This window comes from Haliotis asinina, chromosome 1 (assembly GCF_037392515.1).
Source record: "Haliotis asinina isolate JCU_RB_2024 chromosome 1, JCU_Hal_asi_v2, whole genome shotgun sequence".
Classification (NCBI taxonomy): Eukaryota; Metazoa; Mollusca; class Gastropoda; order Lepetellida; family Haliotidae; genus Haliotis; species Haliotis asinina.
In genome coordinates, this window is record NC_090280.1 from 93743326 (window position 1) to 93887504 (window position 144179).

The window sequence follows — 144179 nt, forward strand, 5'->3', positions numbered from 1 at the left end:
GGTTTGTGGTCGTCAAATGTTCTTGAAAACCTGATACATTACCACTGATAATACGACTTACGTCCAGGACAGGCAAGCCTAATTCTTAGCAGATCACTCATGCCCAGAAGATGTGGTGACAGTTGGCCTTGACCTCGGACAGGTCACGTGCAGCAACTCTCGTAGGTCCCATGGGTTGAGTTACAATACAGTCCCGAATGTATTGGAAATTTATCATGATCAGCAAGATCACACAACATGGGAAAAGAATGCGTCCAGTCTAAGTGATAAGTCTAAGTTTCCTCAGCTCCAGAAATTAAATAATGTACGGGTCTCCAGTTGGATTTGTTTTGTAGATACATATAACTATGCATCATTTTCGGATAGATATATTTTCTGGGACTAAATGTCTCCTTGAAAACTGGTCCGAAGAAGTGGCTCTGACCATTCTCCTCATACGTGTGAAGATCCATGTTAGAACTGATCTTCAGCAACCCATGCTTCTAACAGGCGATTAACGGGATCGGGTGGACACACTCGCGAACTATACCCATTGCGTAGATCGATGCTTATCATATTGATCACTGGAATGTATGGTTCAGACGTATATACAGACCTGTGTCCTTTGTAAGGAATATTGCCGTGTTAAACAACAAACAATCATTCTCTTTAACTTGGAACCTCTGAACTCAAAAGTACACCTATTTCCTTTCGAGGCGTTTCATGATCTTGCAAGACAGATCACTTTTGGGGAATAACAATTTCGCCTGTTCAGGCCCATTTCCTGAACATTTTGTGTGGGTGTTACAACCTCATTGCCTTTATTTCACCATGTTTGTTAACACGGGCCTTTGACCTGTGTCGTCCCTATCGTCACGTGACTGACACCGATATGGTTGAAGCTGGATACCCACACGCGTGATGTCGGCAAGTAAGTGTGTTGGTGACGTGATAGCAGCAATACACACCACCTTGTTTCAGTGTACCCTGAAGCCTGTCTGAGATCCATAAAGCACTTCATAAGGTTGTGCTAACGAGTTAATCTCGGTAAAGTGAGATATAGGGCTCTGATTTAAAGCCCAGACATTCTTAGAAATCACTCAGTAATCCAAGTGCACCTTACGAAGCGTATCGTTTGCATTATGTATAATTATATATTTCTAAAACTCTGAAATCTGAGAATGTTATATCTCTCACTTAACTCTCTATGATTCTTATGTTTTGTTTTATATTTCTATAACTGAGAATTTTGGATTTATACATGCGACTGATATTTCTCAGCACTCTCTCTCAATCACACACGAACACACGCACGCGCACACACATCGTTGGTGCACGATAGTGATATCCTCCATCGTAGGGACAGGAGCGAGGCACGATATCCTCCTTCGTTGGGGAACCATGGCAGGACATCCTCCATCGTTGGGACATAAGGACAAGATATCCTCCATCCTTGGGGTACAGGGGCATGATTTCCTCCATGGTTGGGACAGGAGCGAGGCAAGATATCCTCCATCGTTGGGACACAAGGGCAAGATATCCTCCATCACTGGGACAGGAGCGAGGCATGATATAGCGAGCGGTATAGAGAGTGCGTTGACATCACATGGCCGTAACCTGGCCGATTTTCATGGAAAGCCCGTACAAACCACGTATTGCACGTGCGCTGACACCAGGACACGTCCTGTGAGGAACAACTGGTTCCTGCTGACAAACGATCTCACTCTTCACAGCGATCCTTCGTAACCTAGTAGAAAAAAACGCCAAGCTAGAGAACAAAGGGTTGCAGGTTCGAAACCAGGTGTCGCCACAATATATTTAAAGTTTCCATTAATGTGATATCTTAGACTGTTCATTGAAATAACCTTTAGCCATCTATACAGTCGTTATTGCGCACTGCGATGTCTGAAGGTTATAACTATAATGTCATGATTGGTCCTGCCAGTGGCGTCGCTCTCACTGATTAGCTGGTGGCTGCACGAGGGAAATCAAGTGTGGTACTATGTGATACATATAGGAGAAAGCATGATCCGCAGGCATTACGAAAAGGTCGGTATGTTTTCCCAAGGGCATTTCTCGAGGGATAACATCCTTACGTTTTCGTAATGCCCAAGGGTTATGCTTTATCGTACTTATACATCGACCGAAGATATGATTTAGATATAATTTCAATATTTGGTATTTCGAAACCGGATATCGACACTACATGTGGTAAATTATCAATAACGTCATGTTTGACGACCCCATTCAGGGATGGCAAGACAAATTTGTATCAGTCATTAAAACAAGTAATGATTTAGTCAAGGGCTATTCCTCGGAAAATCCACGGTGCAGAGGGACGATATCAAAGTAATTCCCCCAATCGGATGGGCGTCGGGGAATGACAAGAAATATAGTGCCTCGCTAGAACGATAGAGTGACACCAAGGGAGGTTTATAAGATCTTGAAAAGACTGTCTGAGACGACAGTTATACGCGAGCCAGGATGATAAATCATGAGAAACCCGTGACTATCCTGGCTAGATTTGATCTTCAGTAACCCATACGTGTCACAAGAGGCGACGAAGCCGCGAGTAATACTTCTGTGTGGATTTGATAAGACAGTGGTCGATATTATGGGTCTTCAGCAACCTATGCATGTCATCGTAATAGGCGACTAACGGGATTGGGTGGTCAGGTTCGCTGATTTGGTTGACATATGTCATCGGTTCCTAATTGCGCAGATCGATGCTTATGCTGTTGGTCACTGGATTGTCAGGTCCAGACTCGATTATTTACAGACCGCCGCCATATAGCTGGAATATTGCCGAGGGCGGCGTAAAACTAAACTCACTCACTTACGCAGGACGTAGTTTGACCACCCTCTGACACCACAGAGGCCATATTTACAAGATGACAAACAAAACTTTCAATACAAAATTTCAATATAAACAGCAATCCCAAAGCAATACATCTTTGTAATAGGAAAATATTGATCTGTTTTCATGACACTTCCTACATAGAATAAATAGTTGTTCGAGTGTCAAGAGGAAAGTTACCACTATGTTTGGTTCCTCGTCTCCGCCCTTCCTCAAATAACGACGCGGGAAGGCATTTTTTCTGCATATCTTCTAATTCTAGGAAGTACTAGTTTCTTGACGTTAGACCAGGGAGTGACAGAGATATGAGAGATATGAATATATTCGGGCAACATTCATCACATTTGCTTGTGACATGACAGATCTGTATACTCCTTGTAATATGTGACGAGAGTGGTGTTGGGCTACTTTGCAGGGAAAGTGACTCAACAAATGTTTGGGTTTTTTGTTTCTTTGTTGTTGTTGTTGTTGTTTTCGTTTTTTAAAGGCCACATTAGTCTCGCCGTGTATTATGTCCGAATTCATGAAGTAATGTTCAACGCTTTTTTTAAACGACCGCAAAATATGGTTAAATGCAACAAAAACGCCCAACGGAGACTGGACGATCCCCGCACAGGAGTGTTTGTGGAAATATCTATTGTCTGATGTTTTACATATTTTACAGATTTTTTTCTCTAAATAATGAATACACACGAACTATGATCCAGTACTGATTGACTGTCAAGAATAAAACGCTTTAATGTTTTTTATTGTTTTATAGTTTTAGTTTCTAGTCGCATCCGAATCTTCTGTGTCAGTAGCTCTCACAAACTCTGGCAAATCAGGGATTAATTAGCATGTGGGAGCCGAGGACTGTCAAAATTGGGACGACCGTAAGCTCACTGTCAAATTTGCGACAACTGGCTAGATCAGTTACACAAGTGTAAAATTTCAAAGTCAAAATTGGTACTGTCAAAATCGGGACTAAACCAAGAAGTCAAGAGACGCTGTTTATTTTAGACTTTGGTTTTATGGATATTTTTGTTCTGATCTGTAATACAGAATATGGTGTGATAAACAGCTTTCAAATTAAAGACTGGAAAATGCCCCAAGAAGCAAATCATTGCCGCCAGAGGAAACGATGAAGGGAAAGTCCCAGAACACAACTGCCGGTTTCCTATCCGTTTTGAACCCAGTTTCGGAAATGGCCAATGAAAGTTGCCACCCTTGTCACCGAAAAACAACGGTGACATGAATCAACAACTATTAAGACAGATGAGATAAAGCGCGTGCTCCAAACGAGGAAGCTGGCTATTTCGAACATACCGGCACATGCATACAAGAACTGAATTGAACCCTGGACTGGTGCGGTGCGGTGCGGTGCGGTGCGGTGCGGTGCGGTGTGATAGTTGCATAATAACAGTAGAAATCAGTCCAGCAGGGGTCGCTGCTATTTATTTTACTAATGCTAGGATAAGAATTTTGGTGTTTAGAATGAGGAGCGTGATCCTTTAAAGACAAGCTCTAACAGCATGAAAAGGACGAAAACTGTACAAGGTGGTACCATTACTATATCACCATGGCATTCAAAACAATATCTTCCAATATCCATTAAGGAGACACGCTTTGCACCTACTAAAATATGTTGTCATAATCAATTTATTCAGAGAAATTAGTATCAAATAATTTTCAACAGAAAATATCAAATCACTGAAATGGATACAGGTTTTAGTCCTGATTCTAAGGTATTCATTGAGGTAAAACAAACTAGTCGCCTCTTAGAAGACGCAATATAATAGTGCTTTCAACTTACCCACTGTGGTGGTTCTGCGTTGAGCACGCGGATCACTAATCAAGTGAAGCTTGTTGCATCTCAGTTGTTGATTCGAGGGCAACACGTCATTGTCTCACCTGACCCGATGTGTGTCATATCGGGTAGATCGTGATTCATGCTATCATCCACCAGTATATCGAAACCGGATATTTACAGTCCGGTGTGGCGGAAACTGTTGAAATGAAGCCACTTTTTGAGTGGTGGGTGGAATTTCTCCAGTAAGTTACTAGGGATTCGGTCTGAGCCCCACACGGAAACACCCAACGGTTAGGCAGGTGGCTTAATACTTTCTTATTCAGCAGCGGATGAGTATCCGGAAGGAGGGGATAGTTATGCGACTGTTATTCTAGCGCCAAGCTGTTTAACGCCACACTCAATAATAGGTTACAGCTATATGACGGCAGTTTGTATATAAACAAGTCTGGACCAGACAATCCAGTGGTAGACATCATGTGCATCGATCGGGTCAAATGGGATGCGATGAGAATTATGCAACCCCTCAAAAAAGTATTGTTGAAGCGAAACATGAGTTAGCTTTTCTGTAATCTCAAAACGCGAAGCCATCCAAAGTGTCCATGTGGCGGGGTTGGCGTTATAGGGTAAGGGAGGCTACTCGAAAGTAACACTGCATTAACTCCCCTCGCCATTATGGCTGGGTACGTGGCTTTGAGAGATAGTTTCCTTTTCGTAAGGGTAAGTTGATACTCGGAAGTCACAGCTTCATATAATACATTTAGAATTAAAGCCGTCGATTAAATCTCGCTTGTAACCCATGAAGATTCGGTTTGAATTAGTCCTCAGCAACCTATGTTTGTCGTCAGTGGCGACTGACGGGATCCGGTGGTCAGACTCGCTGGATTCTTTGACATGTTATCGCATAGATCGTTGGGGCTGATACAGCTTTTTCAGAAAGTGTGTGTGTGTATGTGTGTGTGTGTGTGCGTGCGTGCGTGCGTGCGTGTGTGTGTGTGTGGTTTGTGTGTGAATACGTTGAAAGTGTTAGTTAAAGGTCACATGCAACATTAAACACGACTTTGCAGATTCTGATACATTCTGTAAGCACTTACCGATACAAAGATGAAAAAAACCGCGATGAAAAAAACCTGCGAAATTAGAGTTCAAACGATTCACTAATTTTACCACAGCGTTGGGGGAAAAACTGGTTTCAACAGCTATGCTGCGCTGCGCTCATAACGCATGCTGTGAGTGAGTGAGTGAGTGAGTGAGTTTAGTTTAGTTTTACGCCGCCGTCAGCAATATTCCAGTTATATGGCGGCGGTCTGTAAATAAACCAGCCAATCCAGTGATCAACAACATGAGCATCGATCTGCGCAACTGGGAACCGATGATATGTAACGCATGCGCAGTGAGTAGGTTCGCGGAGCTCGAAACAGTATGCCTGTACGGAGTAAGAGGTCATGAGCAGTAGTCTAATCTTGTTTGTGTACACAAACAAATAAATAATCTACTCGTTACATAAAAACTGAAAGAAACCAAACCAAACCAAAACATGTAATTGATTGTGATAAGCAGACTCTGTCACGAAAAACTCAATGTCTGGTTTATTGACACCTGTAAAGTCTGCCTGCCTGCATGCCTGTCTGGTAATGACAATATGCAATGCACAACTTCAACCACTGACCACATGCAATTTGAAATGAACACCTATCGGGCATATAAGCCATAAACAAAGAGCGTATCGGCAAATGAACCAGTGGCCAAAGACAAGGCGTCGTTACAGATGAGTGCACAGACTGGGATCGGTATCGCGGCTGCTTCGCTTTGAGGAGTTAGACCCAAGCACAAAATGTTGCACCTTTGATTTGCGATTATACGCTTATAAGTTTGTTGATTTGTTGGGTTTTTTTCACAATCATCAATGCATTTGATATATCACGAATAAGTGATAGCTGTGTTTTAATTATGTTTGAGCATAAAATAACTTTTAAGGTTCAAGACTAATCATGTTAATGTGTAAATGCTTGCATTAGAAATCAGCTTCATTAGCGATCGGTTCAAAGGTTCGACGAAAAAAATCTTATTTCCTTAACTGTGTCCGAAATAGTTTCCAAATGTTGCTAGCCACAAATAATAATTCACCAGCCACAAATTTTAATTTCGAAGCTAAGCAAAAGATAACAGAAATGTACATGTCAGAGTGATATATTTACAAAATGACCCCATGAAAGTTCACTAGCCAATGTCTGTGGACATTTACTGGCCCGACATGATCTTTACTAGCCACAGGCTCGAAGGCCAGAGGTTATTTCGCACACTGTTCCTCACTAGCCCAGCTAGTCAAATTATCTTTTTTATCTTACCCTACGTTTATGCAGAGATCATATAAGCCCTACCGAGGGACTGTCCTCAGAGCTAATTTATAGTAGGAAGTGGTCACTGTCGCCCGAGACAAAGCGATAAATACCGAGAGGATTTGCGAGATCTACGAGATTGGAAAGCTCGCAACAGTGTTTTTACCTTCATCTATGTCATCCACGGTAAGTTAACTACTTTTATTTGATTTTGTAAGGGACGACATCCATTTGTTGTAAGTGCCAAGTGACTGACACAAGCATCCGTCTATGGAAGGGGCATACGATTGAGTGAGTGAGTGAGTTTACTTTTTACGCCACAATCAACACAATTCCAGCTATATGGCGGCGGTCTGGAAATAATCGAGACTGAATCAGACAATCCAGTGATAACAACACGAACTTCGATCTACGCAACTGGAATACGATAACGTGTCAACCAAGTCAGCGACCCTGACCACCCGATCCTCAAGACTCCTTTTACGACATGCTTAGGTTGCAGAGGACCCATAATGTCGATCACTGGTTTGTCAAGTCCACACTCGATAAGTGTTCCTCACGGTCTTCATCTCGATTAATTATACCTGAGGGAAAAAAACGAAAACCAACACGTAAAATATTTGTGTTGAGGAGTCTCTTATCATTGTATCCGCCTGACGATTGAGTGTAACCACGTATGTAGGTCGCCCCAAGCGCAGCCTCTAAACGAACAAGGTGTACGCCCTCAACAGCAGGTATGGAAATGCATATCAGTGACTCGTAACGTGGTTATATTCTGTAACAATATTTTATCCTCTATGTCTGCTCCCTAATAAGCTATTTATACGTTATAATGTCATAACTATATACAGATCGACTTACGGTGGAAATATGACAACCGTTTGGTTCCTTCTGGGTGGCCCTGACATGAGTGTCATATCTGCTAGGGCCGTATTGGGGTCACAGTACGTACATTTCGTGTGTGTTGTTTCAAGGTGTTCTAGAACATCAATTTGTGTATCCTAGCAGAAGTACGTACCAGGTGAACAGGTGCTTTGTGTTGTTTACATATCTCATTTTTAAGACAGCTAAAAGGGGGGAAAAATAAAAAAATCGATAAGGGTTATTTGATGCAGGTTGCATATAAAGTGTTTCTGAAATGAAGTTTGCAGTATTTCTGACTGTTTTCAGTTTGATAAGGGGCAGCTGTGTAGCCGAGTGACTAAAGCGTTCACTCACACCAACCACCCGGGTTCGATTCCCCACATGGGTACAATGTGTGAAGTCCATTTTTTTGTGTGCACCACCGGTATATTGCTGGAGTATTCCTAGAAGCGGCATAAAACTGTACTTAGTCAAGTAAAGATTTCATCATGTTTGTATGTATGATTTTGGCTCTATAATTTTCATACTTTCGTCAGACAAACCTTATTTTAAGACTCACATCGTGTTCCGAACACTGGCAAAAAAGAACGCAAACCATAGTCCATTTTTGTGTGTATTATTAAATACATGTGAAAAATAATTTTATTTTGCAGGGGTCAAAATGTCTACGCTGAAGTTGCTTACAGACAAGGGCGGTAACTCTATATACGTCAATTGTGTAGACGGTCATTATTTCCCGCCTTTTACGTTGGATGTGGACTATGCCACCCACTTGGAGAACATTAAGAAGATGCACATGAGGGTCGATGACGTCATCGTAGTGGGCTACGGCAAGTCAGGTCTGAGATGCTAACATAGTTTTGAAGAATTAACATATGGACAGATTTTCTCGATGTGAACTTCAAACGAGTAGGAGGTATCTGCAAACGATAAACATTTCAATATAAGTCTGAGAGAGTAATTAAGTTTATTGAAATTAAACACCACAGGCAATGAATGTCTGAGAGAAATATACCTATGGGCCATGATCCACAACGCGTTCGTAGCCTTACGTAACTGTACAGTGTATCATAAGGTTACGAATGACATAGTTCTACGAACGCTTTGTCAATCGTGCACGTGGTGTTTAGCTGTAGGAATACCTTAATAAGACGCCACGGTTTTTTTCTTCTTGTTGTTTAACGCGTTAGTCGCCTCTGACGACAAGCATGGGTTGCTGAAGTTAAATTCTAACCCGTATCTGCATGGGTGTCATGTCCAAGACTCGAGTGCGATTCCGTACGTGACTGCAATGTGTGAATCCCATTTCTGGTGTCCCTTGTCGTGACATTGCAGGAATATTACTAAAAGCAGCGTAAAACTAACCTCACAAAGTTTCACGTTCCATCAGGAGACGCTTAACCGTTGCAGTAACATTTACGCAGAATACGTGCAGAAGGACCCGATAGTCAAGTCAATAGGATTCTCATATTTGAATCGAAAATAGAAAACGTCTCACGCCAAAGACACTGGTTTTAATGATAGTTTAATTAAACAACTTTTTCTGTAGGACATAAATACATTCTGCAAAACCCTCACTGAGTTGGTCTGATGTTTTTGATCATATGTTTATTTGTTTAAAGGTCACATGCAACGTAAAACACAACTTTGCAGATTCTGATACCTTTCGGTAGGCACTTACCGAAACAAATCATCAAAAATGCCAATTCAGCCTATAAAGCTGAAAAAAACGCGATGAAAGAAAGCCCGCGAAATCGGAGTTCAAACGGTTCACTAAATTTCCCCCATCGCTGGGGGAAAAACTAGTTTCAACAGCTGTGCTGCGCTGCGTCCATAACGCAAGCGCTGTGAACAGTTTGGCGGAGCTTGAAACAGTATGCATGCCCGGAGTATGAGGTCGTGAGCAGTAGTCTAATCTTATTTGTGTACACAAACGAATAAATAATCTACTCGTTCCATTAAAAAATGGAAAAAAAACTTGTTGATTGTGGTAAGCAGCCTTTGTCACAGAGAAAACTCAATGTCTGGTTTATTGACACCTACATGTCTACCTGCCTGTCAGCAAAAGACAATATGCAATACACAGCTTCAATCATTGACCACAGGCAATTTGAACTTAACACCTATCAGGCTAAATTGATTTATGACTCGTTCACCCGAGTCCTGTCTTTGCCACATTATGTAATTAGGCGGGTGTTATACTTGTACACATGACATGTTTTTATGTCTGTGGGATGCAAACAAACTACCTCCATTTTTCTCGGATGACTGGATCTGACGGAAACTAGTGTAAACTCTTGTCAGTTTCAAGTCCTGCTTTGTACTTGGACGATTGACAGTTTTCAGCCACCATCTCTGCTGAGATGATTTTTGATTGGTTCGAATGCAAATTCAGAGAACATGTATTTACAAAATCCAACATCTCTATATACATTCTTCATGGATAACAACTTCTTCTAGTGTATATGATTTTGTGTGACAACGGTATATGAATCCATACTGAAATGACGCATCAAGTACAAAAAAAAAGAGAACTTCTTATCCATTAAGAATCTTACTTTCTTGTAACTCGCCTTACTTCTAAAATGCCCAGCAGACAGATAATTTTTTGTACACACAATGATCCCTCGGCGTATCAGCAAATGAACCAGCCAATCAGAAGCCGCCTTTACACTAGAGTGCACGCCCACCAGCTATGACTGGGGTCGGTCTCCCGAGGGCTTCGTTTCGAGCGAAGTAGGTTCAAGTACAAAATATTGCACTTTTGAATCGCGATTGTTTTGTTTATTTGTTGTTTTTTTCAAGCAGCAATGCATATCATATGTCATGAATATGTGATAATTGTGTTTTAAATATGTTTGAGCTTTTGGTTGCATGTGACCTTTAAGAGTTAGATTGCAATTCATCGGTCCGCTTTCGTGCCAGATGGTGTACCTGTTTATGTATCCCTTTCAGGTACACACTGGATGTGGGAGGTGGCGGGGATGCTACTGGCCGGAAGTACAAACTACATCCGGCAAATCAAAGAGAGCCAGTTCTTAGAAGTCAAGACAGTGGCGGTGCTTGACGCTCTGGCCTCACCGAGACTACTTAACACACACGTGGGGTTCAGGTAGTTATCTGATTGATGCATATTGATCCCTGTGGAATTTGTTTGAGTGGCAGTACTAGAGATGATGGTTTAGAGATGACAAGACCTTATGGATGATCAGCTTATTTGTTTGAGTGGTAGTACTAGAGATGATGGTTTAGAGATGACAAGACCTTATGGATGATCAACTTATTTGTTTGAGTGGCAGTACTAGAGATGATGGTTTAGAGATGACAAGACCTTATGGATGATCAACTTATTTGTTTGAGTGGCAGTACTAGAGATGATGGTTTAGAGATGACAAGACCTTATGGATGATCAGCTTATTTGTTTGAGTGGCAGTACTAGAGATGATGGTTTAGAGATGACAAGACCTTATGGATGATCAGCTTATTTGTTTGAGTGGTAGTACTAGAGATGATGGTTTAGAGATGACAAGACCTTATGGATGATCAGCTTATTTGTTTGAGTGGTAGTACTAGAGATGATGGTTTAGAGATGACAAGACCTTATGGATGATCAACTTATTTGTTTGAGTGGCAGTACTAGAGATGATGGTTTAGAGATGACAAGACCTTATGGATGATCAACTTATTTGTTTGAGTGGTAGTACTAGAGATGATGGTTTAGAGATGACAAGACCTTATGGATGATCAGCTTATTTGTTTGAGTGGTAGTACTAGAGATGATGGTTTAGAGATGACAAGACCTTATGGATGATCAACTTATTTGTTTGAGTGGCAGTACTAGAGATGATGGTTTAGAGATGACAAGACCTTATGGATGATCAGCTTATTTGTTTGAGTGGCAGTACTAGAAATGATGGTTTAGAGATGACAAGACCTTATGGATGATCAACTTATTTGTTTGAGTGGCAGTACTAGAGATGATGGTTTAGAGATGACAAGACCTTATGGATGATCAACTTATTTGTTTGAGTGGCAGTACTAGAAATGATGGTTTAGAGATGACAAGACCTTATGGATGATCAACTTATTTGTTTGAGTGGCAGTACTAGAAATGATGGTTTAGAGATGACAAGACCTTATGGATGATCAACTTATTTGTTTGAGTGGCAGTACTAGAGATGATGGTTTAGAGATGACAAGACCTTATCGACGATCAACTTATTTGTTTGAGTGGCAGTACTAGAGATGATGGTTTAGAGATGACAAGACCTTATCGACGATCAGCTTATTTGTTTGAGTGGTAGTACTAGAGATGATGGTTTAGAGATGACAAGTCCTTATGGATGATCACCTTATTTGTTTCGGTACAGATACTTCTTCCGTTTTTAACTAGATCTACAGTGACTATACCGTCGCCATTGTGAAAATATATAAGTTGATCAGACTAAACAGGAGACGGAAACTTCGGTTTAGGCTGGCAGTAGCACAAAGTCCGCAGTCTAGACAACCAGTTGCCCGACTTCCATTTTTGAGGAAGTCGTGGTGGCTGAGCGGGCTAGACGGCTGACTTTGTGGGATGGCGATTAGGTGCCTGACTCTTAATGTGCGGGTTCGAATCCTGGATGAGACTCAACCTAAAAAGTACAAGAATTTGTACTTAACTAAGAGAGTGTAATGCCAAATATGACACATGTTACGTTTGACCATTTTCTAAATGGCATTGTGTAATCATGAGTTTTTTGAGTTTGTCAGAAATGTTGATGGCGTTTCTGATAATTTGATGTCGTCTGGAAGAGCATTCCACAAACGTGCTGCTGCGCATCTGAAACTGCGTTCACCCATAGCTCGTTTACAGTAAGGCGTTTGGAGAAGGTCCCTGACTTGGCAACGCAGTGTCGGTCTTGGTATGAGGCTCCACAAGGGCTTTAAGATAGTAAGGCGCAGAGTCTGTCTTGAAGCACTGGAAGGTGTGGAATAGAATTTCGAACTTGATTGTGCTGGAAACTGGTAGCAACTGGTAGCCAATCAAATAGTCTCTGCCACTGCTTGATGTTATCGTGGATTCGAGACCCTGTATCCCCTATGAGACTTACATATTGTCTCTGAAAATAACATATTTTAAGAAAGCAGTTCTCAGGTCATCTTTATAACAATTACTAAAAACGGATAAGAGACGTTCGTCTCTGTGTGTTTGTTTCAGGTTTTCTGTTACAGAACCCAGGTTCTGAGTTCCCCTAAATATAACGCTTGCTTTTACATGTTTGCTATTTCAGTAGATTTCTTGAGTTTAAATGCCTTTTGATCCGTGAAGGTCTGTGTTAGACTTGGCAAGCCATGCTTGGCGCAAGAAACGATCAAGGGACCATTCATAATTTATGGTCAGGGGGTGGCGGTGATGGTTTTAAGAGGCTGGGGCACCCATATTGTTCTGGGGAGGCGGGGGAGTCATCAGTTTTGTACACGTGTTCTGGAGGGGGGAGGAGGGGGGCATTGATTTAGAATATGACAAGAGGGGGATGGGGAGTTAATGAAGTGTTTAAATACGATTGTATAAACCCTTATTTAAACACCCATTAACTCTAATGAAGGTCTCGTCATTAAACTCTCATTATCTTAGGGGAATCCCTTAATTATTACCCATGATGCATTGCAGGTAAACACTAATCTATCGTCTGCATGATGGCTATGGTCAGGAATCGTAGTAGAAAATGTGAAAGTTGTGAAATACAGCTTCTAACATGCCTAGCTGAAGCTCACATCGGTGTCTTAAACAACAAACTGACTAACTCCATTCCAAATAGAAGATCACATCGGTGTGTTAAACAACAAACTGACTAACTCCATTCCAAACAGAAGATCACATCGGTGTGTTAAACAACAAACTGACTATCTCTATTCCAAATAGAAGATCACATCGGTGTGTTAAACAACAAACTGACTATCTCCATTCCAAACAGAAGATCACATCGGTGTGTTAAACAACAAACTGACTAACTCCATTCCAAACAGAAGATCACATCGGTGTGTTAAACAACAAACTGACTAACTCCATTCCAAACAGAAGATCACATCGGTGTGTTAAACAACAAACTGACTAACTCCGTTCCAAATAGAAAGAAGCAGCTACAGATATGGAACAAAATAACGTCCGAGATCAATAGCCTAGGAGTAAACAATAGAATGTCCAAAGAAATCAAGACAATGGGACAATATGTTTCAAAATGCAAGTTTTCGGACAGGTAGTTATGTTGGAATGTTGGAGTTATGATGGAACGTTATGTTGTCTACCATGTTGATACGACTAATGATGAGTTAGTGATACCCCAAACCTTTATTAGCTTTATGATAAGTTAATGAAGGGATTCATTTATGAAGGGTTTCATGCAACTGAATGTATGATTAACTAATCACAGTATAGTTAACAATTAAAGCTTTATTAAAGTTTGATTCAACAAGGTCCTGGCGTTTAGATCCCCGACTCTAAGTGTGGGTTCGAATCTCGGATGGGATCAACCCCAAAAAGTTATATGAATCTCCACTTTACTGAGAAACTCTAATCCCAATAACGTGTTACAAAATCCTCTTTGAGTCACATCGTCAGAGAATTACATGTCCGCTGAATAATTACCTTATGACCATGAACAGAACATTTGGGAATGTTTAACTTTAATTTGCTGCTGCCTTAGGGTCCAATATTGGCCTCTCAGTGGGTCCAGATAGATACATGACCGAGAGTCAATTTCAGATTCCTGCCGTCAGAGATCGTGACCAAGAGAATCAAGGTCATTTACCTGCTGAGGAACCCTAAAGACGTAGCGGTATCGTTGTACCATCACGTCACCGGATTGAGTGCCGGTAGGAAATCTGAGTACAACGGGACTTGGGACGACTTCCTGGACGCCTATATCCAGGGTAAAGGTGAGTGAGTATGTGTCGAAAACGCATGACCAAAGCTTCCTTTATCGATGTCTTTTGGCTCTCGCCTCTTATAAACTGATGTGATTAGAGTGAGTGAGTTTAAGTGTAGATTTTCGCCGCGTTTAGCAATATTCCAGCACGGCAGGGGACACCAAAAATGGGCTTTTACACACTGTTCCCATGTGGGGAATCGAACTCAGGTCTTCGGCGTGACGGACGAACGCACATGCAAACCAATACAATAAAATGTCAAACAGTGATATGTGACAAATATCAAAACCATGTTCTAGTTGCACAAGCCGTGAAGATCCGGACTAGAATTGATCTTCAGCAACCCATGCTTGCCATAAAAGGTCGACTACGCTTGTCGTAAGAGGCGACTAACGGGATCATGTGGTCAGACTCGCTGACTTTGTTGACTAAAGTCATCGGTGTTCATGTTGCTGATCAGTGGATTGCTTTATCCAGACTCGATTATTTACAAACCGCCACCACATAGCTGAAATATTGCTGAGTGCAGCGTAAAACTAAATTCACTCACTCACTCTGTTCGCTCGTTGAATAGAACAATTACATGTTGATCATATGTTTCCAGGATGCGCTGTGCCAGTTGCGGTACTTTTTGGTATGGTTTTGTTTCATGATCACAGTCGCGGGTGGGTCTTGGTTCGACAGTGTCTTAGACTGGGAAAAGACAGTTGCAGGTCTCACGGAATTACCCCTACTAACTGTGCACTACGAGGACATGAAAGCGGTATGCATATTTTGGTTGGCAATATTTATATAAATATTTAACTGTTATTTCACACCAAACTCATCATGTACAAATATAAATATTGTAAAACTGGTGACATTGTACTGTTTAATTTGTGTTTTAACCTAGCAGTGTTTCATCTGTGTCATGGGTCTGCAAATAATTGCATATTGCTTGAAAATTGCTAAAATGGCGTAAAATCAAACTCACTCACTCATAACTGTGCCAAGAAACGAAACTGGGCCCACTTGCACAAGGCAATCTTAGTATTACGACTACGGAGAGTTGTGTTTTTCGCCGCTTTTAGCAATTTTCCATCAATATCATGGTGCTGGACACCTGATATATGCTTCTAAAACTGCACCCATATGGGGAATCGAACCTCTGCGGCGTGACGAGCGAACGGTTTACCACAAGGCTACCCCCATAGTCCCATTTCGTCTATGATAAGTCTATGCTAATGGTTGGGAGTTCCCATCGTCTAAACCCTGAGTTAGCATCGTGGTCATTCCCAAACAAACCACTGATTAACATCATGAGCATCGATCTAGACAGTTGAGATACGTGACGTGTATCAACCAAGTCGACGATCGAGTGTTTCCACCCGATGCTGTTTTACTGCCAGTAAGTTCTATCCCATGACCCGTTTCCCTATACACAAAGCGTTCGTAACGCTACGACCTGTCGTAATTCAAGAGTTTACGGAACTTAAACATGGCCTAGTGCTATAAACGCTTTGTGGATCGGGACCAAGGTCATGGGATACCAAGACTACAGTTGGACTCCGTTCCTCAAAGCAACTGTACCTCTAAGATGATCGTAACTCCCATACTTCAACATAGACTTACGACAGTGTTAACGCTACGATCTGTTTGAGGGACGGGACCCTGGGCCTAGATTTTCGAAGCTCTCATAGTCTCGGAAACAGTTCTTGGTCTGTCATATTGCAGGATCCCTTGACAAATGTACAACGTCTGTCGGAGTTCCTTGGAGTACATCGCGATTCCACGTTCTGCCAGGAAGTGGTGGAAGCATGCAGTTTTAAGAAACTCAAACATGCCAAGGACAACCTGGAGGAAAACTATCTGCGGGACGCATGGAAACCTGGAACTGAGGGCTTTTACAGGAAAGGTATCGGACAATCTGTCTTTGAAGTAATGCAATAAAATCGGTGTTGTATTTGAATAGAGAAAGTGTCGCGAAAATATTAATCGGTTTTACAGTCCAAATTGTCTGACACTGATGAATGCAAATGTTTTTTGGGGGTGTGGGGTGTGGGGGGTGGGGGTAGTGGTTGTTTTTGGTAGAGGACATGCCCCACAAAGGTATGGGTTGAAATAAGTTCCTTAGCATGACACGAATTAATCACGAGTCAGTGAGTTAAGTTTTACGCCGCATTTAGCAATATTCCAGCAATATCACGATGGGGAACACCAGTAGTGGGCTTCACACTTAATACCCATGTGGGGAATCCAACCCGAGTCCTCGGCATGACGAGTGAACGCTTTAACCATTAAGCTACCCCACCGCCCCACAGATTGAAGGTCAGTGAAGGGTGGCAGAGTGCTAAGTGACAAAATACGCTCTGTTCGCAATTCTCGTGTAGACAAGATGTATAGGTGAGGTGAGGTGAGGTGAAATGGGGTTTAACGTTACACTTAAGAATATTTTGCTCATATGACGACGTGCAAGCGTGTGTATGCGTGGTTGCTTGTACTAGCCCAGACTTAAGCTGATCTTATAGTGTTAGCTCACTGAGATGCCATGTCGCAGGGAAGCATGAATAGCCCAGACACAGTATACTGACTCCGAGCCGAACAGTCATTGTACCTACTAACTCCGACCGACAGGCAGGGGTCAACAAGTACCATATTTTAACGTCTTTTGGTATGACGCGGCCGGGGATCGAGCCCGCGACCTTCCGCTCTCCGGGCGGACACTCTAACCACTAACACGGAGGCAGTTAGGCAACATGAATACCAGTCAAATGAAGTTAAAGAAATACCCTTATCTTTTTCATATCGTGACACTGTGAATTAACAATAGTAAAATTAAAGAATCAAGAGATCTTCAACTGCTTTTGCGCACGTCAGGATTAAAAAAGAGAGGAAAGAAGGGCTGCGAAAGATGTATTATCGGATCTGAACGGCGATTACTTGCATCAAGTGCTGAAGATATTTTTCGCAGTGTTGTAAGTAATTGCTCAGCTAACAATTTCACGTTGTCTCAACGTTACTTTTCTGTGGACGAACATGACGCTAAGGTATTTTACGTTGATAGAACTTAACAAGTTTCCCAGTAGTGAACAGTACATAAGAAACAAATTAGAAAATCACGTCAATATTTATTGGTCAATTTGCGTGTTGTTTTGGTGGTAGTGTTTTCTGAAATTGTAGCTGAATAGTGAAGAAAGAATCTAAATTTGGACATTTCTACAGAAAACTCTGTCATGACACCAAGTTATAGGAAACGTTGTTATAACCTTGTGAGAAGCCTGAAGCATAACGTTTCAACCCAAATTTTCGACGTTGTTATACGTTGTGACATAACGTTGCACTGTGACGCGGTATGATCGTTGTCAGAAACAATGGAAATTACGTAACTGTGATTTCAGTATATTTATGGGATGGTTATCACAAAGTGTAAACTAATATAATAGGTAAATAACGGGTTTCTGCAAAATATACGACTATTTTGATGTACGCACTTCTTACGATTTTCGTGAAAGAGACAGTTTGAATCACCACGTTTCAGAAACAATGAAGCATAACGTTGTGTAATAGTCCATGTATAACGTTTTCACAAGGTACATGTGCAGCGTTGCGAAATAACCTCATAAAACAACGTAATACTAACGTTCTGAGAACGTTGTCATGACATTACCAGTCTACAACCGTCCAATGTTGCGAAAACGTTGTGTTAGCTGGGTGGTTCCGATTTTGAAAAGGACTCTAGACGTGTTTGTTTGTCTTGTCTGTCAGCAGTACTCCCGCTATATGGCGGCTGTAAACGTCAGTGAGAAAGGTAAATGGTAAAACAATGTTTGTGTGTTACAGGGGAAGTAGGGGACTGGAAGAACTGGTTCACCGTGGCCCAGAACGAGAGATTTGATGCAGTGTATGCAGAAAAGATGAAAAATTCCAAACTAACCATTCAGTTTGAATAAAAAGGACAATCTGGGCTGGGAATTCCCGGTCGATATTCTGTACACAGAGTGGCCTGATTTGAAGAGACAGAGAAACAACACTTCTTTTACATGATTATCCAAAACAATTCAAATGTTTAATGTTAATCTAATTCTGATTTTAATTTTGTCGGCGCCGAATCAGTACGAATGTAAGACCGATATTTCAGTACTCCAGATAATGCAGTAACATTGACAGCATCTATCAGCGCCTATAAGCGGCACTTTGTAATCATCAATACGTTGGCTAGCTTGACCAGCGCAAGTCGCTGGAAATAATTCTTGCGGGACAGACTCGTGAAGGTCCGGGGTAGAATAGGCCTTCAGCAACACATGCTTGCCATTACTGGCGACAATGCTTATTGGCGAAAATATGATAAAAACCCTCTGAGGATACGATTATGCCGAAAATAAAACTTGCCGACCTGTTAAGAGAATATGAAGAAAGTTATCCAGGAGACGACTGACAACTCAACATGCATTAAGACCATAGAGACCTGATCCTAGCGAGCTAAAGAGGTCGAGGAAAGGCCAAATTCGATAGATCGAAAAATTTAATTAGTGCACACAAAAGATTAAACAGCCAAAACTTTGGTCCAAAAATGTCTAAAATGTACATAGCACTACGATGAAGATCACACAATGTCACAAAATGCCACTGGTTCAAGCGTCCATCTTGCGAACACGGAACACGCTGCTGAAGAACCTGGCCACACGCGATCTCACGGTGAGCTGGAGCTGTGGGTCTTCCTCGTTGAGGTCGATCTCCTCGAAGTGGGAGTCATCAGGGAGGGTGGGGCAGGTGTGGGTGAGGGACATGGAGCTGGACACAGAGGTAGGGGTGTGGGGGACTGGCAGTTCAGACAGAGGCTCAAGGATGGTGAAATATCTGCACGTGGGACGCTGACAGGGAGGTAGAGGATTAATTGCAACTAGAAATAAATGACCGATCTGAATTCATGGAACTATCCAGGATTTCAGCTTAGTGCTTGTGCCTTGCAAATTGAAAATAAATGAATTTATTACATCCTTTCTTTGTTCAGTTGTGGCACGGTAAACCGTATAAATATACATTATACATGTATATATACAACCTTTATTTTATTCCCGATTAAAACCTACTTGGCGGGGAGGGGCCCAGATGTCAAAGTTCAGGGGGAATCTGATGATGAGGTCTGTGTGAGAAGAAACACTTGTTAACGTTAAATTTGAGACTGTATGTTTGCGTATGATTACTTGTCAAGGAAAAGTCCAGCATGCCATAAACCGTTATGTTCTGCTTTCTACGTATATAAGAAGGTACTGTTTTTCTGCTGCAGTTACTACTGTCGGACACAGCTGACAGCTATAAGAGAGTTGTAAGAGTTTGTGATAGGTTAGTGAACAATTACACTGAACATGCAACATTTGATGGGGTTGTGGGTTAACAGTAAGCATAAGAGTGCTGGCAAGTCCATCCAGAATACTATTTGTGGGCGAAATGCTGAGATAGATGAAACCTGTGTGTGGTATTTTTTACTTTTCTTTTTAAAGATGATCTACTTAGCTTCTCTCTCATTTTATGTAACCCAAGCCCATCTCTCAGAATTATCTTCCTTTGCAGTAGAAAGAACTAAGTAGTAAATGCAGCGAAGGTGCTAGTTACCGTAGGCAGGAATCTAGAAGTTCTGTATATTACACATCAAGCCAGTCTTTTTTCTGTACTTGACTCAAGAGTGTTTCAAGTGATATACACCCGACAATAGTCACAGGTCTCGTATGTGTGTCTCTCGAAAATCTACTCCACTGACTTATGGGTTGTGATTGATTCTGAGATAAATTCCATACACAGAACTCCAACTTGATGCAAGAAAGCCAGTTTTAAAATACGGCAAAGTTACAGATAAAGAAATGGAAAAGAAGTGTCAAACTGTTACGGAAGAATCAATTTTGTTTTGGCATCTTTTTCACCCTTGGCTGAATCAAGCTAATATACGAACTTAAAACAAAGAAATACGATAGTTGTTACGAAATGGCCGATTTAATATGACCTCGGTACCTTTATCGTACTGGTTCATATTTGCGTAGGTAGCCATGATTCCAACACGAGGGGACAAGTGATAAATACTCAGTGTAGCAAATGTCAGAAACAGCAATGGCGGCGATCGTTTAGATCGAGAGTGATGCGTCGTCAAGACAACGTCAGGAATCTCGCGAGAAGTTGCTGAATCTACATGACCGGTTTTCGTCCTGTGAAACGCGCGTGGGCCCAGTTGCGTCACTGTTTGGTTGCGCTTTGATATAAATATGGTCACAGTTAGTAGTAGTAAAGAACTGTATTTTCATTAATACGATGTGACTTAATCACTTGGGTGTAATATGGTCATTGCTGGTGTCCCCCGCTGTGATACTGCAATAATATTGCGGAAAAAGGTGAAAAACTAGACTCACTCGATCACCCAATCACGACTGAAGATTTCCATTTTTGTTACATGGAAGGGGTGGCCCTTTTGAAATCCAGTTGCTGTAATATTGCAAGAGAACCAATAAACGGATTAAAGACGCCTCTGACATCCAAATGTCTATTACTTTCAGTTTTCTTACCAAAACAGAAAAAAAATGCTGCCTCAGTGAACTGATCGTAAAATCTCTCACCAAAAATGTTAATCTTTAGATAACCAGAGGACTTTGTATCATTACATACGTTTTAAAGTCGTGACTGTATCTATGTCGATCCACAGTGCTTCATATAAATATTGTGTGAGGTTGTAAACTTATGATAATTCCGGGGAATCGTTACAGGTGTTTCCATGACCGCAACACACATTTAGAAATTGTATTTCAGGAGTCTCCGATATTTCCAAGAAGTTCGTAAAAAGTTAACAGGTTACTCGGTCAAACTGACAGTTCTGGAGCCATTCCCTCGAACGCTCATTGTCTGTCCACTTGCCTGAAAGGGGCGGTGGGGTAGCTGAGTGGTTAAATTCGGGTTCAAAGTGTGAAGCCCATTTATGGTGTGCCCCCGCTGCGATACAGTATACAACATTTTACTCAGGGCCTCTAAGGCCGAAAATTTCGTTTTCAAGAGCTAATTCTGTTCAGATGTGTAAAGACTGTTCAGATCACGTTGGGTTCATACTTTGATTATCGAGGTTTTTCAGCTGATTAATATGACAATCAAATGGTCACAAAGTACTCTGAGATTAACGTAAAAGCACCAAATATAGTCTGGTTCATAATTATTGAGAATTTTTCTTCTTACTTTGAGCTATCCTAACACCTCAACTGATTGACTGATGCTTAAAACTAAGTAATGGTATAAGGGAGGTAACTCATCTTGGCCTACTGAGTATAGTACAATTAGAGTTACCTCCCCTGAATTTGTAGCAGACGTCATTTTCCTCAGCACTGTCAACAATGTCTGCTGAAGATAAAAGAAGGTTGATTTTTGAGTTGTGTAATCAAGGAATTGATGATGTAAATACACTGGCAGAGAGAACAGGAACTCCTCTTTCTACTGTGTATAGGATTAGGAAGAATTTTAAAGAGGGAAAGGATTTTGGGCATCAGAAAGGAGCAGGGAGACCCAGAAAATTGGACTTCTCAGATCGCGTCCGGCTGGGAATTTTAGCGTCTAAAAAGCAAAGGGCAAGCATCTCCAACATCAGGTATGAAATGATAGAAAGGGGATCAACAGTTGTATCAAAATCTACAGTTAGAAGAAATTTGATTGATCTTGGATGGGAGAAAAAGACTGGAATTCTTTCTCCTCTCATGAAACAAGAACATAAAGACAGGCGTGTTGAGTGGTGTTTGGCACAAGAAAACTTTGACTGGGAAAATGTGATTTTTACTGATGAAAGCTCAATATGGGTATATCCCAATAATGTGAAAATATTGACAAAGTTGTATCGACGACCTAAATACAGCCCAAAGTTTCATGTATGGGGAGGGATATCCTTATTAGGAACGACCCCGCTGTGCGTGTTTGAGGGAAATCTGACAAGTCAACGCTACACTAACATATTAGATAATTTTCTGCTTCCAAGTGCACATGTGTTTTGTGGAAATGACTGGATTTTGCAGCAAGATAATGATCCTAAACACACCGCAAAACATGCCAAGCAGTGGTTTCAGGAGAAAAATGCGACTGCATTACCATTTCCTGCATATAGTCCTGACTTAAATCCCATTGAGAACATTTGGGGGATGATGAAGGAATGTGTGAATCAAAAGGGGTTGACAAAAATTGAAGACATGAAGAGAGAAGTGGTCCGATACTGGGACAGCATAACTCGCGAGACACTAACCTCTCTGATAGGAAGTATGCCTACCCGTCTTAGACTGTGCCGTGAAGCTCAAGGAGACTTGATAAAATATTAAATTGTTACCTACACAACATGAAAATGTCAGTTCACTTTCACAATACATTCAATTTTATCTGATTTGTTCTCGTTTAATAATATGAAATGCTTTAGCTATTCTCAATAATTTTGAACCATACTGTATATATATGTGGAATCTTTTAGGTGATCTCATGTATAAAGTCACACAAGATTACGTGAGTTGGAGTGAAATGTGATTTAACGACACGTTAAAGGTTGTTGTGCGTTGTGATAGTTCGGACTAATACCGGTTTAATGGCGCCAGTAGCAATGTGTTTTTTCTAACAGATGTACCATCAGACGAATCACGGTATGGCTGAAATATTGTCGATGTGACGTAACTCTTGACTCACTCTCATCCAGCAGACACAGTGTGCTGACACCGACCAGATCTTGTTTTATCTCTTAACAGTACGTGTCAGGCACGGCAACATTATGTACCACAGTTTTTGTGTAATACTCCCGTGGTGTGCAAGGAAACTTCTTCATCCAAAACATGACATTGGCTTCGCTTGGGTGTCGAGCGAACGTTTTAACCGATAGCTAAGCTACCTCACTTAAACCGAAGTTTATTTTGACTGGACTAAAGGGGAAATATCTAGGTCCAAGGTGGGAATCCATATGTACAGACTCAGTGGTTCCTGAAACGATGAAATTGCAATTATTTTACGGGTCCCTAATGGAAAATATTAAGAGTTACCTCCCTTTGTTGGTGTTCCTGAAACTGCGGGAATTTCGACCTAATATTTACGTTAACACAAGCCCAGTAATTGGAAGCAATGGTGAGTTCAGATGTAGAAAGACACACATGTCCTCATATTTATGACTATTTGGTTAATAGTAATTTATGGCAAACACGGACAGAGAGTTTTTCAAGATAATATTAGTGTGCATCGTAAGTCAATCATGGTACTAAGGTAGGTTTGCATGACTGCAGTGACATTCACCTGGCTGGCCAAATGACCATACATGTATATGGTGATAATGTCTGTCGGGGATGGTAGTTTTCGGGGAGATCATTATGACTGCTGTTGTTATAATAAGAACACCTTTGATACTCTAGATTTGAACAGCATGTAACTAGTTCAGCTAGCTAAACGTCGTGTTCTTGCCAAGGCATCGGTGTATGCCTTGGCAGGAACACGATGTTTAGCTAGCTGAACTACATGTAACAAAACACATCATTGCATGCAATTGCCCAAGCATTTATCATGTCAAATTTCATCTGCTTGTCAGTTATCTCACCTTTCAAAGAGAAATAAAATAAAGATTCTATGTGCACGCGTGTTCATGAGATGATGTTGTTTGAAAATGGTGCGAAAATAAGACATTCACAGTTTACTACGGGTGAAACGCTATGCTCTACTTATAACATGACTGGCCGTTTGATTTGTATTGCAGTACATGGCCTTTGGTTCAGTTCATTTCTGTTCGATATATGTGATATCACAATGCAGAAAATTGATATCTGGCAATATGAGTTCTAGACATTTTAAAGGTTTTAAAAGGTTAATGAAATGATCGTACGAAAACTTAATTGTTAGATTGCATTTCGGTATACCAAACTGAAGGCTAAATACTGTGGTTCCACTAATACCATGGTAGACCAGTTTCCCCCTGCAATTTACCCATTATTTCCTTTTCAAGAATAATGGTGCACCATGCAGTGAGTAACCCTTGTCAATGTCAGTTTACCATGAAAAACATACTTCTTCTTTTACTTCATTGATGTGTCAAATACATAATGTTTCTACACTGAAAGAACCTTTTACTCAAAGTCATAGCTATAAGATTTTATAATTTTAGAAAGCAATGAATATGTGTTTAAATTTCATGATTTTAATCTTTTTATTTCACTTTCAGTCAAGAAAGAAAGGTTTAAGTGTGGATGAGAAGAGATCTCGGATGATGGACTTCTTTTATGAAAAGGTCAGTAAAAATTATTATAATGTCATATTTATAGAAATTATTGTGAAAAGAATCATGGAATAGTTTATGTTTGTTTCCGTAACTACATTTTTGAGATTATGTATAATGCCTCATTCCTTAAAGGTTTTCATGAAAAAATGCCAGAATTTAGAAAAAAAAAGTAAGGTACCAAAAAAGTAAGGTACTATATGTTACAATAAAACATACTGCAGTGTGATCAGGAACAGGGCTGCAATGATTCGATTCGAACAACTGAAAATCTTATCTGACGCCTTAGTTTTGATTTTCAATAACCATTGTCACTATTTCGATGTGATATTTGAATGCAAGTTTAAATTACTTCCACAGCATGCAGCCATGCAGCACGTAATTTTGACTCCAACTGAAGCAGTTTCAAGAACTGAAATAAGGCAAAACATGATTTGTTGATGCCGGGCATATTATCTAAAGAGAGATGTAGTTAGTAGACATTAACAAGTTGACAATGGATGTCAGGCCCAAAAAATCGAATCTGAGAGTTAAATGAAATCAGTGTTTTTAGTTGTATGAGGAATCAAATTGAAAATCATCAAATTGAGGTCTAGGTGAATCACTATCATGTAACAAGTTGGTAGTAATGAGAAATCTAGTAGAATTACTTAACAGTCAAAGTGATGCAGCTACCTTTCATTTCTAGAAGCTTCAATCTTTAGACAAACAGAAAGAATATTAAAATTGTAGTGGTTCTTGTATAGTCTGGTGAATTTCACTTTAAACAAAAAAGTAATCCAAATAAAGTGAAATTAAGATTGAGAATCCTCATAATTTTACCTTACCAATTAAAAGTTTAAGTCTCAGAATTTTATCCAACTTAGGACCCGTGAAGGTCCCGGGGTAGAATAGGCCTTCAGCAACCCATGCTTGCCATAAAAGGCGACTCAGCTTGTCGCAAGAGGCGACTAACGGGATCGGGTGGTCAGGCTCGCTGACTTGGTTGACGTGTGTCATCGGTTCCCAATTGCGCAGATCGATGCTCATGCTGTTGATCACTGGATTGTCTGGTCCAGACTCGATTATTTACAGACCGCCGCCATATAGCTGTAATATTGCTGAGTGCGGCGTAAAACTAAACTCACTCACTCACTTATCCAACTTAGGATAAAAGTTGTTAAACAAATGATCATGGATTCAAATTGTAATTATTGGTTTGTATTACAAGGGGGTAAGTGCAGTAGTTGGAATAGTGAAAGAAATGCATGTGTGATATGTGATTAGCATTAACTAAAACCAACCCTACTTGTTCTTGGTGGTTCATTTAGTGTGCATATCCCCTTGTCATGCAAACAAATAAAGTGATTTGAAACTATGGTCGCTTTTTAAACACCTTACATCCTAAGTTGAATAAGATTCTGAGATTTAAATGTTCTATTGTCAAGGTAAATTTTTTATGAGGAATCACAATCTTAATTTCCCTATATTTGATTGACTGTTTTGTTTAAAGTGAAATTCATTGGTATGATTTTACTGCAAAGAGACTATAATCGCTATTCACTGGATGTTTTCAGAAAGACTTCTTCCAGCTGAAAGAGTTGGAGAGGATGTGTCAGAAGGAGAAAGGCATCACATCCATGTCAGTGAAGGACATCTTGACCAGCCTGGTGGACGACGGAATGGTGGACACCGACAAGATTGGGACGTCTGTCTACTTCTGGGCCTTCCCAAGTAAAGCCAGTCAAAATGTAAACATTTTTCTGTCATGTGAAGGTTTCTGTTTTTTAAGGAAGTGAGGTAATTTACAGGTAAAATTGCCCATGATTATTAATTATGTCAAATATTGATAGCATCCATATTGTTAAGTGTTGCTGGTTTATTTATAACTGAATGAAAACTTTGTCATTCCAGACAAACTTTGAACTCATGAGTCCAAGACAAACACCATAACCAAGTTATTTTCAGCTGTTTGTGCGAACAAATTTGATAGCAAATGAAGAAATCTGATGACATATTAGTATAGTATACTGTCCTCAGTTATTCAATTTAGCCTTTTGAATTTGGTGCTTGCATACATGTGTATAGATATTTTGTTCACGTATACATGATCTCTGCTGCTGACAAATATGCAGACATGTGCAACATTTCACATATTGTAGTGAGTGAGAGTAAGTATTTATACAGAGAGCGAGGGAGTGTGTTTTTGTGTTTTCAGCAATATTCCAGTAATATTACCGCTCATGAAACCACTCTTTGTGCGTCATTTTGAAGTAATAAACTTATTTTCACTCAATTTTTAGCGAAAAAGAAAAATCAGTGACCTGACAAGTCGCTTAGATGAACTTGAGGCCAAGCAGAGGTCACTTGAAGGTCAGGTTGCAAAGGCCAAAGTCGGCAAGGAGGAAACTGTGAGTTCTGAGGCCAAAAGTGTCGAAGAAGCAAATAATCAGCTGGCATTTATTTGATGAAAGTAAGGCACACTGTCTTGAAGTCAAGTAAACGCTGATCTAAGGTACTTTACTGTCACACACTGTTAGATTATGATGTGACACGCTGTGTTGTGTATTCACAGAATGAAAGAGAGGAAGTGTTGTCAAGACTGACTGATGTCCGAGGGAAGCGTCAGGCTATCATGACAGAGCTTGAGCAGTACAAGGAGTGTGACCCAGAAGTACTCAAGCAGGTCAAGGTCGACACAGAGGTTGCAAAGGATGCTGCAAATCGATGGACAGGTGTGTGTAACCATGGCAACATCATCAAATTTCTCGCCCATTTTGATTGGTGAACTGGAAATTTATGGAGAAAATGTCTTTAACCTATGAAATGAATGTTGATAAAGGATTTCATTGCTAGTCCTTTAATGTATCTGCTAAAAACCTCTTTATTAAGTCTATGTTTTAAGTAGATACATGTTCCATTTCCTACAAAAGGAACTTGATGATATATGACACTGAGAGTTGTTATGCTTTGTGGACATTATTCAACTATATCCCTTCATGATGTGATGAAAATTTGCATATTATGGTTGTATTACTTTCGGGACAAAACATGTCCGGTTGGCAAGATATTTTGTATTTAGACCTTTGTCCAGGGATGGCAAGTTTCCATGGATCTCTGTGATAGTACTTCAAACTGATCAGTTTTTTTAATTGTCTGAACCCCCATTCGATGACACAATATTAAGGTTTCAGCTGAAAACCCACTTTCCTGTTTCCATACCTGTTTACTCTTGTCTGACTCCTGTCTCAGAACTAATATCAAAAATATTTCAACACTGACCAACTTTGTTAACAATTTCAAGTGTTGACCAAGGATCAAGGTGATTTTCAGGGCCTGTGTAATATTCTGTTTATCATTTTTATACAGTCCCTTTAATCTTCTGTTGCTGTTGTTGCAGACAACATCTTCTCCACAAAATCCTGGATCAAACGCAAGTTTTCCTTTGAAGATACAATGATCGACAAACAGTTTGGGTTGCCAGATGATTTTGACTATGTTGAGTGACCATGGTTGTTCCATGTTAGAAATGACTTCAAAAGCCTACACCACGGCAGTTGTTGACTGGAGAGATCAAAAGCAGCTGAAAGGTTCCTAAATCCAGAGTATGTGACTTTCTTAAAAGCCTCTCTGGAATTATTGTTGTTTTCATGTTAATTTAAATAAATTCTGCTTTGCCAGTTTGTAAGTACGGCATGTACATTCAGTTCTGGAGTGTGACACCTAGCTGACAAGTGAAAGACTTGGTGACATCGCAAAACAAGTAAAGGATGTTGGTAATGGGTAGACATGTAATTGGTTGCAGTGTTTGAAAGTTCATGGGCTTTGGTTCTGCAGCATACTGAAGCACATGTAGTGGTCAAGTGTTAAAATCTCCCTCTGCTCACCCTGTAGTTAACGGGTACCTGGTAGGAGGAGAAGGTAGCATGCTGTAACCCTTCTAACAGGCACTTGGCTGTGTTCTTCCCAGGAAGCTGAGAATGAAATCGAGCACACACTGATTCATGCTTTTGAGTGCTGCATTATGCTATGCTCATTATTATCACTAGATTCAAGATTTTCCATGAGTTTCTGGACATCATGTGACCATCCTTTTGTTTTCATCATAAAAACAACCCAAAATATTTCTTCATTTGTGTGTTATTTATTGTTTGTGTATTGCACCTGTACATTGCACATTTTACATCACTGTGATTGACAAAACAGTACACAAGCATCTTATCTTGCAATATTGTCACCACGAATAGCTGCAAAACTGCTGATGCGGCGTTAAGCAATACTTACTCACACCCTTGCAATACTGTATGTACATCAACAAAATATCAACTGTAAATATATCCTTCTGTCCTTAGCATACTGCTCTGTAACAAGTAGTTACTGATTATCACTAATTTCATTTGGCACACTGGAGTTGTTTAAAGGTTCTGACACACTGTGTAGAAATAATGCCCAATTTGAGACAAGAACTAAGTGAGACCAGATATACAAAATAAGCCTTAGTTGTCTCCAGATTTTAAAATGGAAACAACATTTACTGGTACTCAGCTTTGATGAAATATTCATAATGGATTTTTGTTAAGCTCCACTTAGCAATATTCCAGCTATATGGCAGCAATCTGTCAATAATCTGGACCAGACAATCCACTGATCAACAGCTTGACCTTTGATACAAAAGGATATGACGGTAAGTGTCAGCCAAGTCAGCAAGCCTGTTTATCACATTATATGACAAGCATGGGTTCCTGAAAACCAGTTCTGTCCTGGATGTTCAAGGGTCTAAAATTATTCATAACAATGGCAGGTCGTAAGGGCCACACTGTGATGATGACTGGCCAAATGAAGTGTATCTGTTACTTCTTTCTTCTGAAAATGGCTATCGGGGTAGCATGTATACTACTGCACAAAAGACATCACGGCTGACCACACTGGATGCTAATGAAAACAATGATACAAAATCTGAATCATCAACATCAAAATCAACAGTATAATACTCAATTAGTGATGAAAACACAGTTGGTCAATAAACTGGATAAACAGACTCATCTCTGGGACATGAAATCTTACTGTTTCTGCTGGGATAACTTCACAACTGCAACATTTTAAATGGCCACATCCTTGCAGAAGGACTTGTAAAGATAACGACTAAAGGATGGTGATCTTTCATTGGTAATCCTCCTTCAACTTGAGCAAAGTGTGATAATTCTACCATACATATGGACATAATTAAAAACCAATCCTAGACCATATAGTTTTGGGCTGTTAAGGCAAGAAACTGTCACAGTGCTGTCAAAATGTTACAAATCCATTTACATTCTGTTTTCCACATTATCCATCACTCACAACCTGTTGCAGACAATATCCATATGGACAACAGTTTGTCAACATTTTCTTGCACTAAGTCAAGAATATGTCAACTGTCACTCCTCCACATAATTATTCCAGAATTTTGTCAACCTGTTGTCAGCATTGGAACAAAACAACCGGAAGTCTGCCAGCATCTTGTCCTGGAAGTGTTCATCTCCGGTGTTGCCAGAGCGCCATCTTTTGGACAACATGAAGTTCCATGACCACAGAAAGCCGATCTCAGACTGTGGCTCCTCTGAGAGGACACTGCTGGTTTGCCGAGCGATGTAGTCCTTGTGGAGATCGGAGGAGGACTTCTTCCCAAAACTGGATGAGTAAGGAGCCTCAACTGTAATGGGAGAGGTAGTCTTGATGTCTGGGATAAGAATAAACATGCCCCCAGTGCAGTGAACAAACTGATAGCGGTACTCATCTGGGGTCCGAACACGGTGCAGATCTGTTTTGGACTCGGGCATCTCAACAACAGCTCGAAGAAATCCGAACCTACAATACATATAAACTGTCATCAAAAACAGAAAGGAAGGAGTAGGCTGCTCTAGTCAGCAATAGTTGGCAGGATGTTCAAGGACCAGAAAATGTTTTCCTTTCCCTTTTTAAACCAATTAAAATCCATCAAAACTGAAAAATAAGTGGCATTACCTCTCTTACTTTTCTTTTCCCTCCCTGGGTCCCATTCCACAAAGCGGTCACAAAGCTAAGATGATCGTAACTCCCATACTATAATATAGACTTATGACTGGCATAGCACTACAATCGCTTTGAGGAATGGGACCTTGGACCACATGAGAGATTTGTTGGTGTATTCCACAGAGCACATGCATGGAAAACAGGAAGGTAACATCAAACAAAAATTCATTAACAATACAATACCATACAAATGGAACTCAGTACTTTGATTCATGCTAATTTGTATATGACACCGAAATACAAATGTCAAACTTATCATGAAAACAGAAAATGTTCACATTTTCACCACCCCTAAACAGCAAAAGGCATCAGCTGTCATATATACTGGACAAAAATGGTTAGAGATATATGTAAATTTTGAAATTATAAATAATGATGTATTTCTTCACTGACATTCTGATAAAACATCAATCATAAATGTACCAATATCCTTAACTTATTTAGCCCAGTATATTTACAGCATGCTGCCATACAGTTGGATTATTGATAAGTTCTGTATAAAGAATAAACAAACAACACACAAAATCAATCATTCCTTTACTCAGTGATATGACATTTAAGTGCTGAAGATATGCCAAATTAGATATGTCTACGGTTTGTGCCAGCACAGCAGGTTGCATATAATATGTTCTTCAAATTGTAGAAGGATATATTCATACAAACAAAAAAAGGGATTCAAGCAAGGAAAGATCAGTGTCACTGACTTCTGTATGATGGCCAGCTGAAACTGGATGGTCTTCATCTGTTGTGTCTGCTCGTCATGCTCTGTCAACAGACAAGTCAATAGTAAGCAAAGATGATAATGATGATTATGAGAGGCGCATGTGACAGTTTTCAAAATTGATATGCTGCCTCAGCTGAGATACGCTATCTGAAAAGACCGCTTCTGTGGTGTACATGTTAGAATGTCCACCTGGAAGGTGGCGGGTTCAGTCCCAAAAGCTGGCGTCTACCGAAGGCCTGGTTGGCTTAGTGTCAGTGAAATGTGTCTGAGTGGGCTATTCATGCTTAATTGCAGCATGGTATCTTGGTGAGCCAGCACTTTAAAACCAGCTTAAGTCTATGCTAGTACACGCAGCCATGCATACATTGCAGGCAACTGACCTGAGAATATACCATTATCCTGAAGACAGTTGACATTGAGCGGCACAAAGATAGGCCCTCGTAGCGGGTCTGAGTTTTGTGTGTAAGGGAGAGCAAAGGGGTCGACTGGAACTGGTAAGAGATGGAAGCCGCAAGATGTTGCTTTTCGTGCCCAGCTGTACACCTGGAATCATAAACAATGGAAACTGTGCTGTCACTGAAACTTGAGTGGACTTATATATGTTAAAGTAACATGAGATGCAGAGATATGTCCCTTTGATAGGACAGAATCTTGTCAACGTGAATTCAAATCTCAGCTTTATGGAATATCCCATGACCTATCAGTGCAGTGAAATGATGCCAGTATAAATTAATGGGTAACAAAAACAATAACATGTCGAATTACTGATATTACAAAGCAACAGGTCACCACTGTGAAAAACGAAGTTGACATTTAACAGGTTTATGTCAACATATGCCTGTGGGGCAATGTGATACTGCAAAGCTACATCATGATATGATCACAGGTTCAAACTCACCAGCTGAGATTCCAAAAGCTCCAAATCTCCCCAGAACCCCTACGATGACATCACTGTTGTTGATTATCACAAAACCCTTTTCTGACTAGATCTTGTGTTCAAACCCTGATTTGTGCAAACTACAGTTCCAGAACTCACCAGTTCCTGCAGGAGCTCACCAGTATGTGCAACGTGATATCATCATTGTTGCTTATAAAAAACTACTTTACTTGATCTTGGGCTCAAATACCCTGATTTGCGAGTATTACAGTTTCTAAACTCACCAGATCCCCCAGGAGTCCTCCTGTAGCCACCATCCACTGTATCTGCAGTTCAAAGGCGCAGTGAGGACTGTAGTATGCGTGGTACCTGGCCGTTGACCACTCTGTCCGCTCACTCTTGTTGTTGATGTCCACGTCCACGTTGACGTACTTATGATTGCGTGTTGCTGTAATAATATTAATAATGATGACGATGATGGTGATGGTCAAGAAGTATCCTGTACTTCATACCTTAAAGTATTTTCTCTCCTGGGAGGACACAATTCATGTCAAGGTTAACAGAGAACACCATCTCATCCTACCTAGCTTTATTTACTTTTTCAGTCACCCAACCAGCGTTTCAAACCATCAGCTATATACCATTACATTAGTGTTTGATGAAACATAAAACACTGAAAATTTATAACAGTTCTACTTCCTCATTTGGGTGGATGAAAAACAAACATGCACAAGACTGGTTTTGATTGGTTTTAATGTTTAAACCCAGTCAACAATCACTGATTTATCTTGGGGTTTTTCAGAGGCCCATATGCATCCCTAAGTCAGCAATAAATGTCATAAAAATCTCTCATTTAAATAATTATAAAAAAAACCCCAAATATGTTAATGAATATATATGAAGTAACTGATTAGAGGACATTATAACACTTAGAATACATTCTTATTACACAAAGTTAATAGTTTAAGAAAATTAACCACCCTAAAATACCAAAGAAGTAAATAATTATTTGATTTCAAATTTGCTTGTAAATCCCAGATAAATAACCTGCACTAGATAACCATATGACTGACAATGTGAAGAATGACATCAAAGGGCTGTAACCAAATGTTACATGTTCCATGGATGTAGACAATCCAGTGATCAAGACCATCAGCATCGTTCTACACAACTGGGATACGATGACGTGTCAACCAAGTCAGTGAGCCTGACCACCCAATCCTGTTAGTCACCTCATAAGACAAGCATGGGTTGGTTGGTGATGACAAATTGTAACTCATCTTCAAGGATATGGATGCAATGATATAAATACAGTAAACTATGGTTATAACAAACATGGTTATAGCATTATAACATCAATAATCAAACCACAAAGGATATTATGGCCTCGTTATCACATCAATAAAGCAAGTTATGACAAATTATATTTGAAGTACATACCCAAGCAATATGGATGATGTACTTATACATGATCACTATTAGGACAAACGTTTCAGTTTACCTTGGGGTGGGCGGAAGCTGTTACAAAAATACACTTCTATTATTCCTTTTTTTTCCTTCTAAATATGGTATAGGGAACAGAAATAATATTAGGTCAACAAATTTTTGGAAATATTTTTAACGCATCTTAAATAATTTTTGCTAATGAATAACACATTTTTCATATATCTGTGATCCTTAAACTTGAAAGTTCCACAATCTGGTGATCATTAACATACAATCTCTATTTTCACCAAATCACTGAGTGACTGAGTGAGTTAATTATGCCAAGCAATTATGATGAAAGACTGTTTGCCTAATGTCAGAAGAACGTCCAATTAGACTTTAGTAACTTTGATGAGACTTACTAGTTGATAACGAGAAAAAGAGGATTCAAACCAATGTACATAGGTTCCTGGCATGCCCAAGGGACATAACTCTACACAGGAAATTGTAGCAGCCGGCAGGATGATTGGATATAATTTGGTTCAATATCTACACTAATATGAAACGTGATGACTTGGGAGAGTAGCAAAAATGTCCACTGACACAAAAAATAGTTCACTTTTGTTTGCTATAACCATATTTACCTCAACCTACCTCCTCAAACCTCTGAATGGACAGAAAATCAGCATATTTAAGGAGGGTTAAGAAATAGCATGATGATGACAGGGTGAGCGCTTGCTCCACTGTATAACCTTTATCAACAGATACTGTTTTCAAAGTATTGTCATAACTTTGTCAATGAATGCACAATGACATTTACAAAGTGGTCAAATGTAACATATGTAATATTTTGATTATACTTTCTCAGCAAAGTACAGATTCTAGTACTTTTTGGGGGTTGAGTCAATCCAGGATTCAAACCCACCCTCTCAGAGTCAGGTACCTAATCGCCAAGACACGAAATAAGACACCTACCTTGCTCATTACCCATGACTTCTGCTTATATTAGAATCTGTTCTTTACTAGGAAAACATATGCAAAAACAGCAAAAACTGGGCACATCCATTCACCAAACAATCCATCAAGATGTGAATTTCCCTGAGTGGTTTGTCTCATGAATATGTATGATTTCCCTGAATGAATGTAAGGTCATGAAATTGCAAATATCTTAGATATAAGGTCAAAGGGAAGATTGGTTCATGAATATGCATGGATTTCCATAAAAGGTTGAGGGATGTCTCCTTCATGAACACCAATGAATTTGACTCAATAGACTAAGAGTAGGTTTTGCATAAATAGTGATTATTTTTGCCAGTGAAAGGGAGGTGTTTTGCAGTAATATTTGGTATAAGGGAGGTTTTGTTCATGAATATCATAGTTAAAAAGAGGCTTTGTTCATGAATATCTCAGACAGAGATTTTGATCATGAACAGTGAGACCGAAGGGAGGTTCTGTTCAATGAATAGTGAAACCAAACGGAGGTTTTGTTCATGAAAAATCAAACAGAAGGGAGATTTTGTTCATGAATAGTGAAACCAAAGGGAAATGTTGTTCATAAGTAGTGAAACCAAAGGGCGATTTTGTTCATGTTCATGAATAGTGAAACCGAAGGGAAATTTGTTCATGAATAGTGACATGGAAGGACCGAAGGGAGATTTGTTTCTGAATAAATGAAACAAAAAAGAGGTCTTGTTCAGACATTTTGACCCATGAATACACATAAATTACATTAAAATAATCTTGTCATTCCAAGGAAAAAAGTTAATGTGCAGTCACAGGCAACAAACTGTTGCAGCATGCAATAAAATATGACACCAAATATGTTGCAACACTACTGAATCAGCTATCAGTTGACTGGTGTTAGCACTGAAAACCAGGGCTGTGTCACGATGTTATGTATTATGTGTGAAAAAGAGAACCACACAACATACATTTCTGCTTGAACAGCAGGCATGAGAGAGAAAAAACCAAACATTGTCAACATGATACAGTCAAGCTGGACAGAAAAAGTAAAGATCTAGAAAGTTATATAAAAAGCAGTAATATATCGATATTGAAAGGTAGAACACAAAAGCTTATAAAATCATTGCTATTTTACTGGCATTGATTTACAGCCTACTTAAAACTCTGAGAAAACGTGAATCAAAAGTTGCTGAAATCATCTCCGGTGCATGAGAAATACTAAATGTAACTTAGGTGTCTGATTCTGTCAGTTTTACATTAACTTAGAAATTTACATGTTAATATGAAACAGCTGTATTGAACTGAAAGTATTCTCTGACTAAAGTTAAGCTGAATCTACACCCAAACCAGCTTATCCCCACTTCTGTGACCTATCTCTACACCCCAACCAGCTTATCCCCACTTCTGTGACCTTTCTCTTTTCCCCAACCTGCTTATCCCCATTTTAAGGACCAAACCATCCACACCAAACCATCCAACCAGTTCCCATCTCAACACCCCAACCTACCAATTCCAAGCTACACATTCCAACTAACCAATCCTCACCTCCACCTTCCAACAAACCAATCCCTTTTCTAGAGTATCCTATATCCACTTCACTCATTAACACCTTTCCCTGACCATCCTTCCCACATCTAACCAATCCGCTTCGTAACACTACCAATATATTTCCATGTAACCAACCTATCCCTATTTCCCCCAAACCTGTTCTCATTTGACCAATCTTTCCATCAAACCACCCCTCTGTCCCCACCTTCTAAATCCATATCTGTGTTGGTTACATTACTAATCCTACATACGATCACAATATTCATTGTTTAGATATTTCCGCTAAAAACTGGAAAGGGTATTGAACACATTTTGGTAACTTTCATTCATGATTTATGGCAACATAAACCAACCAGTACAAAATCAATAATCAACAGACACAAATGATACTGACAAAATGATGATCACAGAAACACAAGTAACACTCGGAGGTATTCAGCCACTATCTGTGCATTGCTAAGCTTAATCTCAGTGGCTTACGTCCTACCAGCATACACAACAAGACAAGTTATTTTAGGATGACAACTTGCTTATGTGATGCAACAGATAAATCCTGACCCTGATGTCAGACAAGAGTGACTTTCATTTTACACCACTTTTAGCTATTCTCAAGAAATATCATAACAGGTGACACCAGAAATGGGCCTCACACATTTTACCCACATTGGGAATTGAACCAAGGTCTTCAGTGTGACAAGTGAAGGCTTTAACCACTAGGCTACCCCACTGCAAGAGAAGACAGTGTTTTGCAGACATCTGTACATCCATTAAAGACAACTGTATTGTATTGGTACCATAAACCAGACAATCCAATGATCAACAGCATAAACATTGATCTACGTAATTGGGATGTGATAACATGCATCAACCAAGTCAGCAAATCCAACCGCCCAATCCTGTTAGTTGCCTCTTACGACAAGCATGTGTTGCTGAAGATCACTTCTAACCCTGATCTTCATGATTCAGTGCTTACAGTGGTCATGCTGGAGACTGGGGTTTGCTTCCCTACATGGGTACAATGTGTGTAGACTACCTCTGGTGTCCCCTGCTGAGATATTTGCTGGAATATTGCTAAAAGTGACAGAGAACCATATTCACTCACATGAACTTCCTCTATACACATGTCACATTATACAGGTAAAAAGTATCGAAAATATTGTGAAAAAAAACAACCCAAGTTGTCATTCACAAAACACTTCGCTCTGACTGTTACTTACCAACTTTTAATGCCAATCAAACAAACTGCACACAATCTTCTCACCACACCAGTCTAGCCCAGTGTGATGCTAAAACATTGACTAAGTATCTACACATTCCTGAATGCAAGTGGGAGCCAAAACAACCTTCACAAAAAAATAAACTCTTCCAATTTTTAAAAACTACACTAATATGACAATATTTGTTGGGTATACTCAATGTTTCTAGGTGTACAAGGGTACATAGAAGCCTAATTAACCCATATCCTGCTTATGTCATCTCCTATACTAGAGAAAAATCTACTAAAGCAGCCTTCAGCAAGCAATACCTCCACCTGTACTGCCCTACTTGGCCAGTAATCATTCACCTGTTTAAAACTCTTCCCGTAAAACGCTTTCACTGTCACAACTAATTTTCCCATTGAGAGAGAATCTCTCCTTGACGTGCTTTAATATCCTCAGTAGCAAAACACACCACAGTCAGATTCTATGTATAACAATTTACACTCTGTAAACAACATAAAACTTTGTCTTGAGTGTAAAATGTACAGCTAGTGGCATGAGTGATAACTGATAATTTAACGTCACAGTAGCTAACTAGGCTCCAAAGACATCAAAGAAAGGTGACATAATTTCATTGATTGTATATCTTCTGTGGAAGCTAATACTGGATTCTACTGAATTATTGTTTAGAGCCTATTCATTTATTGTCTTCCTACATGATCCTGATCAATTTATTAGTAATTCTTTTACAGATAAAAACAATCTCATGTATAAGAAGCCATTTTGTCACTGCTGATTCATTTTGAATTCGCTGAAGAAAAAGCTTCTACAATATGACATAAAGAAAGATCTTAAATATAATTCTTACCCAACAGGTTTTCTACTGTCTGTGGTGTTAATTATCCAAGTAGTCTAAGTTCAATGTATCATATGCAGAATAGAATTTCACAGTGCAGAATGAGGGTTACCTTCCTTAACACTGTGAAAAACGTGAGGTCAAATGATAAATGATTGTGCCTTTGTTAATATTGAGCAAACTTACAATACTATAGACAGATTTTTCAAGAATATTTGTGATGGTATTGGAGGTTAATGTCTTTCTGCCAGTTTCAATGTTTAAGGAATGTCAGATTTGTGAGCGCCATAAAACAATGAGTCAAACTTCTCAGAAACACCTAGAATGGCTGAGGCAAAACATAACTCTTAATTGATGGTTTCTGAAGTTCCACACAGGTTTGCTGTTGTTTTTGTTGTTTTATAGTGTTGAGCACTATACACACTTCAACATAAAAACTTACTGGGAACTATATAACCTTACACATTTGACCAATCACAAGAAAAATTGTGTCACTGAGCTTATGCTGCAACTTATTACTATGTGCACATTTGTGTTGTCATAGAGATCTGTGCTCATTCCGCAAAGTTTAGTTTCATGTGGCAACTGAGATCCCTTATTTTTTTCAACCCATAAAGTTAGAATGACATTGTATGATAAATAGGTTATCACACTTGTGTGTTTTTGAATGGTTAACATCCTGCATTAGGAATAAACACTGACAAAATTTCAGAAACAACTACCTGTGGTCAAACATAACAACTGATTCTTTCATATCATAAAAGTTCATTGGTAACTATAGCAAGTGGAAAGAATCAAGCAGTTCTTATTTTTTTCAAGTAGTAATCATGCAAATCCTTGGCCAACTTCTGCCACTGGATGAAACATATGCAGATTCACTTTGACGATGAACGTAACAGTGGACAAAAAAAAGCAACAATAACATTGTGCAATGAAAAAAAACCAGATCCTGTGACTAGACAGTAGGCAAGTAAGCGTGTTTAGACACCATGTAAGTAAAGTTGTGAGTTAGCTTACCCTCCAACTGAGACAATGCTTACCTTTTTGAGCACAAATGTTCAACTTGCCTGCAAACAACAGTTTAATGAGCACACACATCACCACGCAACTAGTGTTAGGCCAAACAATACAAAAGATGTGCCTGTCGGAACCTTACATCTGATCCGACTACAACAGATTAATACCTCTCTAATTCAGATAAGTTCAGTCATATTTACTTCTATTTGATATATTTATAAATATATATTTTATTGATCAGGGATGAGAATGGGTATGAGTGAAAAGAGGAAGATGAGCCAGAGGTCTCGGGGTTGGAGGTTTACATGATTCACTAGGATGACCCCAGCATGATCAAATCCATGGAATTCTGTGGATCAACGGAAAATTTTCATCCCTGATTGACATGTAAGCTGAGAGTATGGCCAGGGGTTACCTGACTCTACCCCATAACCCAGTATTCTACTGAAACACTGCAGCAAATGAAGGGTTCATGGGTACTACAGATGCGTACCCCCAGGTATAGAGAAACGTACCCTAGTCAAAATGAGGATACACCCTAGGGCAAGTCAATACTGAACCATTTTCTTGATCGAAACTGTCATACTATTGTATTAGATGCATTCAGTTCGAACTAAAAAAGTAAAAAATACTTCTTGATGCACAGGACCAACTGCAATTGAATGGGAACAACTACATATGGTTTTGGCTTGCAGAAAATGGACTCGTCCAATGTTTCGGGTGGTGGGTATGTTTCTCTATTCTGAATTTATTTAGGGTACATTTCTGTATATATGCCTGTGATGATGATGACTCGTTCAGTTTCAATATTCCAAAATTTTCAATTCATGTAAATTGACAAAAACCAGAATGAGCTGCATTCCCCATGACCAACAAAGATGAATAGGCTTTGAATCAGAAATATTCAAGTCTGGACCAGACAATTCAGTGATCAACAGCATGAGCATCAGTCTATGCAACTGGGATACAACAAATAGTCAGCCTGCATGACCATGCAATCCCATTTGTTTGCTGAAGACCAGTTCTAACCTGGATATTGTCTGACTGAATTTGTTCAGGTGATGAACATACTCAGGGATTAGGAAGGCTGGGGCCATGGGCCATTTTGCACATTAGAATACAAAATGGCCCATTAAAATTAGTTTACTATTGATGCAAGGGCAATGGCCAATTCTGAATTAAAAAAAAATGGCTCATAACCCTGAAAATGGCCCATTGTCAAAGTTCTCTTTCCCAATCACTTCATGCTAATGATAACTAGCCAGTCTGAACAAATGTTTGATGAATTAACTGCAATTCAGACAGAATGACACTAAAATTCAACATGATTCCTTTTCTGTGGGGACAGATTGAATAAGGCTCAAAATGGCTACCTACATCTGGTGCAGATTATATTTCATGGCATAATCTCATCAATGGGTCAAAGATTGTTGGATTGAGGGAGTGTTGGCTTCCCTTGAGACAAATTTCACAAATAACAATGTTATGGATATCAAAACTTCAACAAACATGGCTGTTAATAGCACTGCAACTGCATGCTGTACAACTTGTTATCAAACATGTCATACAATGATTCTCCACAGTTTTCCTGAAAACTAGTTTTCAGTCTTACAAAGCACTCACTAGAGTCTGTAATTCTCACTTTTAACTAATAATTTTATGAATAAAATTTTATATATACTTGTCTAGACCCGTCTATAAGCTGATATTCTGACCTGTCTAGACATGTAAACAGGCAAAAACTGTAAAATGAAATTGAAAAAATTACCATACTGACACAAAAAATATCATGTTAACACATTGGTAGTACAAACTATTGTATGTGTTTGTGGAGGTATCTGTAAGGCATAGACAACAGACAAAAAAGGGACAACTTCAGCATTTTGTCTTACATTACTGCACTGAATGCAATGTTAGATCAGAAAACCTCAAATTTTGGAGAATAAGAACTACAAAATCTCATTACAGAATGAAGTAGTTATTATTTTCTGAAATTTGTTTGCTGATGAAAAATATTTTAGAATTTTAGAATATTCCTTGAAACTGATGTAGAGGGTTCTCTGGATTCAAGTATCATCACACAAAATTAAAAAGTAACAAGCCCATGCTCCTATGGAGAGTTGATATGTTGCTCCCTGACATAGTTTCCATGGAGACAGGAATGACAACTCTTGATTGCAAGAAGTGCAAGGTCAACTCACCCAACTGTTGACCCCAACCCTGTTTGTTGAGGTCAGTCTCCACCCGCCAGTCGACATGGGCTTTAATGTCTCGCTCAGGGCTGTCTCCGCTTGGGAGGTAGAACTTGTCATGTTTAGGAGCATCATCATTGTGGAGCACGGTCACCTCACAGAACTCGTTCTGGAAGCACATGTTGTAGGGGCAGGAGGCATTCGGGAGGTTCAGAATGTCTGAAACAGAGTGAATGAATGAGTGAGTGAGTGAGTGAGTGTGTGTAAGGGAGAGGAAGAGAGAGAGATCAGAGAAAGGGAGGGAAACAGATGGATGATTGTAAGTGGGTCAGGAGGTATTGAGGGAGGGCAATAGAGAGATGGTGGAGAGATGTTGGAGAGATGTAAGTGAGGTGTGAGATTGACATGAGATGTGTTTGAGATATTGATTCTGCTGACTCAGTATTATAATTTTAACATTATCTGTACTAAGTGAATAATTGCAGCAAATCTTGACTAACGGTTTTTAGTTAGCTGCTAAAACCACTTTCAGTAATATTCCTGCTGTTTGACTGCAGTCAGTACATGCAACAGATGGTGATACAATAACATACATAAACCCAGACAGAGACACTTAACCATAAATTGTTATGTGGCACCTCTTTACACAGCGAGAGGCTGCACAAGGCCAGCTCTAGCCTGGATCTTCAAGGGGCTTACAGAAGTCTGCTAAGGAATCACACTTTACAAATGATTTGTGAAAGACAAAATGAAAGACAAACAAGCGAGATAAAGGTGGCATTATCCCCCACCACATATTATCAAATCAAAGTTAACAAAAAAAAATACAATGAACGGTTCTTGAGATATCTCGCTAACATGCAGCTAACCATGCAGTAATCTTCAAAGTGTCGCAGTGACCTTGAAAATTATGTGAAGGTCACCAAAATCAACTGAGCTCTGCATCTTCCTTATAATAAAGCTTGGTGTGAACAGTGAAGCCAGTGAACAATTCATCAGATACCTTGCTGACAAGCTTAACATGCAGGTTATACGCTGAAATCTTCCAAATGATCGCGCTAAACGTGTGGCAGGGGATAATAATAGCAAAAGAACCTTGACATTTAACATTTAACATTTAATATATTTTGTCCATCATGTTGAGTGATACATTTATAATTTACTAGTCCCCGATAGCCCCAGTTTGTAACTCACCCGGTTTGCCTTTAGAAGGTGGGATGAAATAGAGGTAGAAACCGAATATGAACCTGTGTTTTGGGTTGCCAGATGCATGGAGGATCAGCTTGTCATCCACCAGTTCCTGCAAGGAACACAAGAAACGTAACTCCACACAATGATGCAGTGATCAGTTCAGGGAGGTGGTCTCCATTAAGCCACAGACATGCTCTCCCTGTAGACACACTACCAATCAAGACCAGGAAGGCTGTCTCCACACAAACTCTCTCTCCACTAGACAACTGACACACACTTTTGACAGACGAGCAATCCACAAGACCAGGAAGGTTTTTTCCAGATTGATTTTCTCTCAAGATCTCTATCCAAAACACCTGGGAGGTGGTGTCCAGACAATTTTTTGCTCTCCAGTAGGCCACAGAGGCACTCCTTGGATAGCTTCCCTATCAAAGACACCTAAGAGACCTCTCTTCTTCAGATGACAGAGATGATCTCACGGCCGACACACAATGAACTAGACCAGGAAGGGAGTCCCCAGACACACTTTCTCTCTACAGAAATTCTTTTTTGGCAGACATATGATACGTTAGACAAGGAAAGATGTCTCCTGCCAGAATCACAGGGGCTGTCTCAGGCCATATGCTCAGTCAGCAAGGGAGGTGATCTGCAGTCCAACCCACCACTAGACTATGGAGGCAACCCTCTGTTTGTGTGTAACCCAGAGAGACCCAGTTGATGTACCTGCAGTTTGTCCACAGCATCCTTGGTAGTCTCTATGCCGGCAATGTTCATCTGACACCACAACACAGCCTCTGCTGAGATGAACGTGTTGATGGTCAGACCAGGCTGCTTGGGCAGGAAGGCGAAACCAGTCCTAGAAGAAAGGGATGGTGGGTGATTAGTAGGTGAACTTTAGCTACTACGTTCAGAACAGTGGATATGTTTCCTCATATTTCTGGCTAGTCAGTCTTTTAAATCAAAGAGCAGAATATCTGTGAATGGCTAATGCTAAGGGAAGCTACTCTACACAGGAAGTTAATTCAGTCTAAAACCACTGTGCAGTCTGGCCTTCTACTCCAGTCAAATCTGGGATTCAAACTTAGAATGCATTTATCTTTGCATGACTAAGGAAAGCAAGTAAGTGCACACTGAGAAAAACACAGGAGCACATGTCCCTCTACTCTAGTCAAATATGGAATTAAAACACAAGTTTAGTGTATCCTTGAAAGGCTAGAGGAAGCAAATCTACACAGCAAGTTAGTTAACTCCCCACAAAATTCTGAGTCATTTGTGTATTTGGCTATAGTTGTAGGAAAGTCATATTCTTCTCCTAGGTAACACATGAAGGAAGACATAAAAGACGCTTCAACTGAACTATGAGTCCTCATCCACTTACTGTGCATCTGTGAAGGCCTCTATCAGCTTGGCAGCAGGAGTACTTCGAGACAGACCTTCTTCCTTGGAGTTGCCCTTCTGACTGCAACACCCAACAGGCAAAATACATTCAGAGACATTCCATTATGGTCAAATCGAAGAAAAAAGATCATATGGTATACTAAAACTTTGAGTAGGTGAGTGAATTTGGTTTTATGCTGCTTTTAGCAGAAGACAGCAGAAAGAGGCTTCACACAAAGCACCCTTGGGCACCTGGACTGGATATCGGCCATATACAAATATAAGCATATTAATAATAATATAGTAATGTGTGGAAATGAACTCTGGTCGTTATAGTTTCATGATTGAATGCTTTCAGTACCATCTATCTCGTTTCAAATGGTGTAAATTAGAGAAAGACAAAATAAGTACACAACAAAACATATGTGCATATAGTTCCCTAGCTTATGCTTTAAACCACTTCATTAAGACATTTATGGTTTTACTGGGTTCTATGGTTTTCTTGCCTTTATTCGTTGACATTAGATAATGATCCTTTCCCCACTCACCTGTCTGTCTCCTGTTTGCCAGGGCTGGTCTCTCCACTGCCAGCTGTTCCGTCTGCCTGGAGCTGTCAATGTAACCAGCCAGTATACACACATAGCCATACAGTCTGACATAGCTCCTTACTGAAGCTGAAGTTCATGCTGATTTTGGAGGTTCATAAATATATGCTACAAACAAAGAGTATTAAAACACCCTAAAATTTGATACTCATATATAATCATACTCTGAGGTAAACACAACTTTTTGAGTGCTTAATGGGCACTTTAAACAATATGTTAGAACTTGCAGTGAAGCAACTAATTCAATATTCATAGAGTTTGAGTAAAGTCAAAAATTTTCAAAAACAGCAAAAAACAAGTGTTCAGCTCTTGGATGGTTGCTTGTAATTAAACAATAATGTTTTAATTACCAGCAATGGGCTCACAACTATCAATAATGTCTGACAGAAAACTGAGACAACATCTGTTCCTCAGGAAAGATATTGATTTCTTGAGGAAGGTCACCAACCATCAACACAGAGGCATTAAACAACACAGAATGTTAAATAAGTACAAAACTGAACAAAAGTACATGTTTTTTATCACACCGATCAAGTATGTATTCTCAGCCTGTTTGTTTATGTAGAATGGTTAACAAAGTATTCTAAAGGCATATAATGGAAGCAATATCTCCTTGGAAATATCCCTGTATTATACCAAAAGCATATTGCGTGTGGAAGCGAGTATTGGATGATACACACAGCAAGATTCATTCACAGGTTGCATTCACTGACCTTTGACCTGCGAGCCTGATGGGTTCGCTTGAGTTTGTTGATGGTCTCCAGGTAGCGGACGAAGCCTGAGATGAGAGTCTTCACTTCTTGGTGGGATCTCTTCTCATAGATGTCACATCTGACAGCAAAACTCCACATAATCATTTCAGACTTTGAGCATCTCCTCACATTAAATATTTGACAGTTTTCCTTGAGTATTAAGACACACATTTTACCTCTCATGCATCCAATGAGTGGACATTTGAAAAAATATTACAAATCCATATATTGCTGTTTCTGGAATTTTCTATTTTTTCACAAGCTGGAAGCATTGGTAAACATAAATGAGTAAATTATGCAATTTCAAAAGGCTATATAAGTAAAACTGCAAAATGGTGTAATACTAACAGCCTATAATAAGGTTTCTGCAAAATGTCTTTTTGAGTCATGTGTATTTGTATGCAGTGCTTATTGAGTTACAGGTATTTATTTTGTATGTTTTGCAGCATACCTAGAGCTTTAAGTAAATATTAACAATTCACAATAATCACATCCTATCTGGTACCCATTCAGTGTGGGTGAAGTGAAGGATGTGTCCTTAAGAGACATCAAGCAAAACTAGTCTTTCAGTGTGGAGCAGGACCAAAGCAATGAATACTGACAGTTGTCTAATTAGTCACAGTTCCCATGATAAACACAGCTATCATTGTCTGTCTACATAGAAACATGAGCCCCTTACAAGATTCAAGGTCGTGATATGTCTTTTACAGAAATGTCTTGCATCAGCTCCCATCATCCTGAAAAGGCTCCCATCATCCTGAAAAGGAGACAACTCACCTATGATGTCCCTCTATGATTTTCTTTGTTGCAGAGTTGTTGCTGGGCAACAGGAAAAAGCGACTGCGCCAGTACTTGAGTGACTGTAGACAAAAGACCAAGATCCCATTCAAACACAAGTGTAACACAAAAACAATTTTTTTAGGTTATGAGGCAGCCCTGGACACTTTGTACTTCAGTATAGCTTTGACTGATGACACATAAAGAGAAAACTGATGCTGAAGACAAGTTGGGATCAGCAGACAGAAGTTTTCTTGATTGTTGGGTTCAAAACCTATTCCCAACATCCATGAGATCTAAGCTCCACAAGACCTATGTCCTGACCTCCATGAGATCTAAGCTCCACAAGACCTATGTCCTGACCTCCATGAGATCTAAGCTCCACAAGACCTATGTCCTGACCTCCATGAGATCTAAGCTCCACAAGACCTATGTCCTGACCTCCATGAGATCTAAGCTCCACAAGACCTATGTCCTGACCTCCATGAGATCTAAGCTCCACAAGACCTATGTCCTGACCTCCATGAGACCTACAATCATGACCTCCACAAGTTTTATCTCCTTGACCTCCACGAGGCTGTTCGTGCCCTCCAAAACATCTATGTCTTGAACTCAAGTCTATTTTCTTGTCCTCCATGAGATCTACAATGCTGACCTCCAAGAGCTTTATGTCCCTCCACAAGATATATGTCCCATACTTCCACAAGATCTATGTCCCTCACTCCTATAAGACCTATGTCCCTGACTTCCCAAGATATATGTCCCTGGGCCTCATAAGATCTTTGTCCCTGACCTCCACAAGATTTAGGTCTTTGACCTCCACAAGATCTATGTTCAGGATCTCCACAAGATCTATGTCCCTAACCTCCCAAGATCCATGTCCCTGACCCTCAAAAGATCTTTGTCCCTGACCTCCACAAGACCTATGTCCCAAGACTTCCACAAGATCTATGTCCCTGACCTCCAAAAGATCTTTGTCCCTGACCTCTCCAAGATCTATGTTCTTCACTCCACAAGATCTATGTCCCTGAACTCCACAAGATCTATATCCCTCACCTCCACTAAATCTATGTCCTGACCTCCATGAAATATAAGGAACTGACCTCACTCAGTCCTATACCCAAGGCCTCCCTGAGTACTATGCCCTTGACTTCCACAACTGCTTTGTAGTTGTAGCCCACTGACCTCCACAAGACCGAAGTCGCCCTCGCCGCGAGTGCAGATGTAGTGGTCCAGGTGGTTCCACACATAGTTCTCCAGCTTCTCATTGCTGAACTCCGTCCATGACACATCGTAGCTGTACGAGTCTGGGGCCTGGAACCGGTACAGGTACTTGAAGTGCAGCTGTGGCTGGTTGTGCCTGAAATACGATGAGCATGTGAGTTTAGGTTCAAGATGATTTTAGCAATATTCCAGCTATATCATGATGAAGGACACCAGAAATGGACTTCATATCTTGTATCCATGAGGTGGAATCGAACCTGGGTCTTCGATGTGAGGAGTGAATGCCTTAACTACTAGGCTACCTTATGATTACACAATGCCATTTAGAAAGTGGTCTGGTAAGCTACCCTACCACATAGTCTGAAATACAACGGTCGAGTCATCGTCATTGAGAATAGGCAACATGTACGAGATACACAGAAGGGGTGAATGTACTGTCAAGGACACAGGCTAGTCATACAAAACCAACTGCCTTTGGAGGTCTCACTTGAAATGATGCAGTTCCTCTACAATATCAGAGACTATTTGCATGACAACACTTCCAGTGTCTCATTCAGCCACAGGACTCTCCTTCTCAAGATGATAAATAGCTGAGATGAACTCAGTCACAAAGTAAGTTGGTTTGAATGGTATTTCATTTACAAGGTCAAGGCTGAGGCAGACATTACTCCATGAATCATTAATGTAGGGAATTTGCACCACTGGATCCTGGCAATGTTAAGGGGAGCAACTCTGTAACAACACTTTCCCCTTACCTTGGTCTGTATCTAGTGACTGTGATGGTTGGCCCAGTCAGGTTCAGTTTGTGGAAGATGCGCCCAATACTTAGGTAATATTCTTCCTGAAAACAGAATCAGTCCTTGCAGAGAGTGAAAACTTCAGTCTTCATTTAACTCGGCAATATTCTACTTGTACAGCAACTGTCAATAAATAACTGAGTCTGGACAATGAGTGAGCAAGGTTTTATGCAGCTTTCACCAACATTCCAGCAAGATCATGGCAAGGGACATAAGGGAGGGACTTCACGCAATGTACTGATGTGAGACTTTGGGATGACAAGCAAATGTTTTAACCTCTAGGCTACCCTACAACCCCAAGTCTGGACAAGTGAGTGAGTTAGGTTAGTTTTTTGCCATACTAAGCAAAAAACATCATGAGCATCAATCTACGCAAGTGGGATACAACGACATGAGTTATCCAAGTCAGTGAGTCTGACCATCCAATCCCATTAGTCACCTCTTACGACAAGCATGGGTTACTGAGGGTCAATTTTAAACAGGATCTTCTTTGGTCAAGTCTGGATAAAACAAGGTAAGACGGATAGTATAAGTGACATGTATCAGCTTGTCATACTCTTTGCCTGGGTTGACTATGCATCACCGTAGTCTGTCTCCGTGAATATTATCTTGTAATATCAATCACTATTTGTCCATCTTCATTGTATACATGTCACACTATGTCAGGATACAAGTGCATTTACCGATTGTTCGACCCGAGCCCTGGCCCGAGTGAGAACTGTTGCATGATGGTATTGTGGACTTGAACCAAGAGTTGTATTCTCTCTTGGGGAACTGGACCTCGAGAACTTGATCAACTGGAACCCCTGGATAGAAACAAGTGAATATGTAAATTTTATGGTAATTTTGAATCTCACCACCCAAATAAGGAAGTTTGGAAAGTTTGGAAAGTAATGTCATGTTCTCGTTCATCTGAACAAGTCAGACTTTTTACAGTTCTTGAAAGTTTTGCGTGTTTCATGCATCTGGATGATGCTAATCCTCATCCTGCCATCTCCATTCTAATGACTTCAGTCCACAATAGAGAGTAGTAAAAATCTGAATTTGAAAAGGTTCACTTCACAAAAGAATTGATTTCACCTCTTTCTCCATTCGTGGAGGATTTACTATGGGTGCATATAATTTCATATGTTCACATTTTGATGAATTCAGATACATACTGATGTTAATCATTACTTATATATTTCATTAACACAAAAAAGTATAGACAACAGTATAGCTGTGACATCATCATTTGAAAAACAAGCCCTGCCTTCTCTAACATCAGCAAGCTGAGAAATATGTGTTGAAGTGAGCACATCCTGCTTCCCACTTTGGGAAATGGAGTAAGCTGTAGATTTACGTTGCTTTTAGCAATATTCCAGCAATATGACAGCGGGGAACACCAGAAATGGGCTTCACACATAGAACCTATGTGGGAAATTGGACCCATATCTTCAGTGTAATGCTTGAACCACTTGGCTGCCCTACTCCCCACCTTATATATTTATAACGTGACAAGGATCAGCAACTCACAAGACTTCTCCCCTGACTCCACTAAAGTTTATTTACAGATATATATGTATAACTCTATATTGTGTGTTAAGTTTGGATAACCTAGCATGTATAGTTTTGTTGATATGCTCAGGACAAGATAACCATCAAACACATTTCATTGTGTTTCCATAAAAACAGCTGAAAATAAAATTCTGATTAACTTCAAAATAGCAGAGTTCACATCTACTGGTGATGATTAACGGGTGTGAAGTGTGTTGAACCTTGCTTTGTAAACACTAAGAGATATTCTCTGGACAGTTTGGAGACAGAAGGATGACCCAGTTCCAGATAATTTATCAAGTAAACAGGGTATTTACTCCCGTGTCTATTTATGTATGAGTTAATGCACTCTTGGGGGAATAACTTGCATTTTGGATACTCTTGTTTCAAAAATTGAGTACAGTGGAAGCTGTCTTACTCTGACCTTAAGCGGAGACGTCCAAATGCAGCCCTTACCTTGCAGAAAAGTATAAAATAAGCAAACAGACAGTCTCGGGCATTCTAAGAAGACAGGAGTATTAACGCAACCAGTTTGAGATGAATGTCAATGGCGACTAAAACAGACGACACAAGGGGACGTTTGACAAGATCAGTGTAATGTTACATAAATGGTTTTCCCCTGTGCGAAGCAAGAATATGCAAAACTTTGTACTGAATCGGCGGTTTGCACAACGCAAACAAACCGACCTGAGGGACTATTTCTGCAAGTAAAGCATGGCCATGCTGTCAAGCAAACCACTGAATAAATACATTAATCTATACAGTACATGTTTACTTGTTCATTTGTCCATTTATTCATTTAGTTGTGTCTTTCATCATAAAAGTACTGAGCATGTGTATCTCCTGGTCAAGGGAGGTAACTCTTGACTCTCATCAGTCCAATTTGGACTCCTCATAATTCAGACTCAAAAGTCAGTCCCAGTTGAGTCCGAATTAGACAGCTTCCACTGTACTTTCACACTTAGTTTCTTATCCTAATTTGCTGATTAACAAATCTAAATTTATGGATATAGATGCTTCTCAATAGAGTTTTTAATAAGTTTTTAGTAATCCTTATATTGCCAAATAGTTACAACTCATTTCTCAGCACTATGATGTAATCTGTATTTTGACTAATCAAACATCGCGATGAATCAATATCACACTTCTTTCAAATTGTCCTCAAAGTCCTGAAAGTTTGATGGCCAGACCCTATGCACATGCTATGAAAAGTAAAACAACTTTCAGCTGTATCTCCAGTTTATTTCCAAATTTACATCAAAACAAACACCCATTTAAAACTTGCAACATTTCACATACTACTTCTTGTTTCTTTCTTGTAAGATTATCCATGGGCTCTTTGCTTGCCAATCATCAAAATTTGTTTCCAGACATGATCACTGTTGTTTTCTCTTCACCACAGTGAACGTTTCAATTAGGTTAGGAAAAAAGTCTGTACATAACCACTGAACCACATCAGACCTATCATAATGTCCCGCATTATGGTTGAGCATAACCATTCACCTCACGATGTGCACCTGCCCTGAAGCAGTATAAGATTTTGTTTTTGATAAGGGTGACCCATGCAGCCATTTTAAACTCTCTACATGGAAGTCACGTGATTACTACAGTAAACTCTGGATAGTGGCTACGGCTCTAATAGCATATGTATATACAGGCATTGCTTAACATTTGCTAATGCTGTTATAGAGTTTGGATGCCATGATGAATTATCATACACAAGTCAACTTAATTAACTGAGTAAAGTATGCAAGGTATTACAGACCTATTGGGTGGTAAGTGATTCTTATGCACATATATATATAGGCATTGCTTAACATTTGCTAACACTGTCGTAGAGTTTGGGCACCATGACGAATTACCATATGCATAAGTCAAGTTAGTTCAACAAAGTAAAGTGTGCAAGGTATTATAGACCAATTGGGTTTTTAGTGATTCTTATGCGTTTTTTGTGCTCCAAGATTTATAATTGAGTAAATGTGATTCTTTTTGTGTAAAATACACAAATAAACACCTTATCTGGAGCTGTGGGATGGATGAAAGGACAGAATGAATTAGGAGATAAACATCATGTGTTGGCCAATTTCCGGGTGTTATTGAGTATTTGAAGCACGGGAATGCATTTGGAACCGACGGCGGCAGCCGGAGGTTTCAAATGAAATATTCCCGTGCTTCAAATACTCAATAACACCCGGAAATTGGCCAACACATGGTGTTTATCGACATTGTAAACAAAACAGTAAACAAAGGGGGTTTTACTGTCTGCACTCGTTTACATCGAGTATGAGTACAGCAGTGAAGTGTCATCAGCTGGCCGTTTCAGCTGGTTCCCAAGGTAGCATCTATAGTTGCTCATTTGTGACGTCATTCTAACTTTACGTGACAATATGATTTGAATGACGTCACCACTGTTGATGACGCAACAAAACAATTGTTTACGTGTAAATACACAGTGAATAGTCTTGTAGTTTCCGGGAATCTAATACCATTTGATCATGTTTTTCAACCAATCAGATTACAGAACACAGTGACTTTTGGTTTACAATGCTATATCACTTCGTAAGCATGGGCATAAAAAATGATGTTCGCATTAAGCACAATACAGTAAAATATAGTGTGGATACCTGAGCAAGTCGCTGGAAGACCAGTTCCCGGAACACATGAACCGTGCTGAGGGGTTTGCGGCGGAAGAACGCCTCGTCCTCAGAAGGGGGGTTTCTTCTGATAAATTAAACAATAGAGTTAACATTCGATATGCTCACACCCAGAAGACAAAATGAGATGCATAAATTCAAAACACAGAATTGTTAAAGGGATATATGTCATATGACATTCATTCACTGACGTTCAAAATAGCAGTCTCACAATGAGATCGTTTTCAAAAACAACAATAATTTCACAGTCAGCAAGTAGGATAACAATGTTTGATTTTTGTCTGAAATCTAAAACAAGATACAGTGTTCAAAATTAAGGGTGTTCCAGGGTCGTCAAGGGTTGTGACTGTACTATATCACTGAAATATTTGAGAATTGCATGATTCATTCATATTGCTACAGCTGGCCTGTCATGGCCTGACATATATTAGTAATTTGTTCACCCAGCTAAAAATGAGTACCCAATGGGATAAGTCATGACTAATTACCATCCAGCACATCAAAGACAGCTTGAGTTCTCTAGGATGATAATATCTATGACATTTTATGAGTTTGGAGCATGCCCATGCAGCGTGGAGTTCAGTCCTACGTAAATGGCCTTATTATTTACATTATAGTAATTTGAAAGGATCCGGAGATCCTAATCCTTTTCAGTACTATATCTGAAATTAAGGAACCAAGAATGTTCAACTTCACAATGTGGCCATGACAAAGACCTCAATGCGTTCACGCTTAATTTTGAGCACTGGGTTTTCATCAAGTCCTACTCTCTAGCTATTTCAGCATTGACATCATCTGGCAGCAGGTTATAGTCAGACACCACGTAGTCGTATTGAAGGCTGCGCTTGTCGGGGAAGAAGTCTGTTGTTGTTGGCAGCGATGCTGGGATTGTCAACGACTTCCAATCAACACCTGAAAATACATTTGCCATTGTGAAGATATGACCTAGTAATCTTGGACCTCTACACAGTAATGTTTGACCTGCAAAATCATAACTACCACACCTGTTCCTTATAACTATCGTAACACAGCTGCGGAACAATGATGATGACGTCCACACTGACTCATGAAAATTCTAGTGCTAAGATGACAGTAATTCTTGACATTACCATAGACATATGACAGTCATAGTTCCAAGATGATCGTAACTCCAATACTTTGACACAGACTCATGACAGTCGTAGTGCTAAGATGATCGTAACACTAATACTTTGACATAGACTTATGACAGTCGTAGTGCTAAGATGATCGTAACTCCAATACTTTACAATAGATGTATGACAGTCACAGTTGTAAGATGATCAGAACTCCCATACTTTAACTTAGACTTATGACTGTCGTAACGCTAAGATGATCGTAACACAAATACTTTGACATAGACTTTGATCAGTTGTTGTGCTAAGATCATAACTATTCTGACAAAGAAGTAGGACAGTGGTTGTACTACGATGTTCATAACTAGTATACTTTAACACAGACTAGAGACAGTTGTAGTGCCAAGTTTGATTGTGACTTTTATACATCAACGTAGTGAGATGTGAGGTGAATGGTTGTGCTACAAATTGTAGTGTTAAGATGGTCGTAACACCTATACTTATATCAGAGGTCAAGCACTAAGATGACAGAAACTATAACTCTTAAAACCTTAGACAGTTGTAGCTTTATAACCTCTTAAAGGATCAGGGCTACATCATCTTGAAGGAAACGACCATGCATGCTTGCAATAAACACACCTTACCTGTTTCTTTGAACACACTGACTTACGTAGTCTTAAACCAGCTAATACCACCATACATTATTGTTCTGCTTAAATCTGACAAATTTTGCATTTACTCCAACACCTGGATTCTGTACTATTTTTCTTCTTTTTTTAAAACTATTTTTAATGCCATGTTCCAAAATGATTAAGACTTCCAGTTATTATTCCAGATATCTATGGCAACAAATCTACACTGAAATCCTTTGAGAAAATATCAGATAAAATGATCTGTAGTTTTCATGTCTGTAATGTGACTGTCAGCTTAAACTACATAAATTTTCAAAACATACAATGAGTAGTAAGCTAATAGCACAGATTCTAATACCTCTAATCAAACAGGAAATATGTAGACATTATAAACCTTATGTATTTTGTATTGTAACTATGATACATTAATGATAATAACAACTAACCAAGGACTATTATGCAAGGCACATTTTCATGAAAAAAGTAACTTTTAAGAAATATGAATTCAGTGTTTGAGAGGATAGTTATTGGATTGTGATACCAATCATTTCTGATCATGCTGCAACATCGTGTAAAATGTTTCATTATAAATACTGACGGAAATCTAATCACTGATTAAAAAATATCATTTGTAGTAATACATATTTCAGCTAGCATAATTAAGACTGACTCAGAGAAGACAAAAATCAGTTGTATTATTTTTTGCATGTTCACTATACAGATGTCTCATCCCTGATTAAAAATAACACAGGTATATTAAGCAACTATAATTATCTCATTCTTCTAATACTAGATACAGTATGAAACTTCTTGCTGTTGTAATGGTAACCATGGCAACAGCAAAGTCATTCCATATCACTATGGTATGTTAACGTTTTCATGCAGAATATTCTAATGGCTGACTAGTTCCATGCATTAATTACAACTATATGCAACATGAAGAATATGAAATAAAACTAAACCTTGTCTAAAGAAGACTACTGTGGTTAATGTTGCTATGGTAACAATATGATCATTCCATGCAAAAACAAAATACAAAAAAGTCAAAACTTCCATTGGTGTTACCACTTCCTACACTTGCAACACTAAAATATGATGAAAGTGACTGTTTCCAGGGTAACCTGCTATATCTAATGCCACATAAGTTACTATTAACGCTACATTATTACTATTGACTGTATCTAAAGAACACCGTAGCAATAATTGATGTTCTCACTAAACATGTGTTGCTATGGTGACCGTTTCCTTGACAACCAATTCTGTGTTATGTCACATACTCCAACTATATCAAGACTGATGATTAGTGTAGCTGCCAGGCTGGTATTTATTATTTCAGTTTGAAATTAGTCAGCATTACATTAGCTTATGTTCCAATACTGTAAGAAAACTGCATCACTGTATAGGTATATTCATTACTTACAAGAGTGCCACTGAAATAAATCAGTAACACAGCTACATATTATCTCATTCTTTCATTGTGGGCCATGGCATAACAAATTTGTAATTATTGCATTTCTAGTGCTGATTATATAGTAACACATCTGTCTTGGAAAACTAACAAGACGACAAAGTCATCAATATTCCTAAAATACTCTGCATGAACATGTCTATTAGTTATGATCATGTCAAATACTATGGTATGCACATAGCAAAGTTAGAAGAGAGTTTTGAAGGTTTGTCAGTTCTGCTTTTAATTCCAAAACTACAAAAAGGAAACAGTTCACCAGACCTAGCCATGTGGAAAGTTTGGTGAAGAACTAGTGATTGGTTTTAAAGCTCTGCTCCAGTAAATAGTACCACACCAATTTCAGTTGAAATCATACACATTGCCATGGAAATGCAAAAAATAAGCTATTCAGTAATCCAACACTACCAAAAGGCACCAGCTTACCACTGGACCTACCTATGTGCCAAGTTTGGTGATGAAATACAAAACGGTTGTAAAGTTCTGCTCCGGAAAAGATGAATGTTCTTGGACGCATGAATGCAGTTAATTGTCAGTCTTGTATTACCAGAAAGAATATGTTATTATCTGTCAACTGTGCACTATATATAGCCTGAATGTGATAACAGTCATATCATAAAAAAGAACAGATCAATTAAGTGTCGTAAAACAGTAAAGAGTCAACATTGCAGAATGAATGTCAGTGAGCCTGACCACCCGATCCCGTTAGTCGCCTCTTACGACAAGCATAGTCACCTTTTATGGCAAGTATGGGTTGCTGAAGGCCTATTCTACCCTCCAGTTTCACAGGTCCATGTGGTAATGACATGCAGTTTTGGAGTTTATTCACTCATACATATAACTGATTTTAATTGGACATCATTTCCTAATTACAGTAAAATCATCACTGTACAATTTTCCAAAGCACGATTATCCAGAAAGTGTTTAGTAAAGCAATAGAGGGCTATAAAAGCCATATGGTCAGAATAAAATGTCAGTATCTGGTGTGACCACCATCAGTATCGAAAGAGCTTGGCAGAGGTGATCCATAGAAGAACGGAATGTGAGTTCATGCATTGATAATGTCATGCAGGAAAGATCCACTGTTGACGTTGATGAAGGCTGAAAAGTTCTAAGCCTCACTGTGAAAAAAAGTTACAAAGTCCAGGTTTGTAATTTATTTTTCTACATAGTCTCCTTCCAAGTTCACACACTTTTGCTACCGATGCTGCAAGGCCCGAATCCCGGTCAGGAAGAAATCTTCTTCAGCTACCCTAAAAAAATCAGTCACAGCGGAAATGACATCATCATTACTTGCAAAATGGCGACCGGCGAGTTCCCTTTTCATTTTGGGGAATAGGTGGAAGTCAGAAGGAGCCAAATCAGGTGAATAAGGAGGATGGTCAATGAGTTCAAAGCCACAATTGCGGATTGTTGACATGGCCACCACCGATTTGTGAACAGGCGCATTGTCTTGGTGGAAGAAGACACCTTTAGCGATCATCCCTCGTTGTTTGGCTTTGATTGCTTCTCGCAACTGGTTCAGTAGATCAGCATAGTATCTGCCGTTGATAGTTTGACCTTTTTCAAGATAATCAATGAGCAGAATACCCCTGGAATCCCAAAAGACTGATGCCATCACCTTTCCAGCTGAAGGAACAGACTTGGCTTTCTTCGAGCTGGTGAATCAGGATGCTTCCACTGTTTTGACTGTAGTTTTGTTTTTGGTTGAAAGTGATGTATCCAGGTCTCATCCATGGTTACAAATCGTGCCACAAAATCATCGGGATCTGTTTCAAAACGACGCAAATTGTCAAGGGACGTCTGGAACATGACATGTTTCTGTTCTGCTGTCAAGAGCTTTGGCACCCATCTTGCAGAAACTTTAGTCATTCCTAATTCGTTGGTGATAATATGCTCAACCCTCTCATGAGAGATGCCCACTACACTAGCAATATGTCGAGTAGTCAATCGTCGATCATCCATCAACATATCGAGCACTCGCGTGATGTTTTGTGGAGTGGTTGCTGTTGAAGGCCTTCCTGAGAGTGGGTCATCATCAAGGCTTTGTCTGCCACGCTTAAATTCTGCAGCCCACTTCTTTACTGTGGAAAATGAAGGAGCATCATCCCCTAGAGTGGAGACCATGTCAGCATGTATCTGTGTCGGGGACATCCCTTTCTTTTGCAAGTACTTGATGACTGCCCAGTATTCAGTTTTGTCCATTTCTGACGATTTCAGAGGGTAGGTTTACCAAAAGAGCTGTAGTTGAGATAAAACTATTAGTACGTTTGTAGTTCTTGTGTCTATGATTCACTAAATGATTGTCCTCATTGGTGGCAAACACCTGTCTCTACCTGGTGGGGAAAAAACACTCAGGCTGAGAACTTTTCAGCCAACCCTCGTACCTGGCCACACAATGACATATTGGCGCAATGTTTGATCCAATGTATGTATAAACATGAATGTCCATCAGCTCATCTGAGAAGAAACAGACACTCATGTAAGAACAAAACTGTCCTCCATCTTGCCCATGGCCACGTCACTCAGTGTCTGCACCATTGTAAACATTCAGCCCAATGATGTTAGTTGAATTGTCATATCTAACTGGGCTTCTGGCAAAAAGTCTGACCTGCCGTAGCCAACTGCACACTGATTGTTTGGAGATTTGGCGCAGTCAAGGGATTTAGGTTGTTGTGGATGCCAAAGTGCCGTGACACCTCATGCTGCAATACGACTCCTTGTAAACGGTCGATGGCATTGTATGAGTGAGCTTATGTCAGTCTTGGCATTTGCTTGTTGTCTATAGCAGCTTAAAGCAATGCAAGTGGAGTACCACTGATGTGGTGTTTGAAAGAATGCAGTCATAGGCTTCAGTTCCCGCTGATACTCTTTTTCATGATGCAGGTGCATTTCATGTAGGGTGCATTACAGCGATTCAATAAAAATGCAAGTGTAACGTTACATTTTTGTAACATTTCTTTTTTTTAAATGTTTTGTCATACAACCGTACCCCCAGATGCTGGGATTCATGGGATGCTTGGTTTGTTTCAAATATTTTCCTAAAATTCAAATAGTTCCGATGTCAAGGTTTATTTTTTCTGAGAAAATAATTCTGTAAACCTTCAATATTACATGACTTGCCATACAATACAAGATCATATCAACCTTGCAATAAATGTCACTAGCCATTCAATGAATAGATCATATCAACCTCGTACTACAGGTCAGCATAGAACAGTTAACAGTCAACATTATGACTAGCCAAACAATACAATATCAGTTCAACCCTGTACTAATGGTCCAGTTAGAATTGTAAACAGTCAATATTACATGACTCACAATACAAAAACAAGATCATATCAACCTTGTATCGCTAGTCATCACAGAACAGTAAACACTCAACATTGCATGACTAGCCATACAATTATGAGGTGTATCATACTTGTACTCCTAGTCATTGTAGAACAGTCAATGGTGAATTTCATATAAGTAGTCCTGCGCTACTAGTCATCATATAACAGTAAATGATCACCATTACATCACTAGCCATACAATTATGATATCATATATGTCCCTTGTACTCCTAAGGCATGGTAGAATGGTCAGTATTATTTTACTACCCATACAATACAAGATCATATTAAACTTGTCCTCCTAGTCATCATAGGACAGTCAATATTACATTACTAGCCACGCAATGCAAGATCACATCAAACTTTTACTTCTAGTCATCGTAGAACAGTCAATATTACATGACTAGCCATACCATACAAGATCTTTTACTGCTAGTCATCATAGAACAGTCAATATTTCAAGACTAGCCATAAAATACAAGATCACATAAAGGTTTTACTCCAAACCATCGCTGAACAGTCAATATTACATAACTAGCCATACAATACAAGATCACATCAAATTTGTATTCCGAGTCATTGTAGAACAGCAAATAGTCAATATTACATGACGAGCCAGACAATACAAGATCATATCAACTGGCAGTACAGCAGTATACATGGTGAGTAAATGAACTATCCTAGTCTAGGACTAGTCAAATGAAGGTGACAATGTAGCAGTCTGAAAGAAAGGAAAGCAGAGAGATATTAGTTGCTGTAGTGATTACATGATGATGCAAGCTCACACATCTACATCCAGACAAGCTCGGATAAGCTGTGGCACACAAAGAAACCACCCACAGTGGGCTTTACACATGAGCTGGCAATACCAGTTCTATAATGGCAGCCTGGAAAAAAAATACTTGGACATACTAACCTAGGGATGACAGCATGAGCATGTTTGCCTAGATGGGGGAGAATTCACAGGGGTATTTTCAAGATATGGATCCAACCCAGGAGTTGCAGTGATGCTGTGTCTCTATTCCCATACCTACTTTGTGGTCCAGACTGGATTATGTACAGACCACGAACATACAGCTGGTATATTGCTGAGTGTGGTGTAAAACTAAACTCATTCTTTTTCATGAGTGCTTTAGATATTACTTTGTCAACAGAAAAGGGGAAAAGTGAGTTTGATCAAAATGTCTGTTGTATCCATGCTAATTTGCTGATGAAGGCGGAATGACTTTTTGAGGCAGGTTTCATGTTTATAACTTTGATGAAACCCACAAGAAGTGGTACTGCGGTGACATACCAGAGTATCAGACAGTGTGAACCGGAATTCTAACCCATTATCTGGCCCAGAGCTGCAATGATACACATATTAGAGGTGTGAATCAGTGCTGTCCATTGTCAGCCAAGGCAAATTAAAATATTTGTTGCTTATCAGACCCACAATATTCCACTAATATGAGGGCAGTCTCTGAGCAATAGAGTTTGAACCACCAATCCTGAGAGTGACATCAAGAACATCAATCTTGTATATGATGACTTTTATCAATCGAGTCAATCATGCATGACCTTTTCCCATTAGTCAACTCCTCTGACAAGCATGGATGGCTGAAGACAAATTGCAATCAACCTTGTACTACATGATCAACATTAAGCTGTCATGGAAACTGAGGGCCTAGATTCTGGACCATCTCTTACAATATTCCTTGTAAACTAGCAAATAAGTGAGTGCCTTTTACACTGCCAGTGGCAATATTCCAGCACTATCATAGTGGGGGACACCAGAAATGGGTTTGACACAGAGTAACCATATGGGAAATTGAACCCAGGTCTTTGTTGGTACAAGCAAACACTGTAACAGTTGGTCAACCTTACTACGCCTGTCTTAAACATTACACAGGTTGTCTTACAAGAAGCACACAAAACCAGGGCTCTGTTGGACCTTCTTTAACAGATTAAACTTCTTCATAGAGCAGATATATGGAACTGATGATCCATTTAGATCTTCTGTTTAAGCATATTCTGTCTATAAAGCAAAAGGTTATTGTATCTCCTTAGGTCCATCATCAAGTGTTTCGTTTCTCATGGACACACTTGGAACAACAATGAAAGGTCAATTGTATTTTTCAAAAAATTCAGAGAATTGGTCTAAATTCTAAATTCATACAAAACTGAACCAAATAATCCATTCCACAAAACCATATAAACAAACATTCAGATTATAAACGACAGAAAATTAGTAGGAGATACACGTTTGTGTGCACGGAAGCTGTGTACAAAGCTGATTAGACATGATTCCAGCTATAATATATTAAAAAAACATGCAGATGCTGTTAGTCAGGAGTATTCTTAATGTTACTAACATATATACTGAACAAAACAAATTAAGCATCATGACTATTTTTAGGCATTATAGTTTGTAATGACAAGAATTTCATATAAATATCGCCCAAAATATTCAAGATCCCTAACTTCTTTTGTAAGTTTTGTTAATAAATACCCCAACTTCTCTCAACGCAAACCAAAAACAATCATGCCGAAAAACTTCATAATCATGACGTATAGGGATATGCTGCCTCTGTCACCTGTTGCCCAAGGCTCTCAGATGTAAATCTGACAAACATTCTGCCAATGCAAATATTTCCACAGCAAAGTTCCTGATATTAGATAACGAAAATTCTTGTTACAACACTCAGAACTATCTGTTGAGAAAAATCAAGGTGTCACAACCTCCAAAGCAAGCATCATACAACATTACAAAATTAACTCAATTGAGAGTAAAAAAGCAAGTACGAAACACCAAAATATTACACAAATGTTTCCTCTTGGGTATCCCAGCATCCTCATAAACAAAAATGGAGTGACAGTTAAAAACTTTCAATCATGACAATGATGTTTCTGTATGCATCAGTATGAAAATTAAGTTTATTACTTTATCTTCTCAATTCCATATTTTTAAATACACTTTCAGATGTGAGTACATTATCATCTTTTAAATGAATTTAACAAAGACACCCCCCAAAATGCTAAATATCAAAATAGAAATGATTTATAAAATGATTTGTGGGAAACATAGTCAAGAGGAAATATTTTACAAACAGCTGTAAATGTTCGTTCCTTGCATGGCAGGTATTCTTCCTATACTGGACAAAAATAGTTTGGGATATATGTAAATTTTGAAATAATGAATTATAATGTAATTATTCACCGACAAACTGATAAATCATCAATCATGAAAATAGCAGTATCCCTAACTTACTTTGTTCAGTATATAAACAGCAGCTTTGGGTGAATATATCTTCCCAATACATTTTCATAATTTGAAATTTTTCCAAAACAGCTAAAGTTCTAAATTTGAAATTACTGAAATTGACACACAATTATTTGCTAAGTTTGAATTTACTAAAGCAAAAAGAAAAAATAACTTAATTTCATATATAATAACATTTTCAGCAAATTCTACATTACCTGAATGCAATACTTTGATACCAAACTTCATCTAAAGTCAAGACTTAAATTCCTCAACAGACAAGGGAGACAACTCTAAACTTCACCAGGAGAACCATCCATCTAAAGATGCTGCAGACATATGCCACGACAAGGCGGACATTTACAACCAACACTCTCCACGCACAATTGAAAAGCAAGCCCATGTGTACTACACTAGATGACCAAGATGGCGGAGGAAACAGTGAGGTGAAGATCGTACTTATTCCTGCACAGAAAGTCTGACTGCTGGGGTCAGAGGTTAGAATGGGCTTGATGAGCTGAGAGTCAGCTCGCTCACGCTCCACCTGTGTCAAAGGTCGCCAGTCCCACCCTGAAAGCAAGTCACATGTACAAAGGTTACACAGTTCAAGGTCACTGAATCGGTCACATGTCAAGGTCAGGAATGACTGAACATGGTGACAAGAGCTGGAAAAGATGCTGTTATCATAATACTTATATCTAGCTAGATATCGTTTCAAAGTAGACAATGATTCTATGGTAACAGTCATTTCAAAAACATTAAACCATTTACAATTGATATGTATATACCTCTCAGGATTCGCCTATAAACATTAACACACATTTTTATCACTAAAGTAGACAGACTTCAAACCAAAAATCCAAGACATCATGATGCAGAAAGTGTTACTTTATCAGAATGATCTATATCTAATACTGGATATTCTGAAAATATATCTAGTAAGTCCTTATATATGTATATTTAACCATTATACATGAACACATTATAATCATGATAATAGGATAGAATTTGTCAAAATCATAATCTCACAAATCTTCAGCAAAAATTCTCCATGCCTTTGAACTTGGACACATGGAGAGATATGCAGTTATGGACAAGGGGACAAAACATGCAACTATCATGCATTCAGACAATCGAGACAATATACATGGACAAAATGTGTTTTGTTTGCTTAATGACCACACATCAGCATTCCACTAATATGAAGGCAGCCAAGTCCGACCACCCAATCCACATAATCACCTCGTTCCACAAGAAATGGTTGCTGTGGACCAAGAGTATCTGACATTTCCATTTGATAACAACTTGAAAGCAGGAATATATTAAAAATACTATCAAGATGGAATACCACAGAAACACAAATTGAGATGAATACAAAAAGTTCAAAAGTTTCAAAGATTTTCACAGAAAGGTTCCTTCATGCTATGAACAGGCAATACTCAGGTTTTACTCATGGAAATGATTAACATTATTTGAGGAAAACTACCTGTTAAATATCAACACAAGTAAACTTAGACATTTCTTAAATGATATTACGTAATAGATTACACAGTTATACACAAGGAAGGACCATGCATTCAACTGAATCTTATCAACTAAATCGTAAAAACACTTACAGAAAATACTACAGCAACATGTTAATTAGTCGATTAGCTGATTGATTAAGCATAGCATTTTAGTTCTTGGTACATAACACACAACCTTAACAAACATGCAGATACATGCAGGTTCAAAACAAAACAAGAAAACAGAACATCCCCTGAACAGTACAAGAATACAGTACATAAATATAATACATGTAAACACATGAATGATGAACTCTTTCAGAAAATCAAATGTATCGCCTTACTACATCAGAGTAAGGATGTCATGTACGATGTTGTGTGGTTAGTAGTATCTACCTGTTGTCATGTCTGGACTCCACGGTTGCTCTCCAGTCGGACCCCATAGCCAGAACCCATCTTGTGATGTCATCTGACCTCTTGACCCACAACGACCTTGACCCATAAACACATTCATCATAAGTGGCATTTTTGGAGGTGTAGCTATAAATATGAAGAAGTCATTACACAGTTGTTAAGTGAGTCTTAATTAACAAACTCATTTTGTTTGTTTACAACACTACACGCAGCAATATTCCAGCTATTTGACAGTGGTTTGTAAATAATGAATCTAGACCAGACAATCGAGTGATCCTCACGATTGGGATATGATGACATGTATCAACCAAGCTGCCAATCCCACAAGTCGCCTCTTAGGACATGCATGGATGGCTGAAGACAAATTATAAACCTCCAGTGACATCACTCTATCAAACGTCACTTCAACCCAGATTAAATCTTGCTTCCTCAGGCAATTATCTACATAATGTCCCTCTGACCCGGGCAGTATCTACATAATGTCATTCTGACCCAGGTATTATATTAATAATGCCCCTCTGCCCTGAACATTATACTTGTTTTGAAGAATATGATCGTAAAATATGACATTATTAACAATTTCCAACATGTAGTGCTGACACTCGGTTTTGAACCCGTAACCCTTCGCTGATGGCTTGGTGATTTTATGTGAAGAATGAGATTATTTCTCGGTATGAAATGTGTATTTCTCACATGGCAGGTAGTGTGGGCAGCGCACGTGGAGGGCACAGTTAGCGGGTACGAGGCACGTGCACTGCGCGTGCAAGGCAAGGCCAGTCTCATGCTAGTTGGTTTCATCAATGAATACCAAATGTTGAAATTATGTAATACTATATTTCTTCAGTTGGTTTATAAGTTGGATAAAGCCTGACCCCTGGGCATTATGCAGAAGAACAGCTTTATCCCATACTTCTGACCCGGATTTTCACGTACTGGGGGAATCAGTGTTTGTTTGCTAAACAACAGTTAGAAAATGGTGTACACATCAAATATGAGGTGAAAATGGGTTTAATGATAGATACAATGACTCTAGGCCAAGACAACCTTGTGTATCACCTTAAGGTCCATCCTCGATAATCTTCGGGGTAAAAGTTCTGATAAATCTTGACTTGTACCCGGGATGCATCTACAATAATGTTACTGCCTCCCTTTCCTGCCTTTACATCCAATCAGGTGTCTATGCTGGGAATTTGAGTACACCAATCACATGGCTTCTAACCAACTTTCACCTCTTTGGTAAACAGTAATGGTAAGAGGTAAGAGGTAGAAGGGGTTGTTCGTTTTGTTTCAGGTTTTGAAACAGCGATTAAACCATGACTGCAGCAGCCATCTTTGTTGACACTAGCAAGCTTGGTTGTAACAGCTTACCTGATTGGCAGAGCAAGCAAAGGGAAATAATAAAATTACCCTGGAGATCATCGAGGATGCTTAAGGCCAGGCGATGTAACAAGTTAAGATTGTTCTAACTTCTTTTGGTATGAAGTGATTAAGGGGTCAAACCACAGACCTTCCACTCTCAGGTTCTATCCACTGGCCCATAGAAGCGGACCACACATCAATGAAAATAGCAGCATTGAGAGAGTGAGTGACGTGGTTTTAATACTGAAACATGTTGATGGCATCATTGCAAGTCAGTTTATTGCAGAGCCGAATGTTGTGCAAGTTGCAGTAGTTGACCATGTTAGTGAAACCAAAAGCATAGGTATGGTGCCGAAAGACCAAGCAGCGTAACTGTGGCCAATCCGGGATTCAAACCTACAACCTGTTGACCCTGGCTGGGACTCACCATACTCCCCAGAGGATGATGAGAGGACGTGATGGAGCGTGGACATTGTCAGGCTGGAGTGGCTGGGAGACACGTTGTTCAGCTCTGCTAAACCGTCCAGGCTGTGAGGTCACACAATAAAACACAGTGAGTGAAATATTTTTCGCCGCTTTTAGCAATATTCCAGCAATATGAGAGAGGGACACACCAGAAATGAGCTTCTTACATTGTACCCATGTAGGGCATGAAATGGGTCTTCGGAGTGACGATTGGAAACTTGAACCACTAGGCTACCCCACTGCACAAGTATACATGTGACCAGCTGATGTTGAGGGTCAAGGATAACTTGGTAAAAGTCTCAATTGGTCAATTCTATTCAACATGACTAAAGAATGAACTTGCACGCTTGACAAAAGAGTATGGTGACTGGAAACTTCAAGAAAACCCAATTTGATACGGTTGTTTTTGTCTGTTGTCCAACCTCACAATATTACAATCATTAAAGATTTCGTACAGAAGATCTTCACATGCTGTCAAGTTTATGGGACAAAATTCTGTGCGTTAATTTGGAGCACTTGTCAAGTCTCTTGAATGCTAATAAATCCCTACCCGTGATCTTCCCCGATATCTTCCAGACTCTCCTGCCGAGACACAGACCTTCGTTTGCGTGACTCAACCGCCATCTGAGCACCCTAGAAACAGTCATGTGACCTTGACCTTTGGCCAATACTTCATATGTGGAAGGACATATTTCATAAGTCTTTGTGGAAAAAAGCTCAGGAACTAGACCTTTGATAATATCCCCAAATGAAATACATACTAACTAATGTGATGGACACAAGTCACTACCCGAAATGGTAAACTCTATACCATGTTCACTCAGGGGATGTTGGCCTTTGATGTCTTGAATTATTGTTTTATATTCTGTCCTTACCAAAGTCAGGTCAAAAGATATAGATGCAAGATGGAATGATACCAACTGACCTTGACCTGCTAACCTTTGTTGACCTACTGACCTGTATGACCTCTCTGGTTGGCTGCTGAACAGGGAGGTCGTCTGTATCATCAGACTGTCCTGACCCCAGGTAGTGATGTGACTGGACAGCTGCACCCTGAGGATCTATGTGATGGGGAAGAATATGTTCAAAAATATTTTTACAATTAAACTTATGATGTTTCCTTTCCATTACAAGAGAGGACATGCTAACCGTTTCTGTTATCATTATCCACCAAATATAGAGATATGGCACAACAGCACAACATCCAAGGAACAAAAGAATGGTGCTCACAAAGACTAAATGATTATTCCGGCAAATCAGGATTTGAAAACACTATCATGCCTGTCATGCCCAAGGGAGACAACTCTTTACAATGAACTGTAGAATGAACTGGCCGTTTGTTGCCCCTCAGTTTAAGTGGCCGAGATAATTTATACAAAACAAACCTGACAAGGTTATCAAATGGTTCACCTGTAGGAAAAGCATGGATCCATCGTCTGCGGTTCGATGTCATCTTGAAGCGCATCCTTGATGGCGCGAAGGGGTTTATGAGGGCCCTCTGGGGACGATAGTTTTGCAGCCGATGTGAGAAGCCAACTGGTGATCCTGCACTTCCAACCACGGGACGACTGAAAAGGAACTCCTCACTCTCAGAGGAGTTGACAGACTCACGACTCAGCGTCTTTTCTGAAAACGAGATGATGGTAAGAAACAATATTCCAATCAAATGCCGCACACAAGAGATTTTGGCTCAAAAGTTTACTGATGATTTACAATTTTAACTCGAAAACTAATAAAGAGAAAATACTCAGCGAAACGTTCATAATAAAAACATCGGGCCAACTCTGTGAGATTTTTGCAGAAATTAGTTTAACAAACAGTCATTAAAATTTATACAAACCTGTAGAGGTTATGAAATTTTTGAAGAAAGTCCTCCTTGGGGTACATATAAGCATTTTTGTGTCCATTAAAAATCCCTATGACAGTTGTAACTATTTTGATAATAAAATATTTACAAAACAAAATTTCATTTTTGTCTTGTGAGACCACCCTTACAGGGCCCCTGAGTGCCCCGTACAGCCAAGAGCAGGTAACTCTGGCCGTCTACCTCGCACCTCATTCAGACAGAATGAGGGGAGGAGGGTGGCCGTACCCCAAGGAGGACTTTCTTCAAAGAATTCATAACCTCTACAGGTTTGTATAATTTTTTTTCAGAAGAAGTCCTTCTTGGTCTACATATAAGCATTAAACAGACTCCCAAAGATAAGCAATAGGGAGTGGTATTCTGTCTGACAGCACAGTCCATTCGATCGAAGTGCGAATCTACAACCATACAGAAATAGAAAAGGCACCTACCTTGTCAGCTGACCGCTGATGTCAATCAAGGCAGGGGGACATGACAAAGCTGAGGACCCGCTTGTCAAAGCTTATATGCCCATTGGCTAAAAATTGGGAAACCCCAAAGAACAAACCCCGCCCACCCAAATCAAAGTTTGGAGATCTGAGCTAAGGGGAAACTCACCAAACTGAAAACCTGTCCATACCACATTAGCAAGCTAAAAGGGGAAATGGATAGGAAGTAAGGCACCAAGCCAAGCGAAGGCGTGACTAAAAAACCATCACCAACTACCACCACCAATCAAATGGGAACGGATAGTAACCCACAACCAAGTGCAAAAACAGATATAGTCAACAAAGCTTAATCAGCTTGAGAAGCGCTACTCTGTCCACTGCGGAGAACTGACTGACAGAACCGAGCACGCTGTCGTGAGTGTCTGTCCAGTTGGTAATGCTGGATGAATGTGCTTGGACGGCTCCAAATAGAGGCTGAACAGATCTCCTCAATGGGTAGAGCAGCGGCATATGCTTTTGACGTTGCCACTGCTCTCACAGAGTAAACTTTCAACCCCTCTGGGGGAAATAAGCCCTTATGTATGTAGGCCATGCAGATTGCCGATACAATCCATCGGGATACTGTCTGTGTATTAGCCGGACAACCAGCTTTGCCACCGACATAACAGCAAAATAGCTGTTTCTCCTTAAAGAGTAAGGCTGTTCTCTTAATGTATGCATTAAGACTTTTCCTAAAGTCCAATACATGAGCCCTATGTCGTGTATTGTGAGACGACGCAGGAAGATCAGGAAGATCGATAGGTGCTTTCAGATGAAACGAGTGATCAATCTTCCGGCGGTATGAATCCGGTAAGCGTATGCTAAGCCCATCCTTATGAAACACAGTTAGTTCTGGGTCTGAAGACATGGCATGTAAATCGCCAACACGTCTACCAGACGTAACCGCCACCAAGAAAGACGTTTTCCAACCTAACAGTTGCAATGACAGGTAGGCCAAGTCATAAAAGAGAGGAGTGGACAACCAATCCAATACTATAGACAAATCCCATGGAGGACTTGTCTGTCTAAGGACCAGACGCAGTCTGTCCACGCCTGCAAGAAAACGCTGTACCAGGGGGTGTTGTCCCAACATGGCACCTTCGACAGGTATGTGAAAGGCTGAAATAGCCAAGGAGTAGCATCGAATCATAGAAGCGACTAAGCCAGATTCTAAACATGACAGTAAGAACTGCAGTACTTCAACTACAGTCAAAGAAAAGGGATCGAGAATCCCTCTATTTCCACACCAGTGCGCATAACAGGCTCATCTATCCTCACACTGTACATTCGTGGAATCCCTCCCTGAAGCCAGAATTGTGTCTGCAACTGATACAGGAATTCCGCTCTCTTGGAGACAATTCTGGACAGTGGCCAGGCCACCCACTGAATCCTGGGATTGGGGTGAGGCTGGCCGTTCTGGGATAGTAGGTTCTGTCACCACGGTAATAGTACAGATGGCTGCACTAGCGACCTGAGTACTACCGGAAACCAGCGTTGAGACAGCCACAGAGGTACGAGAAGCACTAGTAGCTGTGCTGGTTGGGTGGCAAGCTGAGACAGAACTTTGGAAATCAGGGGAATTGGCGGAAACACCCACAACACCCTGTCCGTCCAGTCCAGCTGGAAGGCGTTGGCAGTAATCGCTCTCGGATCCGGAATCCGAGAGAAAAAAAAAGAAACAAAAAAAACCAGAATCTGATTCTTCACCCCAGAGGCAAATACATCCACCTGGAACGACCCAAACGACTGGGAGATAATCCTGAATATCTCCCGATCGAACAACCACTCGTGGGGAGCTAGAACATCGTGAGAGCACATCTGCACGCACGTTGTTCACCCCTGGGAGATAGACAGACATAACCTATATGCTGAACTGATCGCTCCATAGTAGAAACTCCCATGCCTCCTGAAGGAGCGACGGAGACACAGTGCCGCCTTGCTTCAGAATGTAGGACATCGCCGTCTGGTTGTCCATCTCTAGACGAACCACTCGGCTTTGAATCTGATCCACGAAGCATTTGAACACCAACCTGACTGCTCTCAACTCTAGCACATTGATGTGCAAGGTCGCCTCGTGCTCAGACCACAGGCCCAACACTGTGAGGTCACCCAGGACGTGCCCCCTTTCAGATTGATAACCCAACCTAGCCTGGTGAGAAATATCCAGCATCGACTGTGTGGACTCTCGACCTAGGTGTTGGGAGAGCGCTCTGAGGATCCAGTCGTCCAGGTACGGGAAACAAGAGTTGCCCTGCGCCCTGGCAACCTGAGCTGGTACTAGCAAGAGTTTGGTGAACACCCTTGGCACCGTGGAGATGCTGAAGGGGAGCACACGAAACTGATAACAAACCCCATCGACGGAAAACCGGAAGTTTTTCCTGAACTGGGGATGCATCGGTACATGGAGGTATTACATCGACTGACATAAGCCAATCCCCTGCCTCTACAGATGAGATCACTGACCTCAGTATCTCCATCTTGAAAGATGGCACCTCTATCAAGTTGTTCAAACCCTTGAGATTTAGAATGGGTCTAAACCCTCTGTCCTTTTTGGTCACCAGGAAATAAGTGGAGTAGAACCTCATATTCTCCTGTCCCAATGGAACCATCTCTATGGCTGCCTTGTCCAATAAAGACTGAATTTCGGCACAGAGGATTGCCACCTTTTCCGGCCACTTCGGCTCCTGAGTTCAGCAAATCCCAGCAAAAGGAGGAGGATCTTGCTTCCACTGTGGCATGTGGCCATCCCCGAGTGTGGACAGGACCCAGGGATTGGAAGTGACTCTCTCCTATTCCCGGAGGAATAACGGGAAGCGACCACCCACAGCAATTTCGGGTAGAGGGCAAAGTGATTGAGATTGCCACTTGCAACGGAACAACTAAGGGCTCCGAAGGTACTCTTACTGGGAAGCCGGGGTCGACTTCCCTTTCCTCTGAAAAGGTGGCTGAAAAGCGGCCTTGCCCTTGCCTTTCCCCTTGCCCTTGCTCTTCCGTGCCTGTAGTGGAGCTGAGGACAGAAGAGGTGGAGGGTTGTTCAAGTAAGGGCTTGAATTGACTAACAGCCTCTGCAGCCTCCCTAACTACCGTCAAAGCCCCCGGGAACAGGGTCGAGCCCAGCCGGAAAGGCAGAGACAGCAGTGTAGCCGGTGAAGACCTGACAACCATAACCTATGAAGGCCCGTCATGGCACACATCATCTGACTCGCGCAAGAACGCATTGAGTTGTGCACCAGATGTGAATGCACCTCCATAAGTTGAAAAATCCTCATCCCCGTCCTCCTATGACACCAGCTGCCTCTGCAGGACAGAGAGGTAAGCTGAGTGCACCGCAGCCTTAAGTTGCGGCACGGAGTTCCGATATTGCTCCTCAAAGGAGCGGTAAACCGAGCACAACACCTGGTTCGATGAGGTGAAAGGCGGCAAGCGGCAGCCTTGATGAGCCGGCACCTGACTGTGGCCAGACAACCCTCCAAGCGCGATCGAGGCGTAAACGCACTTGTCGACAAACAGCGCATCCTCCCTCATCGAGCAGCGGCCAGGAGATCGAACCAAGAGCGGCTACCCAACAGAAGTGGATTAATTACCTCACTCATGAGTGAAGGTTATATGCACAACTGAGTCTCTGCCACCCTACACGGAGCAAACGCTTCCCCAGGGAGACGAAACTCTGCGGGATCTGGGGCGTCCGAAGGGACGACCACCTGCGGCAAAACTACAGCAATACGTTCGCCCACTTGCCGCAGGGACGATCTGAGCGAGAAGCTATGAACTTCCCACGACTGCTCTTCACTGCCATCCTCGTCCATGGCCACCTCGCTGCTCATATCCACAAAGGAATCCCCCATACCGACAAGGAGAACGGATCTAGAAGAGCCGAGTTGCCCAAACCGACCGATCCATGGGTTACTGACGAACCCGGGTGCCGAGACCTTGTGGGGTCGGCTGCCGAAACAGGGACCACAGGTGCACTGAGTGGAACCTAGGCAGGCGGCAAAGCCCGTGCTCGGGGACCCCCAGTGAGGTTTCCGGTGACCAATCAGCGAGGAGGCTGTCACCGGAGCCTGAGCTCGGATCGGACACTCCCCCAAGGACAGCACAGGGACAATAAAAGAGATGATATATCAGATAATGTGAGTGGTGCTGGGGGCGGGATTTTAGAGGTAGAGTGTAGAGGAGAAGAGGAGGGTACATCCCCCGACTTAGCCCACTTACTCCCTGGACCTAGTGAAGAAGAACTAGAGCTCTTCTTACCCTTCCCCTTGACTTTTTTGGAGGGTGGTCCTGTGCCCAAATGTGGCGCAAAAAGCCTTGCATTTATCACAGGCTTGATCATCATGGTGTTCTTTCGCTAAACATCTCAGACATATGTGGGTCTTGGGGTAGGGTATTACCACAAGAAGTGCAGGGGCGGAACTGTAACAATCAGTACCAACCTAATGGTAACTGATGTACAGAAAAAATATACACAATTAAACACACTACAAGCAAAATATGAACGCGATAATGAATTGCGAATAATGGCGATAATGAATTGCTAAAACCAAAGTAAAGTATATTTAACCCAGCTAAACAACATGTATAAGAAGATAAATGCAATCTACAGGCGTGTACATATAATTGCGTAACACCTTGAAAAAAAGACTAAAATTCGTAAACCAATATACCCATTTTTACTGAAAGAAGCAAAAAATGGGTTAAAAATGGGTTAAGACATTCCAGCATGTAAGAAACATACTAACACGCAGCCTACAGGAAAATGTGACACACTTCCTACGCTAAAAAAGAAGCCATAAAGACCGCCATCTTGCCAGCCACATGGCAGGAAGACAGGACCTGACTAGCAAAAGTTACAACAATTTATGAATGAAATTTTCAGCCATGAAATTCCAACTAATGCCCGTGTGAAAGGAAAGGAACCATACATACAGTTGCCGACTCTTTTTCACTATTCTCTCAAGGTGTAGGATTCCAAGCTAGACTTGAATGGACGCGACTGTTCAGTCCAACAACAGCACGAAAAGTGAGGTGTGAGGTAGACGGCCAGAGTTACCTGCTCTTGGCTGCAGGGGGCCCTGAGGGGCCCCATAAGGGTGGTCTCACAAGACAAAACGAGTTTTTTGTTTTGTTAATATTTTATTATCAAAATAGTTACAACTGTCGTAGGGATTTTTAATGGACATAAAAATGCTTATATGCACCCCAAGGAGGACTTCTTCTGAAAAAAAATTGACACATTTCACTGTTTGTTACGAGGGAGGGGGGTAGTGAAAGGGACAGCCAGGTGTGTGAGAAAGGATGAAGACAGCACAGGTTAATGAATAAATAACTTGTTGGCACTTGTCCATGTCGTTCTCAAACATCTGGCTGACCCTTTCTCTGCACTCCTCCCTCGTAACAAATAGTGGGAATGTTTGATTGTGATCAGCATTTAATTGAGGATTATATGTTGTTTTTTCGAGTTAAACTGTAATTCATTGGTCCGCTTTTGAGCCAAATGGGCTGTAGTGAAGACATGGGAAGGGGTGTCACTTGTTAAATGACTCCATGATAGACAAACAATCACGCCATGGTAGACAAAGGCCGCTATCTCACCTAAGATGGGATAACATCCAGCTGACTGGGAAAGATCTTCTCCAATGATGGACTTTGATGGAATTCCCATAGCAGAGGAAGATGACTTCTTTAGCACCTTGTCTGCACAATGCTCCATGAAATCGTCTGAGATATGTCTGACCCGGGGTTCAGGCATGCCCTGTGGGGCGTCAGCGCTATATTTGTAGTTGCGTCTACGTGTCTGGGTCCCGTAGAAACTTGCACTGCGACCTGAGCTGAAAGGAACATGGTTTTGGCTTGTTATTTAATGCAACACCCAGAAATATTCTGGCCACATGATGGCTGTCTGTAAATAAAATGGAAACAAGTTCTAACTTCTTTACTGCAATGAATGCAACTTTTCAGTGTAGATACAAACACCATCATCAGGCAAGCAACCCTTCACATACTTACACAGCTCTGGGCGCTGTCCTGGACGGAAGTTTGAACACCTGGGCATCATATTCATCATAATCAACAAAGGGGAACTTGTCATCGTCTGAGTCATACGACGTGTTGGCCAGTGCTGGAAGCAAAAAATGGTTAAACCTGCAAAGAGTGTTTGGGCTATCTTGACCCTGCTTGTGAGTGTTATCAAAGAGAGAATATAAACTGTTAGACCTAGGCTAACACTGATGGACCCAAGTTAGCTTCAAGTTGTAAACAGGTTGAGATCAGGGTTAGAATTTGGTCTACGGCAAGGTGACTCATGGGATCAGGCTAACATGTCCCAATTGCATAGATCAATGGTCATGCTGTTGATCACTGGATTGTCTGGTCCAGACTCCATTATTTACAGACTGACCCCATGGAATATTGAGTATGGTGTAAAACAACAAACCACCCAAAAACACAATGCCTGACCAGTACAACCCAGCACTCCAGAGACTGGGAGGTATTACTTGCTAATTTGGTTGATACACATCATCAGTCTCGACTACACTGATTGATGCTTATGTCCCTTCAAGGTTTTATTATATACAGACCGCTGCCATACAGTCTGGTGTAACATAACTAACCCTTGAACTTCTATGTAATGAGTGCATGAGAGTTTAGTTTTACACCTGTTTAGCAATATTCCTGCAAATATGACAACAGGGACACCAGAAATGAGCTGCACACATTGTACCCATGTGGGGAATTGAAACTGGGTGTTCGGCATGACAACTGAATACTTTAAGCACTAGGCCAGCTCACAGCCCTTATTCAATGATGTGAAATGATCACATATTGTGAACTGCGAACTATAACTAGAGGTATGGTGAACTGTAACTAGAGATACAGACAGCTGAACAATCTCCACTTATCACTTCAGTAACTCACACATTCCATCTAATTAATTAACTTTTCTCTTTAATAATGAATGCATTCATAATTTCTCATTTCACTTGGAGAATGCTCAAATATAATCTGATCATTATTACTCCAGATAACTCAAGCTACCCCTGATGAGTTAGAAGGTTAATCCCCTAGGCTACCTATTTTCTGTTGGTTGAACAGAGGCACTTCTGAACAAACTTGCGTGAATAAGATGACACCAAGTGTATCACATGGGCTTTGTTGACTGAAGTCGAGGAGTCAAGCTTTAATCTCACATGTTCATACATAAATAATCAGAAGAAATGACAGCAAGAAATGATTTTGGTGAGCTGCTTACATATTTCATTGTTTTCTGGTTCCTTGGCCAGGAATTCAAGCTGAAAAAATAAACAAACAATTGATAAGCTGGGACTACGTCTTGCCAGTGGGTATTAATACGTGCATACACTGATGATGTCACACTAGTGTGGAAATTTGTGAATGCAAAATATCCTCAGGGATTGTATTTAGATGGCTTTGGCTAGATTTCTTCACAATTTGAATGAAGTAGATTATACTTGAGCCAAAGGCCTCAGATATGTCCTTTACAAATGCGGCTTTGCAGAATATTTTTAGAAAACAATAGTGATAACTACAGCCTTGGATGGCAGGACAGTTTTGATGTGATTCACTGATTCTAACAGCATTCACTTACCACTTCTGGAAGGGGTTTTATCCGTGGCACAAATGAAGAGTTGAAATGAGACTGTATCTGGTTCTTTGAAGTGTAAAAACTGAAATAATAATAACAAGCACTGTCACTAAGGTGACATAATCCCCCTCCGCAAATCATCAAATCAAAATTAACAAGTGTTTGCCACTGATATGGCAATGTTCCCCACTGCTAAAGAAGAATGAAATATTAATATTCACTATTTTTTACATTTTGCTCACACACAAGATGTGTGAAATGACTGATGTCTGGATAATCACCAAATGTAGGCATTCTGACAAAATTGAGGACAATGGTTGCAATGTTTTATGAGATACTGCAGTAACTAAAGTTTGAAAAATTGACAAAGTGTCGTGGTCTTATTAAAAATAAAATCAAGGTCACCTAAATCAACTGATGTCTGTGTAATCCCCAAATCTGGGCTGTCACCACATTTGATGACACTGGGTGCAACAGTTCATTGTGTTAACAAGAGTTAGAAGAGTGGTCAAAGAGTCGCAATGACTTTGAATTTAAGATCAAGATCAAAGCCAACAAAATCAACAGCTGACCAGTCAACCTCTCTTGATCTTTTACTTTGAAGCTGTTCAAATGCACAAATATTCTTGAGACTCACTTTAACCTCAACATGAATTAGTGTTCCTCGTAAGGTTCAGAAAGGGCAGGGTAAATTCATGGAAAAGGGCACTTCATAACCTCAAAGGGCATGTTAGTGAGGATTATTTAAAAAACAACAAAAAGTATAAGAAGTCAAATTGTCTTATAATTTCAGTTCTAAAGTTCGTTTTTACTCTTCTCAGTTTGTATTTTAAGATTAGAATTTGAAAAAAGCATTTCAAATCTGGAAAATACACACTTGTCATAGTAAACGGCTGCGCTTGAGGTGAAAAAGGGCAGGGCGCAAAAGTCAAAGGGCAGGGCGCTGCGCCCTCCTAAATGTGCCAAGGGGGATCACTATGAATTTCTTAGTGTATGAAATATGCAAAAATAGTAATAAGGAAATTGCTTTTGAAAAACATTCAAGAAAAGTCTTGAAAGTCTATGAAGAAAAAACACTGAGCTGTTCTTGAGATATCTTGCTGACAATCTTAACATGCTGAAATCTTTTAGGGTCACCATGGCCTTGAAAATCATGTGAAGGTCACCAAAACTGACTGGACTTTGTATCGTCCCAAGATGAAGCTTGGTGTCAAACGTCCAGTGAATGTTTCTTGAAATATTTTGCTGTCAATCTTAACATGCAGGTTTACATGCTGAAATCTTCTAAGTGTCACTATAACCTTGCAAATTATGTTAAGATCTCCAAAATCGATTTGGCTCTGCGTCTTCCTTCGATAAAACTTGGTGTTGAATACAAAGAAAATCCAGTGAACAGTTCTTGAGATATCTCGCTGACAATCTTAACATGCAGCTTAACAAACTCATATTTTCGAAGTGTCACTGTCACCTTGAAAATTAAACTTGTGATGGTCACCCACCTTAAACGTGGTGAGGTCATTTATGACCAAAGGTAAATGCAACCTTTTGTGTTCTGAATGGGAACTTCAAACATCATGTTGGAACATGCAGAGAAGCAAATGATTAAATATTTCTTGAGTCCGAGTGAAATGAAACTTTGTCAAAAACAGCGAAAAACAAGGGTGCTGAAACACACCAGCATGTGTTTGATTCAAACACCCAAGAGACTGCATTCAACAATACTATGGCAATCTGGACCAAACTATCCAGTGATGCATGAGCATCATTCTACGGAACTGGGATATGATGGCATGTGTAAACTGACCACCCAATCCCATTAATTGTCTCTTACAACAAGCATGGTTCTTGTTCTTAAAATTTTTTATTTGCGTAGGCCTGGGTGACTGGCTGGTCTAATGAAATAGGTGTAAAGGTTTGGTTGGTCCACTTGACCATTACCTGTGATTCATCCAGTGTGGGATGTTGTAGTCGTCTCCAACCTCCAGGCAGTTCCTGGCATTCTTGTTGTGGAACTGAATTGGACAACAAAAATCAGTGAAGTCGGAAACAGTTGCTCAGGGGAATCGGATGACAGTCTGTTGCAAATATTTTCAGTATTATAATCTAAATGTACAGCTCCAAGTTCAAGCCAGGCTGCTCACAGGCACTTTGTTTAACCCTCAATCATAGGATGTTGATCTCAGCAGCACTTGTGTTATCAATTTCAACTCCCTGGGGAGTATACAACCCTTGCAGATACGAGGCACACTGAGTTTATGTGGCTTTCCCATCCTTAGAGTATAAACATCAAGGTTGTTGCTTTCAGATCATAAATGACGCTACACTTTCAGTTGCCAAAGTTACCATACAGAGCATTTACTAAAATGATCACGAGGAACATCAATATCTGGGGACAGTCAGAATATTTTTGGTCCCTGTTTCAGAGCACTAGCAATTCCCTGACCTTGAAGAGAGGCGCTGCATGCAGAGGCTGTTCCCCCATACAGACTAAGTCACTTCCCACACCTGAAACACAGAGGAAGACTGTGTGAAGAATGCTAACTTCAACAACAACAGCAGCAGCAACATCAACAATAATAAATTTTGATAATTCTGTTCTATATTCTGAAAGCTATTGTAAGTCCACAGCCATACAGCATTATCATCACAATCAAAAGATCAGTGTGCTCTAAAAAGTTTTCCTCAACTTCCTTGGGAGAATACAACTTAAACTACTCATGTGGAATTGGAAGGTCTCTAGTCAAATTAGTATCTCATACTAGGGGGTACCCACTTACTGCCGGATAAGCATACAAAGAACCAAGTCACATGTCTAAGGAAAGACTGATTGACTAAGTATGCTTTTATGCTGTTTTATGGAAATATACAGAAATGTTCCTCACACACTGTATGCATACATGGAAACCAGTCTGTCCTGACCGTGACAACAAATATTTTAACCACTAGGTTAAAACACCATCACTGAAGAAAGACATGTAGTACGTGTGTAGGGCAGGACATAAGTTCTCAGGTGTCTCACCTGGCCATATATCAACCATGTTTCAGCAACAAACATTTATTACCAATGCCTGCTTTGTGACACATATGCTATAAACAGTTGAAACAGTGCGGGGATTTGAGTCTTCTCTGTCAGTTAATTCATTACTTAAACGTTTGGGTTTGGTGAACTTTCAAATCAGTCAACCTTTAGATGAACATAAATTCTCAGTATGACTGAGATACATACAGACAGTCATATCAGATTTCTACAACTCAAAAACAGACATTACTGGGGAGATAGGAAAGGAAATAAATAGAACCATAGATTATATGTCAGGAGTATCTTATGCATCCTGTTCATTCAGAGTGTAATGACACAAACAATAGAATGAATGTACTAGCTGAGAGTTATTTCTTTAGCCGAGATCAAAATCTGCAAATACAGTGGACGCTCTCTAAACCGGCACTCATTGAGATTGAAGAAGAAATCTGGTGTAGACAATGTGCCGTATTGTGGGGCTGATGACAAATGTACAAGTGGATGGGAAAGACATTATGTGCCAGTGTAAGACAGATGCCAGTTTCGACAGCTTCCACTGTAGGAGGAGCAAAGATATAAAGCCGACTCATTCCAGAAATTTCACAACGATCCCATGTTGCTTATTGTATGGTTAACTCAGAGTGTTCCAATGTGCAGATGCTGACATTACATACCACAGTCAATAGTCCTTTGTTTGGTGATGTTGGTCAGCTCTCGGTCCACTTCGAACACCCCAGGACCTGGTGTGATCACCACGGACACTTTCCCTGTCCGGTCAAAGTTACGGTCCAGGTAGTAGCTCTCAAACACTGGATGAGAAAGAGACCATGCAGGGCTTGTGGAATACTTTTTAGTAACTAAAAAGTGGACAGTTATCACATACTGTTTTATCCTCAAATACTGATCAGTTATCACATACTGTCTAGTTTGCTATAGACTGTCCAGTTATCATATACTGTCTAGTTATCCAGATAACAGCATATCAAGCCAGCATCACTTACAGTTTAAGGACACATTGAGGGTTTCCAGGAAGTTGCCCTGAGATGCCTTTGAGTTCCACGCTGGGGGCATGTGGAAACCTCTCTGTTTATGGTATCGCAGCACTCGTGTCTGATATTGGTTGAAATATTTCCGCAGCAGTTTCAGGGTGTTGGTCCACTCTTCATAGCGCTCGTTCTGAATTACAACCCTGGAATACAAGGCAGAGTCATTGTAAAGTCTTTGTGCCCATGTAGATGCAAAAGATCAGGGTAGACAACTCTGAAAGTCAAACAAGAAAACAATGTTTTGAATTATACTCTGTTTGCAGTGAAAACAAACCAATGAATTTCACTTTAAGTTAAAACGTAAATCAAATAAAGTGAAATTAGGATTGCAAATGCTCAGAATTTTACCTTGCCATTTCAAAGTTTAAATCTCAGAATTTTATTCAACTTAGGATAAAAGGTGTTTAACAAACCATAATAAATTCAAATCAGTATTATTGGTTTGTATTACAAGGGGGTATGCACACTAAATGAAACACCGAGAACAAGTAGGGCTGGTAAAGGATAACGCTTAGCACGTACTGCACATGCACTTTGTTTCACTGGTCTGACTACTGCAATTACTCTGTTGTTTATGTTTTCACCACAACAGACCAAAAATTGGTAGTGTCCAGACAGGGTAGATCTCTCTGACTGGCAATGTTTTGAATTGAAGTGTGCAGTGTCCAGACAGTTTAGACAACTCTCACTGACAAAATAGGAAAATTTAAGAGGTGAAAAATTGGCGAAATTGTTAAAAAAATGTTAATTCAAACTGGCAGTGTCCAGACAGGGTAGATAACTCTGAGTGTCATAATATGACAATTTAGAAGAAATGAGCAGACAATGAACTTATATTATAGTAAGTATCCTTCTAAGTAATCTTGGTTGTGTCCAATTGGGGTAGGTAATTCTGACTGGCAAAATATATAACCTTATAAGATATGGGGAAAATGACGAAATTATTCTAAAACGTTTCAAAGTAAAACTGTCATAATCCAGACAGGGTAGATAACTCTGACACTGGTGCATCTTCTTTTTGAAGGTGTTCAATGTCCCAATGAGTTTCAGAACCAGCAGCAAGCACAGTCACACTGAAAACCATTACCTGTAGAAATCTTCATAGATCCGGCCTTGATAGTCAACCTGAAGACACTCTTGTACCTCTTGTGGGAAATCATCTGAATCAGACAGTTCAGACATATGTTTTGGCAGTAGAACATACACAGACTAAAGAGGTAATGATCCGGTGAGGCAGATACAGTATGTAACCCGACAATGTTGGTAACATATGAGAAATATACAGATACAGTATATCTACTCTTAGTTTTGAAGTTCGTATTCGTATTTTTGTAGGTTAACCATAACAAACCACTATTTGTTTTACATTTTCAGTGAAGGAAGCCCTTGTAATATTGAGCTGTGTAATGTTGAGGTGTTCAGTTAGTTTGCCTCTCTTGTCTGACCCTTGAAAATAATGTGTAGGGCAACTGGACTCATCACGGGATCAAATAACTCACCAAAGCGTAAAATGAATCACCTGAGGACTCACCAAGGGAACTCACCAAGGGACCAGGTAAATCACCACGGGACTGTATAACTTACCAAGGGGCTATGTAACTCATTAAGGGACGAGGTAACTCACCAAGGGACTCGATAACTGACAAAAGGAACCAGGAAACCCTCAAGGGGCCATGTAACTCACCAAAGGACTGGGTAACTCACCAGGGACTGAGTGACTCACAAAATGAAGCAGGTAACCCTCCAAGGGACCAGGTAACACATCAATGGGACCAGGTAAGTCACCAAGGGATGAGGCAACTCATCACAGGACAGGTAAGTCGCTACGGGACAATGGAAACCACCACTGAACTGGGCGCCTCATCTATGGACCAGGTAATTCATCATGGGATCAGGTAACTCACCAAGTTACTGAGTCATCATGGGACCCTGGGGGACTGATCAACCCTGTAACTCATCGAGGAACCAATTAACTCACCAAGAGATCTGGCTCGATAGAACGTCCTTGAGAAAAGTACAATAGTGACATCATGGCAACAGTTTTGTTCCTGGAAGAAAAATAAAGAAATTTTATTTGGCTTTCTATGATATGTCAACATAGACGTGGAGCACTATTCAAAATATCATCACATGTGACCTAAAACCAGCTTGCCCTACAATGGTGTACACAGTGAATGTCAAGATTAAATAATCATTTCAATTTCACAAGCCTTCAAACAAGGACTGAAGCTCAAACAAGGACTGAAGCACATCTGAGTGTATCAGTCTATCAGGAGCTTTCTGGGATCCCAAATTTAGTGATCTTCACAAATAGTAATGTGCAAGTCCTTGCTATAAATAGAATCTTAAATATCGATATTCATCAACTGAATATCAATTATCATACAAGGAACTTTGAGAAAAAGAAAACTAAAAAAACATCATTTTTTTAACATCACTAGTGATTGTTGACATATTTCTGCATGTATTCCTACAGAAACAGCAGCACAACTTATAAGTGGACAGTGAAAGAAAATGTGCACTACACACAATACAAATATGAAAAACTAATCATTAAAGTCTGAATAAATCTGTCACTAGAATAAATGATAACTGATATTACACATGACATAAATTTATACAAACCTGTAGAGGTTATGAATTCTTTGAAGAATGTCCTCCTTGGGGTACATATAAGCATTTTTATGTCCATTAAGAATCCCTACGACAGTTGTAACTATTTTGATAATAAAATATTTACAAAACAAAAAACTCATTTTTGTCTTGTGGGACCACCTTTACAGGGCCCCCCAGGCCCCCTACAGCCAAGAGCAGGTAACTCTGGCCGTCTACCTCGCACCTCACTTTTCATGCTGAACGTATCAGACAGAATGAGGGGAGGCGGGTGGCCGTACCCCAAGGAGGACATTCTTCAAAGAATTCATAACCTCTACAGGTTTGTATAATTCTTTTTCAGAAGAAGTCCTCCTTGGGGTACATATAAGCATTAAACAGACTCCCGAAGAAAAGCAATTGGGAGTGGTATTCTGTCTGACAGCAACAGTCCATTCGATCGAAGTGCAAATCTACAATCACACGGAAATAGAAAAGGCACCGACCTGGTCACCTGACCGCTGATGTCAATCAAGGCGGGGGCGTGACAAAGCTGAGGACCTGCTTGTCAAAGCTTACATGCCCATTGGCTAGAATTTGGGAAATCCCAAATGACAAACCCCGCCCACCCAAATCAAAGTTTGGAGATCTGGACGTACGGGACACTCGCCAAACTGAACCTTGTCCATACTGCACAAGCAAGCTAAGCAGGGAAATGGAAAGGAAAGTAAGGCACCCAGCCAAAGAGGGCGGGACTAAGAAACCATCACCAAATATCACCGCCGATAAAATGGGAATGGATAGTTACCCAACACCGAGTGCAAACAGATATAGTTATCTAACAAAGCTTAATCAGCTTGAGCAAAACTATTCTGTCTACTGGAGGGAACTGACTGACCGAACCGAGCACACTCTCGTGAGTGTCTGTTCAGTTGGTAATGACGGTTCTGACGTGGCCACTGCTCTCACTGAGTGAGCTGACAACCCCTTTTTGGGGAGATAAGCCTTTATGTATATAGACCTTGCAGCCTGCCGATACAATCCATCGGGATGCCGTCTGTGTATCAGTCGGATAGCCAGCCATTCCGCCACAACAGCAAAATAGCTGTTTCTCCGTACGGAGCAAGGCTATTCTCTTAAAATAACTTTAAGAGGTTTCATAACGTCTAATACACAAACCTTACGGTATGTATTATCAGACGACGCAGGCAGCATGCACCCAGTTAGATCGATAGGCGCGGTCATTCGAAGCGAATGATCGAATTTTTTTGGGCGGTATGAATCCGGTAAGCGAATGCTAACCTGATCCTTATGGAACATAGTAAGATCCGGGTCTGAAAACATGACGTGTAAGTCGCTAACACGTCTACCAGACGTAACCGCCACTAAAAAGTCGTTTTCCAACTTAACAGTTGTAACGACGGGTTGGCCAAGTCATAAACGAGAGGAGTGGGTAACCATTCCAATACTCGAGACAAATTTCACGACCGGACGCAGTCTGTCCACGCCTGCAAGAAAACGCTGTACCAGGGGGTGTTGTCCCAACAAGGCACCCTCAACGGGTATGTGGAAGGCTGAAATAGCCATGGAGTAGCCTCGAATCGTAGAAGCGGCTAAGCCAGATTCTAAACGAGACGGTAAGAACTCCAATACTTCAACTACAGTCGAAGAAAAGGGATCGAGAATCCCTCTATTTCCACGCCAGCGCGCATAACAGGCTCATCTATCCTCACACTGTACATTCGTGGAATCCGTCCACGAAGCCAGAATTGTGTCTGCAACTGATGCAGGAATTCCGCTCTTTTGGAGACGATTCCGGACAGTGGCCAGGCCACCCACTGAATCCTGGGGATTGGGGTGAGGCTGGCCGTCCTGGGATAGTAGGTTCGGTCGCCGCGGTAATAGTACCGGCGGCTACACTAGCGACCTGAGTATTACCGGAAACCAGCGTTGAGATGGCCACAGAGGTGCGAGAAGCACTAATAGCCGCGCTGGTTGGGTGGCAAGCTGAGACAGAACTTTGGAAATCAGGGGAATTGGCGTAAACGCCGACAACACCCTGTCTGTCCAGTCCCGCTGGAAGGCGGCGGCGGCAATCGCTCTCGGATCCGGAATCCGCGAACAAAAACCCCGGAATCTAGTTCGTCACTCCAGAGGCAAACAGATCCATCTAAAACGACCCAGACAACTGGGAGATAATCCCGAATATCTCCCGATCGAGCAACCACTCGTGGGGAGCCAGAACACGTCGTGAGAGCGCATCTGCACGCACGTTGTCGACCCCTGGGAGATACACAGGCATAACCCGTATGCTGAACTGATCGCACCATAGTAGAAACTGCCACGCCTCCTGAAGGAGCGACGGAGACACAGTGCCGCCCTGCTTCAGAATGTAGGACATCGCCGTCTGGTTGTCCATCTCTAGACAAACAACTCGGCTTCGAACCCGATCCACGAAGCGTTCGAACACCAACGTCACAGCTCTCAACTCTAACACATTGATGTGCAAGGTCGCCTCTTGACAATAGTACCGACATCGCGAGGTCGCCCAGGACGCATCCCCCCCAACCCTGTGAGGGAGGCATTCGTCTGAACTGTGAGCGACGGTACAGGGGTCATCAGAGGTAAACCTTTGAATAGATTCCCGGTATCTGTCCACCACCGCAAGTGACGTATCAACCACTGGGGAATAGCCAGATTCTTCTCGTAGCTCTCCGAGTGGGACCACTGTTGTGCTAACGCCTGCTGAATGGAACGCATTCTCCGACGTGCACGCCAGACTATGTCCACCGTTGCCGCCATGTTGCCTAGCAACTGAAGCCACGTCCGTGCTGAGGCAATAAGGGACTGAAGGAACCTTAACACTATGCCCTGTACCTTGAAAATGCGCTCTTGGGACAGAGAAACCACCCCTCGGGTTGTCTCGAACCTCGCCCCTAAGAAAACCAGATCCTGCCTCGGCACCAGTTGATTTTTAAGATAGATAACCCAACCTAGCCTGGTGAGAATATCCATCACCTACTGTGTGGATTCTCGACTTAGGTGTTGGGAGAGCGCTCTGAGGATCCAGTAGTCCAGGTACGGGAAACAAAAGTTGCCCTGCGCCCTGGCGACCTGAACTGGTACTAGCATGAGTTTGGTGAACACCCTTGGCGCCGTGGAGATGCCGAAGGGGAGCACACGAAACTGATAACAAACCCCGTCGAAGGAAAACCGAAGGTATTTCCTGAACTCGGGATGCATCGGTACATGGAGGTATGCGTCTTTGAGGTCGATTGACGTAAGCCAATTTCCTGCCTCTACAGACGAGATCACTAACCTCAGTGTCTCCATCTTGAAAGACGGCACCTCTATCAAGTTGTTCAAACCCTTGAGATTTAGAATGGGTCTGAACCCTCCGTTCTTTTTGGTTACCAGGAAATAAGTGGAGTAAAACCCCATAGTCTCCTGTCCTGATGGAACCATCTCTATAGTTGCCTTGTCCAGTAAAGACTGAATTTCGGCACGGAGGATTGCCACCTTTTCCGGCGACTTCGGCACCGGAGTGCAGCGAATCCCGGCAAAAGGAGTAAGCTCTCGCTTCCACTGTGGAGTGTGGCCATCCCTGAATAATAACGGGAGGCGACCACCCACAGGAATTTCGGGTAGAAGGCAAAGTGTCCCGGCCGACGGCAGAGATTGCCGCCTGCAACGGGACAACTGAGGGCTCCGGAGGTACTCCCTTTACCCCTGCCCTTGCTCTTCCGTGCCTGTTGGAGCAGTCCACTTCGGCGCATCCTTAGACTGAGTCGCAGGATAGCTTGAGCTGAGGACCGAAGGCCGTGAGGGTTGTTCAAGAAAGGTGGTGGAGGGTTGTTCAAGAAAGGACTTAAGGGTCCTTGAATTGACTAACGGCCTCCGCAGCCTCACTAACTCCCGTCAAAGCCCCCAGGAACAGGGTCAAGCCCAGTCGGAAAGGCAGAGACAGCAGTGCCTGCTGTGTAGCCGGTGAATACCTGGCGACAGCCATAACCTACGAAGGCCAATCACAGCATACATCATCCGACTCGTGAACGCATTGAGTCGCGCGTCAAATGTGAATGCACCTCCGTAAGTTGCCGCTCTAACGTGGACGAGGAAAAATCCTCGTCCCCGTCCTCCTGTGACACCACCTGCCTCTGCAAGACAGAGAGGTAGACTGAGTGCACCGCAACCTTAAGTTGCTGCACGGCGTTCCGATATTGCTCCTCAAAGGAGCGGAAACCGAGCGCAACACCTGGTTCGATGAGGTAAAAAGCGGCAAGCGGCGACCCTGACAAGCCGACGCCTGGCAGTGGCCAGACGACCCCCCAAGCGCGATCGAGGCGTACACGCACTCGTCGACAACGGGAGGGTCAAATAGCGCATCGTCCCCCATCAAGTAGCCAGTCAAGCTCCGGGAGATCGAACCGCGAACGGCTACCCTACAGGAGCGGATTAATTACCTCACTGAGGAGTGAAGGTAAAATAGGCAATTGAGCCTCAGCCACCCTACACGGAGAAAACGCTTCCCCAAGAAGACGAAACTCCGCGGGATCGGGGGCGTCCGCAGGGACGACCACCTGCGACACAGCCCCTTGATCTCGGCTACCCTGCACGGAGTAAACGCTTCCCAGGAAGACGAAACTCTGTGGAATCGGGTTAGTGCAACCGCGATCCATTCGCGTACCTGCCCCGGGGACGAACGGAGCGAAAAGCTCCGAATCGACCTCCGTCGGTTCACCGAAAAAAGAATTCGTCGAGACCTCGTGAGATCGACCGCCGAAGTAGGGACCCCGATGCACTGAGCGGAACCGATGCAGGCGGCAAAGCTGGTGCTCAAACCGCCAGTTTGGTTGCCGGTAACCCCGGCGCTTAAGGGACCCGTCAACAAGGACAACAGACCCAGAAGAGCCGAGTTGTCAGAGTCGGCCTAGCTCTGGTTCACTGAAAAACCAGGGTGCCGAGACCCCGTGGTGTCGACTGCCGGAGCAGGAACACCCGATGCACTGAGCGGAACCGAGGCAGGCGGCAAAGCCGGTGCTCGAGAACCACCAGTTAGGCTGCCGGTAACCCCGACGCAAAAGGGACCCGTCAACAAGGACAACAGACCCAGAAGAGCCGAGATGTCCGAGTCGGCCTACCCCTGGCTCATTGAAAAACCAGGGTGTCGAGACCCTGTGGGGTCGGCTGCCGAAGCAGGGACACCCGATGCACTGAGCGGAACCGAGGCAGGCGACAAAGCCGGTGCTCGAGAACCACCAGTTAGGTTGCCGGTGACCAACGGTACGAGACCCGATGGACCGGTGCCGGCAAGCGGAATTGCACCCGAGCCGTGCTCGGTGCAAAACCCCTAGAGCCAGCGGGGAAAACGACACCAGAGCCGTAGCTTGGATCTGACATTCCCACAGGGACAGAGCCTAGACCCAAGACTTGGATGCACCCCGAAACTGTAACAATCAGAACCAACTAATGGTAACGGATGTACAGAAAACATATGCAATTGAACACACAATATGCAAAATATAAACGCACGGGCGATAATAAATTGCCAAAATACATTAACCCAGCTAAACAACAAAGTATAAGCGGATAAATGCAATAACAAGTGTGCACACACAAGTGCGTAATCCAATGAAAAAGACTAAAAGTCTTAAAAACCAACCTACCCATTTTGACTGAAACAAGAACAAATGGGTTAAGACATCTTAGCATGTAAAACATACTAATAAGAAACACGTCTGTCTAGTCGAACGACAGCATGAAAAGTGAGGTGCGAGGTAGACGGCCAGAGTTACCTGCTCTTGGCTGTAGGGGGCCTGGGGGGCCCTGTAAAGGTGGTCCCACAAGACAAAAACGAGTTTTTTGTTTTGTAAATATTTTATTATCAAAATAGTTACAACTGTCGTAGGGATTTTTAATGGACATAAAAATGCTTATATGTACCCCAAGGAGGACTTCTTCTGAAAAAGAATTACCTTCCACTTTGCAAAGAGATCAGTGAGGAAGCCATTGACTGCCTTCTCAAAGTAGAGATCACCATTGATGTCAAAGTCCCACATCTCTGCACTCATCTGTATGAAGATTTGGACCACAGCTGTAGACGATCTGTAGACGATCTGCAGACAGAGGACCATTCCAACAGAATAAGAATCGTCTAAAATGAATCAAATAATTACGTTTGGACCAGACAATCCAGTGATCAGCAGCATGAGCATTGATCTATACAATTGGGATACAACGATGTGTGTCAGGAAGCATGACCATATTACCCTGTTTATCACGTCTTACAACAAGCATGGATTATTGAAGATTATTTCTAACCCGCATCTTCATGGTTCAATCTGTCTTGAAATGAGGAAAAAACTTTTAGGTAAATTTGAAATTCTATGAATGAATGGATACTGAGGGGCTAAATAGTCAGTGGGTAAATCCAGTAGGTTGGGGTGGGTTGCATGATGGGTCACCCGGTGGGATAAGTGGCGGTTGGGACATGTGGGTGATCTGATGGACAAGGGTGAGGATTAAGAAACCAAACATGGGGGTCATTAAGGGCAGGGCAGGGGCTTTTGTTGTTTAACACTGTACTCAGCTATCCCAATTACATGTCAGTGGTCAGTAAATAATTGAGTCTGGACCAAAAACTCCAGTGATCAACAGCATGTGCATTGATCTATGCAACTGGGATACGATGACATGTCATAACTGCCAACCAGGTCAGCAAGTCTGACCAGCTGATCCCATTAGCCATCCCTGATGACAAGCATGGGTTGGTGAAGAGCATTTCCCACAAACCAGTCCTTCCAGCAGCTTTCTGGATGACAATTAGTCACTGTGAAGCTAGCACCATGTGGTAACCGGAGACATTCAGTGTTTAGGAGGACAAAAACTCAAGCTATCACAGAGGGAATCCAACATCCACTTTATCTCCACATTCCTCACATTTGGATCCACTCTTGTTGATTTTGTGAATGCATATTACCCACCCTTGATTCTCATTACTATTTTACTGACCAATTGAACGTCCACATAAAAGAAAGGCAAGGGATGCAACTTGTATTACCACAATCCCAAAACCACCCAATGCTAATGGACAAAGACATCCTTTTCACCAAAAAGATTTCTCAGAGCTTTCCCTAGCATGTACGTGGGATCTTCATTATGGAATTTCTCGCAAACTAGATTACAATCAGTTGGACTGACCGCCATTCTGTTGATACAGCCAAACCAACATTGGGTCTGGTTTGAGGCTTGCATCCTTAACGGTATAGTACACCTAATAGTGCTGCTAACTTAACTGGTTAATGACATTAAGTTGAGATTGTAAGAACCACAGGATTAGACTAAGGTCAATGAAGTGTTATAGCAACCCAGAATTATTCGGTATGACTGTACCTACCCTGGTATCCTCGGTGATGACGCCACAAGCCACCTTGTCTCCCTTGGACCACATCTCGTTTACTGTGGCTCTGACAACACCAAGTATCAGCCATGAGCAGAATAGTGATGAAGTATACAACTTTATGGATAACTAAAAATGTTTAGCTATATAACAGGGTAAGATCCATCAGGACAATTCCCCAGATGACATTTTCCCATGCCTGTTTTGTAACCAGTAGGACAATTCCTCACACTTACCACAAATAATGAACAAACACAAGCTGATATTGTATATATATTTTATTAATGTAGTTATATATAAAATTATATATTAAATTACAAAGTCCCCCACTTGCAGCATGCTGATCAAACAAGTGGAAAGGTTGATCAATTTAACATCAATGTCATGATAAAGGAGAGACATTTTTGTTAGAGCCACCTTTTTTTCTGCCCTTTGCATCAATACATGCAAATTATGACTCTGAAATGAAGAGCCAAGCCTTTTCCCAAAAAATTATTGAAAACAAGTTTGAGCAAAAACAAACCAAGATGTCATATATTAAGATTGCAAATTTCAAAGTGACCTGTAATCAAGATATGTTTAGGTCTTGCATCTTTTGAATGCAAGATACATCTAGAGGTCTAGTCTTACCGCATCTCTGTGAATTCTATTTTCTTGTTCAGGTAAACACATTTCCCAACCTGTAACATAAACATACAAAAACATCACAACATCCTGGGCGTAGCAGATGAGCTAGTTGATGCAACGACATCTCAAGAAATGAAACATTTTACAGATAAACACATTTTCTTCCTATTCATTGTTTTCTATCAAAAATCAAAACATATTCACAAACTGTGACAGAAGATTGCCACTTCTATTGGGTATCCATCAAGGTCCTGCTCGTGAAAAACTAGGGACAAATTCTGACAATTCTACCCCTGGAGTTCCCCCCAGACTCTTCTTCAAAGGATACCCATTCAGCCCGCTCTGACGACAAATTTGACACACTACGAATATACCATCCCATAAACACCCTTCCGGGTACCCTACAAAGTCCTCTTCAGATCCAAGTTCTTAACACACTTGTGACATATGTCGTCCTACAAGAATTCTACTAGGTACCCATCTAACCTTTCATCAACAGATTGCCTTTTAGCCTTATCTAACAAGCATGACACACCATGGACATGTCACCCAACAAACATCCTACTGGGTACCCACCAGGCTCTTCCTCATCCTCCACATGTCGCTACGGCTGTAGTACTGCTCCTTGTACAGGAGCTCCACCAGGTCCAGCGCAACATGCTGTAACACAAAAAAACTACCTGTCACGACCCAAATCTAAAACATCTACATCAGTAAAGGAAAAGCAAGGAAAATAAGAGTCACAGTCATCAACCAAAATACCATCTGCACAAAGCATAGTGTACAAACTAATTAAACAATCATTTAGACTGCCTATAACCCTGCTGATACACACATGGAATCATCCTGCTTACCTTAGGATCAATCTTGTTGACATACACATCCTGGTATGCTCTCAGCTGGAACGCTGTTGCTATTGTTGTCTCGATGCTCACAGTCTCCGCTATAGGAAATCATTATTATGTTAATAAACTTTGAATTAGGAAACATAGTTTGCTCGATTTCTTTTGGCTTATCCTGACACAGAAGCACCAAGAGATAAGCAGGATGTGCTTGGGCCTATCCCCCACAAAACCAAAAAGGTAAAGATAGTAAAATTATAATGCACTTGGGCCTATTCTTCCCCTTATTAACCTCCATTGATGTTACCATATTGTCTCGCCAGGTTCTCTCTTCACAAAGTAAACCTCTACACGCAGTTTCACAGGTATTCTAAATGAAATCCTGTTGGCCATCCCCATTTCCTTCTGACACAGGCTTACGTTTTCAAACAAAATCTTGGGAAGCCAGGTATGATATTTGGGTCTATTCAGCCTCAGAACTGCTTGCACATCTATCCAACAGATATATGCATGATGTACCTGAGCATTTTCAGCTAATGCCCTGCTTTCAACATTAGGTGGTATGAAAAGAAGAATGATATTTGGGGCTGTTCAGCCGAGGTATCACTACAGGAGATAAGCTTGAAGTGATTGGAAATCCTCTGTACAAGAAAGATAAGCATGAAGTCATCAAGCTTATTCAGCATGGCATGGCAAAGAAGAATTCAGATAAGACAAGTTGATTGTAAGACCTGCTGATACTACAGGACATGGGACATTGGGGACATATTGCCGTCTGAATCACCATGAGACTCTAGAACTATGCTGAGCTTAAGTCTGAACTTCTCTTCAAGGACAATTGAAGGGAGTCCTATATCCTATAGGACAAAGGACACTAGGGACATATTCTTCCCCAGAATTAGCATGAGAAACTAGTAATATAGAAAAATCAACATTTCCTACAAACAGTTGACATCAATGACAGCCAGATTTGACAAATACCTTTCAGCTGTACAGGTTCCTCGGGCAGCTTGGTGATCTGCACAAGTAACCGGCTGCAACAAACCATCACAAAAATATACACCACTGCAAAAATATACACACGTCATGTTGACTTAAACAATGACTAGACTGTGCTAATAGTAGGACTAACTACTGAGGGGGAAACAACTATAGTCTATTACTGCAATAGAAACAGTCTGTTGCGACCAGCTATTGCAATACTATTGCAAAAGTAGTTTCTCCTTGAATTGTCTCATTTGAAGTCATTTCCCAAATGAATGTATAGCTTCCTAAGCTTCAGATCAATTGTGTTTAAAGGGTAACAGGGGCAGATAACCCTAAATCAAAGTACACCAATCTGGTTCTCCCTGTATTTGGCACTGCACGTTTAACAATGGAAATCAATTACTAAACTATCTACAGTCACACATATCATATATACAGTATAAATAACATTTACAGGTTTTCATTTCTACCATCTGTTCATTGTTATCGGAGACCTAATAACTGCAATCAATTGATAGTACGATGCATTGTTACAGCCATATATAATAGCGAGTGAGTTTAGTTTTAGGCCGCACTTAACAATATTCAAGCAATAACATGGCAGAGAAAACATGGAATCAAAGAGTTTTTGTTTGGGGGTTTCTGTGATGAGATTGTTCTGATAAGTTCATGTTATACCTAAATTCCACTTCTGGGTGGTAGACCTCCAACACATCTCCTGCATGGACATTAGGGAAATCCTTTGGGTTAATCTGGATGTCAGCAGCTGCAATGTACGACACATAACAACGATGATCATCATGACTGGGCTCGACTTACATGATCACTGGAGCTAAAACCACCCCACAATCATGCAAATATGATTCACAACATCAGGCTGACAAATACAACAAACAAATAAATTACTCAGTAGTTGATGTATTGATCATTACATATCAAAGCAAGATCATTAAGGCTAAATAAAAAAATGTTTCTTGGGCATCGGCACATCACTTTTATTTGTGAAAGGAACACTTTTTTATTGCCATTTAGAAAAAAAAACATTTTGGCTTGGACGCGTCCCTATCATCCATTTGTCCACTATAAGAATGAGTGTCTGATAGAACGAGTGTGACTGAATCTACAACTTAACATGTGCTAAACTTCCCAAGATGTATTTCTGTGAGAAAAAAATATAAATGTGTTCCTCCCTCATCACTCTTTTTTCTACTGAAAATTTGATAAAACTCCTACTGCCCTCGTCACTTTTGAAAAAAATGTGCCTGAGAAACACTAAATTTTTTTTCTATGCAGCCTACGTGAGTGAATGAGTATGAGTCCTTTCGGCAACATTCTAGCAGTTGAAGGCATGTTTTGCACTTGTATGAAAACGTTTACTATGACACACCAAACTGTAATTTGATTGGCCATGACACATGCCACATTCCGAATAGCTAGGACAGGCTCTACACATCCTCGCGTCACAGCTGATGAGGGTTGAGGAGCTGATTTATATCATTTGCTGAATTAAATTAAATACTCAGATGATATGAGTTGGTTGAATCTGGCATACCCTGTACCCCATCGGCCCTTGCAAGCAAAATATATCAAAGTATTGCCTACTATACCGTCTGGCTTGAATACATTCCATTTTGCAGATTTCCTTTGACAAATAATACCAAATTCAAAAGAAAACATTCCTTTAAACAATGCATGAATATTTGCTAATAGTAACTATGAATAACAAACAGAATTCAAGACAGTTCGATTCACCAAATGCATGACATAAATACATAAACAAATCTGACCAGCAGTAATGTCCACATCAAAAAGAAAATTGTTTCTCATAACCGACAATCCCTGGAAATCACAAAGAAACCATTAAAGCAGTTTTTTTAGAAAGTAGTCAACAGCTTATAAAATTAAAATGGAGCCAAGAGAACTACTTCATTATAAGAAAAATGCAGGAAATCTCAACACCAAACATGAAAGACTTGAATGGACTGTATCAGATATATGTGCATTTGTTTCAGCTTCGGCATGCCAGACTAGCCTGAACCTGACTGATAAATTATTTCCATTAGATTCTTCCGTCAAAATATGAAGAAGCTGTTGTTTGTTGTTCATCATAAAACTAAGCAATATTCCAAATATATGACAGCTGTCTGTAAAACATTGACTCTGGACCAGACAATCCAGTGATCAACAGCATCAGTATTGATCTACACGACTGCTACATAATGACATATGTCAACAAGTCAGTCAGCAAGCCTGACCACCCGATCCCCTAAGTCTACGAACAAATAATTGCTGTACTTACATAACTGAACAGTTTTTCTAGGCTAAGGCTTTGGGATAATTGGTGAATTGAAAAATCATGAAAATGACAACAAAACTTTACAAAATTATGAACCAAAGGCTGTAAGTGTTGCATCTTTACAATCACCAATCAGTAAGTGCTCTATGAGAAAATGCAGACAGCATGTTCTTTTCATGATTTCAACACATTTGATGGCTGAATATGGGTTGTACATGTAACTGACAACTTGTTCTCACTCTCAGAGAAATTTGTTCAGATCATGTTCTGTTCGCCACTTTGGTTCACCTGTTCACTACATAGAGGATCTCACCCAAGTGTCTACTAATATCAAATATATCAACATGAGTTGATAAAGTAACAAATATCTGAGGCTTGGATGATAATTGGCTTTTCTCTCCACTAATTGACCAAATCATATCCAAACTTTCTGACCTACATACAACTACAATCACCAATACAAATACTCACAAGCTGACTTGTATATCATACATATATGCTACTGACTAGTGACTAGTGACTAGTTATCGCTGCGTACCAGTCATTGCTAATATCTGGCAAGGGCACTTGCAAAGACAGTTTGATTTTAACTCTCACAGTCTGTCGCTTTAGTAATGTGTCAGTGTGTGAAATACGAAAGTACAAATCAAGCTGTCTGTGCAAGAGCGACATCCATGTGTTGGCAATAACTGGTATGCGACTGGTCGCTAGCCAGTAAAGTTTTAACTTGTTCATTCGCCCACATATCGTAAAATCACTACTGAGCACAGAAAATAAGTAAACAAATTAGCCAAGATATCAATGCCAAGATGCTCTTTTAACCCAATTTTGCATGCTATTTCGATAATTTGAACGTGTCAAACGAGTTTACATATATAACATTAACATTAACTGAGAGCGGTGCGGTTCTAATGTCAAGACTAGCCGAGGACCGCATCGCAGCTCTCGGCTACATAAACAAGTACACGTTTTAAGTGACTGAGGGTATTATCTGAATATATGTAACAATATAGAGGTCAACAAGAGTAAGCATGACTTTGTGACCCTGTCATCTGTGGGCACCTGCATGGACAGGAGGTAAGCTGCTGATAACCAGAGGCCGAGGGTTACATCAGAACTAGCAGACCAAACAGTTGAAGTTCGGTTATGTCACCGTGATATTTTGAAGAAAAGCGTGGAATTTACTGAAGCAATAAATGTTAAATTAGTGCAGAATCAAACTTCATACAATACACGACTGCGACCACAACTATGTCTTTGCATTAAACGTCTGTCTCACCGTTGTCCTTTCGTTGATGCTGGACAAGCTTGAAAGTTTTCATGATTCGCCCATATCGTGAGTGCTGCATTAGAGTTACCCGCCCCTGGATAGTGCAGAAAAGTTTTATTTTTATCTTTACAAAAACTAATTTTATACGTACCGTGTAATCTAGTACGAGCTAATATATGACAAGTTAGGTTATGTTAGATAATCATTTCATGTAATAATTGTTTGACGTTACCTCTTCAGTGCGGAGCTGTTATAACACAAGTACCTGTTCCGTTTCCAAATGCAGCATGTTTGGAAGTGTAGTTAGAAATCGAAATGGCCTGTCAAAACTGGCAGATTTTGCAATTTCTTCATCAAAGTCATTCAGAGGTGAGGTTTTATGTCATTGTGTTACAATAATACATGACAAAATGAATGTGCAAATGCAGTAGCATTTTATTTGTGAAGGGAACTGCGACCTTTGCTTGCGATATCAGTCTCTTTTTCGGGACAGTTACTTCCCTTTGCTTTGATAGGATATTCTCTCCAGGGGGTTGGTGTTTCGCCCGATTATGAGAGTGGTTTGTTAACTGAACACATGGCTCACTTAGGTGGTTTTTTACATCTTACCCACACTGCTTGTTTGATGATCATGATACTGATCATTGGATTGCCTAGTCCAGACTACATATCCCAGTGTTAGGGGTTTTCGAAGGTATAAGACAAAAACGTAATTTTTATTTTTAATATCATTTTAAGTTTTGATTTTGCTAACCTGAGTGAGAAAGGTATATTCATCTATTTCACAAAAAAGTATCATGTTTCCAACAAACATAGCATTTATAACATCGTATCGGCGAAACTGCAGTCGCTTGTCACATCCGGGTATATTTGTATGTGTTTTCGACGGTGAGCCATACTTTTCCCTCTGCACTGTCACTAGCAGACGACAGATCTTGTTGAATTTTGCTCGCTATTTTTGTTATACAGGCAATTGATTTTGCATCTGAAGTGGTATTAACGATCTAGGGTAAATAATATTGTTGTTTATTTGCTCTTTACATAACTTAATTTCTTGATTTCAATTGTCAATAAAACGTCTCATGACAGGAACTGGGCATTCGCCCTACCGATGAAACTGTTTGTGCACTCCGATCGTGCACGTACTTCCTTGATATAGCCCTAGCAATGCAATTGTCGAAATCACCAGAACGTCAAATTCAGCTCGTTTTGGGATACTGATCAACGCCATACAACAGGATTACTGCTGAGTGCAGCCTTAAATAGCAAACAAGCGGCTTCCAGTATGAATGGGCAACCCATTAAAGCAAGAGACAATATTCACTGAATTTTCTAATTTAGACATTACTGTTTACACCCTGTCATCATGGAATATCTTTGAGACTAGTATAAGTGTAAAGCAGTAAAACAAGAGATAAAATGTTGACACCCTCTGGATGACTTTATGTTGTGAATTTGTTGTGTCATTGATGTCAGTGATTGTAATGCTGGTACCTCTACTTACAGGTCCACCATGTGCTGTTACTCAGGTGGCGACACTCATGAAGCTTGAGGATCCTCCATCATATGACCGTAAGTTTCAAACCTTGTGATCATCCCATGAGGCAAAATGATTCCCCATTATGCTTTTTAAATACTAAATATGGGGGTGAAATGGTAGTTCTAATCACCATATGGTACATATTGCAGCACAAGGTCCTAGGTTTGGTTCATTTCTGTTCAGGATTTGAGATGTGATCAACAAGAACCAAACCTTAACATGTGTAATAACATGTAACAAAATGACCCTAATGTTTCTTATTTTGAATGAACATAACTTTGATTTTATGGCCAAATAGAAATGACTGTATGAGTGCTGAAAATACCAAATTTTAGGATTGAATTGTGTTATACTGAACCAAAGGCAAAACTCAGCAGTTCTATTAATACATCCTCGATATGTCAAGGGTATCCATTCTGATAAATCTCTATTTTACCCTGGATGTATCTGCGAATTGACCTGATAATTTTTTTCCCTCCCTTGGCTGGCTTTTTATCCAATCAGGTGTCTCTGCTGGGAAGTTGACCATACCAATCACAACTCACTTTTGCTTTTTAAATTATCTAACCAATTAAACATGGCAATATCACATCAGTCATGTGTTACGAGGGTTGGCTGAAAAGTTCTCAGCCTGAGTGGTTTTTCCCCACCAGGTAGAGACAGGTGTTTGCCACCAATGAGGACAATCATTTAGTGAATCATAGACACAAGAACTACAAACGTACTAATAGTTTTATCTCAACTACAACTCTTTTGGTAAACCTACCCTCTGAAATCATCAGAAATGGACAAAACTGAATACAGGGCAGTCATCAAGTACTTGCAAAAGAAAGGGATGTCCCCAACACAGATACATGCTGACATGGTCTCCACTCTAGGGGATGATGCTCCTTCATTTTCCACAGTAAAGAAGTGGGCTGCAGAATTTAAGCGTGGCAGACAAAGCCTTGATGATGGCCCACGCTCAGGAAGGCCTTCAACAGCAACCACTCCAGAAAACATCACGCGAGTGCTCGATAAGTTGATGGATGATCGACGATTGACTACTTGACATATTGCTAGTGTAGTGGGCATCTCTCATGAGAGGGTTGAGCATATTATCACCAACGAATTAGGAATGACTAAAGTTTCTGCAAGATGGGTGCCAAAGCTCTTGACAGCAGAGACCCGTGAAGGTCCCGGGGTAGAATAGGCCTTCAACAACCCATGCTTGCCATAAAAGGCGACTCAGCTTGTCGTAAGAGGCGACTAACGGGATCGGGTGGTCAGGCTCGCTGACTTGGTTGACGCATGTCATCGGTTCCCAATTGCGCAGATCGATGCTCATGTTGTTGATCACTGGATTGTCTGGTCCAGACTCGATTATTTACAGACCGCCACCATATAGCTGTAATATTGCTGAGTGCGGCGTAAAACTAAACTCACTCACTCACTCACTTGACAGCAGAACAGAAACTGTCAGGTTCCAGACGTCCCTTGACAATTTGCGTCGTTTTGAAGCAGATCCCGATGATTTTGTGGCACGATTTGTAACCATGGATGAGACCTGGATACATCACTTTCAACCAGAAACAAAACTACAGTCAAAACAGTGGAAGCATCCTGATTCACCAGCTCCGAAGAAAGCCAAGTCTGTTCCTTCAGCTGGAAAGGTGATGGCATCAGTCTTTTGGGATTCCAGGGGTATTCTGCTCATTGATTATCTTGAAAAAGGTCAAACTATCAACGGCAGATACTATGCTGATCTACTGAACCAGTTGCGAGAAGCAATCAAAGCCAAACGACGAGGGATGATTGCTAAAGGTGTCCTCTTCCACCAAGACAATGCGCCTGTTCACAAATCGGTGGTGGCCATGTCAACAATCCGTGATTGTGGCTTTGAACTCATTGACCATCCTCCTTATTCACCTGATTTGGCTCCTTCTGACTTCCACCTGTTCCCCAAAATGAAAAAGGAACTCGCCGGTCGTCATTTTGCAAGTAATGATGTCATTTCCGCTGTGACTGATTTTTTTAGGGTAGCTGAAGAAGATTTCTTCCTGACCGGGATTCGGGCCTTGCAGCATCGCTGGCAAAAGTGTGTGAACTTGGAAGGGGACTATGTAGAAAAATAAATTACAAACGTGGACTTTGTAACTTTTTTTAACAGTGAGGCTTAGAACTTTTCAGCCAACACTCGTAGATACACGGTGAGAGCAAATGATATTGTGTCATTTACAAATTTTTCTTGTTTGGATGGGTGTTAAATTTTTAATACATTATATCCAGCAACAGAAATGTGATAGCGATAGCAACAGCTCTTGAAATCTATTATAAAATCTTTGAGTTTAGAAATATTAAATTTCCATTAATACTAAAATTTGTAAACTTTTAGTTGTCGTAAGTGATGACTGGTATTGATAAAAAGTCATGTGTTAATTGAAAAACATTGCTTTACCCTAAATGTGTGAAATTTACCTTCATCAAAATGACTTTTTTTTCCAAAACATTTTGTCATAGTCTTGCATAAGTCATGTTTTCTTTCTTGTTAGATATTGAGTTTCCTGAGAGAAGGAGGTTGAGGTTCTTTGAGAAGGTCCCTCAGTTACAGCAGGGTGTGCGTGCACCTAAAACTCCGAAAGATCTTCATCTGATGCGAGGCCCAGACAAGATCCATAACAAGCTACAATATGGACAATATGGCATTCAGGTACATAGATCAACATAACCTGGTTGGGAGTATGAGACAGAAATTTCCATCTGTGTTGTATAAACACTATTACTCCTAGGCCAAATGTAGAGATAGCATCAAAATCAGGTAATATGATACACCCGGTCTTATCACCATACTGCATATCTTGACCATGTCGAACACCAGTGCTTGTTACCACCCATTAGACAATGTGATCAATACTCAAGCAGTTTCTCTATGAACATGTGGACGCTGTTTCAGTAGTGGACTGAACCCAGTTATTTTTTAGTAACCTGATACCTCCTGTAGCTAGTTCCACATCAACAAGAATTTTTGGAGGGTGGGAAGTGTCATAATAATTACTGAATAACGCATTTACTACTGCTGAGAGATCCTAAAAGATAGGGACTTTTCTAGCATTTGGCCCAGGACTACTGTAGGAATTCCAGAGCAGATGGATCCGGATGCTGCAGGCTGTTTGAGCATTTGAAATATGGTTTTGGTTTTAAGAGTAGCAACAGAGGTTCCCAGAAGTACTGAAATGGAGGTATTACTATTGGCAAACAAGGATAAGTTGGACCGGTGCAGAGAATGAGTTTACAAGAATTAGTTGGTGCATTTCAATGGGCAAACCCATTGGATTTGTGAAAGGGGGAGCAGATGTAGGCTATGCATGTGCAGTGCATGGTGATGGAATCAATTCTCTGCATAGCAGCACAACCCATGCTCAAGAGACTCTCGCATACTTCACCAATCGCACAATGCTTGATTGTGGGCAACCTGGGGCCCTTTTGCTCACAATGGCAATTACCAGTAGGCAGCACTCACACATGCCAATACAAGTGAACTGTTAGGTCAGTGCTCAACTTATCCTTGTTTGTCAATAGTGATAATATAACCTGTGGATGACACTGATACTGTGGGCAGTTTCCTGTAGCCTCCAGTCATATTACATTGCTGAACATGCATATAGTAATTCATGTGTTGTTTATATTACTGATATGGCCTTATAATCCAGATCAACATTATCTTTCATGTAATCTTGGTGTTATGGCTTTTTCATATATTTTGGCTCCAATAATTTTATTTGGCGATAATTCTCATGACATGTCTTCTTGTTTGCTTATATGTACAAGACAGGCCAATTGTAACTCATCTTAAGCAAACAAGTGATAATATGTTACTTCACAAAATCAGAATGAGAAGCTTTGCACATTTCAGGTAGTGAGTAAAACTTCCACTTCTTTCCAGGCATTGACTGGGGGCCGTTTACGATGGGGCCACTACGAGGCACTGCGTCTTACGATTGGTCGTAAGATGGATGAATCAAGGATGTTCGCTATCTGGCGCATCGACCAGCCATGGAAGTCTGTGTCCAAGAAGGGGATCGGAACACGGATGGGTGGAGGGAAGGGCAACATCGACCACTATGTCTACCCACTAAGAGCCAACAGAATCATTCTAGAAATGGGTGGAAAATGTGAATTCAAGGAAGTGGAGAAAATCTTGAAACCTCTAGCCAAAATCCTGCCTTTCCGAGCACGTGTTGTGAGCCATGAGATTCTTGCAGAAGATGCTAAGCAAGAAGCATTTGTGAAGAAGAACAATATCAACCCTTTTACCTTTCAGCACTGTGCTCGGCACAACTTCCTGGGTTGCAGAAAATGGATGAGTCATTATGACTATCAGTGGCATGGCAAATATAGATGATGTGGGCAGATTCTGATATTCATGCTAGCCCAATAGTTAGAGGTGGCAGAAATGGATATTCATCTAGTGATGGTGTTACTCATCTACAAGTTGCATATGAAGACTGCTTGTTAGATTCTTCTCTGTGTGTCAGTTTGGTTAAAAATTAGGAATTAATGTAATTGACAGAAAATGTCAATAGAAGAAACATGTCAGCTGCAGATTCTGAGGACTATTGAAGTAAACTTGGCAATTGTGCTCTTTAGTAAGTTATTTCAGACCATTTCAGGGTTTCTCGTGCTGAAGGGAATGGTGAGACATCTTGTTGGGTAAGCATGTCCGCCCATCAGGCTGAATTGGTGGATGTGATTCCCCAGTGGGTGTGATATGTAAAGCCTATTTCTGGTGTCTGCTGCCATGAATATTTCTTTAACTGCATCAAGTTTATCGATCACTTAAATACTATAGACAAAATATATTACTGTGAACAATTATGATAAAATGCCAACAGTTATCTGGTAATCTGATCCCTACAGCTTTGATGTCATTACTTACTGACTGAGTGAATTTTGTGTTATGCTACTTGCAGCAATATCATGGCAGGGGACCTCAGAAATGGGCTCCACAAATTATACCCATGTTTGTAATCAAACTCAGGACTATGGTATGGTGAGCAAACACTTTAACCACTGCACTACTACACCTCTCCTTTACTGTTACTGAATTCAAGTGCTGCTATTTCTGTTGGATTACTGAAGGTATCTTCCACAATTTACCTAAATAATAACAAAATTATCCCAAATTGTGTGAGTCTGAGTTTCAACTATCCATATTCTGAACAATTGATTTAAGAGATGTTAACCTACCTGCATCAGGTGCAACTTAAGATAGAAACCTAGTTGCACAAGCCAAATTCCAGTTGCAGTGTAGTGTGTTAAAACATCAGAGTTTTAGGTTAACATATTTCCGTGATGTAGCACCTGTGCAACCATAGCAACACAGAGACACAGCTGATCCCTGTATACAAGAGCTGTCATAGCTGAAACGTGTTTGTAGATAGCAGTGTTTCTGTGCCATAGCTAGTCACGTTTAGAAGTAAAATGAGCTGACATAATTAAACTTAAATTGTTAGATTTAGTGTTGATTTATTTCTCCAAAACTGTCTTCCACCTGGTGCAAGTTTGACTAATAATTAGGTTATGTAATATTGGGTTGTACCAGTGCAAGTAAAAATGCACTACATCAAACACTTAAAATTCGTATGTTTAGTGGGTGAAGACAGAAAGAATTTGCATGGGTTATTCAAAGATGCATTCATTGTTTTGGTTGAAACAGCAGTGTGGTAAATATGTATAGGTTTTGTGAAGTGTGAAAGGAAGATTGTCAGAAAATAAACCAGAATAATTTCACTGAATCTGTATTTTTGTGTTTCCTTGATATCTTCATTACAAAAGAATGCTGTCAATATTACATCACCAGACAGCTTTCATGACAGTTCTATTGTGCAGAAAACACAGTTAGAAACAGAAATAAACCCAATTAGGAACCATTCATAAATTATGGCTAGAGGGGATGATGATCACATATGGTGTAGCATGTACAATGTGCATGCCTCAACTCAGTGTGTGTCAATGCTCATGCACTCATCCACCAGTCGTCCTGGCCAAGTTAATGGTTCACTGTCTGGCTAAGTGAAGATGGAAAACCCATGCTTGTAGTGAAAGGTCGGGTGATCTGACTCGCTGTCTTGTCACGGTGACTCATATGATCGTTTCCAAACTTTGTACATTAATGCTCATGCTGTTGATCACTGAGGGGTCCAGACGCGATTATTTACAGACTGCCGTCATATACTCGTAGCTCGAATATTTCCGAGTGCAGCGTTAAACATCAGGTGACAAGAAATAAAAACGTTACTATCCATTAAAATTTAAAAGTGTCATGTTCTTCCAACTCAAAATGCTTGTCAAAGACATGCCGCCTAACAATTTACTTCAACTATAACGGCTTTCCACGCTCGGAACAAAGGTCGTTTAAAGGTTCACCATATCTTTATCTCGCTGTACACACGCACCTGTCTCAGTGGACGTGAATGGTTGGCACCAAAGAACGCTTATCTGTGAAACAAAATGGCGTCCCTGTATTACTACCTCGTCTTGACAACACTTCTTCTAACCAGTAGACTGTGCCCGGTTTGTACGGAGAAGGTACTTGGTGAAACTATGGATGAGGAATTCGACTTTGATGGTCTTCCCGGCGTTCAGCATGAATTCAAAGTGGAAGTAGCGGCGGGGAAGGAAGACTGTTTTTATCAGTTTGCTGCGGAGGGAAGTAAACTTTATGTTTCCTTTAACGTACGTAGCATTGGCGGTATTCGTGAAATATGTATAAATGAAAACACCATTGTGTCGACGTTGATGAAACCATAGTGAACAGTTCGAATTATCCGAGGTTGGACACAAAAGCTAAATGATGACTGAAAATGAAACCTCGACATATCAGCGTAAGACATAATGGTGTATGTCGAAATGAAGCCACGACTGCGGTTATGGGCCGTTTCAAACAATTGTTTGGTTGAGCTATTATTACTTTATTATATTATTTCTATATGGAATAATTAGGGATGAACATTTTGTTTCGAAAGAGACGTAACTTCGAAAATTCAGTGTTCGACACAACGGCGTATGTCAGTATATTATTTGTACACTCAACGGTAAAAGTTATGAAATAGAAATTCTGATTTAGGTATGTCTAAATGATCATGGACCGTTTCAAACAGTTGGGTGGTTGAACTTTTATCATTTATGTTCCAATGAATATTTCGCTGCAGATATTTTCTGTGAAGCCTGTCGTCAAGGACCACTAAACACTACGTTAAAGGTCACATGCAACCAAAAAATCAAACATAATTAAAACACAATTACTACTTATTCGTGACATGTAATATACATTGCTGCTTGTAAAAAAAACCCAAATAAACAAAATTATAAGCGTGCAATCGCGATTCAATAGTGCAATATTTTGCACCGAACCCAGTCATAGCGGGTGGATGTGCACTCAAGTGTAACGACGGCTTCCGATTGACTGGTTCATTTGCTGATACGCCGAGGGCTCATAGTGTGTTCAGAAAGGCATTTTAGAAGTATGGTGAGTCTCAAGACAGTAAGATTTTTTTATGGATAACAACTTCTTTTATTGTACTTGATGCGTCCTTTCAGTGTGAATTCATATATCGTTGTCAAACAAAATCATATACACTAGGAGAAGTTGTTATCCATAAAGAATGTATGTAGAGATGTTGGGTTTTGTAAATACATGTTCTCTGAATTTGCGTTCGATCCAGTCAAAAATCAACTCAGCAGAGATGTGAACTACTGGAAACTGTCATTCGTAAAAGTACAAAGCAGGACTTGAAACTGACAAGAGTTTGCACATGTTTCCGTTAGATCCAGTCATCCGAGAAAAACGGATGTACATGTAGTTTCCTTGCAACCCACAGACATAAATACATGTCATGTGTACATGTATCACACCTGCCTAATTACATAATGTGGCAGAGACAGGACTCGGGTGCACGAGTCATAAATCAAATTATTTTGTTTATGACGTATAACGTTAAGTTTAAATTGCATGTGGTCAAAGATTGAATCTTATATGGCACATTGTCTTTAGCAGACAGGCAGGCAGACATATAGGTGTCAATAAACCAGACATTGAGCTTTCTCTGTGACAGGCTGCTTCCCACAATCAACAAGTTTTTTTATGTAACGAGTAGATTATTTACTTGATTGAGTGCACAACCAAGATAAGACTACTGCTCACGACCTCATACTCCGGGCATGCACATAATTTCAAGTTCCGCGAACCTATTCGATGAGCATGCGTTATGGGCGCCCAACGCTGAGGGAAATTTAGTGAATCGTTTGAACTCCGATTTCTCGGGCTTTTTTCCATCGCTTTTTTATTTCAACTTTATAGGCTGAATTGGCATTTTGATGATTTGTTTCGATAACTGCATGCCGAAAGGTGTCAGAATCTGCAAAGTTGTGTTTTACGTTACATGTGACCTTTAAGTAGTTGGTCTTTGATCTTTAAATAATTACCAATAGGAACTCTAGTGTATGTTGATATTGTCAGGCTTTATCGCTGAGGCGTCAGAAGATATTTTAGCTTGGGAGTTCTTATCACTTTATGACGAGAAACATGATCACAGTCGTTCGCTTTTGAGGGTAGTCCCCGTAGAATAGGGCTGGGATGGGTAGGGAAAAATGGAATCAAGTACCCGCATGTACTTGTCCGAATCGGAATCGAGTAACGGAAATGTAAGAAATTCATTTCGGTCAGCTTTATGAATATTCACTCACTATTTGACAGATTATCAAATAAAAAAACAAAACAAAACAAAAAAACTTGAGAGGATGACAAGAATACATTGCTATTTAATTTACATCTGTTAAACCAGGGAGCCAATATAGAGATTGTAGATTATCCCTGGTTTAACTAATATAGTCTAACTAACACTATTACTTATATTCCTCGTTAAAACACAGAGCGCTTCGTTCCTGTTGTTACTGTATCTTGACTACTCACTACACAGAGAATTACAGTCGTTAATAACAACCGCCATTAATCAAACAATACCAATGATATAAATAGGCGTTATACGTCAATACTGAAAAAAGACAGAATTTTTATCTGCCCTTGTCATTACAGAGTTCTCTCCCTTTCTGGGTACTCAATCCTTAGAAAAACACTCGATTCCAGCTGTACACGACCCGGGTCGAGTACCCGAGTCCCAGTACTAATCAGAACCCCCTTTCGAAAATTCATGGTTCCACCAATGACCATTGAACTCATTCACAATTGTCTGGGCGTCCATTCACAAATTACTGAGATGATCGTAAGTTACTAATGTAATCTTCGTGCAATGTTAAGGACTGGAAGTAAATGTTAACCTTAGTAAAGGTTGCTTTGGGAAAGGAGACCCTGGGCTCTGTGGCAAGATTTCACGACAGCAGCGGTTCATTCACATGCTCCAATAGATAAGATAACGCGACCTGATTCCCCAAAGCGTTCTTGTCCCATGCGATGTGAACGGGTTGAAGAGTACTGAAGAGTACAGACTGTTGCATTTAGTAGTTGCACGTTAGAGTTTTCTGATAGTTTTGAAGACCATATATTTTTTCAAACCTGAATGTTTCCTTGTCGGAAAATAATAAAAGCAGTCAAGTTTATCAATTGTGTGTGTGTGTGTGTGTGTGTGTGTGTGTGTGTGTGTGTGTGAGAGAGAGAGAGAGAGAGTGTGTGTGTGTGTGTGTGATATTTTATCATATATATATAACTAACTTTTTATTGTGTTCATTAAAATGTGCAAACGTTTGTAAGATCCGCTACGCGGATTCATACAGTTTGCACATTGGTTTTCAGTTTCATACCTCAATGCAACCAAAGAACCACACAGTCAATCCTTAATTCAATGCAAACGTAATGCTTGAATACGTATAATGTGGCCTTGGAGGAAGACCTGCAGCATTACGAGTGTTTTAAGTGAAAACACCTGGTATGCAGAGATCTCGAATTTCAAATAATATGCCAATTTCGAAGGTTTGCTTCAACTATATAATCTATATTTCGGTCAGTGTCACCGAGTAAATACCGAACGTGAGTAAAGGCAATATCCGACCTGATTTAAGTGAACTAAAATGTTTCGTGAATCCAGTACCATATATAAATAATTTTAGTATTTAAGTCAGAGGTGTGAAACTATCACAGAGATATTTAGTAGATCATTTCCTGTACACGATTTCTTATAAGGGAGTATAAGGGCGTTTGGTTTTCAAACAAAGTCGGATACATTCTTTTCTTTTGCCTAATACGGAGACATTCACCATACGAAGGGGTTAAAAAAAGCCCAGAAAAGTTGTATATACAGTTGTCACAATCTCACTCAAAGTTAAGCTTTTAACGTTTTATTTGTTGTTTACGTAATCCCTACTTAGTAATGTTTCGGGGCGGTGGGGTAGCCTTGTAGTTAAGCGTCCGCCCTTCACACCGAAGACCCGGGTTCAGTGTGTGAAGACTCTTTCTGGTGTCCCCGTCGTGATATTGCTGGAATATACAGGGCTGTTTCAGAAAGCGGCGTAAAACCATACTCTCTCACTAACAGCAATGTTTCGCCTTGTACATAATTCAATCTGGACCAGATAAACTAGTGATCGATGTTGTCAGTAGCGGCAGGAATACAGGGACTTCCAACGAACACACCTATCCCAAAACATCGGATCTGTCTCACGACAAGCTATTCGGGACCAAATTCTGTCTGGAATCCCACCGAAAAGCTATTAACAAGCTTAAGGTAATGTGAACCATGTTTCATTCAGGTCTTGAGGGGCGGCGACAGAAACATCAACTTCTTCCTCATCGACCAGAACCATGCCGTGATAGACGCCCACTACGAAAAACCAGACGCCATGGTGGAGGCAGACGTCAAGGAAAAAGGTAATATCCATTGGACCCTGAAGGTAACAAAATCGATAACCTGGGCCCCGGTTTACTATCTAGCCTCCCTAGTATATAACATGTAAAGTGCATCACAGAAATACGGCGACATGATCGAAAACCGGACAATTACTCTCATCAAACAATATATTGTATTTTAAAGGTTTCACAAGAATCAAAAGCTTTTATTCATGTGTCCGATGTGCATATGGGGCATATACGCAGGTGTTCCGTTGGGATTTGTTGGTTTTTATTAAATCATTAAATCGCCAAAGACCGAGTTGCTGATCCGGGTTAGTATTTATCCTCAGAAACCCATGCGCTTTGACTTGGTTGACACATGTCATGGTATCCCAATTGCGCAGATCGATGCTCATGCTGTTGATCACTGGATTGTGTGGTCCAGACTCGAGTTTTTCAACTGAGTGCGGCAAAAATCTAAACACACTTACCCGTTTTCACGTCATTCGATGATTTATAGAACCCAGAAATTATTGTATAAACAAATTACTATTGCAATAGGGATTTGTTTTGTTTGTAGTCATTTCTTAAGATTATGAAAAGTGTGTGTGGATATGTTTACATCGAGTGTTGGTTGTGCAGAGGTGTTATGACGTGTTCCACCGAGGTGTTATGACGTGTTCTACAGAAGTGTTATGACGTGTTCCGCAGAGGTGTTATGGTGTGTTCCACAGAGGTGTTATGACGTGTTCCACAGAGGTGGTATGACGTGTTCCGCAGAGGTGTTATGACGTGTTCCACAGAGGTGGTATGACGTGTTCCGCAGAGGTGTTATGACGTGTTCCACAGAGGTGGTATGACGTGTTCCGCAGAGGTGTTATGACGTGTTCCACAGAAGTGTTATGACGTGTTCTGCAGAGGTGTTATGACGTGTTCCACAGAAGTGTTATGACGTGTTCCGCAGAGGTGTTATGACGTGTTCCACAGAGGTGGTATGACGTGTTCCGCAGAGGTGTTATGACGTGTTCCACAGAAGTGTTATGACGTGTTCCGCAGAGGTTTTATGACGTGTTCCACAGAAGTGTTATGACGTGTTCCACAGAGGTGTTATGACGTGTTCCAGGCTACTACCAGGTCTGTTTCGACAACACACAGAGCAGGTACAGCAGCAAGTTGGTGTACTTCTACGTGGTGACCATCATTATGGACAAATGGACCCAGTATATGAGTGACGTGGCTGAGATTCAGGACCTGACTGTCAATCTATCCGTGAGTATAGTGGGGTGTTTAACGCCACTTTGAGTGAATGACTGAGTTTGGTTTTACCCCCTTTTAGCAACATTCCAACAATATGACGGCGGAGGACACCAGAAATGGCTTCACATATGGTATCCATGTGGGGAATCGAACCCGGGTTTTCGGAGTGACTAGTGAACGCTTTAACCACTAGTCTACCCCTCCCTCCGCCACTTTGAGAAGCGTGAGAGTTCTATCAATGAACATCATTGAATGTTTACCATAAAACTGAACCCTCAACACACCGATATTCAAACCTCGGGTACGTTCAAAGGACGGCACTCTTGAAACCTGTTGAATAATTCACTATCCGTGATAGGGGCGGTTAGGTAGTCTAGTTGTTAAAGTGTCCCCTCGTCACACCGAGGGGCCGGATTCGATTCCCCACAGATGGGTAAAATGTGTAAAAGCCGATGTGCCAAGTGACATTGTTGGAATGTTGCTGACATCATCTATGATTCATGGCCAGGTTTCACAAAGCTCTCGTAGCTCCTATACTGTAACATAGACTTAAGTACGATAGTCGTAGCGCCACGACAGCTTTGTGAAACCTGCCCATGATACTTGCGGATACATACTAGTATCACGAGCACTCAACTTACTTTGTGACGTCTACAACTCGAATGTCTTGTAGGATTTGGGACTTCCTCCACTTAACCATCCTGCAACTGATTCTGATGTATGTGTATTTTATAGTTTGAGGTAGCCGCACGAATGCACAAATGTGTTGAAAACAGTTACTTTTACCTGATAAACAAGATTAAAAATTTCTCTCAACACATTTGCTTTCAGACGATACTTGAGGGTGTGGAGCTGTCCCTGACTGATGTGGACAAATACCAGATGCACTCTCGCCTCAACGTCATACGTGACTGGTACCTCCTCAGAGCCAACCAACGCTACGTGGGGTACTGGTCATCAGCCCTGTGTGTTTTAGTCCTGGTGGCGGGGGTGGGGCAGGTGTTCTTCCTGAGGAGGATGTTTAGAATGCCCGTCGTCACCCCCACGTCCAAACCCCGGGCGTGATTGAAGTTTGTGCGTGTATATATTTTAATGGTTGTTACATAAATGTTTTGTCATCGGGAATATGCTGAGTGAGTGAGTCAGTCAGTCAGTTGGTTTTCAACTGTACTAAAGTAATATCTTACCGTGTTTGTTGCGTAAGCGAAAAAAAGCTTTGAGTTGCTAGAATTGGTTGAATAACTCCGATTTAATACAATGTACAAAGAATTGAAGCGCCTCTTCTTTGTGTTACAAGCGATACAATCGCACCTGTTTATGAAGTTAAAGGGGCCGTGATAACCCATCTAAGGGCGCCATGCTTTGTTATACTTTTACGGATGGTTTTGTGAAAGGATGAGACATGTAAGGTATCATCTTGGTTTATAAGTTGTATTGTACTTTCATTTACAATGATACAAACCTTGAACCCATTGGCCACCATTGCGTCGGTCCGGAAGTGATGTCACCACATCAGTCGCGTAGAACTTTGCGTAGTAACTGTTCCTGTTCGGTCCGTAATTTTAATGGACGACTGCTTTTAGCGTCATACTATTTGAAGCCAAAACGAATGCTATGACACCGGATGGGTCCAGTGAAGTATCATATGCTTTTATCTTACTGCACACATAAATGTCGCTTTCTGACTGGCTAAGCGTTCTTTTATTATTTTCAGTGTAATCCACTTACAAGCAAGGTGCATTGCAATCTACCCCGCTTCCAATAGCAACTCATTCGGTACTTCGTGGTAGTACTTCTTTAACTCGAATAGCATTGAATTACACATGCTGAGCGGATATTACCGATGCTTTGCGAATGCAAATCAATGTTAGGGAGTTAACTCTAAAATTGTTTTTCTTGTTTGGTCTGCAAAATCTAGCGATTGCTTCGAAAATATTTGCCTCGCATTCCAATAAATACATGTTGACAAAACGTTCAAATGTTGTCCCTGTGAATATTAAGAAAGGGATCTACGCCGTGGCGACTTTATGAAAAACTACCTGTCAAAACATCAAGGTCCAGGATTCGAACAGTTCAAAATTAACATTGAGGTATAAGTTAAATACGTGGCTCCCCGGGGCCAATGGGTTGATATACCCTCGATGTTTCATACGTCATATTTGGGATTTCACTTTCTTAGTGTTTGTTTATGTGTCCCTCTCCCCATCCCCACATAAATGTGTAGTTCATGTTCCCATCGCCCTCAGGGAACATAAACAAACATCGAGAATACATCAACTCATGCCCCCCTCGTGACCAGTCTACTACTTATAATGTATACACATATACAAGCCACTGGATAAGCAAGGATGGTATGTATTCAGAGTGCTTGCTCACATATACTGAACAGCAAGGGAAACGCAACTCGAATTTTTAATAGAAGACATAAACATGAACGCTTACTTTTATGAACTTTCATTTTTTCGAAACTTGCGTTTCTTTTGCTGTTCAGTATATACAACTTCCTACATGGAGTGTAGTGTCACTTCATGTTGATAACAAAATAAAGTAGACGAATACAAAAGTTTTTATTATTTTTTTACATGACAGAGAGCAAGATAAGATCAGGTAGTTTTGGTGCATGCATCGTACAAACAATATGGTTCTCGAAGGTTCTTGCAATGACGGCGTTGTTGGCTCCCTGTTGCGCCATTCCCACAGCGCTCTCTCTCTTTCCATCTGGCTCAAACGTGGCATAGTTCTTCTGTTTTTCTGTCGACTGCGTTGCTAACGTGTCCCGCACACTGTTTTATGCCGTCATCATGAACGTGCATTTCGTGCCACATCAGAAATTGCGTTTTTTCACTTCTCGCGGCGTTTTTGCGGTTCGTTCCCTTATTTCACATTTTGTTTAAGAAAAGTATTCGCTTATCCATGTGTGGGATGGATCAATATGGTTTTATCACTTAATTTTTACTTTTTTGAATTTTCATGTAATATTTTTAGGTGGGACTTTTTTTAGCACTAGTTTATTTTAATTTGTTTTCTTTTATGTCTGGTATAATACCAAAAGCACCGGAATTAGGCAGTTACATAGGGCACCATATCCACAATAAAGCGCATTGCACTTAAAGTGATTTGATCAATATTGCCGCACTAAAACTTGGAGAGGAGGAGATTTGCAAATGTGAAACATCAGTGATCAAACTGATTCAAATTCTCTATTTTGACCTTTTCTGTGCGTCAGCGCGTTTATTCAGTTTAACACTTTACTTGACCTTTTTTTCTTTGTCGTTTAACGCCAGACTCAGCAATATTCCAGGTATATGGCGACGGGAAATGGCGATGATAAAAGTCAAGTGGTTGCATATTGAAGTCTTGGTAATTATTTCCCAAATCGTCAAAATTTCCGAAAATTACAAACCTATTACTTTTTACAAAGTCTTATACGCATAAGTGATGACTGAAGAGACTTAATTAAAGTAGGAAAAGATCTTTCTATCTTCAGTTACAAAAACATTAAAAACGCTATACTCTCTTTAAATTAGTTAATTAGTACCTACAGAAGAATGATGACAATTTTAATAGATATACAACTTCATTTATTATGAGAAGCCGACGTTTCCATGATGATTCAGAATGTCGGTCAAAACGTCGGTCACAGACTAAAGGAGTTTTATATCTTTAAACTTGACAACAGTCTTCATCAGCTCAAATGTCCATCAAAGACGTTTAGTAAACATAGTAAGGATGCTTGGCATATTGTGTATGGTTGACCATCATCGACTTTTGTTGTCATCAGCTAATCGCACTGTAGCTAGTTTTGATATTCATTTTAAATCATTTGGAATAGAATCTCAGTTATAAACGTCCGTATAGATTACGTGATGAATTTGCGTTTTATATATGTTATTCGGCATGTCAGGCAAACCAAGTCCTTGTTTTCCATGTTTTTTTGGTAACGATAACGTGGTAACGTGGTATTCACGAATATTGGTTCCGTGGTAACATAGGAGTCGTCAACGCTAAACGGAAGCAACTCTGCTCGTCGACTGGGACAACCAATGATCCTTATAAAGGTAGGTAACTACACAGCTGACTAAGGTAGCATGTAAGTCATGTAAGTAAATATGAACTAACAGGTGGGTATCACGCCGATTTTGTCATGTAAGCCCGAGAGGGTAAAAAACGTCATATTCAGATAGTATCTAGGGCTTGTCCATCCATTTTAGCAGCAATAATGTTTAAGGCCGAGCTTTCTCTTCACAATGATAATTAGGCCCCTGACCATGTATGAATCACTTTGGAACCGTCGCATGATTGTCGTTATCACTGTCCCGTTATCTTACACCACCGGAAATAGACCCTTATCTTCAGATCAAAATGGCGGCGGGGTATAAGTATGGCATTTTATCAGTTCTCCTGTTGACGAACAAAATACTCCTAGTTTCCACAGAAACTGTTTTTGGCCAAAATGCCGATGAGGAATTCGACTTTGATGGCATTCCTGGAGTTCAGCATGAGTTCAAAGTGGAAGTAGCGGCCGGAAGGGAAGAGTGTTTCCATCAGTTCGTCACAGACGGATGCCGACTCTACATCTCATACAGTGTATGTAATGCTTCATGTGATTCTGTAAAGATGGACGGATCTCCATGCAAATATACTGAGAGAAAATGACATGTGATTCTGTAAAGATGGACGGATCTCCATGCATATATACTGAGAGACAATGACATGTGATTCTGTAAAGATGGACGGATCTCCATGCATATATACTGAGAGACAATGACATGTGATTCTGTAAAGATGGACGGATCTCCATGCATATATACTGAGAGAAAATGACATGTGATTCTGTAAAGATGGGCGGATCTCCATGCATATATACTGAGAGACAATGACATGTGATTCTGTAAAGTGGGACGGATCTCCATGCATATATACTGAGAGAAAATGACATGTGATCACGTGAAAGCACAAGTGCTCCTTCATTTTTTCCAGGTTTCCAGGTATTCGATACAAAGCTTGTGAAGAAACACTGGAAAAAAGGAACACTTGTCCTTTCATGTGATCCCGTATTTTTCCCCTCAGTATATGAGGGGTTGATGACTGAGGTCACAAGCGTCGTGCTGGTGCAAAGGGTTAATGTGATGTGTATAACTAAATTAAGAAAAGAAGAAAAGAGTTTGATTTAATCAGGACACACAATAACCTGGTCAAGATTCCTTTGGTGAAGTTACTTTACTTAATTAGACTAGAATGATACCATGGATTGTGAACTTCTTTGCCACAATGAGAAACGTTTCGGTATATACACTAATGATGTTATTAGGCACGTGAATGAGTGTAGTTTTACGCGCAGTCAACATTATAGAATTATGCTGACTACTGCATATAACAGACTTATTGTATGATGAACATAGCAGTTTCAAGATGACCAGCTCTTGTGATATATAAAATTGTTAAATGACTAAATGTTAAACTAACATAACTGTAATATACAATACGGTGTGTCTGCACGTGCTTGTCTGTCGGCATGCATGATTTTGCGTTTTGTGTTTCATCGTTCAATGCAATAGTGCAACAAAAGTCCCACCCATTCTCCTATCGACCAATAAGGGTACACTCTATAGTTCGTTAGTGGCGAAATTATTGCATGTTATATTTTTTACATGGTCCAGGTTGTGAGGGGCGGCGACAGGAACATCAACTTTTTCCTCCTGGACAAACACGGTGAAGTCATCGACTCCCAGTATGAAAAGCCAGGTGCGATGGTTGAAAAGGAGATCGTGGAACAAGGTACGTGTAGTCGGAGGGAGTTGTCTCCCCTACTCCACATTTGCGTTCAAAATGGATTTGCGTCCATATTAAACTTGCGTCATATAAATTCCACAGGAGCTAATTATAATTTTTGTAAGACAATCATTATCATACGAGCTGGTGAGCTGACTGCTAGATATTCTGTTGATGTGTCACTCATTGCATGACTGATGTCTTCCATAAATTGTTGGTATTCGCACATTCATCAAGATACATAAGGTTTCTTTTGAACGCTGAAAGGGTTTTGTCGCTTCTATGTAGCGTACTACACTTCGTGAGACCTTAGTACTTCCGGTGACAAAGTTTCATACCTTTCCGAACGCCCTCATGGTTGTCCGCTGAAGTTATCGTTCTTTGCCTCCATTAGCCCTGCCGGCTTCCGGTTCAGCGAAGCGAAGATATGAGGATAAGGAGAAATTAAAAAGAAATATCATGTTACCATTAAACTGTTGGCGATTATTTCTCTTAACTGGGGTCGTTATTGTTAGAATTTCGCAAACACTTCTGGCGTAGCGGATGAATGAAGGGAGTATCTCCGCAAGTATTCTATACGGCGGACGTGTGATTCCACAAGTATAGACGTATATTTATTCGTATTAAAGGCCATTCGAGCACAACCCTTTGAGGAAAAGGGTGTCTACCTTTGATGGTGTCGATATTTTATTTTGATGTTACTAATATTTCGAACAGAAGGGAGGGCAATACGTTGCCAACTATTGCTCGCTTTTCTCGCATAAAGGAAAACTGGCCATTTTCTCTTTGTTGCGCAGCCCTATTTGCGCTACAGTTTGCCCGAGATTGTTCTGGTTGTCTGTGGTTGTGGACTGGATTGGGGGACTGGGGGTGCGTGAGAAAAAAGGATGGAGGCTGACACGAGAATGAACTGGATTCCCATGTTCATACCAGGTTGTTAGGGTGCAATACCTGTGGCACTACAACTATGGAGGTGGTCTAAACAATGTTTATTAATTCATTTTCCATTTGCATTCAGACGTTTCTACGCCTCCAGTCCATAACACTGGCAAATCTTAAAAAAGACATTCTTTTCTCATTTATTAAAAAAAAAACAGTGAGCGAGTGAGTTAACTCCCAAAGCCGTTTCTGGCACAAGTATCTGGAAATGTCAATCAAAGCCATTATGACAGGAGTCTGGGACCTAGAATGGAAACGCAGAATCTTCCAACAGTCTATAGATGACGACGTGTCCTTGGGCCATGTCTTGTCTGTAGGACAGGTGAAGATCCGGGTTAGTGCCAAGAGCATGTTTACGAGCGTGGATATGTGCGCGTTATAAATATATAATATTATGATAATGAAGTCGAGCTTGGTTTACCACCAAGTTGCTTGAGGTACCAAGGTACCTAGAATTGGAGACTTAGTCAGGGATGTGAATCTTCACACCTTAATACAAACAGAAGTTTTCCAGGGTCACACTCTTTATTCATTACATAAATTCGATGTCATACAAAATCATTCAACCACAATGATATAAAATGCCTTCGATGCCCTTGAGGGATGGTAGAATAACACATAAACCTTATCAATTTAAATTAAACTCAATACAAAGTTTACCGTTACGACGGTGTAATACAAACACATCAAAGTTATAATTAACATCACCATTCCGGTACTAACAATATCTAACTTAACATGATCTGTATTCATTAATCATGTACATTACTCATAAACATTGCACCATTCTTGAACAGCGACCATGTTTCCATGTAAGGGCGTCCTTTACTTCAAATACGGTACGTCCGTACAGTGTTCTTGAACGTGTACTGATATTATTCGATGTACAGGCGTGAATATTTGACCATTAAGTTGTGATCGAAGCGGTCACTGCAAACACTGGAGTGTATATTCAATCAGGCTTTTAGCGGCATGGGGCGATGCCAGTAGCATAGACAGCTGTCAGTTACGCAACGTGCCGTTAACAAGTCTGCAACAACGTGAATACTTTAACAAAATGTACGGAATATAACATTGACTTTGGTGAGATATCTGAATAATTTCAGGTAAAAATATATACATTTTGCAAATGTTATATTATTATTAGAACTGGTCTTCAGCAACCATTGCTTGTCGTAGAGACGAATAACGGGATCGGGTGGTCAGACTCGCCATTTGCTTAGATCGATGCTCATGCGGTTGATTATTGGAATGCCTGGTCCAAATTTGAATATTTGCAGCAGTCGTCTTCTAGCTGGAAAATACTGCCATATGTAGCAACTACTAGTTGTAGCAACAAATAAATATACAAATAAACAAACAAATCTTCACTGAGTGAATCCCAGGAACAAGGGACATGACTTAATAAATACAAAGACAAAGGCAAAGACATGTTGGACTAGAAACCTGTAGATGATATGAGTTCGATTCGTGCACTCACGAATTTTTCAACACTCACATGGATCTTTCAACACTCACATGAATCTTTCAACACTCACATGAATCTTTCAAAACGCACAGAATTCCTATTCGCAAAATCCGTCTCCTTCTAATTTATATGAAAATTTTAATTCACCGTTTATTTTATATCTCGCCACTGGTGTGTTTCAAAGCATATTCGTGGGCATTTTCTTTCTGTTACAAGGCTACATGGAATTCTGCTTTGACAATACACAGAGCCGATTTGGTTCCAAGTTGGTATACTTCTACCTGACGACCTTCCTTATTGAGAGATGGGGCCAGTACTTGAAGGATGTAGAAGAGCTTCGTGGTCTTACGGTGAACCTCTCAGTGAGTAACTGTAATATGGATCAGCTGCTCACGTATGTGGAATGCATTGCCAGGCATGCTGGCGAACTTTCGCACTAGTAAATAGTTCTGCAATATTTCTGCATTCTTTCTGCAATATTTCTGCATTATTTCTGAAATATTTCTTCATCGTTCCTGCAATATTTCCGCATTGTTTCTGCAATATTTCTACAATGTTTCTGGAATGCATCTGTAACGTTGCTGTCATCCTACATTTCCGGCGTTTTTAGGTACTTGTGCATCACCACCACTGCCAACAGCAACAGGAGAAAGAGAACTATACGAACCTCACACAACTAAACTCACTCACTCCCTCACTCATGTCAGATTTTATCATATAACGCCCAACTCTCGGTCATTCCTATACTAGAAATAATAAGTCTGCCAATCGTTCAATTTAATCAGAATCATAGTGTTTGTTATTGTTGAAATTTGAAACATATATTATTTAAGAGGAACCAATACAAAGCTTGTGATACTTGCTAGTGTGTGCGGTTGTATGAAATATGCGGAGGTGCGGAAATAGGGGAGGTGGAATGCTTTCGATTCTATCAGAGCTACTCCTTCACCCCTTTAACTCGCTGGACCCGTGAAGGTCCCGGGGTAGAATAGGACTTCAACAACCCATGCTTGCCATAAAAAGCGACTATGCTTGTCGTAAGAGGCGACTAACTGGATCGCATGGGCAGGCTCGCTGACTTGGTTGGCACATGTCATCGGTTCCCAATTGCGCAGATCGATGGTCATGCTGTTTATTACTGGATTTTCTGGTCCAGACTCGATTACATACGGACCGCCGCCATACAGGTGAAATATTTCGATGGCGTAAAGCTAGAGTAACTCACTCAATGAATTGGCTATTTTTTCAGACAATACTCGAGGGGGTGGAACTGTCTCTTACGGACGTGGACAATTACCAAACACATACCCGCCTCAACGTCGTGCGCGACTGGTACCTCCTCAACGCCAACCAACGCTACGTGGGGTACTGGTCATCAGCCCTATGTGTTGTAGTCCTGGTGGCGGGGATGGGGCAGGTGTTCTTCCTGAGGAGGATGTTTAGGATGCCCGTCGTCACCCCCACGTCCAAACCCCGGGCGTGACAGAGATGCAGAATTCTCTTTGGATACTGCTAAACGTGATGTATCGATCATAGTATCTGCACCTGGTCAAATTTTCATTGAAAACTTCCTCTTTTGACATTTTATATTAATCATTTTCAAGGAATCACATATTGCTATATGTTGTCATCTGGTGTTTTTGGAAAACTAATACGTCGGTGAAAAATCGGGAGTTTGTGAAACATGCAGTGAAGAAATGCTCTCATGGATATATGGAGGTGTGAAAGAACATCTTTGTCATAGACTCATTTCTAATAACGCGTGTCTAGTTTTTGGTTTGGACCAAACAATCCAGCATGAGCACCGTTCTACGCAAGTGGTATACGAGGACATGTGTCTTATAAATGACTATGAAAGAAGTATATTCAGAGTACAAAATGGCATCTTGACTTAATTTGTACCAGTTCTACAAATAGCACTTATATGGAAGGAAGATGCTTTGAACGAGAGACTACATTTCAGCATTTATTTCCAATGTACATTATTCAAATATAATTTAAAATTTGGAAACCATAAATAGTAAGTGAGTTTAGTTTCACACTGCCTCAGCCATGACGTTGCACACCAGTTAAGTTGCCCTGAACAATCACCAAAGGAGTTCTTTGGCGTGCTGTTATTCCACCCCAAATCATCACGGCACCACCACAAAAGATTCCTCTCCAAGACACAAGCCTGTGCATATCGTTCTCTTGCATGCCTATAGGCACGTTGATGTACCCAGTCTATGATAACTAATATTACCTCACCCAGTCTATGGCAACTAATATTACCTCACCCAGTCTATGGCAACTAATATTACCTCACCCAGTCTATGATAACTAATATTACCTCACCCAGTCTTTGATCATTAGTTTTATTACTTAACCCGGTCTGTGATTAGTAACATTGCCTTACCTAGTCTCTGATTAGTAGTATTTCCTATCCCGGTCTGTCTTTAGTTACATTACCTGACCTGGTGTGTGATCAGTAATATTACCTGGGTCAGTCTGTGATTGGTAATATTACCTTACCTGGTGTGTGATCAGTAATATTACCTGGGCCAGTCTGTGATTGGTAATACTATCTTACCTGGTGTGTAACTGGGAACAGTACCTCACCCGAATCTGTGCTTGGTAATATTTCCCAACCTCTCTATGTTAACAGTAATATTACCTTAGCTTGTGTGTGATTGATAATATTACCTAACCTGCTGCGTGATTAGAATTACTACTATAGGCCAATTCTAACCCGGATATATACGGGTCTTTAAGATATATGTATATTACATCTGTAAGAGTTGCACATATTTATCTATGACGTACTTTGCACTGTTTGATTTTACGATTTCCTGCAGGATACTGTCCTTTTCAATAATAACCGATGAGCGTGTCAGAACGGTTTTACAACGCATTTAGCGAAACGTCACAGGGATAAACGAGGATAAACGAGAAGCGGGCTTCAGACATTGTACCCATATCCGGAATCGAACCTGAGTCTTTGGCCTGGTGAGCGAATGCTTCAACGACAAAGCTACTTCCACAAACTGAAATGAAAATGTGTCCTAAGTGTCTGCTTGCTTTTATAATATCATGGGCACAGCATTAAAACATTTAGGGTTTAGGGTATTACCTGTAAGAGCTGTGAAAGTGGCCGTTCTCTTCTCTCATCATATTTACATGAACTATTAGTCCCCAACACATGGCAGTCAGGATGTTCGAAACATTTCGTATAAAACATGGGGTTTAACTTCAGCATGTTTATTTTCATTTCAAAAGTTAACTCAGTACAAAGGCCCACAAAGGTTTTTACAAAGGATATTCTGTTATTTGAGGGTGACCTCATTGTTCTGTTGCGTAACTTGGTGAGGAGATTGTGTACAGGAAATTGATCAGGGAAATGATAGGAAAATCAGCTTATTTCCTTAAATACTCGTAAATCCCAGTAAATCATGATGAAGGAAGTTTGTATGGTCTTGTGAGAAATATTATTTTAATGTGGAACCTAGGATTTTTATACCTAATCGAATCCAGATCGTCCGCGTGACGAACGAAAGCTTTAACTACCGGCTACCCTATCGCTCTCAATAATGAAGGCACACTGATCCCAGGGTATGGTGTTGTGTTGATGTCCAGGCTTGTTGTCAGTTTCAAATTACTGACATTCATATGAATTTTAAATGAAACTATAAATATTGATTCACAATGTCGTATTGTTTCCGATCACATCTTGATCAGATCGATACGTAAACATTCAGAGCAACAAAAGAATACTAAAACGACTGAAAGAGGAATGAAATCAAACTTTTTTTCATAATCGGAATATACTTGAAAGTCCAACCACAGGTGTTTCCATACCTCCGAGGTACAGCAGAGGAAGTTCTTTCAACCAGGTTCTGAGACTTTAAGATTCTTGCTAAATGGACAACGTAAATATTTTGAAAAGTGTCTGGACTGTGACTGGTGAGTCATATCGTAAACCAGTCTATTCACTATTTAAAGTTTTGTTCGATTCACCTGTATGAAAAAAAAACAGTAATAATTTGCAGAACATTTTATTTATTACAGTTCTGCGAATGGTACGTGCTTTCTGTCAAAATCCATGGTTCTGTTTTGTGGCGTTCGTATAAATAGACAATGACATGTCTTTAGGCATGTGTATATCAAAGTCCTACATATGGAACCCGTGAAGACTTACTCCCGGTTAGCATTACTCGTCAGCATTACTAGTCGAAAGAGGCGACTAACGGGATATGGCTGACTTGGTTGACTTGGTGGGCGCATGTAATAGCATTCCAATAGCGTAGATCGATGTTCATAGCGTTGATCACTGGATTGTCTGGTTCAGACACGATTACCATATATCTGGAATATTGCTGGGTGCGGAGTTAAACAAGGCACAATCACACATATGATAATACTGATACTGTACTGTTATCTACAGAGTATCAAGGAGAAGCTACAAGAGCAGACTTGGATTACTGATTCCTTGGATTATGAGGGCAATAACACCTTCTATCACTTGGTCATGTTAACGTTACCTGAATATAACGACTATTATAATCTCACCTGATGGTGGAGATGATCCCTGGTTCGAACCTGGCTCTCCCTACACACTGCAGTGAAGGAAAAACGCAACTGATTATATATCCTTAGTTGTAGGTATAACGTCAAAAGCGCCACGGTATGTAGTTACTAATGGGACAATCTAAGCTCCTCATCTTCCCTAGAAGATCCTGCTCGACTTAGTCCTCAGCAGCCAGTGCTTGTGAGAGTGGTCAGGCTTACTGACTTGGTGGCTACATGTCTTCAAATCCCATATGCGTACATTGATTCTATTGACACTCCGCCGTCAGAGAGGTGTCATATTGATGGATGCAATAACAATCACCAAACAGGCGAAATACCTTCTCGTCCTTTCGAAACAAGAACTATCTTTGAATATACCATTTCTCTTCTTAATTACTTTGTACATACATCAAATGATGGATAACAACCATACAGTTAGGATTTGGCATAACAGGGTCAACTCAAGGCTTGGACATTCCTTGGGGGTGGACGTGGTGTAGGGCAATTTTTGTTCCTTTTCACAGGTCGTGTGGTTGAAAATGCCGAGAGCAACGGAGGAGAGAAAAAGGGGGATGTTGTTACCATCGTTATCAATTCAGAGGTGATGACTCTCTGGGTAGTATATGTAGCTCTAATTACAATATGAAGTGTGGGGAAAGTGAGGTGGTAAAGAAGTGCTCAAAGAAGTAAGTAGAGAGAACATTTTCTTGCTCTCGTCTTTGAAATGAAAGACCCTGATCTAGGTGCCATACAATCTGCAATGCGTCAGTTAGAATCATGCAAGTTTACACTGGTGTGTTAAGGCAGTATCATCTGTAAAATGTGATTTCTCAACTTACGCATCAAGGCCACGTAGATGAGCCTCGGACAGCGGTTGATCTTGACGTCACAACACGTTAGTCGACATTACACTACATCAGCTTGTACGTCCACAGACCACCAGCAACATCACAAAACACCATCGTCACTGAAGAAGAAAAATATCAAGATCTGATATGGTTTCTTAAGAACTACAGATATAACTGACAATGACAGTAAGTCAAGGAATCATGATGACAACAGCTAAACAAGGTCTATTGGTTTCTTCTTTGATTTTGTGTCTTGTTTTTTAGCCTTGTTTAAAAAAAAAAGTTTGAACAGTATTGTGTCTTTATTATAATAAGTTATTAATCCTTAGCGATAGCGAAATGTTTGAAAGAGTTCATCTTTCGTTATAGACTGCTAAAAGTTACAAAGAAGTATGAGTTCGGAAAACAATCATAAAAAAGTTGACGTTGATAATGTCATGAAATTGCAGATAATTGACTACTTATCAACACAATTGTTTATCAAATGCAAATAAATAATGATGCACAATGTTCGTAATGCCTAAAATTATTTTTGAAATACATACACACATATCTGATTGCTTTTAGTGTCTAATCGGAATGCGTTTAAAAACCTTTGCTTGTTACAGTCTCACTTCATAAGTAGGTAACTCTGAATAAACTGACAAACTATACGCTGTGTAATACGTGTGTGTGCTCTTGACTTTACCTCTATCTGATTCCCCAGTGAGTTCAGCTGCTAACAGATTTGGTGTCAACATGTTCGATTGTGCTGTAACATTGCTAAAAACGAAATAGACCCACACTCACTCATTCCGTCGATTTTTTTTTATCTAAATGAATTCACGTCACCTGCTTACTGGCAACACTGTCTTTCAGACACTTTGAAGATCAAGATCAGCTAACTTCACAGGCAGAGACAGGTGTTATAACTAAACAGTCCCATCTATGTTTTGTTAATTGTAAAAGAACAAGGTGCTTTTACAGACCACTGAGCACTAAAGTGAAAGTGAAATAAACCCACCTGACTAAAAAGTACTTGTCCCCAAGTACATAAACATCAACGTAAATAAATAATAAAGTAAATAAATATTGATGCAAATTGTAAATAAATGATCAACATGTGCGTAACGTACACAAACAAAACTATACTAGCCCATCAAAAACTCGGACTAGCCCGGGTCAAGAAATATTGACTATGACTTCGCCCCATAAGTTATAAATGACATTGTATCCGTTAGAATCTTCCATGGCGAAGACAAAGACACCAACAGCAAATGCAATGCCAGTCCCTTCACCATTAAGGGGGCCCAGGGAAGACCAAAACGGAATGCTAACGAATAACTACTTCACGAAAGCAGGAAATATTTGCATGTAAGTTCACAAAACAACGATACACTATGTATTCTTAATTTGCATTCACAAGAACATGGCATTACTTTGTATTTCAGAGTAAACTATGCTGTACGATGGTACAGACGCACGCACACAAGCACATTAGATATTAAAGTTTCAAGACCTGCATATCAAGTGAGCATATAGGTACTGAAGATTTTAACCTGGAAAATCTAATGTCAGAAGGCTATCAAGACATTGTCAACAGATAATCTTTTCATCATAAACAAGCTATTTATTGTTACATAGTTTTGATTTCATCTGAAAAAAAATACATTAGCGTGACGTTTCCATTATATACATGTACTCCTCATATTTCACGTGAGTAATTATTGAACATCTGAGAGCACAACCAAGTGACGAAATGGGAGTGTACCTTTCACACTGGCGATATTTTATTTTGACATAAAAAATATTTTTCGATCCGAAGCGAAGGTATAGTAGTAGTATAGTAGTACGTTGCCAACCTTTGCTATCTTCGCTCGCATATAAGAAGGCTTGTCATTTCTCTACGCTGCGAAATCCCATTTGCGCTCCAGTTTGGCTGTGGGTTGACACATGGCATCGGTTCCCAATTATATAGCTGGAATATTGCGGTGTAAAACATTACTCACTCACTCACGTTTGAAAATTGACGTGTCGTTTAACTGATAAGAAGTGTGTGTTATAGGTGTCATAACTTACTAACAAAGGATCGTTCAGTCCCCGAAGGCAAACACGGTGATATCATTGTTGATGGTGTAGTAGAGTGTACTCAGAGGCATCAGATCGAATAACTGTAAGAGCGTTGACTGCGATTCATTCGCACGATCCTTCCAACCGGATCAACCACAACAATGTCAGACGAGTTGTGTCCATCCACCAGCATAGTGACCTGTGACTGTTTATATAAAATGCAGATACTGAAAAGTTGTTCTTCAGATTAGTTTACCCAATGTAAACACAGACACTGAGTTTGATATCAAGTACTCCAGTATGTCAATGTAATGTTTGATGAAATCAACCTGCTACACGGGATGTACAACTGTCAGAGACCCGTGAAGGTCCGGGATTGAATTTATCTTCAGTAACCCGTCATTGTCGTACGATCGATAAGGTGTTTAGATTCCTGGTTATTTTGCAGTTCAACTTTTATCCATGTGGCAGTTAGTTTTGCAGATGCCATGGCAACATTTAAAGCCATAGAAGCTGGTGCAAATGTGTCCAGAAACTGAAATGTTTATGAGTTATTACAAATATGCTGAAGTTTATGGAGGAGAATTTAGACTAAGCTAAATGATGTGTGAAAGGATGGTCTAGGGGTGTTAAAGCGTTTGTTGTCGACTTTTCTTTGGGCATGGTGGGTGGTCCTGTACCGTGGGGAAAGGGAGCAGTCACTCCTCGAAAGCCCCTTAACGTATGCCGCGGATCGTTACGTAACCAGTGTAGCCACTATGGCGGCAGCTTAGTAATTAAGATTGAGCCCGGTTTATTTTCAACTGCTGATTAAATTCGCTCAGTGACTACTGAAAACCAGTATGTAGAAGATAAGTTAACTATTTTGTCAATCTCAGATTATGTCAAATATTTGTTATTAGTGTCAGTATTAGAACAGTAGAGTTGTAGCAAAGTTCCAAGTCGGCGTATTATAGCTCACAGGCCTCCTATACTCCGTTCACCGCGAGGATAGACTAAATTGTGTCGACAAAAACTTCTTTCACACATTCGCTTGATTTTTAGAAGGGAAATATACCTTCAGTTGAAAGGTATTTGCAAGTAATAGTGTTGGTTTTATGACTTACAAATATGTTAGCGTGTATATGAGGTGTGTGATCTGATCTGAGATCCCATTGGAAAGTTGCACGGCGTTGTTTGAGTGTTTCTAGTTACTGCTTCAAAAACGTCTTTCAATTACACCTTTAACTTTTATAAGGGGAATATACTACCAGATGGAATATCAATAGTGATAGTTTCATAATCTAAACAAGGTGTATCTGTTAGTGAATCAATGAATCATGAGTGAATCATGACTGGTGGCCAGAACAACAGGTCTGCACAGGTGGTTTTGACAATACCGTGTCTGCTGTTGAACCGAACCCCTTTTCCATTTAGATGGTTCTCTATGCAGCATGAATGGGACATCAGCCGTCAGCCGTCAGCCGTCTGTAGTTCTGGACTTCCTCCTCAGGACAAAATACGCACAAGTGTTCACAGGGGACTTTGGCATGTTTCAAATGTTCTCACCAGGGTTGGTCCATGACTTCCCATTGTCTAAGTGTCAGGCCGCAGCAAAAACAGATCACACTATCACCTCGTCCACGATAGAACTAGCCAGCCATGACCATGTCATTAGACATCTGTGCCATCTGTTAAAGCCATGATGGTGAAACAGCGCATACTCATGGTGCGTGGGATTCTGCAAAGTGTATCCAGGTGTTGTCTCCATGGAGAAGAAGGAATATCCCCAGGTTGTCTCCATGGAGAAAGAGGAATATCTCCAGGTTGTCTACGTGGAGAAGGAAGAATATCCTCAGGGTGTCTCCAATGGATATATCCAGATATAACTTTTTGTGTCTTGTCTTTGAGACACCCATTCTTGTCGTGGACATCTAAGACACTCATATTGATGCATTTACGTCTGCACTGTTTGACGACTTGAAGGCCAAAAACGGCTCAAAATAAAGCTTTATATATAAGTTTCTTGGTGAATCCACCTGTTTGTTTCCGTTTTCCTTTTTGCGCACTGGTGGTGCTGGTGGGTGTTAATTGTCGCAAGGTAGCGAGTAAGGCCTGTTTTCCATGATGTTTCAAACTGCCCCCTACACTTCGATGCCCAGAACTGATGTCTTGCACGAATCCTGATAGCATCTTGATACCAGTTTTGAGAGCTTATTTTCTCACTGTCTTGAGGATGGAGAATGCTGATAGCCTCATATGGATCTTGATAAATAATGATGCACAATGTTCGTAATGCCTAAAATTATTTTTGAAATACATACACACATATCTGATTGCTTTTAGTGTCTAATCGGAATGCGTTTAAAAACCTTTGCTTGTTACAGTCTCACTTCATAAGTAGGTAACTCTGAATAAACTGACAAACTATACGCTGTGTAATACGTGTGTGTGCTCTTGACTTTACCTCTATCTGATTCCCCAGTGAGTTCAGCTGCTAACAGATTTGGTGTCAACAGGTTCGATTGTGCTGTAACACTGCTAAAAACGAAATAGACCCACACTCACTCATTCCGTCGATTTTTTTTATCTAAATGAATTCACGTCACCTGCTTACTGGCAACACTGTCTTTCAGACACTTTGAAGATCAAGATCAGCTAACTTCACAGGCAGAGACAGGTGTTATAACTAAACAGTCCCATCTATGTTTTGTTAATTGTAAAAGAACAAGGTGCTTTTACAGACCACTGAGCACTAAAGTGAAAGTGAAATAAACCCATTTGACTAAAAAGTACTTGTCCCCAAGTACATAAACATCAACGTAAATAAATAATAAAGTAAATAAATATTGATGCAAATTGTAAATAAATGATCAACATGTGCGTAACGTACACAAACAAAACTATACTAGCCCATCAAAAACTCGGACTAGCCCGGGTCAAGAAATATTGACTATGACTTCGCCCCATAAGTTATAAATGACATTGTATCCGTTAGAATCTTCCATGGCGAAGACAAAGACACCAACAGCAAATGCAACGCCAGTCCCTTCACCATTAAGGGGGCCCAGGGAAGATCAAAACGGAATGCTAACGAATAACTACTTCACGAAAGCAGGAAATATTTGCATGTAAGTTCACAAAACAACGATACACTATGTATTCTTAATTTGCATTCACAAGAACATGGCATTACTTTGTATTTCAGAGTAAACTATGCTGTACGATGGTACAGACGCACGCACACAAGCACATTAGATATTAAAGTTTCAAGACCTGCATATCAAGTGAGCATATAGGTACTGAAGATTTTAACCTGGAAAATCTAATGTCAGAAGGCTATCAAGACATTGTCAACAGATAATCTTTTCATCATAAACAAGCTATTTATTGTTACATAGTTTTGATTTCATCTGAAAAAAAATACATTAGCGTGACGTTTCCATTATATACATGTACTCCTCATATTTCACGTGAGTAATTATTGAACATCTGAGAGCACAACCAAGTGACGAAATGGGAGTGTACCTTTCACACTGGCGATATTTTATTTTGACATAAAAAATATTTTTCGATCCGAAGCGAAGGTATAGTAGTAGTATAGTAGTACGTTGCCAACCTTTGCTATCTTCGCTCGCATATAAGAAGGCTTGTCATTTCTCTACGCTGCGAAATCCCATTTGCGCTCCAGTTTGGCTGTGGGTTGACACATGGCATCGGTTCCCAATTATATAGCTGGAATATTGCGGTGTAAAACATTACTCACTCACTCACGTTTGAAAATTGACGTGTCGTTTAACTGATAAGAAGTGTGTGTTATAGGTGTCATAACTTACTAACAAAGGATCGTTCAGTCCCCGAAGGCAAACACGGTGATATCATTGTTGATGGTGTAGTAGAGTGTACTCAGAGGCATCAGATCGAATAACTGTAAGAGCGTTGACTGCGATTCATTCGCACGATCCTTCCAACCGGATCAACCACAACAATGTCAGACGAGTTGTGTCCATCCACCAGCATAGTGACCTGTGACTGTTTATATAAAATGCAGATACTGAAAAGTTGTTCTTCAGATTAGTTTACCCAATGTAAACACAGACACTGAGTTTGATATCAAGTACTCCAGTATGTCAATGTAATGTTTGATGAAATCAACCTGCTACACGGGATGTACAACTGTCAGAGACCCGTGAAGGTCCGGGATTGAATTTATCTTCAGTAACCCGTCATTGTCGTACGATCGATAAGGTGTTTAGATTCCTGGTTATTTTGCAGTTCAACTTTTATCCATGTGGCAGTTAGTTTTGCAGATGCCATGGCAACATTTAAAGCCATAGAAGCTGGTGCAAATGTGTCCAGAAACTGAAATGTTTATGAGTTATTACAAATATGCTGAAGTTTATGGAGGAGAATTTAGACTAAGCTAAATGATGTGTGAAAGGATGGTCTAGGGGTGTTAAAGCGTTTGTTGTCGACTTTTCTTTGGGCATGGTGGGTGGTCCTGTACCGTGGGGAAAGGGAGCAGTCACTCCTCGAAAGCCCCTTAACGTATGCCGCGGATCGTTACGTAACCAGTGTAGCCACTATGGCGGCAGCTTAGTAATTAAGATTGAGCCCGGTTTATTTTCAACTGCTGATTAAATTCGCTCAGTGACTACTGAAAACCAGTATGTAGAAGATAAGTTAACTATTTTGTCAATCTCAGATTATGTCAAATATTTGTTATTAGTGTCAGTATTAGAACAGTAGAGTTGTAGCAAAGTTCCAAGTCGGCGTATTATAGCTCACAGGCCTCCTATACTCCGTTCACCGCGAGGATAGACTAAATTGTGTCGACAAAAACTTCTTTCACACATTCGCTTGATTTTTAGAAGGGAAATATACCTTCAGTTGAAAGGTATTTGCAAGTAATAGTGTTGGTTTTATGACTTACAAATATGTTAGCGTGTATATGAGGTGTGTGATCTGATCTGAGATCCCATTGGAAAGTTGCACGGCGTTGTTTGAGTGTTTCTAGTTACTGTTTCAAAAACGTCTTTCAATTACACCTTTAACTTTTATAAGGGGAATATACTACCAGATGGAATATCAATAGTGATAGTTTCATAATCTAAACAAGGTGTATCTGTTAGTGAATCAATGAATCATGAGTGAATCATGACTGGTGGCCAGAACAACAGGTCTGCACAGGTGGTTTTGACAATACCGTGTCTGCTGTTGAACCGAACCCCTTTTCCATTTAGATGGTTCTCTATGCAGCATGAATGGGACATCAGCCGTCAGCCGTCAGCCGTCTGTAGTTCTGGACTTCCTCCTCAGGACAAAATACGCACAAGTGTTCACAGGGGACTTTGGCATGTTTCAAATGTTCTCACCAGGGTTGGTCCATGACTTCCCATTGTCTAAGTGTCAGGCCGCAGCAAAAACAGATCACACTATCACCTCGTCCACGATAGAACTAGCCAGCCATGACCATGTCATTAGACATCTGTGCCATCTGTTAAAGCCATGATGGTGAAACAGCGCATACTCATGGTGCGTGGGATTCTGCAAAGTGTATCCAGGTGTTGTCTCCATGGAGAAGAAGGAATATCCCCAGGTTGTCTCCATGGAGAAAGAGGAATATCTCCAGGTTGTCTACGTGGAGAAGGAAGAATATCCCCAGGGTGTCTCCAATGGATATATCCAGATATAACTTTTTGTGTCTTGTCTTTGAGACACCCATTCTTGTCGTGGACATCTAAGACACTCATATTGATGCATTTACGTCTGCACTGTTTGACGACTTGAAGGCCAAAAACGGCTCAAAATAAAGCTTTATATATAAGTTTCTTGGTGAATCCACCTGTTTGTTTCCGTTTTCCTTTTTGCGCACTGGTGGTGCTGGTGGGTGTTAATTGTCGCAAGGTAGCGAGTAAGGCCTGTTTTCCATGATGTTTCAAACTGCCCCCTACACTTCGATGCCCAGAACTGATGTCTTGCACGAATCCTGATAGCATCTTGATACCAGTTTTGAGAGCTTATTTTCTCACTGTCTTGAGGATGGAGAATGCTGATAGCCTCATATGGATCTTGATAAATAATGATGCACAATGTTCGTAATGCCTAAAATTATTTTTGAAATACATACACACATATCTGATTGCTTTTAGTGTCTAATCGGAATGCGTTTAAAAACCTTTGCTTGTTACAGTCTCACTTCATAAGTAGGTAACTCTGAATAAACTGACAAACTATACGCTGTGTAATACGTGTGTGTGCTCTTGACTTTACCTCTATCTGATTCCCCAGTGAGTTCAGCTGCTAACAGATTTGGTGTCAACAGGTTCGATTGTGCTGTAACACTGCTAAAAACGAAATAGACCCACACTCACTCATTCCGTCGATTTTTTTTATCTAAATGAATTCACGTCACCTGCTTACTGGCAACACTGTCTTTCAGACACTTTGAAGATCAAGATCAGCTAACTTCACAGGCAGAGACAGGTGTTATAACTAAACAGTCCCATCTATGTTTTGTTAATTGTAAAAGAACAAGGTGCTTTTACAGACCACTGAGCACTAAAGTGAAAGTGAAATAAACCCATTTGACTAAAAAGTACTTGTCCCCAAGTACATAAACATCAACGTAAATAAATAATAAAGTAAATAAATATTGATGCAAATTGTAAATAAATGATCAACATGTGCGTAACGTACACAAACAAAACTATACTAGCCCATCAAAAACTCGGACTAGCCCGGGTCAAGAAATATTGACTATGACTTCGCCCCATAAGTTATAAATGACATTGTATCCGTTAGAATCTTCCATGGCGAAGACAAAGACACCAACAGCAAATGCAATGCCAGTCCCTTCACCATTAAGGGGGCCCAGGGAAGACCAAAACGGAATGCTAACGAATAACTACTTCACGAAAGCAGGAAATATTTGCATGTAAGTTCACAAAACAACGATACACTATGTATTCTTAATTTGCATTCACAGGAACATGGCATTACTTTGTATTTCAGAGTAAACTATGCTGTACGATGGTACAGACGCACGCACACAAGCACATTAAATATTAAAGTTTCAAGACCTACATATCAAGTGAGCATATAGGTACTGAAGATTTTAACCTGGAAAATCTAATGTCAGAAGGCTATCAAGACATTGTCAACAGATAATCTTTTCATCATAAACAAGCTATTTATTGTTACATAGTTTTGATTTCATCTGAAAAAAAATACATTAGCGTGACGTTTCCATTATATACATGTACTCCTCATATTTCACGTGAGTAATTATTGAACATCTGAGAGCACAACCAAGTGACGAAATGGGAGTGTACCTTTCACACTGGCGATATTTTATTTTGACATAAAAAATATTTTTCGATCCGAAGCGAAGGTATAGTAGTAGTATAGTAGTAGTAGTAGTATAGTTGCCAACCTTTGCTATCTTCGCTCGCATATAAGAAGGCTTGTCATTTCTCTACGCTGCGAAATCCCATTTGCGCTCCAGATTGCCTGTGGGTTGACACATGGCATCGGTTCCCAATTATATAGCTGGAATATTGCGGTGTAAAACATTACTCACTCACTCACGTTTGAAAATTGACGTGTCGTTTAACTGATAAGAAGTGTGTGTTATAGGTGTCATAACTTACTAACAAAGGATCGTTCAGTCCCCGAAGGCAAACACGGTGATATCATTGTTGATGGTGTAGTAGAGTGTACTCAGAGGCATCAGATCGAATAACTGTAAGAGCGTTGACTGCGATTCATTCGCACGATCCTTCCAACCGGATCAACCACAACAATGTCAGACGAGTTGTGTCCATCCACCAGCATAGTGACCTGTGACTGTTTATATAAAATGCAGATACTGAAAAGTTGTTCTTCAGATTAGTTTACCCAATGTAAACACAGACACTGAGTTTGATATCAAGTACTCCAGTATGTCAATGTAATGTTTGATGAAATCAACCTGCTACACGGGATGTACAACTGTCAGAGACCCGTGAAGGTCCGGGATTGAATTTATCTTCAGTAACCCGTCATTGTCGTACGATCGATAAGGTGTTTAGATTCCTGGTTATTTTGCAGTTCAACTTTTATCCATGTGGCAGTTAGTTTTGCAGATGCCATGACAACATTTAAAGCCATAGAAGCTGGTGCAAATGTGTCCAGAAACTGAAATGTTTATGAGTTATTACAAATATGCTGAAGTTTATGGAGGAGAATTTAGACTAAGCTAAATGATGTGTGAAAGGAGGGTCTAGGGGTGTTAAAGCGTTTGTTGCCGACTTTTCTTTGGGCATGGTGGGTGGCCCTGTACCGTGGGGAAAGGGAGCAGTCACTCCTCGAAAGCCCCTTAACGTATGCCGCGGATCGTTACGTAACCAGTGTAGCCACTATGGCGGCAGCTTAGTAATTAAGATTGAGCCCGGTTTATTTTCAACTGCTGATTAAATTCGCTCAGTGACTACTGAAAACCAATATGTAGATGTAGAAGATAAGTTAACTATTTTGTCAATCTCAGATTATGTCAAATATTTGTTATTAGTGTCAGTATTAGAACAGTAGAGTTGTAGCAAAGTTCCAAGTCGGCGTGTTATAGCTCATAGGCCTCCTATACTCCGTTCACCGCGAGGATAGACTAAATTGTGTCGACAAAAACTTCTTTCACACATTCGCTTGATTTTTAGAAGGGAAATATACCTTCAGTTGAAAGGTATTTGCAAGTAATAGTGTTGGTTTTATGACTTACAAATATGTTAGCGTGTATATGAGGTGTGTGATCTGATCTGAGATCCCATTGGAAAGTTGCACGGCGTTGTTTGAGTGTTTCTAGTTACTGCTTCAAAAACGTCTTTCAATTACACCTTTAACTTTTATAAGGGGAATATACTACCAGATGGAATATCAATAGTGATAGTTTCATAATCTAAACAAGGTGTATCTGTTAGTGAATCAATGAATCATGAGTGAATCATGACTGGTGGCCAGAACAACAGGTCTGCACAGGTGGTTTTGACAATACCGTGTCTGCTGTTGAACCGAACCCCTTTTCCATTTAGATGGTTCTCTATGCAGCATGAATGGGACATCAGCCGTCAGCCGTCAGCCGTCAGCCGTCTGTAGTTCTGGACTTCCTCCTCAGGACAAAATACGCACAAGTGTTCACAGGGGACTTTGGCATGTTTCAAATGTTCTCACCAGGGTTGGTCCATGACTTCCCATTGTCTAAGTGTCAGGCCGCAGCAAAAACAGATCACACTATCACCTCGTCCACGATAGAACTAGCCAGCCATGACCATGTCATTAGACATCTGTGCCATCTGTTAAAGCCATGATGGTGAAACAGCGCATACTCATGGTGTGTGGGATTCTGCAAAGTGTATCCAGGAGTTGTCTCCATGGAGAAGGAGGAATATCCCCAGGTTGTCTCCATGGAGAAAGAGGAATATCTCCAGGTTGTCTACGCGGAGAAGGAAGAATATCCCCAGGGTGTCTCCAATGGATATATCCAGATATAACTTTTTGTGTCTTGTCTTTGAGACACCCATTCTTGTCGTGGACATCTAAGACACTCATATTGATGCATTTACGTCTGCACTGTTTGACGACTTGAAGGCCAAAAACGGCTCAAAATAAAGCTTTATATATAAGTTTCTTGGTGAATCCACCTGTTTGTTTCCGTTTTCCTTTTTGCGCACTGGTGGTGCTCGTGGGTGTTAATTGTCGCAAGGTAGCGAGTAAGGCCTGTTTTCCATGATGTTTCAAACTGCCCCCTACACTTCGATGCCCAGAACTGATGTCTTGCACGAATCCTGATAGCATCTTGATACCAGTTTTGAGAGCTTATTTTCTCACTGTCTTGAGGATGGAGAATGCTGATAGCCTCATATGGATCTTGAACCAACTTTGGCGTCCTACTGTTGCTTACAACAAGGCAAACCACTCTCCTTAGCCCGCTTGATATTTGGGATCGTAATAGGTGTGATGGAGCCATCGTGTCCATGCAGGAGACAAAGATGACGACACTGCTGTCTCTTACTAAAAGTTAATCCACTTACGAACTCGGTTGAGAGGGGAGGAGGAGGGGTCTCTGTTCATTTTTGCTGGTGGAGTTGCTGCTTTCTTCTTCATCTTCGGTTCCAGAGATAGGTTGGCTTGGGGTGGAGTCAAAAATATGGAACCTTCCACCTTGGGTGTTGACGTTTCACGGGAGTGTCAAGTGTCATCATTCTGTACCAACGTAGAAGGTTGCTAATCAGTTCATGGGGTACGTTGCTGGAAGCGAGACAGAGCCAGAATATTCCAACCCCGTGAAGGGTCTGATTTGGTATGTTGTCTAACAAGATCATTGATGAGATCCACCATGTGAATCCCCTTCCACCACGAATTGACTGTTCTCATTCCAACCCACGTTAGGGTGAACTTGAATACGTGCTACGAAGGGATGGCAATAAGTTTGAGCCTTGCATAAAAAAACACAAAATATTGGTATGAACCACATTTATTTTTCAACATAGTCCCCTTGTGAGTGAAGACACTTGTTCCATCTTTTCTGTCAGTCGCTGATGCCATCTCTGTAGAAGGCGCCATTATGGTCCTCAAACCAAGCCTCAGTAGCAGCAATAAGCTCATTATCATCCTGAAATCTACGACCACGTAAGAGTTTCTTGAGATTTGGGAACAGATGGTAATCACTTGGTGCCAGGTCTGGAGAGTAGGGGCAATGCGGCAAGATTTCGTACCCGCATTCCCAGACAGCAGCGGCTGCAACGCGAGAGGTGTGTACTGGAGCATTGTCTTGATGTAGAAGAATACCATGTCTGATCTTGCCCCGGCGCTTCTCCTTGACTGACTGTCGCACTTGCCCCAACAAGTTAGCGTAATATTCCCCATTCATTGTTCTTTCTTTTGGTAAGTAATCTATGTGGATGACGCCTTTGCTATCCCAGAAGACTGTCGCCATTACCTTCTGCACTGATCTGGAGGCTTTGAACTTTTTGATCCTGGGAGAAGTGACATGTTTCCATTCCATGGATTCTTGTTTGCTCTCAGGATCACAGTGGTGGATCCCGGTTTCATCACAGGTTACTAGCCTAAAGTGAAAATCTTCTGGATTCTTGTTGTATCTGGATAGCATGGAGTTGCTTATGGTGACCCTTGTTTGCTTCACTTCATTAAGCATTCTTGGCATCCATCTTGCGCACACCTTAGACATGACGAGATGTTCATGAAGAATTGTCTCGATGGATCCGTGTGAAATGCCTGTGGTCTCCTCTAACTCGTGGAGTGTGATTCGACGATTTTCCAGCACAAGTCTATGCACTCTGTCAATGTTTTCCTGACTAGTGCTTGTTGTTGGGCGATCTGGTCAGGGGTCATCTTCAAGACTCTCTCTACCATGCTTAAATTCATTGACCCATCGTTTGATGGTAGCAGATGAAGGGGAAGACTTCCCATAAACTGCTGAAAGCCTTTCTTCAATGTTCTTCGCCGAGTTTCCTTCAAGAACTAAAAACTGAATTACTGCTCTATACTCAATTTTATTCATTTTCACTGCCGTGAGACGGGTCTCTTTCTGTCAATGTGAACTGTTCAATAACTTCTGAGAGTAGGATACCAAAACTTATATATCACATCAGCTACACCCGAAGGTTCAATGTCGTACCATAGGCTGTGACACCTGGGTATGAAAAATGCTCAAGACTCAAAACCTATTGACATCCCCTCGTATCAACTGCTTTGACCTGACCTTGTAGCTTTTTAGGAACCGTTCGCACCACTTCATTCAGAATGATGTCGAGTTCTTAAACAAAGTGCAAAACACAAGCTCGAATCAGTGACTCTACGACCGGCTTCACGAACTCCATTGATAGGAAGGCGTCCTCTATGCAGGAACGCAACAGGAGTGTAAGTAAACCCTACTTACGGGCAGCAAGGAGAGTCTCATCCCTGGTGGGGGTTCCTTCTGCAACGGTAAGGGTTTCTACAGGCCTTCTCCTGGGGATTCCAGCTGCGTCCAAAAGTCGTGATTTGGTGTGGTGTGCTGTTTGTGTGTCTTGAAGCGCCAAAGTCTGTTGCGGCAAGGTGTTATCCTGCTGCTCTCTGTCCCTGAAGGAAAACTGGACGAGGGTTTCTATGTCGTGAAGCATGTGCAACTGTTTCCGTTCCAACAGGTTGGACTTGAGCATATGACGTTGACGTTTTTCTCCTTGCAGACTGTCCCATATGTCATTTGGGACATCACCATTTTTCTGTGCATGCTTCAGTGTTGAGGGAGGAGGAGAATGGGGTAGAGGATGTAATAGATACGAATGGGAAAAGCAGGTTTGACTTCACTCATTTTGTTCTTCAGTTTCAACCCGGCTCTCGTTCCATCAGAATCTATCTTGTGTACTTGTGATAAATGATTAGACAGTTTTGAAAGTTGTTTTCCAGTACAACCAGGCAAGGGGCAATCTCTCTTGACGCTACGCATGTTTTGACACCTCGGTGGTTCTAGCTCAACTGATAACACAACGTAGAAACACACTTTCATAGTCGAGGGACACTCGAGATACACAGAGGGACACTCGAGGGACACAAAGGGACACTCGCGGGACACAGAGGGACACTTCATGAACACATGGGGGATACTTGAGGGACAATGAGGCAACTGAACCTTGTGGGGGATGAGAGTCTCTTTTTATTTGTTTTAACTGGGAATGTAAGGTTGGAAGGGTTGAAAAGAGATGGGTATGGAACCGCGTATGATGTGCTTTTACTGTCTTAGGTTTCACGTTCAAAAACAGATCCTCAAAGATTCCCGAAGGAAGACCGTCCGTCCTGGAAATATTTGTCTGGCCAAGTTATCTATTTGAGATCCACCCAGTTGGTTTTCAAATAGCACTATGTACTGGGGCATTTAAACTAATGGTTCCGTGATGAGGTGACGGTGGTTTGCTTCAACTACAACACAAACGTATTGCGAAGATGACCTTTCATTGTAAGCCATCACACATCATCCTCTTTGATATTGTCGCCCAGCAGATCATCATTGATCAACCAATATAGTATAAGCAAACCGTCAGTCACCTTACCATCATCAGACCCTGCCGGTAACTGAGGGTTGGCTCAGTGTTGATAAATCTTAGCAACTCGCCTTGTACAAGCAGCGCAAACTATCACGTGATCAGAGGTATACTGCTGCTTCTTCCTATAAAGCTCAGGATCATTCGGGTGGGTCATCAGTCGCACCAGCGCAACTCAGGATCATTCTGGTGTGTCATCAGTCGCACCAGCGCAACTCAGGATCATTCGGGTGGGTCATCAGTCGCACCAGCGCAACTCAGGATCATTCTGGTGTGTCATCAGTCGCACCAGCGCAACTCAGGATCATTCGGGTGGAATGCCTGAAGATGGCATCTCCAGGTAACCTCCCTTCTTCTGGCAGGTGACATCACCAATCTCCACAACAACATGATTACTGTAACCCACTTGTACAAGGCAAACTACATGGATCTTCAGGACCGGATCTGTGTGATGGAACAAACCTCGCCATCGATCATCTACAACTGGGCGAGCATTAGTCCCAAAAGACAGCTTTCCAGCTTCTCAGCTTTCCATTATTCATCTATTATTTATCTTTAACCTGATTTAGTCACGATATGGCTGAAATATTGCCAAAAATGACTTCAATTTTAACTAACCCACAGCACTGAAGGGATGTCTGAATGGGATGGTTTTAAATACAGCTAGGGTAGCTGGAGCACTGTAAGTCCCACTGTCCCTAGCATGGTGATCTATCTTCAGTTGTTGGCTGTACTCATCCCTTTTCAATATTGTATTGTCCTAATTTGAAATTCTGTTTTAGAGATAGACGCTAGTTTTAGTACTAGTTACTATGATAAACCATTTGTTTTAATTTACAGTCCTTCGTAGACAAGTTTTTGAAATATACTGAGCAAAAATGAAAACCTGACACTGGTAAATTTATATTTGTTTCTGTTCATTGGAATATATCAAACAGTATCTCTTGTAAAAGTAAAAGTATTGTGAATCCTTTAATTTCATGAAATTGTAAGGTCACGTGCATTCCTTGACTTTGTAGCCTAGAAAAATGAAAAAAAACCCCACAAAATCATGAGGTCAAGTCGTGCATGTTTGTTGAAATGAATTTTTCATTTTGATGACCTTTTGGAAATGTCGCGTCTTACAAATCAAGAACGTTAACGTGCTATATTGGGAGGCTCCATGCTGTTCAACCTATGGTCAGTTGCAGATGGCCCGAGGCCAGGAGTGTCAATTGTGACGTCACTCCTGGAAGATGTAGCAATACGATTATGTCATCAACAGATTTGTCACTGCAACTTCCACCAGTAGGGAGATGTTTGGTGGAAGGATAACACCACAAACTGTCGGAAATCGCTTGGGTGCCACCGGACCTCGCCCCCGGAAACCCCCATAACGGACCAATCTCAACGCTTCTTTCATCAACCGACTTGCGTGGGCCATAAGACACATAAGGTGTACTCACAGCCAGGCGAAATCGATTGTCTTCAGTGACGAATCTCTATTCAGATTTGCCGACGGCTGAACCGGATGTAATGGAGACGAGGAGAACGTCACGCTCCGTGACGATGACCGATTTGGTGACGAAAGTGACATGGTTTGGGGATCTATATGCGCACACGGACGTTCTCTTGTTGTTGTTCAAGAGAACCTAACTCCTGTCTAGTACAGGGATCGGATTTAGCAACCTGTTCTGCTTCCGTTCATGCAGAGACACGCCTCTGAACTAACGTTCCAGCAAGACAACACAACAGTTCTTACACAGAAATTTCTATAGAAATGCCAGTGTTCAAGTCCTGGATTGGCCATCGCGTAACCCAGACCTCAGTCCGACGAACTGGGTCGACGTGTTCGTCAACAAGTCAATCCACCACAGACGTTGCAAGATCTTCAACGTGTCCGTGTTGAGTAATGGCGACGTCTTCGTCGGGCAGTGTTCACTAACGTTCTGACATCCATGAGGAGACGTTGAGGTGGCCACAATCGTTACTGAACACCTCAACTCCATTCTCCGTTCTCCGTTCTGTGAACTTCATTTTGGAGGGTAGTCCGACATCATAAATATTATCAACGTTAAAGACAAACGACGAGACGTGTTTCTGTTTTTTGTTCATGTCCAGGTGTAATGCGCACAGCAAAAAACTAAATTAACTGCCTTAACATAAATATATAAATTATGGTCCCCAAAATACTGAGTGTCCAGTATTCATTTTTGCTCAGTATGTATGTATTTATCATGAATATATAGCTATTTTAAGTCATTATACGGTTGGAATACAGCCGCTGTGACTATAAACTTGAACTCACTCACTCTGGGAACATTGAAATGATGTTCTGCTGATAACAAAACATTGCATCTATTATCACGGTCGAATTTTCTTTTCAAATTCTTTGTATTCGTGGGAGTTCGCCACTGCTCTTCAGAGCATGTTCAATGAAGCGTTCATAAAATGACGGACATGCCACGTAAATAATCATATTTGTAATACATTGTTTTGACGTTTTAGTTTGGAATGAAATTTAGGCAAAACATTGTTCTTACAAGCAATAATTCTCTCCAGTCTGTATACATCTTTGACAATATTAGCAAGGCAATCAATATATAGTTTACTCTAATTTATACTCAAAGTATGAATATATTTTTAGCCAGCCGGATAGTGTGTGTTGCTAGTAGACAAGCTGAATTGTTGCAAATGAGAATGTCATGATCAAAATGGGAATATCACGGACGAATTACTCTCTTCATTTCTAAGAATTCACAGATTGGATATCTGGGCAAGTATCCAGTAACAAATGCATCTGCATTATTTTATTGACTGTGTACTCGAAGATTCAGTGTCATGAGTCATCGATTCACTTGTATGAAATAAGAAACATCAGTTATCTTATAAAACATTTTATTGACTACAGATTACAGCACAATACGTTCCTTGAAAGTGGATTACTTTCTTTCAACGTTCTTCTCCAATTGGTATGGTGTTCCTATAAAAAGACAAGGATATGATGTAGACATGTGCATATTAAAGTCGTACATATGGAACCAGAAAAGATCCGGGTTCGTCAGCAACACATGATGGTCGGTAGAGGCTACTACTGGGATGGGGTGGTCGGGTTCGCCGACTTGTCTGACACGCCATCGTACCCAAGTTGCGTTGGATGCATGTTTTCTAATTCCATTTGTGGACATGGACCTACATTGACTCTACTTACACTCCGTCTTCGGAGTTGACAGGTCTAATATTTTACCATATATTACTATGTATAACAATTACTTGTTCTCGACACGATATGGCTGAAATATTCCCGAAGTGACGATAAATTGTAACTCACTTCTCTAAAAGAATCTATAACCCCCTAGTGCCCACTGTAAGAAATATGCGTTGGAAAATTCTATACCTTTGTTAACGTATCTCTTTCAGTCATAGTTGAACCCATCCACCACGTTTTTGAAAATATCTGTACATTTCAAGGATTTACAAAATTATCATATATGATACAATATCATATGACAATCAATACTGAGCAGAGCCAATGCATGTATTTGTAGAAACCTACTGAATGACTAGCAAAATTGCAAGGATCAAGGCCCTATACGGGAGATAACTTCAGTTACTCCATTGGGAACATAAGATGCCAGAAAGTCAAATGTATCATATATGATACGCGGGGCACTAGAGGGTTAAATATACCATTGCTCTTCGTTATATGTATGTACGAATGCTTCGATGCAATGTTCTTACAACAGATGAAGCATATCCATACAGTTAGTATTGTACATACCCGGGTGGCTTGAACTCCAGCCACGGACATTCCTTGGGGGTGGACCTAGTGTAGATCAATGTTCCTTCCCGTTCACAGGTCGTGTGGTTGAAAATGTCGAGAACCCTGCAAAAAAGTTGAATGTTGTTGCCATCGTTATAACGTGAGAGGTGATGACCCTCTGGAAGAGCCGTTTGTGTGGCTCTAATTAACAATGGGACATGTTTGACAATACAGAAGGGGTCAAAGAAGTAGAGAAAAAATGTTTTCGCTTTCGTCTTTGAAATGTAAGACATTCATTCAAGTGTCGCACAGTCTACAATAAGTGAGCACGATTTGTTACGATCATGTTTAAATTGCTTTGATACTTTAAGGCAAAATCGTCAGTAAAATGTGATTTCTCAACTTACGGATTATTAGCGCGGGAGACGTAGATGAGCGACGAACAGCGGTTGATCTTGACGTCAAAACACGGTTCATGGACATTGCAGTCCAGCAGTTGGAAGCACTCTGTGTCGATGTTGTATTTCCACAGACCGCCAGCGACATCACAAAACACTATCGTATCTTTTGAAGAAAAAATATGAAGGTCTGGGTTTAAGATTTGTAAAGCTCACTTAGAGCTAAGACAGTCAGAGGTTAATGTCAATAAACGTCTTAACACTAGGAACTGAAAGAGACAATGACGGTATATCTTGCATATCGGTTATCTCAAGGAATCACAGTGACATCAGCTGTTTGTTTCTAAACAACATGACCTATTTTTTCTTAAAGGTTTTATGAAGATAATTTCGTTATTACAATACGTAAACAATCGTGAATATTTATGATTAAATGTGTCAGAGAGTTTATCAGAAAGCTAAGTAAGATAATAATTACCCCAGTATCAGCTTTTGTGCACTGTTAATAAAAGGTATCAGCAATATGATTTAAGAATGTGAATAACAAAAAATAAGAAGACATTGATCACGTCATGGAATATGGACTACATATACCTTCACATTAAGTACATCACAATGCAACGTTATGGACAAACATAAGTACATAAACAAATCACTGATCCTAACCCATTATAACCTGTGACTTTCTTGGCACGTGAAATATTCATCATAATTCGCCCCAGAGCCATGAACTGGAGAAACGACAAATAATTTGACAAATCTTCAGAATTGTTAAGTTAAACATTTTTATGAATATAATTTATATACACACCATTGTCAATAATATCAAACGACTGAATGTTCAACGGAAACTTCGCCTTAGTCTCCACATCACCCGCTTTAGTTATGCTCTGGATTTCGTTGCAGTTGCTGAAATACACCAGCCTAAAGGGGAAGAGAACGTATTTGATTACAGAGGACACTAGGTACTGTTAATTGCATTAACCTCTGAAGTGTTAATAATATACATACAAGCTGGAAAAGTGAAAGAAATGTGACTAAATGTATTTAAAAACATACTGCAAATTGGACATGCTGGAATACGCCAGGTCGAAACTCGACTACGTGTTCTGCGTGGGTTTGTACGTAGCTCTGAGCAACACGCAAATGGGGATCCATAAAATAAAGGGCTACAACAATAAAATTGTCATCGCAACCAGCACCCAAACGTTGAGTGTCAACCCAGTTGTAAAATGGCGCTGGTAGTCAGCGGGATCGTGGTCAGGTTGTACCTCATTTGGTTAAAATATGCTTAGTTGTGGAATACACTAAACTGGCCACGATGACGACGATTGCTGACAGGTTTTGACCAGTCGTGTGACAAGTATGGGCAAGAATTCCAACAACCAGGAGACGGTACTGCCACAGATCTCGGACAGGGATTCAGGGGCTGTGCCAGCCAGTCTCGCCAAGGTTTTGCCGAGCGATTTCAAATGTTCTTTAAACCAATATCTGACGCTGCTTCTGTCACCTCATGAGATAG

The 144179-nt window shown here is 40.7% G+C and overlaps 7 protein-coding genes across 9 annotated transcripts; 5 read left to right on the forward strand and 2 right to left on the reverse strand.

The window, feature by feature from the left end:
- Positions 1 to 5270: 5270 nt before the first annotated feature.
- On the forward strand, positions 5271 to 19711 carry LOC137255550 (sulfotransferase 1B1-like). 2 transcript variants are annotated; one of them, XM_067792987.1, is made up of 7 exons: positions 5271 to 5342; positions 8479 to 8664; positions 10781 to 10937; positions 14571 to 14743; positions 15394 to 15497; positions 16448 to 16628; positions 18554 to 19711. In XM_067792987.1, the coding sequence occupies exons 2-7, from the start codon at positions 8487 to 8489 to the stop codon at positions 18661 to 18663; spliced, it is 903 nt and encodes a 300-aa protein (XP_067649088.1). In that variant the 5' UTR covers positions 5271 to 5342; positions 8479 to 8486; the 3' UTR covers positions 18664 to 19711. The 2 variants fall into 2 exon arrangements, with proteins under 2 accessions (XP_067649088.1, XP_067649081.1); XM_067792980.1 differs by lacking the exon at positions 5271 to 5342 and adding an exon at positions 7601 to 7695.
- On the reverse strand, positions 19345 to 20756 carry LOC137255569 (uncharacterized). Its single transcript, XM_067792996.1, has 3 exons — positions 20720 to 20756; positions 19804 to 19856; positions 19345 to 19584 (listed from the first exon to the last, which is right to left on the reverse strand). The coding sequence occupies exons 1-3, from the start codon at positions 20754 to 20756 to the stop codon at positions 19345 to 19347; spliced, it is 330 nt and encodes a 109-aa protein (XP_067649097.1).
- Positions 20757 to 23746: 2990 nt separating this feature from the next.
- Positions 23747 to 29065, forward strand: LOC137255591 (meiotic nuclear division protein 1 homolog). The gene is made up of 6 exons (XM_067793030.1): positions 23747 to 23827; positions 24909 to 24974; positions 26519 to 26692; positions 27245 to 27352; positions 27517 to 27676; positions 28342 to 29065. The coding sequence occupies exons 1-6, from the start codon at positions 23825 to 23827 to the stop codon at positions 28446 to 28448; spliced, it is 618 nt and encodes a 205-aa protein (XP_067649131.1). The 5' UTR covers positions 23747 to 23824; the 3' UTR covers positions 28449 to 29065.
- On the reverse strand, positions 29066 to 96308 carry LOC137255580 (GATOR complex protein Iml1-like). 2 transcript variants are annotated; one of them, XM_067793007.1, is made up of 41 exons: positions 96238 to 96308; positions 93341 to 93428; positions 92657 to 92709; positions 91688 to 91776; positions 91410 to 91493; positions 90837 to 90886; positions 90204 to 90273; positions 88783 to 88923; positions 82194 to 82263; positions 81303 to 81375; positions 80171 to 80358; positions 79844 to 79978; positions 78594 to 78655; positions 78089 to 78162; positions 76154 to 76232; positions 75797 to 75836; positions 74554 to 74665; positions 74140 to 74375; positions 67627 to 67842; positions 67174 to 67277; positions 66767 to 66849; positions 66179 to 66279; positions 64375 to 64470; positions 62933 to 63043; positions 53474 to 53618; positions 52677 to 52773; positions 49200 to 49322; positions 48475 to 48560; positions 47681 to 47855; positions 46496 to 46578; positions 45680 to 45797; positions 44910 to 44971; positions 44363 to 44443; positions 43708 to 43840; positions 42988 to 43093; positions 41803 to 42012; positions 39625 to 39651; positions 32878 to 33041; positions 32097 to 32259; positions 31697 to 31757; positions 29066 to 30788 (listed from the first exon to the last, which is right to left on the reverse strand). In XM_067793007.1, the coding sequence occupies exons 1-41, from the start codon at positions 96305 to 96307 to the stop codon at positions 30359 to 30361; spliced, it is 4689 nt and encodes a 1562-aa protein (XP_067649108.1). In that variant the 5' UTR covers position 96308; the 3' UTR covers positions 29066 to 30358. The 2 variants fall into 2 exon arrangements, with proteins under 2 accessions (XP_067649108.1, XP_067649117.1); XM_067793016.1 differs by lacking the exon at positions 39625 to 39651.
- Positions 96309 to 96332: 24 nt separating this feature from the next.
- LOC137255600 (large ribosomal subunit protein uL16m-like) lies at positions 96333 to 103542 on the forward strand. Its single transcript, XM_067793041.1, has 4 exons — positions 96333 to 96597; positions 97735 to 97800; positions 100300 to 100457; positions 101691 to 103542. Exons 1-4 carry the CDS (start codon positions 96516 to 96518, stop codon positions 102147 to 102149), a joined length of 765 nt encoding a protein of 254 aa, XP_067649142.1. The 5' UTR covers positions 96333 to 96515; the 3' UTR covers positions 102150 to 103542.
- A 652-nt stretch (positions 103543 to 104194) lies between these two features.
- On the forward strand, positions 104195 to 112407 carry LOC137255609 (transmembrane emp24 domain-containing protein 6-like). The gene is made up of 4 exons (XM_067793053.1): positions 104195 to 104482; positions 108509 to 108626; positions 109711 to 109856; positions 110676 to 112407. The coding sequence occupies exons 1-4, from the start codon at positions 104258 to 104260 to the stop codon at positions 110907 to 110909; spliced, it is 723 nt and encodes a 240-aa protein (XP_067649154.1). The 5' UTR covers positions 104195 to 104257; the 3' UTR covers positions 110910 to 112407.
- A 1797-nt stretch (positions 112408 to 114204) lies between these two features.
- On the forward strand, positions 114205 to 121247 carry LOC137255615 (transmembrane emp24 domain-containing protein 6-like). The gene is made up of 4 exons (XM_067793067.1): positions 114205 to 114431; positions 115505 to 115622; positions 118240 to 118385; positions 119273 to 121247. Exons 1-4 carry the CDS (start codon positions 114207 to 114209, stop codon positions 119504 to 119506), a joined length of 723 nt encoding a protein of 240 aa, XP_067649168.1. The 5' UTR covers positions 114205 to 114206; the 3' UTR covers positions 119507 to 121247.
- The last annotated feature ends 22932 nt before the right edge of the window (positions 121248 to 144179 follow it).

Coding starts and splice junctions, on each gene's coding strand:
- LOC137255600 (XM_067793041.1), top strand. CDS start 96,516: ATGTTTGGAAGTGTAGTTAGAAATCGAAATGGCCTGTCAAAACTGGCA. Junction 96,598..97,734: donor TTCATCAAAGTCATTCAGAG/GTGAGGTTTTAT, acceptor CTCTACTTACAG/GTCCACCATGTGCTGTTACT. Junction 97,801..100,299: donor GGATCCTCCATCATATGACC/GTAAGTTTCAAA, acceptor CTTTCTTGTTAG/ATATTGAGTTTCCTGAGAGA.
- LOC137255615 (XM_067793067.1), top strand. CDS start 114,207: ATGGCGGCGGGGTATAAGTATGGCATTTTATCAGTTCTCCTGTTGACG. Junction 114,432..115,504: donor GACTCTACATCTCATACAGT/GTATGTAATGCT, acceptor TACATGGTCCAG/GTTGTGAGGGGCGGCGACAG. Junction 118,386..119,272: donor GTCTTACGGTGAACCTCTCA/GTGAGTAACTGT, acceptor CTATTTTTTCAG/ACAATACTCGAGGGGGTGGA.
- LOC137255569 (XM_067792996.1), bottom strand. CDS start 20,756: ATGGCTACCTACGCAAATATGAACCAGTACGATAAAG. Junction 19,857..20,719: donor TATGAACCAGTACGATAAAG/GTACCGAGGTCA, acceptor CTTCTCACACAG/ACCTCATCATCAGATTCCCC. Junction 19,585..19,803: donor TCTGGGCCCCTCCCCGCCAA/GTAGGTTTTAAT, acceptor CCTCCCTGTCAG/CGTCCCACGTGCAGATATTT.
- LOC137255591 (XM_067793030.1), top strand. Junction 27,353..27,516: donor AAGTCGGCAAGGAGGAAACT/GTGAGTTCTGAG, acceptor GTGTATTCACAG/AATGAAAGAGAGGAAGTGTT. Junction 27,677..28,341: donor TGCTGCAAATCGATGGACAG/GTGTGTGTAACC, acceptor CTGTTGTTGCAG/ACAACATCTTCTCCACAAAA.
- LOC137255609 (XM_067793053.1), top strand. CDS start 104,258: ATGGCGTCCCTGTATTACTACCTCGTCTTGACAACACTTCTTCTAACC. Junction 104,483..108,508: donor AACTTTATGTTTCCTTTAAC/GTACGTAGCATT, acceptor TGTTTCATTCAG/GTCTTGAGGGGCGGCGACAG. Junction 109,857..110,675: donor ACCTGACTGTCAATCTATCC/GTGAGTATAGTG, acceptor ATTTGCTTTCAG/ACGATACTTGAGGGTGTGGA.
- LOC137255550 (XM_067792987.1), top strand. CDS start 8,487: ATGTCTACGCTGAAGTTGCTTACAGACAAGGGCGGTAACTCTATATAC. Junction 14,744..15,393: donor CGCCTATATCCAGGGTAAAG/GTGAGTGAGTAT, acceptor TCATGATCACAG/TCGCGGGTGGGTCTTGGTTC. Junction 15,498..16,447: donor ACTACGAGGACATGAAAGCG/GTATGCATATTT, acceptor GTCATATTGCAG/GATCCCTTGACAAATGTACA.
- LOC137255580 (XM_067793007.1), bottom strand. CDS start 96,307: ATGCAGCACTCACGATATGGGCGAATCATGAAAACTTTCAAGCTTGTC. Junction 91,494..91,687: donor TCAACAAGATTGATCCTAAG/GTAAGCAGGATG, acceptor TTTGTGTTACAG/CATGTTGCGCTGGACCTGGT. Junction 74,376..74,553: donor AGGACAGCGCCCAGAGCTGT/GTAAGTATGTGA, acceptor TGTTCCTTTCAG/CTCAGGTCGCAGTGCAAGTT.